Below are 144,179 nucleotides of genomic sequence, written 5' to 3'. Positions count from 1 at the left end.
GGGAATGTATCCACGTTGCACTCAGTAACCAGATGTTGTAATCCTATTGCTTACATTCCCTAAGGTATGTTAGGTTTAGACGCGGTGCTAGATAGGTTATAATAATCATGTACCATACATACCAACATCCATGTATATCATAGTTTCTATTAAAATCACCATGTTCAACTATCTGTTTCTATCAAATTTGGGTATCCAAAATATTGCACAAATATCTAATAGTATTGGACGATCCGACAATAAAAAAATGCATAATCTACCGTAAATTAAATTAATACGACCAAAGTAACGTGTCACCCAGTGAACGAACAAGATAAAGATGTCGCTCTTTCACCTAGCGATATAAAAGTGTCGCCCGTTCAGAGGGTGAGAACTTTGTGTCGCCCAATGAATAGGCAACATATTGCTTTCTTCGGTTTTTTAATGCATCAATCACTGGGATCCACGTGGTCTCGTTCGTTCATCCAGCGACATCTTATTCTTGCCTGATGAACAGGTGACACTAACATATTCCTATCATGTTTTGAAATGGACACGTAGTCTTACAAATATTAAATTTTATATATATATATATATATATATATATATATATATATATATATATATAATTCAAGAAACTTGCATAACCGCCTCCAAGCGCCTGGCGTTATACATGGTCTTACGAGGAAAGGAGAAGCTGCCCCCAGGTGCTCAGGCCCAATTCTGCAAGCTGCAACACAAACCCACCAGACACCAGCTACGTGCGCCGCGCCCCGCGAAGCCACACCCCGTCGGCCGTCGAAACTAGGGAAGCCCACGAATACGAGGAAACCATACCCAGGACCGTGCGCGGGCCGGCGGCGGGCGCGCTTCACCTGAAGCCGTTGGGCAGTGGACACCAGACCTGTAGCCGCCGGACCGAGCCTACTGTACCGATCGCTGATGATCTTTCCCGCCGGCAGTCGGGGCTCGTTCGCACCGCACGCGTGGTTAACGCGGCTGGGGTCCTGGCGGTAGCGACAATCTGGAACCAAAGTAGCATGCACCAGGCTGCCACTGCCGTACACTGAGTGCTTTTCAGTTGCACGACGAGCCCCTACTTGTTTAAAAAAGGGTTCAGGACCACAATGGATTTCGGCTGGTTGCCGAACAATTCAGTACGTAGCTGCCGGAAATTAGGCGTTCTGATGGGCAACGGCAACGCGTTCCCGCCTGTTTTGCATTGCTGCATCACTGGCTGCTTTTGGGCTTGCAGATAGCTGCACAGAAGAAGGTTTCAGAAGTGGAGAAGATGCACGGCTGCACACCGGTTCATCGATCCCGACTCTCCACTGATTCGGTATCTCCATTGCACCATCTCTTGGATGCCTGGGAAATGGGAAGAACTGCTTGCCTGTACTGTGGTACTGTGCAGAACTGAAATGGAAGCCTAGCTACCAGCGTATGACTGGGAATTTGTGATATACTGCTATGATAACTAACTACTCTGATATGCATGCACCTGTACGTCGGTGACGTTGGAATTTTCCCCATACCTTGGAGAACATAGACTTGTGCGCTGCACTTGCATACACAGCGGCCACACCTAGGCGTCTGCCTTGCATGTGTGCTACCAAAGATCCTATGCCCTAGATACTCAGCCAGAAGCAATAATTTAGGCCGATCTGCCATGGATTTGTACCAAGAATCTTTCGGAGCACACGTTGCGCTCTATCGAGATCTAGGTGGTCAACATCCATGACCTAGGTCTGCAAATAAAGTCTTGTTCTTGTTTACCTCACTCATGGGCGATGTTCGTGGTGCTGAACTCAGGTACGACTGTACGAGCTTCTTGGCACACGGCGCACGGACAAATTTCACACGAGTCACCGGTAAAATTGGAGCTTTAGGCACTAGCCAGCGACAGTGATGCTGAAAACAGCAACGTCAACCGTTACAATTAGGATGTGGATTGATCGGCTCCTTGTTTCTCCAAGTTCACGTGCAAAGCACATCAGCCGACCATGGTTGGTCCTGATATTTTGGTAACCCAAAACTAAAAATTAAAAATAGATCTAAAATATAAAAAATAATTAATATATAAATTATAAAGATAATATTTAGTGCATTAAAAAAGTGTTTCGGATAAACAGTTAAATCAATGAGTGCATTAATATTGGCATCGTATGCTAAACGTTGCATAAATCAATGAGAATCACACGTCACAAGCTGCAACTACTTCAATGCATTGAACTGTCACTCGAATCTAGAGCAATGGTCTACAATTTTCTGACACAAAGTTGCAATGCTAAGCAAAGATAGAACCTTTTACATTGAACTCATCCAACTCAAGAACCACATGGGTTATTAAATAATCAAGTTTGCAACCGAACGTGCAACTCACAGCTGATTAGCGCATATTATCATAAAAATCTCAAAAAACATGTGCTAAACAATCAAACAATAATCGTATCACCAACAATACAACTATAGGTTTCCAGATCACAAACCTTGGGGCACTTGTACTTGCAGAGTGTGTCGAGCAGCATGGCGAACTCACCGGCGTCAGGCAGATCCCGACGAACGCCTCCATGTCATCGAACGTGCGCACGGGGTGCTGCGTCATGCCCACGGCAACGTACCTCCTCGCCATCACCGTGGTCCGTGAACGTGCGGGGCATTGCGGCGCCGTCGGCCACGGCCTCCACGACGACCCGCCACGCGGCGTCGAACTAGCGCGCGTGGCTGAGCGCGTCGAGGGGCGGGGATACTGTGGGGTGGAGGCGTGCGGCGTGTAGGTGCAAGAGTGCGAGCTTGGATGTGTCGCGAAGGTAGAGGAGCTGCGATCAGGCCATCAGGGTCACCGCCGTCAGCGGCGCTACTGCCGCGGCTGTGGCGTGCTGCCTACGGCAGCACTCGACAGACGCTAGAGGTGTGCGGGCAGCGTGCTATTGCTAAGTGCTAACCGCGCGATATGGGACATTTGGCTGCTGATTTGTGGTATGGCATGCATGGCCTAACAGACCGTCGTGGATCAAAACTCAGTACAAAATAGAAAATGCACTTTATGTATATGTATATGAGAGGGGCCTCTGGGTTTTGGGGCCCGGGGCGACCGCCCCGTATGCCTTAGGCTGGCCCTGTAGCTGACTAATATATATATGTGTGGTGGTGTGGGGGAACATACCGTCGGACTTGTTACCACTACCGTCTACGTGTGGGCACCCACCTAAATTAGAATGATTATGTTAAATCTTACCACATATAAGACATGTGGTTGTATGATTTCCACTAGCTAGGATGTTACACCAAACTGTTTCTATATAAACGAGACAAATGTCTCCAGACAAGGATAATACACACGTGAACCTTGCTCTCGAGGTAATCCCATCCGAATTGTCTGACCCGACCCGCGCCTACAAAGGGTGACGGGCGAAATTTCATACATGTGCCTGCCAGGTAACCGAAATCCATGGGTCGCCCACGGGTAGATCGGCAATAAGAATAGAAACATTCACATGGTTGATGCTCATCCATTTGCCTTTTGATTTTTCCTATTAGCCACTTTCTTTTGAGGGGGTTGTCTACAGGACTTGTTTTCCTATCTAACCTGATGAGTAAATGAAGCACTCACATGTCTGATCGATTATCATGCGAACAAGCCTTTCAACAAAGGCACTATAATCAAATCATCCAAAATTAAACTGAAATATCAGAGAACAAAGAGAGAGAGAGAGAGAGAGAGAGAGAGAGAGAGAGAGAGAGAGAGAGAGAGAGAGTAGGGGTTCCTTACCGACAAGTTGCGACGAAGACATCAATCCAAGTCACCGAAATCGGATGGATATGTGCTCCTTGGGCGAAAGGGCATCTGCACCTCTGCTGAAACCGAATGGGTCTGCGGCCAGATGGAACTGGATGGATCTGTGACCGGTTGGGGGTGTAGCGATGGTCAGCTAGAACCGGATGGATCTGCAGGCAGTCGGCTGGGGGTGGGGTTGGGTGTGTGGCGGCATGGATCTGCCACATCTGTGAATCTGCGTGGAGCATCTGTGGGTTGCCGGCTGCGGCTCTACCTCTGTGCGTTTGCCTCCCTACTTTAGTGAAGGAAACTAGGCTAGGCTAGGAGTATTAGGCTAGGCTAGGAGTATTGGGCTAGGCCAACAATACTTACCAGTTATACCTACGGGTACTCGTGGACGGATTATAATACCCGTGCCTAGCCCGCTACTTCATCGGTACCCGAGCCACTGTGCTCGTGGGCAAAAACTCATATCCATGCCCACACCCATCGGGCACGGTACCCGTAGGTAGAGTTTGCCATCCCTACACCCCCATGAGGTACCTTACTCACCTCTATCATTCATCTCTAAGGTTTCATATCTCGTCATTTTAACTTACTTACACCACCAAGCACACACATCATTTTACACTTTTCATAATATCATGATTAATACAAGTAATTAACGTGATTCGTCATTCATGTGTGGCAATCCCAAGCATGCTTCTAGCCACAACGCTCATTCAAACAATCAATATAGTTGATGTTGGAAATAAGGGTGGCAATGGATCGAGTCTTGTGTGAGGATCAGTGATGTCCTAAGAGGGAGGTGAATTAGGACACTTAAAAATCTAAACTAAATTGGTTCCAAAAATTTCACAAGATAAACTTATATCAATTTTTATCTAAATATGTTCTAGATTTATCTAGTGTATCTGTTTTACCGCTCAAAATATTTACAACATATAACCAATCCTAGCAAACTAATCTAGGAAAATAAATGCATAAAGGTATATTGCAAGAATGTAGATGTGGAAGCGTAAAGACGATAGAGAAAGCAAACTCAGCACAAGGGATTTTTATCCCATTGTGTCGATGGTATAAATGTCACATCTAGTCCATGTTAGAGCTCCACCAAGGATATGCTCCCAGACGGCACTGATCACGGATCTTGAGCCACCAAGCCACTAAGACAAGGTCTCAAGCTGGATGAGCCACTAAGCCACCAAGGCAAGGCCTCACCACTAGCTTCTCTTTCGATAGCTTGCCCGTAATCACTTCGAAGCTTGAGCCACCAAGGCAAGGATCTCTGTGTTCTTGTACACGGATCTTAACACCACTCCACACCAAGTCAGAGGGTCAACAAGCTTGAGCAACTCCGTCTCAAGTTGTCGACGAGTCACCAAGACTCTAAGACGTCAGCATACTATTTGGTACAAGCTAGGATCACTCCTTGATCCATTCTTTAAGCTACAACACTTTGCTACAACTCACTCTAGGCCTATAAGCACTAATCACTCACTAATCTTGTGCTTAATTGTCTTGGATGATCACTTTAAGCACTTTGGTGGCTTAAATGTCTTCTCAAGTGTCACTATGTTTCTCTAGACTCAATCACCTTTAAATGACCAAGTGAAGTGATATTTATAACCTCAAACTTGCGAACTAGCCAACGGCTTAGAAAAGCTGTTAACACCGGATTGTCCGATGACAATAATAGTACAATCATCAGACAGTTCGGTAAGTACACCATCATAAACTAGTCGTTGGATTCCACTCAAAGCCATCCTAAACACCAGGCACTTTAGTGTATACATCATCTCCATCACTGGACTATATGATGAGTACATTTGATCCATCCGAGCCTCTGCAACCTCTCTATGTAAATTAATCTGGTGTAAGCCTCCAGTGTACAAAACACCTATCATCGGACCATCCAGTGAGGTATTCTTCGGTCTTCAACTCTTAGAAATGATTCTACAGGAAATACTCTGGTGTGAAGCATTCGGTGTGTACAACATAGGCACCGGACCTTCTGGTGAGTTTATCTTTATTCTTCCGTGCTTGGATTCTTCTCTACAAGAATTAGTCTGGCTGATCCACCAATGATGATCGAACCATCCGTTGAAGCCATCTACATTCTCCCTTTTGTCAATAATGCTCTGCTACTTCTGCACATTTGACACCGGGCCATCCGGTGAGGAAAAATTGCATCTGGACATAAAGCTCCGATGTGTACAATTCTTCTAGCATCGGACCATTTGTTGAGTACATTTTTTCTAGGACTTCTCCAATTTAACCAAAATTTATCCCAGCTATGGTGGCTTCTTGATATATTGCATCCATGAGACCTACTAACATATATTCTTAACAAATATGTTAGTCACAATGACTATGTTATCATTAATTACTAAAATCACAATCATGATCTAATAGGACTATTTTCGCTACATCTGGGTCAGGTGGAGTAAGAACGCACCATACCTGAAACCCGATCCAAACCCGAAAATCAAACCGGGCGTAAATCCACCCTCGCCCCAGCGGGGACCTAAGACCTGGTGGGGGACTCGAAACTTGACCTTATCCCATGGACTCTTCCCCTCTCCACTACCCGTCCTGACCTAATCACTTCCCCACCCATTCAGCATTGGTGGTGGCAGCCTCGCTAGCTGCACGTTGTTGTGCTACCTGCTTGCGGTAATCGTGTCCACTACGATGACCAGAGGCGGCTGGGAAGCAATGGGCGCGTGCGGAGACCGTGCTCGAGGGGCTTTGCGGATGGGCTTCGCGACTGAGGCTGCACACCGGCGTGCTACCACTGTGGTGCTTCGTGCACTTGGTCAGGGCATCGCTGTGGTGCACATCCCGCTCCGCATCACGATGGTCGCCGCACTCTGGATGGAGATCACCTCCACTGCCACCGTCCACAGTGGGGATACCGTGCTGCTTCGGCCACTTGAGGCCACCACACACGTTCCAACGAGGTTGGTCCACATCATGGAATCGTGGATAGCGCGCGCCTCGAGCCAACTATCCTCCAACGATGTCGAGGAGGGCTAGAGCACCCTTCAACACATGCATGGGCGATTGGTGTCTGCGTCGACGTGAGTGAATGGGCCACCGCACATTGGAGCTGTAGCGCCTAGCATCAACTATGGAATGGGCCGTAAGTGTGTGGACTATGGGACTGGGCCTCAAGATTTTGGGGCTCTGAGGCACCCGCGGGTGCAAAAATAAACCCAGACCCAAACCCAACTCAGGTCAGGGCCCTGACCCGATGGCCCCGTGGGGTAATTTTTACACCCGAACCTACCCCGCCGGTTCTGAAACCCATAGAAGCTCGACCTAACTTGGTCCACTACCACCCTTAGTTAGGAACCTTCTAGAGTTTCAATGGAATTTAGGTAAATCAATTTCAAGGTATAGCATACACAAGCTAGGTCATAACTATCTCAAAATTTAAATTTAACACCCTAAGAATGCATAATATTATAGTTCAAACTTGGCTCTACCGGTTGTGTTTGAAAAACCTAGGTAGAATATGATCAAAGGTGTAGGACTTGCCTTCATCAAGATCTTCCTCTACTCCTTCCTCGTAGTCTGGGGCCTCAAGTTCCTCCTCAAATGTTTCTTCGTCTAGTATAAGCAAATTATTATCAATTAAGTGTTTGATCGAATAATCCTACATGAACTCCAAGCAAGGAATGAACACTAATGATATGGATCTAGTTGCTCTAGAGGGATAGACTCTCTCGATATCTACTATTATGTGAATTTGAAGTATGAAGACTAAGTGTGGTTATCTAGTGAAAACCAGATCAAATTATTATTCTACACTATTAGATACATTTGAAAGAAAGACTGATTTAATCATTATAATCATTTTAATGGAATTCTATAGGTTAATAGTCATGAAGTGACTGCAATGACTTTCTAGGCGTGTATTTGTGCGTGCTCGTATGAGTATGTGTGATACTTACATCTAAATGTATGTGAGCATGTATCCATATGTATACTTCTATGTGGGTGCTCTACATGTGCCATATTTATTTTTCCTAGTTTTATGATTAACTAGCATATATTTATTAACTACACTAATTAAGCTATTATTTATTCTTAATGAGATTACATTTAAGCCTAAATCTTGATTCTTCACATTTATCTACCTTGGAACTATTTAAGGCATATGCTAAAAGATTAATTCTAACTCTATGGCAAAATCAACTCGAACTCAAATAAAATTAAAATCAGCATCAGGAATTATTAAAGGGGCATGGTTGGATATATCTTGATTCGAGAGGAATTTAGACGAAAGAATCGTTGAAATCGGAGTAAAAATAGAGGAGAATCGGGTCTCGAAAGGTTTAGCGGAAGGTTAATTCCAGAAAAAGAAAAAGAAAATATTATTCCTAAAATTTTCTCTGAAAAGGATTTTTGGATTTAATAAATATTTTATTTACTTATTCATATTGTTTTTATTTAAAATAAAAATGATTGAGACACTCCTATGTGGGACCCACAATCAACAGTCACTTTGATTGGGTCAACAGTCAATAGGCGACACTGTTCAGGGCTGTGGATCGAGGGTGGTTTTAGTGTTTGTTCCACGATGGACCGCCTCCTGTGGACCCAGGGATGATATGGCACGGGCTAGCTTGATGAGTCCCACTCGTTAGGCTCACGTAGAGAGAAGAAGGGGGTATGGCTCGGTGGAGAGAGAGAGAGAGAGAGAGAGAGAGAGAGAGAGGAGCTAGCAGCGGAGGCGGTGGGACAGTGGACCTAGATCCGTCAGTTGCGGTGACCTCATCCATGGTGAAGGAAGAAATCAATGATAGTGCAGGTATGTGGGTGTGTGGGTGTGAGAGAGAGCTAGGGTTGGCTCCAAGGACGAGAGAGTGAAGGGAGAGGAGGAGAGGGATGTGTTGGGTTTATCGGCAAAGAGAGGCGGTTGGCTCGGTGGTTGTTGTCAGTGAAGATGGGTCGAGGCAACGGCTAAGTTTGGGGAAGGACATAGAGAGGGGGAAGATGGGATGATGTCGGGGAGCGAGGAGTGGTGAAGTTTGGCGAGGAGAAGGCGGTGGTCCATTTATAGGCAAGCAAGGGTGATCCCATGAGGGATTCTCACCGAACTCGACGAATGGGGTTGTGGTGATGATGCGGGCTTAGAGTGGCCACAATGAAGGGTATGGTTATAGTGCACACAGTTTTTCGTGAGGTGACACGACGCGGCGGCTATGGTTGGTGTCAGCAACGTGCGTCGACAGGATAGCATAGTGAGAGAAAGGAACTGGACGGAGACAGAGGAGGATGGCGAGTGACAATATAATGCAAGTTTCGGTGAGTGGTGGCTACAGTAACAACGCGGCAAGAAAGAGAGAAATGCAGAAGAGAGATAAGAGAGAGAGAGAGATTGTGTTTTCTTATACGGTTGGAGATACAGGTTGTTACACATACGGAACATAAAAAACATCGATAATGTAGATACATGGATCTGAATTCTGAACTGATTCGCATGTATGGTACCAAGTGGAGCAAAATTAAGTACTCCTGATATTTTTTTGATGGGAATGATGTCCGATGCTCAACTTTGGATGCGTTTTCAAATTCAAGGAGATGCGGCAATGCAGCTTTACACGAAGAGCGTCTTGTATCAAACTTTCAGAGTGCAAGTCGACCTGATGCTTTCTTGCGCACCAATAATTAGGACGATGTTTTCGGTTCACTTAGGTTGGTATAACAACTCGGGTGTATGGCTTACCGCTTGAGCGTGAGAGAGGACAATATCATTCGCATCAAAATCATCAGTGACTTCTTTTCGAAGGTTACTAATGACTTCAGAGAACTTTAAGCCATGTGATCATACTCACTCATACAGGTAGCAAAGTGGTTGATACTATATACTCCATCAAAAGGAGCGCCAATCCACCGGGCATGAATCGATGAGCGTGGTAAAGTTTTCATCATCCTACTTAATCCTGAAATGATTACCCTCTTAATAGGATGTAATCATGTTGATTCACTCCTTAACGATGCTCACTCTTTTCACCAACCAATCCAACCAAACAATGTACGGGCATTAAGCACCGTCACCTACTCAATAATGCCATGCCTGCAGGTCAGAGAAAAGTCTTACTACCCATCTCAAAAAACAAAAGTTTTACTACCTCGTTTCTCTGACCTCAACTTTCGTTCATGAGATTGTATACTCTGAACCTTCTGTGCTGCTGTGGGGAGATACAAATTAAACCTACGTTTGCAAAGACCAACGGATCAAAGAATGAGCACTCACAGTCCCTTGTCATTACGGCCTACAGTTACTTGGATCTCAATCTAAAAATATTCCGTTCCAACCGCAAAATGTACGAATCCTTAAGTACCGTACCGATCTCGTGAGCAATTGCCACCTCCGGTGCACCGGGAGGCACACACATGTAGGGCTGGATGTCCGAGCTGGCACGGCTCTGGCATTGCTCGCGAACTCGTTAAGATATCGAGCTGGCTTAAAGCTCGGCTCTTTAAAAACTCGAGCCAATTGTTAGGTGAAACGACTTAAAACATTACCATTTCTAACTTGCAAAAATATTACAGGTTTCAAAGAGCTCAAATACGAAATAAAACCTTTAGAAAATAGCAAAAATATTTAAAGTTCATGACATATGACAAGTTCAAACAATACGTTACATGTCCACCAGCAAGATATAATACATTAATATTACACAAAATATGAAATCTGGATACAGGCCAAATAGGCCAAATAGATAATTAAGCACATTTTGAACTTCCTAATGCCCCCCTCTCGATTTCTCAAGTCCAAATGAACCAAAAAGAAGTTAATTGATGTTGGTTCAGCAGATGCGTTGAACTTGTAACATTGCAAATACATATAAACCGATATATGTACTTACGATAAACCCTAAATTGGGGTTGGGGAATGAGCAGTCCTACCGTACTAATACAGAAGCGCATTTGTTGTTGCTTATGGGGCTAGATTTATCGCAGTGAACTTTTTCTTCTATTTTTTGATTCCTCGGATACTGGGCTGTTCGATCACCTTTATGCTCGTTTGGTTCACGAATAATGAGATATTTCTTCAGATTATAATATTTATTTGTTTTGATCAAGATCTGGTTATATTTTTAAAATTTTGATGATCAATAACTTCTAAAACTATTGAGAATCACACATATAAATTTATCTTAAAAATATTTTTATTAGCTATTATACTATATTATAATAAAAATATGATTAAAATTGTACATTAAAAATTATAAAAAAAATAAAAAATGATAAGTATAACTAAGGTTGGCTGGATGGACTAAGATTATCTCCAACCGTTTTCGTCAGGGCTCAGAATTCTTTTACAAAAGGATTTTTTTTCCTTCAATACTCTAACGGTTTTCCTTCGTGATTCCATTGTGAAGAGATTTCTATAGTTACTCTTTTCAAGACGAGATTCTCTCTCATTTTTCTTTATAAATCTCTTTAAAAAAAATTATTGAAGATAAGAGAAAAAATAAAAAAAATAAGAACGAAGAAGAGAATTAGAAAATAAAATAAAATAAAAAGTATATAGCTGAAGATGGTGTAAGTCTAATTAAGCCAAACCGGCTCGCAGGGTCTGAGGTTTTGGTGCACCCCTGCACACCACATCCCGCCACGGCATGGGCCCGACACATCGGTCGCTCGCGTCGACTTCAGCAGCAGGCGGGCGGCCGCGCGCCCTCGCTCTCAACCGAGGCGTGACGCGACACGACGCCGACCGCCCGATCCGCGCGCGGGGCTCCCTTCCGCGGCATGTGGCGCCCCCGCCCCCACCCGGTCCATCGTTTTCCGCTTCCCGCGATGGGAGAGGCGGCCGCGGAAAGTGGTGGCAGCGGAGTCCAGCGCGGCCGCGTCGGCCCATGTGATTTTCCCACGCGTCGGCATGCCTGGCGCCCGCCCGGTGCATGCGAGGGCGAGGGCGAGACGCTTTCCCTGTTGGGGTCCGGCCGCCTAACCGCGGCGGATCAGGACGTCTCACCGTCTCCTTACACATCACATCTGCTAGCTCTGACTTTGGAGCTGTAACAATAACAAGACAGCGTGTGTTTGGGAATTTGATGTTGATACTTCAATCACTCGTATTTATTTGCGAAATAGTCAGAACACTGGATGTGAAGTATAGTCAACCACGTATTTTTTTGTGAAGTACTCCAGTTAGCTTGCTCAGGTGCATCGATTTGCACGGCGCTGGTTTGTTCGGACCGCTCCTGGCTGGGCGTTTACGGCATGCAAGTGCTGCTCGTAACACCTGCATCTCTACGTTTCTTCTTTTGTTGTCGACAACATTTAGGCTTCTATTTTGTCTGCCACACTGAACGATCGTCCACGTCTTTAGTCGTACGATCCCTGCTCGCACGCTCGAATGGCAACAGCAAATCACTGCGTGCCATGCATGGAGTTAAAGAAAGAATTGAAACACATTTCCAATGCAAAATAATAATAATAATAATAATAATAATAATAATAATAATAATAATAATTTGAGAGGAGGTGCAAACATGAAAGTGTTGAGATACTCGTTACTTTGAGAGATTAAATAGCGCTCAAGGAGCACAACATACGATTAACCTGGTGACCAAGCCCCTGCCTTTTGAAGAAAAGGTAGGTGGGCAGCGGATGATGCATCTGTTCGGTCCAGATCCACTGACAGGACGTTAAATTGGTAGTCATCAAAGTCGAACCAAACTACTGTCCGCTGCAACAGTGATAGCTGAGTCAGAGGAACAAACATACATGTAAGAAAATCATTAGTAACTCCAGAAAATGACAGGTCGAATCGGATAGTTGTACACAATCTGAGGTTTGTTTGGTACGATCTCTCTAAATATTTTTGAAACAGAGTATCTTAGCTCTAAAAATTTATAGAGTTAAAGCTAAAAATACACTACAGATTTTTAGATAAGTTACCTTATTTATATTCTAAACGAAATAAATTCTTAAACCATTTATATTAATCTATAAATATCAGATCTAAGAAAAATCTCGAAGTCAGAACCTTACATAATAGGGTCCTACTCTCCCTGATCTTTTCAGAAGCTCCAAGGTGGTTGAACGGAACAGATTACCCACCACAGGAGATAGTATTATCTTTTACATATAAAACTGCACAAATTGCCCTGAAAATAATACTCCAGTAAGATAATTATATGCTTTCTGAAATAAAAATGAGCCGCCTATCTGCTCCAAAATGCAATTGACAGTACCATAGTATCTCTGTCCAGCCTTCTCACGAATAGTTAAACGCCCCCATTAACGACCCCATTAAACGGAAAACATGCAGATCTACTCCAACAAATACACTTGTTATGTCGTCCCAAATCAAACGAACCAAAATACTGAGACAAATTTGATTATTATATGTCCTAAAGTTGATTGATCTATGATAATATGTTCAAAATTGATTATACTTTAATTATATATCCTATATGGACTAGCTGTAACAAAATTTATATACGAAATTTTATTATAAAACTAGTCCCTGTGCAACATATAACTAAAAGAGGATAAATCAGGATGTATAATTATTTTTTCCAAATATATTTTTTTCCAACATATAACTAAAAGGGGAATAAAAAAAGAAAACCGAACCGAATCGAAGAAGCAAAGCAAGGACGGACGCCATTCCGTATTGATTTATCCGCAGCGGAGCAGCACCACCAGCGCAGCGCCAAGGAAGACGACGCAGAGCCAGCCGGCCAACCAACCAACTAACCAACGGACGGAAGAGGCGAGGCCGCCGCGAAGCCTCCCCTCGCCAATCCGGCCACCCTTCCCTTTCCCGCTCCTCTTCTGCCTTCTCGGGATCCGTCCGTCCGGTGCGATCTCGCCGCGGTTGGAGTGGAGCTCCGGCTGACCGCCCATGGATCGCCGCGCGTAGAGGCTGGCAGCGACGGAGTTGAGGGGGGAGGCCAGGGCCGCCGTCGCGCGCGAGATGGACGCGAACGCCGGCTCCTTCGTTTCCGTCCGCCGGCTCTCCGGCTCCGACCGCGCCGCTGCCTTCCACCACTCCTCGTCCGGTGCCTCGCCTCGCCTCCGATTTGGATGTTGTTGTTTTTATCTTCTGGCAATCGTTGCCCGTCGCACCGGGATGATGCTCATGGTTTGTGCGTGCGTGCGCTGCTGCTGCTGCTGCAGCGGAGGTCGTGACGGGGTCGACGGCGTGGATCGGGAAGGGGCTCTCCTGCGTCTGCGCGCAGAGGAGGGACAGCGACGCGCGCCTTTCTTTCGATTTGACGCCTGTGCAGGTGGGCTTCGTTTCTTCCTCTAAGATTTGATCTCCAAGTTCGCTTTTGCGGTGTCAATGTTCTGCTAGAATCGCGAGCCTGTTCACGAAATTTGAAAATGGTAGCTCTTTAGCCTCGAATTCATCTTGGAATTGCAGACTCGCATCCGAATCGTGCACTTTTTCGGTACTGTCTGCATAAAATTTGACGTGTGTCCCCTGATTGATTTCAGTGTTATTCTGAACAGAAATCAGATATGATTAATTTCACGAATGTAAAAATAACATCTTCTTTTGTGACTGTTCCAGGAAGAATGCTTACAGAGGTTGCAGAACCGGATAGATGTTCAGTATGATGGTGCAAACAGAGAGCATCAGGTACTTGTTTTTGCTGCTATTGACGCCGAACTGTTCTTATGTGGTTCATATTGTGCTACTTTTGGTATTCCATGTTATTCTCTTGTAAAGTGGGTGTGTACTATTTCTTGCTACAATTTTCTGATCTAATTGTCAGTACAAGATGATTTACATGAGACAGCGTATACAGTTGGATGGCCATGAAATTTCACATAACCGGAAAATTTAGCATATCCTTAGATCTGAGCAAACCATAAGGAAGGACTGTCTGTTAATAGTTGAATATATTTGAATCTTTTTTTTTGTCTTGCTATGGATATTTGTGAGAATATAATTTTACAGAATGACGATAGTCTCTTGATCCCTACAGTGCAACAACTCTGATATTATCTTAAATACTTCTGCTTAGCCCTTGTTAAAAATGAGTTGTAATGAGTTGTTATTATGCTGCTTCTGTTCCCAGATGAATTAAAACTTAATTCGTTATGAAATTACACATGTCAATCCAGATCATGTTTTTGATCTTCCAGTGTAGTTCATTTTCCTTTCTGATGACACTTGAGATAGTGGAACTAGTTACTTAACCTGTCTTTTCGTTTTTTTCCCTTCTATTAGGAAGCACTACAGGCCCTTTGGTGTGCTTCCTTTCCTGGAACCAAGCTTCAGGGGCTAATATCGGAACAATGGAAAGAGATGGGTTGGCAAGGAAAAGATCCATCTACAGATTTTAGGTATTGGCCCTTCTCACTGTTCCTTTGCTAGTTGCTACCCGTTGTGTCAGGATCCTTTAGCTAACCTAGCGAAGTAGAGATGAATGATCATTTGCTGTGTTGGCATTGCAGAGGTGGAGGCTTCATCTCGTTGGAGAATCTATTGTACTTTGCTAGGAATTATCCGGTGAGTGCAAATCCATGGTTTCATAGATATTTCGCTTTTGCTGTACACTTTTCTGTAATGACTAATTGGTTTCAGAGATATTTCACTTTTACCGTACGCTTTTCTGTAATGGCTAATTGGGGCATGAGCGGCGATGCTCTGATGTATTCATCACTCTTTACCACTTATGTCCGAGTATAAAAGGCACAACATAGATGGCTTGCTGAATTTAATGATCTGCACAGTTAATAATAATAAAAGCCACAATCTAGTGCTCTTTCTTGCGAATAGAATGCCTAATATTTCTGTGATAACTAAGGAAAGTAAAAAATCGGCAGTACATCTGGTAAGCTAGATAGAAAAAGTCCAAAGTACATCTGGTAAACTAGATAGAAAAAGTCCAAAGTACATCTAACAGAATAGAATGTTGTAAATGATTCAGTTACACTTGTTGTGATTTACCAAAACTGAGCTTGGAGTTGAATCTTCATCATGAACCAACTTCTCTATGCAGAATTGTTACATTTGAGACTGTTATCTCAGGCATCACTTGAACCAACTTCTCTATTCAGAAATCTTTTCAGGAACTTCTTCGTAAGCAGAATGGTGACCGTGCGATGTGGGAGTATCCATTTGCTGTAGCTGGTGTAAATATAACATTCATGCTCGTTCAGGTGCTTGATCTTCAAGCAGGTTTGTCAACCAAAAGTTTTGTGTTCATAAGTTTTCTAGATTATAGTAATTCCTGCAGAGGTTTAGAAACATGGGAAGAAATTTTGGACCCACATTTGACCTTTTGAGTTCATGTTGAATTGGCACTTGGTGTTCTGTGCAGTTAAACCGAGGTCATTGTTTGGAGCAGTTTTCCTAAAGCTTCTTTCAGGTATAATATTTATTTCAGCACAATATTTGCAGAATGCGCATTGGAATCTACAAGAGCTGTTAATCACTAGTTTCATTAACCTCAACTATTCCTTGTATCATTAAGGTGTTATCATGCAGTAGCTTGTGTTTGGATTTAGGTTGTTTGCTTGTGAAGATGACTACAACTAAAAGAACAGTGCACATCAATATGCATCAGTTAAACACGTTCAATGTGTTTAGATGACCATAATGACTCTGTTGATGATCCATATCTGCTAAATTCTATTTAGTTGTCTAAGGCCACTATGTAATAAACTATTTTTTACTTGTACTCTTGTACTTCTCAGAAATGTGAGCTAATTGAAGGATCTAGTTATAGCGCTTCCAAATATTAATGCAAATGTTTTGACTTATTGTTCAGAAAATGATCGAGCTTTTGACATTCTCTTCTGCATAACCTTCAAGCTGATGGATCAGCAATGGCTTGACATGCATGCTACTTACATGGACTTCAACGTATGCTCTTTTTCTCTGAATCCTTCAGATAGAAGCTTCTCCATTCTTGAACTTATATTTGAAAAGATAGTCGATGTTTGAAGAATCCACATATTGGGTCTTGGGAAGTCTTGCTCATTTGAATGTACTACTATAATTGCAGATGGTCATGAAATCTACTCGTCATCAGCTAGAAAGGGAGCTGTTGATTGAAGATATTCAGCGGATTGAGGACATGCCATCATACAGACTTCTGGCCCGGTAGCTAGAAGAAACTGAAATCTTAACATGGCTACATGTTGCAGGGCTTGAGTTGCTGAAGGATCGGAACTGGTGCCCTCTCATATGGAGAGAATCTTAAAATGTAGATGCATCTGTATCTTGTGTTTAGGTACTCTGGTAACCTGAGCTCTGAAATTTACAAGGTAGGGTTTTCTTTGTCACAGCATGCCACGTAGGGTAAACCACTGAAGTGTTCTGATCAGCTGCCATGGCTGAGTATTTGTAGTGTGTTTTTACAATCTGGTTGTTGCCCATCATACCAACGAAAGGAAGTGTTCCTAGATTTTTCTCTGTAAACAAGAGGATCTTGGAAAAGCTAATTTGAGTTGTCTGCAATGCACCCATTTGCATAAATGATAGCGGCTAGTTCTTTGAGTGCGCAGCAGATATGCTGTCCTTGCTAGTCCTGCCCTGTATACCAATTTGCAGTTTCTTTTAATTGGCGCATTGCTTTGATGCATGAAGTCTGTCCTAGTAGACCTATCTTTTTCTGGTGATGAAGCAGCAGCTAGGTATGTTACCAGTGGATTAAACCTGTCTTCCCAAGCAGAACAGAAACAAATAAAAGGAACAAGGATGGATAAGAGGGCGTGTTTAATCAACTTGATGTGTGGCCTAATTTCCATAACTCTGCAGAAAGCTGGACTGCTGGAGTGCTTCCCAGGAGTGGTGCTTGCCTGCTTGCCTGGGTCAGGTGTGGGCGTGTGGCTACGCTATGGTTGGTCCAGCAAATATAAGGCGTGGAAGCGGTCATCGTGTATGCATACATGCTGCTAATACTGCATCATGATGTATCAGCTGAGTACAGGAATCTGTTTGTTCTTCAACTGTTTTCTATTGAGAGGCAAAAGATGCGAATAAATGGTCGATTATATTATTGCTTTGATTTTGTGTGATCTAAATGTTGATTTTCTGACTGGACACTGGACGGTCCGCAGCTATCCAGTGCGCGGCGTGACCTGGGACTGGCAGAATAGCAGATGCGCTCTGTATCGGAAGCACGAAGAAGGGACGCAATTGGTAAGAGGGCAGAGGACGCACAATTGGTAAGTGGGCAAAGGACGCACCATGAGCTGCTTCCGATTCTGTGCTCGTGTTCCTGGTGAGGTTGGCCACTACTTGCCTGGGCCAAGGGCCAAGGCTGCTTTCAGAGATGTCCAAGCCTCCAAGGCCGAGGCCAGGCGGATCTTGCCCCAGCCAAATAACCTGTTGATGACGATGCTTCTGCTGTCCCTTCGATAGTCCTCTGATGGGCACTCGGTGGTCGCTGCACATCGCTGAACCGAATCTGTAAGAAATCTATCTCTTTACATGTTTTCTTATATATATATGATATATATCTAGAATCTATATTGCGTCCAAGTTCCGACCAAATGGATACCTGCAATCTTCTGACAAGACTAATTATTGTTTGGTCTCTCGAGACAGAGAGAAAAGCCTTTCGATTTCTTTCGCCTTTCTATGAGTCCTAGCTTTCTAATGTCTGATCTTTTGGGGGTGTCGTCATGCTGTGATCTCATGGTGTATTTGACGTGCGCAGTCGCGGAGATCAGATGAGATCTGCCCGTGTCGTTTCGTCCCTGCTGTTATCGATGACATGAAATGAAAGGAGCCATCATGGAGAGAATTTTTTTTAATAATATTATTTTATTAGACAATGGTAAAAATAATAATCAGAAAAACAAAATTGCAATAATAGCTTTACGTCGGCATGCGAAGTACCGACAGATCTGCAATATGCCGACAAGCTATATGACACCTGGTCTGGAGCTCTGTCGACACACGAAATGCGTAGAAAAAGCATGTTAGCATTCCGCGTGCCGACAGGCCCCCGGATAGACACCGATATGGGTACCGGTCTAGTTGACAGCCGACAAGCCTGTCAGCACGTGAAATATCAATAGACCTGTCGGTAATTGGAATACCGATATGCCTACAAGTATTCCACATGTCGACAGGCTACGTCTATTTTTTTTGTTTTTAATAAAAAATAGAAAATATTAATGAGGTATAACCAAAACTCAGTGTATATCCTATAAAAGAAGTTACACTTATTTAAAAATAGCAACTATGGCTATACGGTGATTGAGGCAATGAGGTGCGTGAATGTTTTGTAACGAGGCTGAGCTAAAGGCATCTCGGAGTGGTTTATTTTTTTTCTAATTTTGGTTTGATATGATTTTGTTGATATTTATTTATTTAGTTGATCTAAATTTGTGTGAGTAATTTTTTTAGTGAAGTAATGTTGGGAGGATATAAAATCTAATTTTGCGAATAATAGTAGTTTTGAATCACAATTATCATAGAACCCGGTATGGAGGTTACATACGCTGATAACCATAAAGGTGTGACGATAACAAACGTTGTTATGTACGTTACGCCTAAAGACTAATCTAATAGCGTGCCGCTGCTAATTCTAACATGCCTTAGGGAATAAAAATATGATGGGTTACAATAGATATTCTCTACTGAGTGCACCTAAGATATTTACCCTTTCTCAGGGCATCGGGGCACTGCGCCTTAGCGCGACGGGCCCTCTCCCGTTTCCTTTCCCTCTTTGCTTTGCGTGCTTCAGCCGCGGCGCGCTCCTTTGTGACCGTCCTAATGCACTCCTTTTTTTGCCACTTCACCCATCGTTTCTTCTAATATTGCTCGTACTTGTGGCGTTCGTAAGCTTTCCTCTTACACCGCATCTACATGTCAATCCGCTGCTTCTGATGCTCATTTTGCTCCATATCTAACTATTCTATGAAGTCACTAATAGGTGGAGGAGACTGGATAAATGAAACAAGATGAGAGAATAGTAAGACAATGCATGAAATCGTATGGAAAAGTGTCATATGAGTGATATATGTCGCTATACCAGTGTGTACTCATACGGTCCATGTCAAGGCGAGTTGTACTGGTAGTTGGCACACATGAAGAAGCGTAAGCCATAGGTGTAGGATATATCCTGGGACTCACAAAGCCTACAATGGTCACCACAGAAGCACATTGGCGGTTCAACCCCCTGGGGGATGAAAATCCCCTAATATTTCTTTGGTAGGCTTGGTGGAGCTGCGGAAGATATTGCAGTTGAGATGGCTGAGGAAGGAGTGATGTATCAATGGATGAGGGTGGGGTTATTTATAGTGGTTGGGGCTGGGGTATGAACTGAGTGCATGGGCTTGCATGGGGCTAAAGCATAGGATTTGCTGTAAAAGCTAGAAAAGTTATGTCATTGATGTTTGATAGAGATTTTGTATGAAAGTGGTTGATTGGTGTGGTCATTTTATTCTGCAAAAGTTCAGTAAGGAGTTATTGTTGCCTCTGTTTGGATGGTAGAGAATCCTATGAAAACATTGGGCTTAGAAATCCAGCTATTTCATTGAAGAAAGTAAAGTACATCATAAATAAGTGTCATCATAAGCATTCATTGTCTATCTGTGGATATAGTACATAAGGCAATATGCACCGACTCGTACACATTCTATGACAAGTTACAATGGTATGTAATACTCCATCGCTAAACGAATCATGTCCTATGGAAAGACAGATTGTGGGTGCAATAAAATATCTATTGGATCGGTGAAAAAGATAGAGGCTTCTCATCTAGATACCTTGAAGATGTGCTTATGGTTACCAATAATATGAACTCTATGTGACTAGCCCTTCCCGTTCTTTCCTTCCATGTAAGACATTATCTTCTCCATGTACACCCTTTGTGGGTTGCCCATATATAGCATGACCTTGCTGTAACGCTCTCGGAGATACCGCTTCATTCCACGAGTGACTCCCTCTACGATTGCCACTAATGGCAGTGACCTATTCCCCTTAATTACCCAATTATAAACCTTGGCAAGGTTAGTTATCACAATTCTATAATGTGAACCATCAGTATCCGCAATGAGTGCCTATTTCTCTAGTGGTTCATGTCTGGTCCAGTCAGAGAAACACTTAATCCTCCTTCCACCCTTCCTTCTCCTAGTCACACTCTCCGGCTAAAGTGGTAAAGGCTCAAGGCCCTCGGGCTCCTCCTCTCTCGGTGCAACTGGCTTCTTCAAAACTTTGTCCATGTACTTACCACTTAGTTCATCTAGCTCTTCTCACAATGCATCAAACTTCCTCCTTTGATTCTGTTTGCATAGCTTCTTAAATAGATCCATCAATCTCTTGCTCCTGAATTATTTGTAGAAATTTGCTCCAAGATGCCTCATGCACTAACGGCTATGCAAATATCGCCACGGTAATACCCCGCTCGCACCACTCTGCAATGTGTTGATAGCATTCAACAAGCCTGCATGACGATCGTGGAGTACAGACACGTTAGGCCTGTTACCAACAACACATCTCTTAACCCACTGTAAGAACCACAACCAACTATCCGCAGACTCACGTTCGACGAATGCAAAAGCCAAAGACATAACCTAGTTCTCACCATCAATCCTGATAGCTATGAGTATCTTCCTCCTGTATTTGCCTGTGAGGAATATCCCATCCACGCACATCATCACCGACAATATCGGAATACCTCAATCATACAGCTGAACGATCAGAACATCCTCAGAAGGACTTGATCTCCATCCTAATTGACAAAATCATGAGTAGCAATGCAGGTGCCCGGGTTCCTACCCTAAATAACCTGTAGAAGTGAAGGTAAGTTGTGGTATGAGTCCTTATATGTGCCTAACATCTTCTTTAACACCTTTTGTTTCACTCTCTATGTCATGTCATATGAAATCTCGTACCCAAATCTGGTGTTCATAGCATGCATAACTCCAAACGGAGACATATTAGTCTTCTTCACAATCTCTGGGTACATCATATTTGCAACATAATCCGCGCTCATGTTCCTATACACGCAGAGGTCGGCTTAAGATGCAAGTATGTGGCTCAACAATAGATACTAACCATACTGTGTTACACCTCGGCAAGAATCCATGAACTCACCAAGTGCAACCTTCCACTAAACATTTTATGTCGTATGTTCGAGGATTATATATTACCACCTTGAAATCCCTCGCCTCCGAGAAACACCATCTCTTCACTGCATATTGCAGATGGACCCTGTCATGAAACATCTGGCCTTTGGTCACCACGATGGAATCATACTCCCATGCCTACTCGTGTCCATCATTCACCGTCATCTTCTCCAAAGCAAAATTTTTCTATTCTTTCGGGATACCTACATCTGAGTCCACAAATGTGTGGAACTCATCGTTATCTGCCTCCATCTGGTCCACTAGTGCCTCGTCCCGCTCTCCTTGATCAGCACACATCGCATCCTGATTTTCTTCCTGTCGTTACGTTCTTCTCTTATAGTCTGTAGCTCAACTGGTGTACTAGTCTACAGGGGTACCTCCAGAACCACACTCTCCTGTACCTCCTCATGGACAATATTTTCACCAACAACTTCTATGGTGCTAGGTCCGGCTTCTGTGGACCCAGCATTGCTTGCTTCTATAAGGATACAGTGAAAAAAAAACCCGTCTCAACCCTAGTGACACAAATTGCTACCATTCCTTCGAACATGTAACCTCCAAGAGCTCCCACTACCAGCCGGTTTCTTGACGTTTAGGAATCGGAACCTTCATCGTCAACCGTTGATGTGCCGAACTAAGTTGCAGCAGATTATATAGCCAACCTAACACTTAGGACCGCCAAATCTCTCTCGGACTATGCAATTTTGTGTCCACATACTGAAAGTTATTCAGATCCACCCACTGTCACAATGCATAATATATCCAGGGTCGTAAAAAACCCCGAACCCCACTATAGTCGACATACCTGATTCAACAAACATACTATACTTCGTCAGGTTAAATAATTGTAATCAACATACAACAACTACGACCACAAAATCTATTCAACCTCATCACTTGTATTCTACATAACCATCAAATATCACCGCTAACATAATCTTTCAGTTCACACTATACCAATCTAAATGTATTGCTATCAAAAAAATTACTCCATTTCTATTATAAATATCCTACAACTATAAAATATTTGTACTATATATTCGTAACAATTTGACTTTAAACTAGTCTAGATTATCTAACTATTGCAAAATTCCTAACTACGTATGCTCTATGCTACATTATCTATTCTACATGTATCTAAATTTTTCTACTCTAAATTTTAAATGAATCACATTTTACCTATTTCATTCTAAATACAATTATGTAAAAAATCCACAACAATTCAAATGTAAAATTCCTACATCGACGAAAAATATGTACGTCTAATAATATCCAATTTCCAAATCATGTTAAATAACCTATTTTAACTCTACATTACCGAAATATTTGAACTTTTCTAACTATTTTACATTTCCTAACTAACTATACTATATTTTCTACCTTTAACTAATTTTTGAACCATACCTACTCTATTCTATATTTCATATCCTTATTTGTCTAAATTATCTACTCTACGCAATATTTTTCTAATATTCTCTAACTATTTTCCTACGGTTTTCATAAGTACTTCTAATTTTTTTAACTAATTTTTTACTATTTTTCTAACTATTCCTAATTTCTAACTAATTTCTACTATTTTTCTAAATCACCTATAGCTTTTCTACCTACTCCTTATTTTTTTTTATAATTTACTAACTACTCCTGATTTTTCTAAGTACATCTACTTCTCAACTACTCTAAATTTCTAACTAATTCTAACTATTGGAAAAAAGAAAAAAAAAACATACCGCCGACTGAAGCCGCCTATCGCGCGAAGCCACCTGCCCGCTGACCGACCACAACCTCCGTTGCTCGCCACCTGCTGCACCGCGCTACCTACCTCCCCACGTCGCCTGCTTGTCGTCGACACTCGCCGTCGCCGCTCGTCACCCCTGCTGTGTACGGTCACGCGTGAGAGAGAAAATTGCCGATCGTGGAATATATAAAGGTCTGTCGGCACATAGAATGCCGATAGGCTTAACGTGGCACATGTCGGCATTCTAAGTGCTGACAGACCATAACGCGTCATCTCTCGGTATTCTGAGTTCCGACAAACTATAACACGTCAACTGTTGGCATTCAGAAAGCTAACAGGCAACTACGCTCCACGTAAAGCCTAACTGGCACCCCGTTTAGCCGGGCCAATGACTTGTCGGTATTTCGTATGTCGATAGGTCTTCAGGCCTAGTGCCACGTAAGCTGTCGGCATTCGAAGTACCATGCCGGCAGGTAACTATTTTTGCAATTTTTTAAATTTAGAAATTATTTTTATAATTTTCTAATAAAATATCTTTATTTTTAAAAAACTCTGCGACGAGGAATTAATACCGAGTGCTAGCTTTCTGCTGCTTTTCTCATCTCATCTGGGGATACCGTTGCCTCATCAGTCTTTCGAGCTTATGCTCCTACGTTGAACGGATCAGGGCCCTACCCTATGTAGGACTCTCATAGAAGAACCAACCAAACTAGTATGATCTTGTCGATATTTCAAGTTTCCAAGTTCCAACACGAGCCACACTAGTTTTGCTGAGAGCCCCAACGCGCATCACACAGCAAACGAATCTGCCACTGGAGAACAAGCAGCATTGCCCCGCTACGGTACAAACTCCAAGTGACTCTGAGGGCCGTCGTCCGGACCAGCAGCCGCATGCTCACACCAGCCATGCCCATGCCATGCAGCACGGCCGGGCATCATACCGCCGGAGACTCTCCCGCGTGATTTGGCAATCCGAAACGGAGCGGATGGTGGGAGAGAAGGGCGGCGAGGCCGCGACGGGTGATACAGCGTGCAGGGAGACAGGGACCGACCGTGTGCTGTGGGGATGGGCACGCATGCAGCAGGTCGGCAGGAGCAGTGTCGTTGGTGACCTGACTTGGTGGTTTTTTCGTGCACGCTCGCTGGTTTTGTCGCCAAAATGATGCGGTTCCTCTGAGGAGGTGATACGGGGGCGCCGAAAGCCTGCCAGCAAACTTGCCAATGACACCCACGTCAGCGCTGTGCGTCCACCGGATTGTATTATCTAGGATATTCATACTGGTTTTTTTCCTTGATTTATCAAGATATATGATTGGACCACCACTCTCGTAGAATCAATAAAAGCAGATGATTTTTTATTGATCTTTTTTAAAACTCGTCATTAACGAATACTACTATAAAAGCTATTTTTTAAGATAATAATGTTTTATGTCTACAGATGTTTCATATGATAAATCGTCTGAATAATGTGCTTCGGTCTTATGAGGTTCTAGGCCGCCTGTGAAAATTAATTTCTACAGATAATTCATATAAGGAGCCGCCTATAAAAATAAAATATTTTTACAGACGGTTCCTTATATGAACCGCCTATGATAATCTCTTCATAAACAGTGCTTCCCAGCAGAAGCATTTCTACAGGCGGTTCCTTATATGAGCCGCCTGTGATAATCTCTCCATAAACAGTCCCTCCCAGTGGGAAGGTCTATTCAGATAGAGAGCTCGCTGTGTCCGAACAATAGAGCTCAAAGGCGACCGTGGATTTTGAAAACAGAGGGGGAAGGTTTAGTTTTTGAATTTCTTGGAGGAGCTATCTAAGGTAAGGGTATCTCATCCCTAGCTAGCGTCTTTTTTAAGTTTAGATTTAGATTTAAAGTTTAATTAGGGTTTAGATGTGATCTAGAGATGCTCATGTGTTTACGCCAAGGTACAAGTGCACTCGGTTACGCTAGGTCGTGTATTTCACAATCAAGACATTCCGACCGGTTACGCCATGGTACAAGTGGACTCGATACAATCACTTTTCATGAAGTACAAGCTAGACATCAGCATACCTGAGGGTATCGAGATTCTCGTTGAGGCTGTTGACAACTTCATTCTGGGCCCAGACGGGATATCATCTTCAGAAGTTAGCAGTCATAATCGCCAGCGTTACAGCCACCACCTCGCTCAGCATCTCTTCCTCTGGCACCTCCGCCTCAGGCACCTTCGCCACCGCACCTAGTATCTCATAAGCATGTGGTGCCTGTAAGTGCCTACAATCTACCCCTACGTTCATATATCTATCAATGTATGTTATATAAGTTAATGACTAGTGACTTGTTCTGTATGATGCAATTTAATGATGCGAAAAAGTTGAAGTTACCGGTCGATTTCATTAATCCACAATGAATTTTTCAGCCTAACTTGGTCATAAAGTTGAGTACTGATGACCCTCAGATTAAGGAGAATAGTAGCAAAGAGAAAGTAATGGTCATAAGAGAAATGACCAAAACATGCAGACTTAAAATATCAACCTACATAGAAAGTGCTATGCTAGAAATGCAAGACAAGAACTACATCATGACTTTCTACAATTTTAAGTAAGTATGATACGTCAAGAATCTAACATAACTATTCCACTTAATTAGTCAATCAAGAAACTAACATAAAGATTCATGTAGCAATCACTTTATTTGTATAATATGGATGCCAAAGTTGAGCAGACTCGTGGTCCTTGACTCAGACGATCTCCCCTAAAAATCATACCAAGATCTTATCGACGTTATACAGAGGTAAAGAAAATCCCTATACATAGAATTCTAATAAATCATTTATGAATTGAAATACTTATTGGCATTCGAGTAGGGCCTACAAGTGGTACATAACGAAAGGTAGGATACACGATACAACCAAGTTAGATGTGATGGTCGTTCGTACACACTTTTCGGTAATAACACACCTCTAATGCTTGTATCTCACTATTTATGATGAAGAGTCTTATTGAACTAACGAATACGTTGCGTTTTTTAAGTGCCACAAACACGGTTTCGATATCGTTCTTTGTGTATATTATGTTTGCGAGTTTCTTAGGGTAAACGGGAGGTACAAAATGAACCCCGAGGACATAAGTCATCATTGCTCTTGCACATTTTTATTTGGTTTTGTTTCCTTTGTTAGTAGTGTAACTCTTTTAGTTGTGTTTTCATTTTAGGTACGAATGATCGAATGTACCAACACCTCTCTCACAGATGAAGATATCCAAAACGTCCAATGTGACATGTGCCGGTTCATCATGCACGAAGTCATCCATAAGAGTGGCAGATTCTTTGATCTCAGAGGCAAATTAGCTAGCCATCCGAGGCTTTGTGAGTGGGAGAGGAAAGACTCTTCGCAATGTTGGCTTGCGATGTAAACATATTATACTTGTGAATATTATTGTATTTGTGTTAAATATTAGACTTATGTTGATTTAAATACTGTTAAAATCTATGATGTTTGAAATCTGTCTTGAAAATATGTTAAAATCCGGAGGGAATAAAATTTATGCTCATTATTATTTTTGAAATGAAATACACACCACAGGTGGGTCCTTATGTTATCCAACTGTGAAAATCTATCTATATATAGGCGGATGCTAAAGTGCGCCGCCTGTGAAAACCATTTCTATAGGCGGTTCTCTGTGTAAACTATTTCCACAAGCAGTTCATTAACTGAACTGCCTGTGGAAATAGATTTTCACAAACGGTCTATTTTGCGCCTATGAAAATCATTCATTTCCACAGGCATTCGATCAGAGGTGGTTGCGCTAAACATTTGTGAAAACAAGTTACGAACCGCCTATAGAAATAGTTTCTGTAGTAGTGAATATACCCTCAGACGGTTGCTAAGGCAGACATGTCTATAACAACACCGCCATCTGGTTGTGCCTAAACTTACAGACGGTTTTTACAAATCTGTCTATTACTATCATACGGGCACATAAGACGTTTAGAAAAAACCCGTTTGTGATATTTTCACAGATGATTTCTTGTAAGATCTGTCTGTGTATGTATGATGGACGCAGATGGATTTTTTTGAAAACTAGTCTGTGATTAAAAACCAGAGTATTGTTTTTAGTTTGACCGTTCGTCTTCTCTAGCTCTTTTGGCTTCACACACACATAATCAACTCATCTCCTCTGGCTCTTTGGCTTTCCACACACAGCCTGCTTGTCTCCCCTCAATATAAAGCGACGAGAAGTGTTTTTCTTGCTCGCTCTACTCGTTGAAATCCAAGTGTTCATCTTCCGCACACACAACTATGTTTTTTTTCACATCAGAGGATGAGATCTGGGCGCTGAATCCCCTTCCCTACACTGAGGTGAATATGGTAGGGTTACATCACGATTTTGTTAGAGTTTATTAGGTTTATTTTGATCAGTGTAATTGAGGTTAATGTGGTATTTCCATCGTAGATCTACAATGTCTCTCTTCACTACTATCAGACGCTGGCAGGATGGGGTTGTCCCTATGTCTATTTCCACAGTGCGGATGCTTGACATAGATTTCGGTCGTGTGGTCACAATAGAGATATTTTTATGAACTGCAAAACTAGTTTGAACACATATTCTTGAAAAACTATGGCTAACAGTTTGGTAGCAATGTAGTTTGGTTCTGACACATGACTGAGTTAGTTAAGATGGAACCTGATCCGTATGACAGTGAGATGATCATTGATGATGGTGCTTGGGTTGATATTGTGCTAAAACGTAGGAGGCTGAGATGATTTCATCTTTTTGGAAGACGACGTCGACTAATTATGTCAATCATCTCATCCTTTTGGAAGATGACATCACCAATGGTTTCAAGTATCTCATCCTTCTGGAAGACATCATCAATGATATCCAGCATCTCATTCTTCTAGAAGCAAAATGTGTATAGCTAGCTAGGTTTATGTGTTCTGAACAATATGTGATGTGCATCTATTTGATGTTATTAACATTTGTGATATGTAAATGTCTATGTCGAAATTCTGAATAATGTGTGATCGATTCTCTGAACAATGTGTCAATATATGATATGTAAATAATGCATGTGATGTTGTTTAATTTTGGAATTATGAAATATGTATGTCATATTATGATGGCAACCAGAAAGCAAAATTATTTATAGAGGGAAAGGGTCACACTTGATAATTTTTTAAAACTCTATCTATGACACTTTATATAGACGAGTTTCAATAAAAACCGTCTACGACCTTTACTATTTACAGACGGTTTAAATTTTTTTTTGTTTATTTGTATTTTTTTTTACAGATAGGGTTGTAATTATCTATAATAAATTTGATATCATATATACTTTTATAGAGATAGAACTAAAAACCGTATACAGTAGGATTTAAAATCTATTTGTAATAACCCGTTATAAGGTAATGCACGGTTTTGTTTAGTATTTCAAAAAATTTATTACACTAAGATTTTGAATTGTGGTCTGGTGGTAAGCAGCTTCACGTGCTAACGTCAGGTTCCTGTTCGAATCCATGCTTCACGCGTATTGCTTTTTTTTCCCCTTCCTTCTACAGGAAAAATTTGAGAAGCCTTGCCCATATTGCGCTACCAACTAGTTTGTGACTATACTGTTCCGTTTAGATAGGCTTGAAAGCGGATTGTTCTTAAAAAAACTCATAAACTATCTAAGCGATTAGTTTCTGGCGTTGTTTTTGTGACTTTTAGCTGATCGAGGAAGTGGTAGTTGCTGAAATAAATTAAAAGCTGATAAACAAGTTGAGATGAGTTTTTCTGCCTTTTGATATATTGAGAAGTTAAAAATTTATTATAAAAACCAACAACTAAAATTTAATAGCCATATCCGCTTCTTCAGCGAGCTAGAAGCTCCAAAATCACAGTCTATTCAAACGGAGCCTACAGCTTGTACCACAAGAGTGAAGGTCTAAAAAGCTAATTTGTGACTATTATACTCTTTTGACTTCCTAAATTCAAATAAACTCTAATTTTTTGTAGAGCTCAAAGACAAATGAGAGACTAAATATATGTGTCCGCATGTCCAATGATTCCTTGAGGTAAGAAGAAGACATTACTTAAAAAACTATTTTTAGAAGTAGGTGGTAATCTGTTGTCACAGGTGTTTAGTGTATTCACTGTGATCAAAGACCTATAAAAATTTTATAGGTGTAAAAGAGATTACCTATGGAAATCTATTATTATAGTCAGTTCACTTAAAAAGCTATTTGTGATAATCGGTCCCCGAATTGATATTTTTTAGCAAAAAAAAGTGAAGTATTTTTTGACTGACCAGGCACCTCGCGGCGGTGACATCACAAGTCCCAAATCACAGGTCACACGTTTTTCACGCGCATTCGATTCATAGCACTCGAACTCGAAACCTCTAAGCTCGCACGAACTTTCCTCACCATCCCACCATATAACTACTACTGATCATAATAGTATATGCATTCTTTTTTATATCTTATATCTAAAGCTTCAAATGATTATTTGGACATCTAAATGATTTCAAATGAAAAAAATTTTAAACTACAAAGTTATAGATCTTGTCGAGGGCTACAATTTTCATATAAAGTTATCCTCATTCGAGTTTGCATGAAAAAGTTATGAATTTTTAAAAATATACTATCATCTAATACCACATGTGGTTCATATAAGGAATTTCTTGTGAAAATACAAGATTATTTTTAGAGACGGTTCACATAAGAAATCAACTCTAAAAATAGATGATAATTTATCTTAAAAAATTCATATTTTTTTTCTATAGTAACTCGGGTGGGGATAACCTTTATATAAAAATTATAGCACTCGATGAGATCTATAATTTTGTAGTTGATATTTTTTTATTTAAATTCATTTAGATATCAGAATAGTGGTTTGAAATTTTAGACATAAGATATTGATCAAAAGGAATGCATATGCTATTGTTAAGTCAAGTCTTGTTGTTGATAGTGGAGGTCTTTTATCTTCTTCTTGTTGGTCTTCTTGGAGATATTGGAGTTGATAATATTAATTTTTTTCTCCTTGTTCTTTTGTTTACTTGTATTAATAAAATTTGTGTTAACAATAGCATGAGAAACTTATATGTAGAACTTTAATTGATTATTTGGATACCTAAGTAACTTCAAATAAAAAAGTTTTTAAATACAAAGTTATAGATTCTATCAAGTGCTATAATTTTCATATAAAGTTTGTCACCATCTGAATTCATATGAAAAAATTATGTAATTTTTAAGATAATCTCTTATCCATTTTTAAAGACAGTTACTTATGTAAACCGTCTCTGAAAATGATAATTATCACATGCAGATACTTATATGAACTGTCCATGGTAATCGTACCATTACCATAAACAGTTCACGTAAGAAATCAGTCATTTATAGATGCAGTTTCTTAACATCTTTTAAAATGAGATGATTGACATATACGGTTCACATAAGAAATTATCTGTAGAAATGACATTTACACATGCGGCTTCTTGTGTTATTCGCCTCTAAAACTTGTTTAAGCGGTTTGTCATATGATCCGTCAATAAAAAACATCTCAAGTGTTTTATTAAATATTTTTTTTAGTGAGAGTACGAAATAAAAAGGTGATGATCACTGGGTATGGGCAACATACGCATCAACGTACAGAGGGAACAAGCCATACCCTGCCTCCTTCGTGCCCTTTACTAGATGCAGCGAATAGTATCGCGCAATAGGATGGTAGCCTAGGTACCTGAATAAGGTCATATACACTACACTAAAATATCTTATCAGCACCGGTTTAAAATTATTATTAGTGATGAGTTTTAAACCGACACTGATTACTTAGCACTAATAGTCATTAACTATCGATACCAGGTAAGGAATCAGCACTGAAAATCACTATCAGTGCTGCCAACCGACACTGATAGTCGGTCTTCATATAATGTTTTTCGGATCGAAAAAAGTTTCAATTTTTTTTCGCGACCAGATGCTGCCCACCCGACCGCGCTTAATATTCGCAAACTCACATGATATTCGCTTGTATGTGGTAACCAAGACTCGAACTCAAGATCTCATGTGCGCACGCATAAACCCTCTAACCATCTCAGCTATCGTCCGTTCGTGAGTATAGTAGCAAAATAAATCATTTTGATATCTTCTGACCGAACGTTTAAATAGATATTTGGATATCTAAATGACCTCAAATAAAAAAGTGATCAACTACAAAGTTATAGATCTCGTCGAGAGCTACAATTTTCATATAAAGTTTTTCCCCATCCGATTTCGTGTGAAAAAATTATGAATTTTTTAATGTGAGCTATCATCGACCACTGCTGCAACTTTATTATAATTATTTGGGTATTTAAATTACCTCAAATTAAAAAAAATTTAACTACAAAATTGTAGATCTCATCGAGAGCTATAATTTTCATATAAAGTTTTTCCATCCGACTTTGTGTGAAAAAGTTATGAATTTTTTTAAGATGAGTTACGACAGTAACAATTATTAGTGGTGGTTCGTAAATAGAACCGGCACTGATACTAATTATTAGTATCGGTTTGTGGCTAGAATTAGCACTGATACTAGATTCTTATCTCCTCAGCTGTTGTTTATGCGTGAAAATTTAAAAACCGACACTAATACATCTTCAATACCCATTACTATCGAATCGATACTGATATTGCGCTAACTGTTTTATTTCACGAAAGGGAGCTTTGCTACTTGCAAGATGCAAATGACACTGAAAGCAACAACTACGAGGACATGCAAAAGCGAGTGAAAGGAGAGAAGGATCAGTGGTATATGCACACAGCTAGCTAGCCACACAAGACACATCACTGTAATACGTGCGCCATCTACCGTTCGTACGTGCGTATTTCTCATCTCGTTGTCACCTAGTGTTTTTGCTCCTTCTCCATGCACGTATGTATGCTATCATCGCTCTCAGCCGTCTCGACGTACGTGCACAGTGCTAGCTACCGCATGCACCACCGCCACTTTAGGGTATCTATTCTTTTCTTGCCGCTGCCGCCGCTGATTCCTTGGCCTAAATGCGAGGCAGCAGGCATGATGCATCCTGTACCTGTTCACGGCTACGAACTCTTTGTGCCTCACACTTTCTAGGACACACCATGCGAGTTCTTGGGGATTCTGTGCAAGTACAGCAGTATATATAGTACACTGGCGCTAGTTAGGTCATATGCGTGCTATACCTCTCAACCTCTGCTGCTTCATGGACCAGTTTTTTTGGACGTATATATACACAGACAGGCACTTCATCATGATGTTACATATACGTAACATGCAGTTGATGATGATTTATACTACGTACGTAAGTGTGACTAGTTGTGCGGTTATCATAAGGAAGGTCAAGGGTTTGAATTGGAGGTTAATCAATGGTATATTTGCTGTGCACATTATTGGGGGGAACAGCATCCCAGAGGGGACCTGGAGAAGAGGCTTTTGCAGAAGCTCGCAATGATAAGAATTTGCCCCCCTGCCTGCTGCAAACCGTGGCTCAATCTGGAAACATCAATGTGCGTGCCAGCACCAGCAGCAATGTGTTCGGTTTGCCAACATCTTTTGCAGCCCCACTTCCGCAATAGATTTCTGATTCTCAATCCTATATCTTGCATATTAATAACGTACAATAGCTTATACATGCGTGTTCAATATCCTTTTGCCCTTTTTCAGCATTTTGAACTAGAACGTGCTAGTCCTCTCGGACTCGGTAGAACCGCAGCACCCTATTGTTGGTTCCACCCCGGATGTGTGCTCCTGTATTGGTGCCATCTTAAATCAAATTTGGTAGAACTCTAACTCCCAGTTTTACATCAGATCTTACGTCTATAAATTAAGATAAAGTGATTTGAGTTTCTATTTTTGGATTAAAATGAAAATAAAATAACTCATTCAAATACCCTCGGTGTACCTATAGCTCTAACTTCACGAATTTCTAAGCTAGGAATACCCAGCTCTAAGAATTCTTAGAGCTGGAGCAATATCAAACAAAGCCTTATTCTCTAGCAAGGTTAGGGCATTGTTGTCATCTTATTCTTCAACAAGGTTAGGGCATTGGTGTCATCTTATTCTCCAACAAGATTAGGGAAAGGGTTAGGAAAAGGTGCATTGGCTAGGGTTCAGGGTTAACCAGAGGGTATTATGGTGGTGCGAAGACAAGGGCAGAGACGGGGTAGCAGGATGTATCCATACAACAAGTTTGCAATGGAAGGTGGTCAATAGCATCAGTGGTGGTAGCCGGAGGCTGAGAGATGGACAAGAGTAGGTGGGCAGCATGGTTGGCACCTTGGCTGCAACTTTAGTGCATGTGTGGAGAGTGACGTCAGCATATCGACTGCTGCAATGGGAGGCTGGAGTTGGGGGGGGGGGGGGAGGCCAGTGGCGGACGTAGCAAAGTCATGGAGGGGGTTGATCTTCTTCTTCCTCTTCCTCCTCCATCTCATCTCCCTCTTCCTCTCTTGTAAAAAATGAAGGGAGGGCTACAAGGGAGTGGTAGCCGGCTGGGGGCCTAAGCCCCTCCCGCCCCCTGAAGATTTGTCACTAGGGGAGGTATTAAGGAGTGAAATGTGCTAGAGACAAACATATATATAATGAAATAGGGGTTAGGGATAGGTGGAGGCTAGGGTTGAGGCAGTTGTTGAAATGTTGCTATATGGATCTTTGAAAAACAGTGATGTATGAAACAGTGTGTACGACTAGGTAAGCAACATGGTTGGCGCCTTGGCGGCAACTTTAGCGCTGGAGAGTGACATTAGCATATTGACCAGTACAATATGAGGTCGGGGTTGGAGGGGGTGCATTAGGGAGCGGAATGTGCTAGAGACAACCGTATATAACGAGAGAGGGGTTAGGGACGGGGTGGGAGGCTTATGTTGAGACAGTTGTATTGCATCGGATGGGTGAAATGTTGCTATATGGATCTTTAGAAAAATATTGATGCATGAATCAGTGGGTACGACTAGATATTTTCCTTATGAAGTAATAGGGCGAGTACCACTAGATATTTTCCTTACTAAGCAATAGGGTGACATGGGCGGTCAAAATTTTTGGAGGGTAGGTGGAAAAGCATAACCTACCCTGACCCATCCTACTCGGAACACGTACCCAAGACGGTGATGATTCAAGGAAAGACCGGATTCAAATGTGCGCGTTACAGAAATACTGAAAAAGAGTGAATGAGTGCTCGGAGAGCATCCTAAAAGGACATGTAGATGGGTCGATTGCGCAATCGATCGCAGGGGACAAAAGGTACCATCAGTGCTCTCCTGTACGCCGAACAATCGCTGCAAAAATACATGCCCAGCCTGAAAAAGCTCCGCTGCCGTTGAAACAACACCACTGAAGCCGCAATTAGCTCGGAAAGCTGAAATAGAAGCATAAGCAATGACTGATCAAGGGAAACACACACGGCCCAGTTAACGCGACGACAGTGGATTTTCGCCGTGCTTCTGAGAAAACGTGATTAATTGGCTGCCTTTAAAATCGAAGCCATCTGAGATCGATCGGCTAGAAAAAGGCAGATCCATCAATCTCTGACATCGTATGAAAGCGGCTGAATTAGCGAGCACTAGCTAGCTGGGACATGGCAACAGCTAGTACTGAAGCAAGTACTGTACACACGGCACAATTCGAGCTAAAGGCCCTTTAAAGGGCTGCCTAGACTCCAGTGTCCATAGTTCCATATACCCCGTAGTGTCCTACTACTCCAGCAGTCTAGAGAGGCGCCATAGGCCACCACCAGCACTCAGCCTGAAAGCATCATCAACCTTATCACGATTGACACCGAAAGGAGAGACTGATCTTAGAATTTTCAGCCCCAAGAACCACTTTGATAGATCGCACATATGCAGGCATATATGGAGGGAGGACAGTTGGGGACTTGCCTTCCTAGCTTCCCTGTGCCGGATCACTACGTCTTCCCTCTTCCTCTCCCACTTCAACTACCGAGCCAACCAAAGCTTCTCCAGATGCCATTTGATCAGGTGGAAGCCGGGAACCATGGGGTGATGATCGCCTCCGACCACTGCGGGCTATACCCGCTGCCGGCACTGCCGTTCGGCTGTTCCGGTGTCTCCACGGCCGTCTGCAGCGGGAAGCCAACGGCCGGTTTGATGCCCAGTATTGGCGCTGAGGAGGTGAGGTGAACTTTATGGTTCTGTGGCCATGTACACTTGGGAAGCTCGTGTACATATCGGTGCTCTTTCTTGTTATGTGGGATTTTAATTTCTTTCTTCCACAGGTGTGCACCTCGGTGACCAAAGGTTGCAATGAGAGTATTATTTGTAATGGCTCTAGCACATGGTATATGCCCCCTCTCTTGTGATGTTTCTGAGATCTTTGGCTATGTTTTAGGGTTTTGATGTTGTGCATGTGGTGTGTGTGAGTGTTTAGGTGGAAGGGCTCGGCTACGATGGCGGCGGTAGTGGAGAGAGGGAAGATGAAGGTGAGAAGGAAGATGAGGGAGCCGAGGTTCTGCTTCCAGACCAGGAGCGACGTGGATGTGCTGGATGATGGCTACAAATGGAGGAAGTACGGGCAGAAGGTTGTGAAGAACAGCGTCCATCCGAGGTATATGCAGCTTGGTATACGCAATCTGCACCGTGACATATCTCTTAAATTTTGCGTACAAGTTGTCCAGGCTCCAAATACACAGCCGAGGTACTTGCAGCTTCGTATACGCCGTGCATTTTTTGTTATGAATATGTAGTGCTAACTAGAAGCTAGCAAACTAACAAGTAATCTTAGATGATTAATTTTATTTGGTAGGGATCTAAGCAATACCTTGCCTTTTTTAAAGATTCTTGATGATAGAAGTGGGTTAATTCTAGCTAGTTGCTGCGATTGATTAACAGTAGATCCAGTAAATTAAACTTACCTAGACAATATGTTAACCAATTTGTTTGAAGCTGTGTGTGCTAGCTTGGTTTTGCAATTGATTTCAATTTATGCATCTATAAGCTAGTCTCTGGCACATATGAAACACTCAAAATAGAACTAGAGATCAGCATGCATATCAATTGATGATAGAGTTAGACTGTTCGAGTAATATTTTTCGTTTCTTTTTTGAACGTTCATACTATATATAGGACCAATGATCTCTAAACTGAATTTATTGAAAGGTTAGATAATTAATTTCTAATTTAAATACATTTATCCAAACAAACTTAATCAACCAATATTTCTTAATTGCTTCTGTTCTTTCAGTTTTTTTTTTCTCCCCTGGAACTGATGTGTAGTATCAGATTTTTAACTGAGTATAGAACAAATTAAGTAAGGAGTACTATTATTACAAGCATACATTATATCGATGAAGAAGAAAATGAAAGAGTGGGAAAGGTTAAAAGATTGGTGGCATTACATCTGAGTGCTAGCTAGCTAGCTTGAGTTAGTTGTGAACCGTACATGAGAGGTGGATATATAGACAGTCGATCACAAGTTCAGTCTCTCATATCCTAGTGTTCCATGGTCTATGGACTATAGCAAAAAGGACGCATGAAGTGCACACAGCACACATGCAATGGCTCAGATCTTGGTGTTTCTTCAGAGATCAGATGCACACACATGCTAGCTAGTGCCCATAAAGTACTGGACTGCGAAGCTTGGATTTCATCAAACGTACTAGTACTACTTAGCTAGAGCAGTAGAATTGACACTCCATTCATTTGGGCCTCTCTGAATAGAGACTAAGTAGATGTTTGTATAGACTTAGTCAGTCCCAGTAAATCCTTTTGTTTCCTGCAAATGTACATGGTCAGAATAAAAGCTTAACTAATCCCAAAAAATCATGTAGGAATATTACACTTTAACACGTATAGCTTTAAGTATATTTTTACTGTACATGTTTAATTTGGTCATTATATAATGCTAGCTTAACCATAACAAACACTTCATCCACAAGTAAACTAAGTAGATGTTTGTATAGAAGATCTCACATTCGAAGATATTATATGATTATTAGTCCCAAGCAGCAGCAGAGAAGATTTTTTTTAAAAAAAACAAATCAGAGAAGACGAGTTGAAGAAGGAGACATCTGTAGTAACCCAATTAATTAATGATCAAATATGCCTAGAAGTTAAATACTCCTACAATGAATAAAATCATATATATCCTGGTTAGAATATGGAAATATTAATTAATTGAAAGAATGCACCGCCTCGCTAGTACACATTAAGTACCATATTAATCGGAGAATCTTGCCCAAAAATAATTGAATTTTGATTATTTTTGTGAAAAATATTTTATATGAACTAGATATGAAGTATACATGAAATGGAGATGAAAATGTACATTAAATTCAGTAAGTTTGCGAAAACAGGCTGAAATATGGGCCCAGCCCTTTGGGGTAAGTGTGGCCACCAGCGGTCACCGGCCGATAGAGTTTTCCCTGCGTTAGAGATTCTTTTAGAACGAATACACAAGAGATTTAGCATTGATTAATTAGCTTTGTCGAAAAAGTTAAACTGATGCAAGCCTAGCTGCAAAACTGCAATGTAACGTTGTACGAAACAGGAGTTGCAGGTGACAACAATAGTGCAAGTCTGGGTCTGAAAAATTCAGTCTAGTTGTAGCTGACCATTAACGCCTGCTTGTGCGCGAGCATGCATGCAGGAGCTACTTCCGGTGCACCCACAGCAACTGCCGCGTGAAGAAGCGGGTGGAGCGGCTGTCGACGGACTGCCGCATGGTGATCACCACGTACGAGGGCCGCCACACGCACTCGCCCTGCAGTGACGACGCCTCCTCCGGCGACCACATCGACTGCTTCAGCTCACTCTGAATCACAGAGAATTAATTTAAGCTGGTCATGGCGCACACTTCACAGTTTAAGTTGCATGGTTCAGAAGCGATCGAGAGAGCGTTGCAAGAGCGAATGAAGAGTGCATCCGCAGTTTGCTTCGTCTCTTCAGCTTTTGATGGATGCATGAGAGGACATGATGGAAGAGAGTCATGTACTCGATCATGTGCAACCTGATACGCGACTGTGCAAATGTGATCGATCCATCCTTTGATGTATGCGCTCATGCATGTAGGCCATTAAATAAAGCTACACTTTTTGTTTCTGAGAATGCTAGTACTCCTCCGTTTCTTTTTATACAACGTAATAAAAATAGAAAAAAATCTTTGAAAGTATATTTTAACTATTATTTTTTTATAATATATTATCACTTGCTACAATTTTTTACATACTATCTGAAAACACTATTGATACAATTTTTTACATACTGAACATGCACACAATTTTACTAATTATTAATCAGAATTTATAAAGTTCGGCCTTTTCAAATCCTAATAAGAAAAACAGAGGAACTATTGTACCCGTTAACCACTGACAACGAACACGAAGAAAAGCATGCATGCATGGCTGAAATGCATGCAGACGGAGCAGGAGGGACGACGCCCAGTACGTACGTACGCACGCACGCAGGTGATCCGGTTGGCCGCATGCGTGTAATTAGATCGTACGTACCTACGTGACGCGCTGTGCTGGCCGACACCGGACAGGCCAAGGAGAGCGGCACGCCGGCACGCCATTTATTCATGCACGCTAATGATTGTGGAACAGGGGCACCTGCTGCACTGACCGAAAACGAACACGGGCTTCCAAACAAACCACCATCAATTCGAGCTTGGTTTCCTCCAGGGATCAGATTGAGAAGACATGGCTGCTTGCAGAGTGTCGTGATAGTAAAATATATAGGTGCAAGTGCAACCTGATCAGCTAGATAGGTCCTCAGATATGGCAGACGCGGACACGCGGTCGCTGAAATGATTGTATCGGGCGTGTGGCAGCAGGATTATACTATTGAAGAGGTGCACGATCAGTCCGTGGGTGTGTGGATGGAAGAAAGATGCCTCTTTCGCTGACTTTAGCCTCATTCGAGAAGCCGATCTATTTGCAATTGCAAATGCCCATTGATACACAGTATCTAGATGTTGGTCCTGCATATGCGTACGTACACGAATATACTTCCGCACACACGCATGCATGAGCCTTTTTTTTTCCTCTGAAGGAATGCATGCATGACTCTTCAACTCGGGTGAATGAAGTCTGAATGTACTTGCTTGATTTAAGATGCAGGCATCTCTAATAGATATTTTAAAAATTTATCTTCTAAAATACTATTATAACATTACCTAATATTATTACAATGTTTCTAAATTTTTCTATCTCCGACAATTATCATATTTTCTACTTTTCATTACTCTCATTCTTTATTCGAACCCGCAATCATACTCTATGAATAGTATTGAGAGAAGGAGAGAGGATGCCGTAAATTTGCCGATCACCAGCGTTGGGTTGGCTCCATCTGCATCCCTATAGCGGTTGAAACCGCTTCCACTAGAGGCGTTTGCAGCATGCACCGATTGGCAAATGTGTCAGCACAGTGTTGCGGCTTGCTTTTGCGGGCGCTGCTAGAGCTGGCCTAAGCAAGGGAGGCCCACATGATAATTGCTGCGAGAGACCTACGAATCTCTGCGCGCGACCCATGCCCATGGACTTCACATGGATGCACCACGGCAAAGCGGCCTCACCACACACCGGCTCAATCCCCACGATTTGACGAATCCATCAGCGCCCGCGTGCATACTCCTCCTGCCACCTGCCACCCTGTGGCCTATCGCGTGCTCGCGTTGGGGGCACATGGGTCGTGTTACGAATAGATACCTTTTAGCAGTAGTTAGGTAATCAATTAAAAAAATAACTAATTAGCAATTACTAATTCAACTATCATAAACATGATCGTTCATATACTATATATTATAAAGTACTGTTCATCAATAATACAAGCAATCATTTATTGTTCTTCTCTTTATCTCTCTACTTCTACCCTCAATATATTATCAAACACGCTAGTTCTTTCACTACTGAGTTCGGCCATCACAAACATAGGTCAACATAACATCCAATCAAGGTGAGCATGATGGCATCACCGATCCATAGAATACAAGGTAGAAATCAACAGAGGGGAAGACAACTCTAGAGGACATCATCCTCCGTCTTCTTCCAACACCATGACTTCGCCATGTACGATGTCGACCTCATCATGACAGCAAGGTGTATCTCCATCGCAGTGGCACAATAGCCATCCCAGCTCCTAGCCCTTCGGGCATGGTGCTATCCACTAGCGCGGTGATGATCGTGTCCATCTCTTGGGAACCATCAGCGCCCCTCTCCTTCATGCAGGGGCAGCATCACACCAATCCAAACAAAGGGATGACCTCTGGCTCTTGTATTCATGGCACCCATGCCGCTGGCTTGATCCCCTTCTGTCGGATCCAAAGGGGAAGGGACCACTCGTGCAGCTGGTGGTCCCCTTCACTGATGCTAATGCAACTGCCTCCTCCTATGAGGCGGCTACCATGGCACATCCTACAATGCCTACCATCTCATCAGCCACATTGTGCCTCTGTGCGCTTCTTCGCCGATCGTTACGTGCCTCCGCACGCTCCACTGTCGGCCACCACGCATGCGCACCACCTCCGGCTACCATGTGCCTCCACGCATCTTCGTCGATCACTACCGACCACCAAGTAGCTTCCCAGCACGGCGTGACACCCCCTACGGCGGCCACAGTTGCCCACAACGATGCCGTAGTGGTCGATGCCCCATCTTCGACGGTGGTGCTCAAAGCGGTGGGTCGACGTGCCCACTTCAGCACCGCACATCCATGGCATTACCTAACGATGACTGGCGATCGGTGGCTCTCCTACGGCAACCCCCATTGCGGCGCGGTGACACGCTCGCATCGGAGCTGCTCACCACGGCAGCGAAGCCTCCGTCCCAACAGACGTGGCTACCATGCACGACATCCGGCCGCGGCCACTGACAAACATCATTCAATTCAGTGGCACACAGTGGGGAGAGGGCGAGCGGAAACCCTAACTGGCACCTTCTTCCTTTAAATCCTAGGTAGGGTTAGGGGGAGTCCGTCTAGGCCGAAAGGTCAAAAGGCCGCTTGGGCTATGACCCATGTTTTCTTAGCCCGTGCGTGAAAGAGAAAAAATCTGCTATTGTTTTGGGCCAAAATACTAGAAGGGTTTTAGCCAGACTCATTTTCGTCTAAATTTAACACATTGGGTTGGCTATTTTCATTTAGGCCTATTGGGTCCCAGTAAATAGCCCATTTTAATAGTACTATATGTATTATTTTTGTTATAGCCCCTGTAATTGTTTACCATTACTAAAAAAAAGGGCTTCCCTGCTAGTTTTGAAGCCGATAGTGGGCAATAGATAGTTATAGTCCCTGACTATCATTGTCAGTTAGTGGCTTCAGCAGGCAGTGTTGTCATTTTCTAGAAAATCCACTTGAAATGATATTAAAAAATGAAAAAAAAATTACCGACCAGGCACCCCCGCACAGTTGCAAGTCACAAGTCACGCGATATTTCACGTGAAATACACACGTGTACGGTTCGTGGCACTCGAACCTGGGACCTCTCAGCTCACGCGATACATCCTTACCATTAGGGCTAGAAACGAGCCGAGCCGCCGGCTCCTGAAAGTTTGGTGGAATGTTGGCTCAGCTCAGTTTGCAAACCAAGCTAAAATTCTGGCTTGGCTCGGCTCGTTTGCTGGCTCGAGACAGCTCGTGAGGGCTTGCAAGCTTGCCAACACTGCTGTGGCGGCAGCAGCCTCACAACGCAGGACCACATGAGCGACGGCGGCCTGCACGGGGTGGGTGGTGGCGGCCTCCATGGCGTGGGCAACATCGGCCTCACAATGTGAGCGGTGACGACCCAACAAAATTGAGTGCAATCCAGTAGCCACCCATACACACTGATTGTTACACATAAAGGCAAATCCAACCCCAAGACGATGATAAGGTGGTGGATAAGGAAAAGAATTCGAGCGGATATTGAACTCACACCATTGGCGACGCCGTCAACGACGAGTGAATTGCAAATGTTGAGGACCTGGTGGCTTGACCCCCTCATGCGCGAGCTTGGCCTCCTCCACCAGGTTGACGATGGTGGTCACTGTCGTGTCGCCCTACTCTTCCCCACCACGTCCTCTGATGCCATCTCTCCCGTTGGGCTATTGGGGATGGGGAGTGGGGAGTGGGGAGTAGGGACGAGGGAGGGAGATGAGAGACTGATGTACTTAGAAGACGGACACATGCTCGTTTGGCTTGTGAGTTGCTCACGAGCTAGCTCGGCTCGGCTCGATTCAAAAACGAGCCAGCAAGGTGGCATAGGCTCAACTCGTTTGAATAACGAGCTGAGCTAAGCCGAGCCAAGCCTCCACGAGCCCGAGCTAGCTCGTGAGCCTTGAGTTTTTTTATCCAGTCCACTTACCATCTCACTACAGAAGTACTAGTGATAGCAATAGCATATACAATCCTATCGATATCTTCAGCCTGGAAGGTCAAAACAATTATTTGGATATCTAAATGACTTCAAATGAAAAAGATTTTAACTACAAAGTTGTATAACTCATTGAGGGATACAATTCTCATATAAAGTTTATCCCCATTCGACTTTGTATGAAAAAATTATGAATTTTTTAAGATAAACCTCCCGACCAGGCCGACCACGCCGAACACGCCTACCGACCAGGTACGACAGCCACTCAACCAGCCCGCTCGACTTTAGTGTAATCTATTATTGGTTCATTTAAAATACCTTAAATTTAAAAGTTTTTTTTATAAAGTTGTATATCTTTTTGAGGATTACAATTTTGATATAAAGTTTGTCCTCATTCGACTTCGTATGAAAAAATTATGATTTTTTTAAGATAAATTGTCATTCATTATCACTGTCGGTTCGTAACACGATACGATAGTGATATTTCACGAACTATCACTACCGGTTCGTGGCTAAAGCCGACAGTGTTAGTCGAATGAGCTCTTAGTGTCGGTCCTTGATGAATCGAAAGAGATAGTCCAAGTTTCACTGCTGGTTCTTTTCAAATAGGCTCTTAGTACCGGTCCTTGACGAACTAACAGAGATAGTCAAGTTTCATTGCCGATTCTTTTCGAATATGTTCTTAGTGTTAGTCCTTAATGAACCAAAAGAAATAATCAAGTTTCACTATCAGTTCTTTTCGAATGGGCTCTTAATGTCAGCCCTTGATGAACCAATAAAGATAGTCAAGTTTCACTGTCAGTTTTTTCGAATGAGCTCTCAATGTTTTATAATCTTTATCCTTTAGTTCTATCATTTGTAACTTGTAATAATCAAAATGGACGGTATGCATTGAACGATGAAAAAAACCGAAACTCGTTTCCTTAATCTTTAAAAAATCAAGCCTCACCTCCACACTCGTCCTGTACTCCTGTTAAAGCATCAAGAAAAAATTGTAGTTCGCACGAGACCTCACCAGCGATCACCGAGCAGGGAAACATTCAGACACCAAGACCGAGTTTTTCACAAGGCATTGGACAAACTGTTGCCACAAAAATAAACAATGGGCTCCAACTCGCGCGTGGGGCTCGGCCCATCAGCCGTTCAGCACCCAGGGTTTTTTTATGTTTATATTTCAAAAATCAAAAAATATAAAAGTAGACGTCTGTTTGATTTTTTTTGCAAAAATAGGTTACTGTGAAAAATATATGATGCAAAGTATACTATAATGTAGCTCTTAAAAAATTCATGACTATTTTGACAGTGTTTTGAATTGGGAGCATTAAAATATTGTATTTTTATTTTTAATTTGTCATCGTTGAAAGGATGATATGTGCATATTTTTTAATTTTTTTAAATGGATACCTATTTTATAATTTTTTATTTTTGAAATATAAAAATAAAAAATTCACACTAGGCAGAACCGCAGAAGACGCAAACCAGGGCCTAAGCAAACACTCTAGATCTCACTAGGCGCCGAGCCCACCCGCGCACTACGCCTAAGTGTCACAGAAGTTCCTTCAGGAAGCCCCTGGTCCAGCACAAGGTTCAAAAATTCATCAAAAATCGGTCGATATTCGCGAAAATCGGACAATTCGGTTCGCACCGAATTCTGAGCTCGATTGATTTTTTAATTTAAATACAAAAAATAAAAATTATAAAATTTCTAAAAATATTAGAGACAATTCTAAGACCTTATGTGAAAAAAAATCAAAAATAATACCATTTGCATCATATTCCATGGAGAGGTAGTTTGGAAAAAAAGAAAAAGTGTGCTTTAAAAAGCGTGCAGCTCATTTAGTATGGTTCATGTTAAGGAAAATATTAACAAACAAATATATAATTTTTTTTGTGTAGGGTGTACCTTAATAGGATCTATAAAATTATTTTCACTTTATTTAGAGTTTTATTAATTTCTCCATAATTTTTACAAAGTTCACAAACATAAAGTGAACATGTTAAGAAAAAATATTGTAATTAACATTGTCATGTCTACAATTATTTTTACTACATAAAGCATAGTATAAGTAAACTAATCAAAGTGGTTTCACTAATTTTGGAGGTGTAATGAGTTAGTTATGAATTAATCTATTTACAACATATTTACACAATCATGCATGTTACAATAACTATTTCATGAGTTCATGTATTTTTAAAAGACATAAGGATCATGTAAGAAGACTAATAAAATTGGTTTCATGATTTTTGGATTAGCAAAGAATTAACTATACATGTCACGTCCCAAAACGTTAATTCTATAATTAGGCATGCCTAATCATAATTGCATTATGTTTGTGCGAACCCGGATACTCCGGGTCAATACAAAAATCATTGTAATTGTTAGTTTGTTTAGGGGAGAGTATATATACCCCCTTAACCGTTATCAATTTGAGTTTAAGTGTGTTTCAAAAGTTATGCGTTTTGAACCTTCACGTATTCTCCCCACGTACACATGAGTATTTAAGAGTGAAAACAGCTTAGAAGCTAATTAGGAAAAACCCCATAGATATTAGAAAATAAAAAAGAATAAGAAAAAGGAAAAAGAATGAGACTTTCAGCATCAAACCGCTCCCCGTAGAGTACACAGAGCGTCCATTAATGGGATCGATCGCACTCTCTCCTTTTGCTCTCTCACTCTCTCCCTCACTCTAGCCCTAGAAAGAGAAGAAGAGATCACCTCGACGGCTTCGACATCCGGAGATTGACGGAGGAACCTTCCCAGAGCTTCCTGAAGACTTCCCCAAGGTCTTCCCCTTTTTTATTGCTCGCCGGAGGCCCATTCTTCCTCCCCAAGTTTTCTCAACGTCTCCAGGAGTCCAATCGGTGGATCGGAGCTCCCCTGGAGGATTCCAATCCAACAGAAAGTTCCTCTACACTGAGGTGAATCTTGCCATGACATCTTTCTGTTGTTTCCTAGCTCTAGTCATCCGTAGTTTAGATTTGAACCAAGAAACCCAAGTATACCCTAGATCTAGATCTCATTCTCAGGGTACATGTCGTCCCGAGTATTCCCGTTTGGACCGTGCATGTCATCCGAATAATCATAGAAAATGTTCCCCGAGTCTTATGGAGTACTTTGGTGCCCTTCGTCATCGAAGGTTTCGTCGGAATCCTCACCGGTGACCCCGCAAAGGTGCTCCCAGCAATGTTTGGTGGTCTGACCACCGCTAGGGTCGGTTTGACCGTTGGGCGGCGGTTTGACCGCCACCATACCTTCGGTCAGACCGCCAGGTGCCAAAGCTCTATGCTGGCTGCCAGTTAGACCGTCACTTCCCCGTCGGTCTGACCGCCAGCCATTCAATGTTGTATGTACTTAGGTTAACTTGTCCGGGGTTTCAAACTTTGAAACCCTAATCTTTTGTTGGTCTTTTACAAATATTTTTGCAACAAGGTGCTCTATTATTGTTCAAGCATGCATCATATGCACACATTTTTATCGTTTGATTATTTATTCGACGCATTCGTATTTTATTTAGAGAGTAATGCGACACCGTTCTTCGTGTTCGAGATCGATGTTGAACTAGTTCTGAACGTGAGCGAAGCACATGGAGTAATAAGGCAAGCATCTAAGCATATTGCACCCTTTTGATTTGAATCAATTGGAATCTAAATTGATCAATTACTGCTTAGGTATGTTCATGATTAGTGAGTCGATATCGGGTGATATGAGTAGAACCTATGTTGATGTATTGCCTTTACCTTAAATTATCGATGATTCCTTATCCTTGTAACCTATGTATGGTTTTGTTAATGCTAATTTCAAAGGTTAATCGAAATGCTTAGCGATGTTTAGGTCCTCGGTAGAAGTCGAGCGACAGTACGGCCGTTGTTCGCGAGCATAGGGCTTGCTTAATGTTCACACTAATTATGATTATGATGTTACGTGGTATGAGATGCAAGGATGAGGCAATATATGGGCGGTGCTAGGGGTAGGTCGGGAGAGGAGCCCGGATGCTATAAATCGCTTGCATCAGTTAAGCACCGATCGTCGATGTTATTGGCTTTAGCACTTTTTCGTACTTACCAAATACTCGGATATGGGACGGGTAAGCCAAGTACCATAAGTTGCCGCGTTCATTTGACCTATTTGCCAGGGGTGTGAGCAAGGGCTTGTAGAGGCACTGAGAAGTGTCGGTAAATCATAGTGCATCTGGGGTCTCGGTGGCCGGCACATACTTTGGGCATGGGGACAAAGGTTCAGGGTGGGTATGTGAATCATCACTCGTAGCTGACGAGCTATGTGGGCGGTGGTCTCGTGTTGTGTGGGTCTAGGAGTACCTGCTATAGGGTGTAAAATCAATTCGAATTGTCACGCTCTCGGTTATCGAGCAAGTTTCTGTCCATCTGCATCGGTCGTAGAGTTCCGACTTTGGGGTTTTGGTATGGCATGTTGGTTATGATGGGTGATGATAGTTGTTTACATGAGATGATTCAACTTTCTTTCATGTGCAAGTGGTTGGTTACAGGGTAGAAAGGTAGTTGTGGCTTAATATAGGTGCTCACACCTAGGTGTTAAGGTTGCTTACACATATAAATTTACTTAACCATGTGGTCTACTCCTTGCTAATAGCTTAATTGCATAATCCTTATAGTCGGGTTATTATATACACCCAATATGGATTAAGTCTTGCGAGTATTGTCATACTCACGCTGCTCTTTCAGGTTTGCATGCGAGGAAATGTTAGTTGTTGGCTACTTCATGTCCGCCGATGCTAGCGGCGGTCAAGAGTAGTGTTGTCTACTCGAGTAGCGTGCTTTTGGGTGGAGCCTAAAGGTATATGGCTTCACCTAGTTGTTGTTGTTCATAGATGTTACATTTTTGCTACGTAGTAAACTGTTGTAAATGATAATATTCTAAATGTTTGTAATATAATTTAATTACTTGCTCTTTCTTAAGCTTTTTTTGTGATGTTACCGGTTGGAAAGACTACCGAAATACATGTCGGGACTACCGAAATGTTATTCTGGTTGATCATTATAGTCATGATTGTTTAAATGATTGACTTAATGATTAATTAGAGTACTAGTTGCATGGTTCCTCACACCTACAACCAGCAAGGGCTGGTTGTGAGGTTTCCTTTCGCGATCAGGGGACAGGTTGCACAAGCCTTGCCTGACGTGCGTGCTGGAGTCAGGTTTTGATAATATCTACTGCCAGCGTGTCTTTGCTAGTGTAGGCCTACTGGACATGGGACCCCCTATTCTTTACATCAACAATATCCCCTAAGCTCCCCTAGGGATGCAAGAGACTGAGTGGTTTTGCCACGTGGTCGTGGTTGTAGTCTGGTTGTACCACTTGGGCCCCAGGTGAACATAAGTTTTAGCCCCGGGGGTGGCCGTCGACGCTGCCTACTCATGCGATTGGCTTAAGAAACCGCTTACTGAGGGGAGGTTAAACATCCAGGGAGAGAGAGATAGAGAGAGAGAGAGAGAAAGAATGTAACTGGGAGAGAGAAACATTAACTGCCACTGGACCTGAGAGAATTTCGGGTTCCCTATACGCGATCCTTCGAATTTCAAAACGGATGGACTCCGTGATAGTTGGGATATCGCGTCGACCCTATCAATTGAAAAGCCAAAGATTCCTCATGACCTTTCTCCAATCTCTCCTAGCCTCCACGACTTCACACCCATAGCTCCTTATTTCGGTCGCCGTTCGTGCTTCTGCTGCCCCCTCCGCCGTATTCCAATGGCACCACAAACGAGCAAAGAGCAAGACTTTCCCAAGTCCAAGTGTAATACGGCGAGGATGAAGCAAATACGCAACAACCATGAGCTCCCTCATCACTTGTCTTTGGGGTACCACCCTGGGGAGGACGTCCCTGCTCCCCGTGAGGGTGAAATCGTGATGTATGTCTCCTTCTTGGCCGGCCTCATTCCTTCCTTTTTCTAGTACTTTAGCACTATCATTTCCTTCTATGATATATGCACCTCCATCTCAACCCCAATTCCATCATCATGCTGAGTGTCTTTGCTCATTTGTGTGAGAAATTATTTGGGGTCAAACCATGCCACAACCTCTTTAGGTTCTTCTACACGGCTAGGTTACAGATCGGGCCAGCCAATGGGGTCTTTAAATTTTGCCCCCTCGACGGCATTGTGGGCTCCTACCTCGAGATGGGTCTTAAGTCATCGTGGTCAGGCTAGAAAGGGGAATGGTTCTATTTTGCGACAAAAGATTCCTTTGAAAATATTCACATTATGAGCCGATCGACGCAGACCACCGAGCACTGTGGGAGCTCTCCTGTGGCAACTTCAGAGTTGCTAGTTCTCGTAGCACAGGTTAAGCGACTTGCGAATGTCGGGTTGTCGGGGTAGGACATTGTCCGTGACTACATCAAACGTCAGTTGTACCCTTTGAGGAGGAGAGCACACTTGGCATACAAGTACACCGGGAGTGATGATGTCACCCAGGAGAGATCTGTTGGTAATACCGCAGCCACATCCTGAGCCTGTTTTGTTTTAGCTATGCGGCATCTTAAGTATTCCCTTCTTACCCAGATCTCCCTTACTAGGCCATCGATTCACGTGTTAAATTCCTAATGGCGGCTATCACAAGGAAGGGTGGCCCTCTGCGTGATGCTCTTCCGTTGTGTGATCTCCCTTCATTGGAGAGGGCTCAGATCAAACTGTACGTTTAGAATTTTCTTGGAACTTTTACCTCCAAGCTTTCTCCTAGGTGAGGATTTCATGGTCTGTGTCGCTACAGGGTCTCCTCGAGGTCGACGTCCTACGTTCGGTGATTTATGAGGTCATGTGGGTCATCTAGGAAATCATCTACAGTGCCCGCCTGACCTCTCCATCGCCCAGTATCGCCTTGGTTAGTAGTCAACCAGGTCGCGGTGATGACCAAGCTGCCCGGAGCTAGATATCAACCACAGGTGAAGGTCCTGCGTGCGATGCCGGTCAGTAGGGGGTTGACCAACTTGCCCCGACCTGACTCGCTTTGACCAGGTCCGCACTGACCAGACCCGCTTTGACTAGAGTCACTCTAACTAGGCCCGTACCGACCAGGTCCTCCCTGACCAGAGTTGCTCCAACCAGAGCCGCTCCAATCAAGGCAGGGATGACAAGACTGCTATTGGCCAAGGCTCTGTATCAGCGGGGAAGAGAGCAACAGAGGGCTCTACTTTCGCGAAGGAGTCCAAACGATCTCGTGGGACACCAGTCATAGGCGGTCTCACAAGGACAAGGCTCATGCTCACTGTCGGAGGATTAACTCCTGTCGCAGGGATCCCGAGAGACCCCTTTTTAGAGATTCGGCCGGGGGGATGATCCTGAATAAGTTCATCGGAGAAATAAATGGAAGTGGATGCAAATGCAACGGCCGGTGGTGGGGAATGATCGACCTAGTGCAAAGGGAAGTAAAGGCACCGGAGTTTTGACAGGTTTGGGCCGCACGGGGGCGTAATACCCTACTCCTGTGTGGATGCAATAACTATCCTGAGGGTGATCCCTCAAGGATGTAGCTGGTTACAAGAATATTGTGTCTAACCAAGAGCTTGAGGCTCCTTGTTTCTCGGCGGGAGCTCTGCTCCGGCTAGCTCACAATGTCCTCGTCCGTTGGCTTGGTTTGTTGTGGGGTTCGTCTTCTTCGTTGGTTGTGGCCCGGTCGACTGCTTGGGCTTGTTCTTCTTCTTTTTTCCTCCTTCCTGTGCGCCGACCCTTTTTGCACTCGCTGGCCGCGACATACCCCGAACGGGAAGGAAGGGGCACAAGTTCCAAGACGCCACGACTGAGAAAGGCGTCATCATTTCCTCTGGGAGAAGTGACTAGGGCGGTCGAAAAACGCGGCGCGCGTCTGGTCACTTGTCACTGTGGACGCCCTGGCAACGGGCGCCGTTTGAGAGGGCCCACCGGGCAGCCACAGAGCCACCCGGCGTGCCCGCCCTATCTTGTTCCTCTGCCATGGCAGGGCGGCAGGCGGAACGCCTTGATCCGGACAATGTTATCCCGAGATACACCGGATGATACGGGATGGGACCCGTGCAATTAATAGCCCCACGCCCCTCTGCCAAAGCGGCCTTGGACCTCTGACGGGCGGCGGGAGCAGTTGGATATGTCAAGCCACACGCGCTCATTTAATGCGGCCTTGGACCTCTGACGGGCGGACACCTCATCTGTGGGCCCCTTGGGGGCCTCTCTGGGTCGTCGGGGAACCAAGTGCTTGGGGGTACCGTTCACCTCCCTGAGCACTCTCTCTCGGGAATGCCTATCTTTGTCTTCGGGGTACCGGGTGCTCGGGGGTACTGGTTACTTCCCCGAGGACCCTCTCCCGAGCATTCGCGCATGATCCTCCGGGGAACTTAGTGGCACTTTTGCACAGACCCTTCGGGGGACCGAGTGCCCGGGGGCTGCCACGCGCAGCCCCGAGCACTCGCTCCCGAGCATTCTCACGCTGGCCCTCGGGGAACCGTGCGCTCGGGGACTGCTGCGCGCGGTCCCCGAGCACTCTCTCCTGGAACTTAGCCCTTCTGATCGTCGGGGGACTAGGGTGCTCGGGGATGAGCGGGCACCTCTCCGAGCACTTTCTTCCCGGTACTTGGACTCTGTGGGTCATCGGGAAACTGGGGTGCTCGGGGACCAGAGACTGTGGCCCCGAGCACCTTCTCCCGGAACTTAGATTTTCCTCATTCCGCAGGAGGGAACTCGCGGGATGGTGACACATGGCGGACGGCTGGCCTGGCCTCGGAACTCAGGGACCCCTGGTTCCTGATACACCGACACTCACCCTTCCACCCACGTGGTAAGCTTCTTTAACCTTGAGACCATCCGAGAAGGGGTCACGACTACTGGTCCTACAGCCATGGAGAGGCTGGAGATGGAGTGCCAAGGGTCGGTGGATTTCGTAGGGTTAATGTTCCAGGTGGAGACCATCGAGGAGGCCGTAGAAGAAGAGTAAACCTTGAACTATATTTTAGGCTTGAATTATGTATGAATGAAGCTTTTGATTTCTCTGATGAGCTTGTATCACTGATATGGTCATAGAGCCCAAGAATTGACCACCCCTCCTGCTTGCTCCGAGCCCTCGACCATGCCTATTGAGAGCACCGATGACCAGCGTAGTCTGGAAGCAGTGGTTGAGTGTGAGCTTAGGTTTGTGGTCGAGCGAGAGATACTGCAAGGTGATATTCGATGTGTTTTGGCCCTACCACCATTAAGCCATGTTTAGTCCCAGGCTAGCCAAGTGCGACTTCGACCAGCTGACTCCTGCATGGTTCTGCGACCTGTTTCCCGACCAGCTTGTTGGGAGAAGCTGTTGGCGGTGAAGAGACACTTGGATCAAGTGATGAGGGAGGATGACCAGTGGCATGCACGTTTCTATGACCGCCTCAGTCATGCATTCACCATCTTTGACGCACTGCTTCGAGTCATCGGTATTTAAATCGGCCCCACTCCCGGTGACACTGTAATTGGTCATGTCGACTAGTTCTTATTGTCCTCCGAGGAGGCGGGTGCATTCGAGCAAAAGCTGCATGAGAACATCAGCAACCACTTGTTGTGACCGCAATCTACGACGCCTGCCTTGCCTTCGCTTGTGCCATCGAGCAGTTCCCTAGCCTGGACCTTGTTCTGACAATCTCTGAAGGTTTCACCGGCGTCTGGAAGAGCACAAAGGAGCTTCACGACCTTACGAGGTCATTTCTTTTTGCAGCTTAGTCCCTACTTTGGTCCGTGCAGTTTGACCCGCAGAGGGGCATCTTCATAGCATGGGGGGATACTTCATCAAACTGTTAGAAATAGCCCCTAGGCATTACCCAAGTGGTTATTTTGTAATACAAGGACATGCTTTTATGCAAACTTTCCCTGTGTTCATGTGGAGAGTAGATTCTGAGTGCTTGTTACATTTAGGGTTGACCAAAGCTTTCTGTATTGCTCGCTAGTTAGGTTCTTGGCGCCTAGGACAACCTTTGGCACGATAAGCCCTTCGGTGGCAACCAATGCTCAACCCGAGTTATGACTTGTGGCTTCAAGGTCGTTGCCCCAAACTGCCCATATCCTTAAAACTGCATGAGTGAACAAAAGAATCCCCACTCGAACAGTTCAGTACTCACCATATGAGAGAATAGGCAAATAACTAGCAGGACCAAAAAAAAAAGGAAAAACAAGACTATAACCTATACTGCTATAATGCCCTCATCGCATGATCGGCAAAAAGCTATCGACCAAGCGCTCATGCCTCAGAAATGAAAAAACTTACAAGTTGGTGGGAGAATGTTCCTTTCCGGGAAGTCATGCAAACAGAGAGGCTGATTTTTGAATTGGAAAAACTTACAAGCCATGTTCCACTCTAGTCCAGAAGATGATGCAAAATAGGAAAACATGCACGTCTTTGAGCAGCCCTAGACATAGAATTTGCGCAATTGAGATATGTTCCAAGAGTTGTGCAATTCTGGATTAAATTGTAACAATTGAAATGACTTGCACAACCGAGCTATGTTCCAAGAGCTATGTTCAAAAATTATGGATTAAATTGTAATGATTGATATTATTTCAATATGTCCTTCAATCATATTGAAGTCATATTCCATGTGAGGCAATGGGCATAAAGTGAGTAATCATGTCATTTCTCATAAACTCCATGAGTTACAAGATAACATCTTTGAGCTAATTCATCAGGATAAGAACCTTTAGAACACATACTTTGCGTCAATGAGTGAGAACAATTTTCAATTGAATTTCATATCAATCGTTACAATCTCATCTAGAATTGTAAGGGGAACTACTTCCAAAATGTACAATGTTGGGGGAAAATAGACCAGCCTGAGGATGATAGTTGGCAGTCGCTATCAAAGGTCCCTCAAGAGCCTTCGGCCCCCAGACTCAGCGGGAGGCCCCATCCCTGGAGGCTGCAAGTCCCTTCAGACCACCTCTCCGGTTCATACATGGCATTCCGAAGACTCGGAGCTACAACAAGTACCCACGGAGCCTTCAGCCTCCGAACTCAACAAGAGGTCTTATCCCCAAGGGCTATGGACCCCTTCGGGCCGCCCCTCCGGTGCCCATGCGGCCTTCCGAAGCCTAAAGGCGCGACCAGCCTCCGGAGATAATATCGGGGAAGAAAGGACACCTCCATCTCTGCTGCCGACCTGACGCGAGGTGACGGGTGATAAATGCCTATGCAAGTGGTGCTTATCCTGACACCATAACATGATGCAAGTCGTCCTGACACCCCTGGCAGAGTGGTGCCGGGTCGTAATTGGCAGCCGGCTCACCCCTCAGGGGGCAAGCACCAACATAGTTACCACGATAGATATTTATCTACTATGTAGGGTAAAAGGTAGTTATTCAGGATAAGGCTCAGTAATTCGGCCAGGTCCTAGATATTTGTACATCGTGATAACTTGTATACTAAGCTATGTACTACCTTATAAATAGGGAGTTGTGGTCACAACAAAAAAAGAAAGAGGGGACACCCAACATAGCACGGAGGAACATAATCGCAGTCTTTCTTGTGATACTCCCCGCTTAGCCCAATCTATATCTTTACAATCAATACATTCGTGGTGTTCCTTCCTCTCAAACTTCGTCTCCAAGCTTGAGTCTCCTCCTTAGAAGAAACTCTTGCCGTACTTGTTGGGGCAAGATGAACTCTTGCTCCAACATACAACAAAAATATATGCAATGCTTCAATACCATGTTTGTGTGTATCTTCCAATAAACAATTTATCAGAAGATACTCTCACTGTATGATTTGAAACTATTTCCCTCTAACACCATATAATGAGACAAGATCTATATTCAACTAGGTTCTAGTGAGCTTGACATCACTGGTAAAAACCTAGGTGACATGGTTGCATCCAATGCCCTAGTGCCCAACACCATGCCCCAAGCCCAAAACTGTTTTGATAGCTTGTTAAGTAAACCAATACTATGCGTGTAGATATCTAACATCCACCCTAACTAGTTAAGATAAATGATGACACTCTGCTTTGACAGATCTACCAAACAATGATCAAAACCTATGTATGTGTAATTATTGAAAGGGCATCAATTACTCTTAATTTTTCTAAGGAAGCTATTCTAACATGGTAATCATATCCACTGCATATAGAACATAAAGAAATAGTATGACAGGAACATAGATAAACATCACATGCAATCATATTAACTGTGACACAGTATGACCCCTTCACATGGTGATCTCCATTGCCATGGTCCCTATCCTCTGGGTCATCATACTTTAAGTCTATATGATCATGTACTAGACTGCAACACTTAATAGCTAGCAATGAATTACATGAGAATATGAAGTATCACAAGTCGGCACACATGCCATTATATAATAATATGACAACATTTGGCTGCAATTAACTATGACACATAGGCCATGAAAATTATACACATACATCACATACATAATAGGGCCATACCAGTCAAATTCTAATGTCACGATGTGAACATGTAATTAGAACAATCTATGCATGTACTCTAGGAAACGGCGGTCCCGCTGGCCGGTCAGCCGGCAGGGGATCAAGGGGGAGCCGATTCTCATCGAATTGATCATATCAAGCCGATTCTGAGTCATTCACAATGCCTCAATTTCCACTAGATCAATCATATTGATCATCGCATGAGATTTTTCAGAAATAACGATAACACACACAACCTCGATCTGCTGTTCTTCCAACCATGCAACAGCGTGCACTGTTAGCCCCGATGGTGATTCTAGCCGTTAGGGGAAAGTTGCACGCACGGCCTGGTGAGAGATCAAGCTAATCTTTTTGGTCGTGTGATTCCATCGACTCACACCTCATTCCAATCCCAATTTTACCAAATTGTGCATCGACCGATCTATCACATGAACCAATCACAAGAACAATAATATATCCTATCTATTACTACCAAATATCATCTATATGTGACCGATCTAGATCAAAAATACGCATGTAAGCTCTGATACCACTGTTGGGTAACGAGTAGGCTAAGCTAGTATAAAACAATTTTTCTCTACCGTGTTCAACTAAGGAACCATGCGAGTAGGGGATCATACATCGTTACAACTAAATAGTGCGGCGGAAAAAGAGTTGGAGTAGTTCGATCCAACGTCGTGCACGTCCTCGACCAGCTTCGAGCTACGTTGTCATGATCCGTGACCACGAAGAGGAAGCCACGATCACGTTCTCGATCAGGAAGAGGAAGTAGTTGATCTCGTCGACCAGGTACTCACACTCCTCAATGACCCCCAAGCAGGTGTATCATGCTCCTCAACCACAGAGCATGACTAGCACCTCAATCTTCATGCCAAGGAGATCAGAACCGCAATAGCAAATGCACATCTACGGTATCCACACGTACAGGGATGGAACGTCGTGTGCCGGTGTGCTAGCACCACGTGCCCGACTTGGGTTTCGCAGGGAGTTCGGGAAGAGGTGGCGGCCAGGATTTTTGGTGGCGAAAAATTATGCACCCATGATTTTTTCCTCCTCTTATATAGAGTACACTAATGGATAATCAATCATATTAAATCCCATTTGTAGATCCAATATGCATACGTGATCTCCACTAGGGCATGTCACTAACAATCTCCCACTTGCACTAGAGTCGATTCATGCAAGTTTTAAATTTCATCCCTTTAAGTGTGTGACCCGTTAGGTTCATGTGTAAATGGCTGCGACCCGAAAACTCCTTCCGTATTGCAAGTCAATAGGGGTACCTAGCAGCACATATTGACTCCTGAGCACACATAAAGATCATATCGATTGAACCTTGGTATACACATGCACCAATCCCTTTGCCACACAATACTAGTAAAGCTCAAGACGAGATATGTGCCACTCTTATGATAGATCGACCATTCACTCGATCAAATATTGGATTCATCATGGTTAACTCTTTAATCATATTGGCATGGTCATACACTTTCTCAATCCAACTACCTCGAGGGGCCCAAAGATATCTCTCCTATTATCTAGGAGGGGCAAATTTCATCTTAATTGCTCACATCCCATGACATGTTTCATAATATATCCAAAAGCAACCTTTATAACTACCTAGTTACGGAGTAGCGTTTGAAAGCCCCTAAGTGTGTTACTACACATTCTGGAATCAATGACTATCTCAGGTCAAAGGATTCTACAGGTACACCATTCGAGACCACAATTGATGGCACTTCATATAACTATCCCAAAAGTGTCTCAAGGTGGGTCTGTTCAACAACATGTTTGCTAACATGTGCCCATATTATTGATTTGATATCTCCATATCTATGATCCCAGAAACATGGTCATCAATCAATACATGTGCTGGTTTGTGAATCATCATTGTTCCACATGATGATAAAAAAACCAGGAACTATTTTAGAATGACATCAGACAATGAGTCTCATGAGCAAATCATGTACTTGCTGATCAACATCTATAATGGCCATTCAAGGAATAGAATAACAAATTACTCAAGAAAACACAAACATAGAACTGATACAATCATCCCCATGATCACCTTTATGGTTTATCACCAAAACTTTCCTACTTGCACTAGAGCCAGTCACATAGGTATCCAATACCTATTGCTCGATAGTGCACCTTCCTTCATGTTGTAGGATAAGACAAGCTAACTGATCCAATTCGGCAGGTATCCAATACTCATTGTATGTATTTACATCACTTCTCCATTCAATTTAAAATGATATATCCATGCCAAAGTACATGCTCGAAATTATAGTGGTACCAATGTTCCTAGTGCTCAAGCAATAGGTCTACTATTGATAATAAAGATCCATTGCACTAAAGACATTGCAAACCACACATAACTCAAAAGTGATGTAAATACATACAATGAGTAGTTTTAGTGACTAACCTCAACGCTTCTTAAATAATGCACGCCAATCCAGCAGAATCAGTAGGAACCAGATGTTGTATTATCTCATGAAACAGAAAATGTGACAGACAAACAACTAGCCAGATCATAAAGCCACTCTTGCTTGCTTTATTTGTTGTAGTGGTGCACCCATTTTGTTCTAAATGAAAGGTCCCTTGTTGCTGCAAACATCGGTTGCCGATTGGAATGGGTAAATTGCATAGATGAACACATAAGGTTGCATGGTGCATAGAAAGCAGCTTGGCTTACATACTATTCTAGTGTGATGTAATGGAATTGATCTCGGACCCCTCTCTCCCTAACGTATCCCAATTGACAACCGAGAAAAGGGGAAGACTGATCCTTGCTCACGCTCTGATTGGGAGCACAACCATCCTCCTTACGCAATGCCATATAAACAGGGGGAGTTCGGCGCCCGTACGATCCCTAATTTCTCATGTTTGGCCCCATCCCCCTACACTACCTTACCTAGCCCGTATGATCCTAAGGGGCGCTAACAGTAAGGTGAAGGTCACATCAACACACTGCACGATCTCACTGTCAAACCTAATGGTGCCTCCAAACTCTGATATGTACCAATGCTTTCGCTTTAACGATAGGTATTCAAGGTCAAAGATTAGACATAATGATGTTTAGCCTAATTTTAGCATTCACATTTGGTATCAAAGCCTCTTTAATCTATGTTCAAACCCTAATTAGCCCTAGATGAGTTTGATGATGCAATTGTCTTAGACTATCATATGCAAATTAGTTCATGTTTAGTGTGAATTATTGATGATTAGTTTTTAATTAGTTTTGGTTGATGGGAATTAGCCTCTGTTAGTTATGTTTTTTGTGTTATCATTTTCAATCAACTCATGTTACAGGTCAGATTTGTGAAATTTGATCGTGTTTTTGTTCAATTATTCATGTTTCACATGAATTTTGTCCTATTTACACTACAACAAATACCTTATGTAAAGATACTATGTGATTTGTCCTTACAAATATGATATATGATCATGTAAAGACATTTCTTATGCCACTTTACAAGATGTCTCAAGTATAGAGACACTACATGAGACATTTTAAACTATAGAAGTATCTTTTTAAGACATTTTCTAAAATATCAATACAAAGACATTTTTGACACATTTTTAATTTGAGACAATCCTTTTAATATTCAAGAGACACTATTTGGATGTTTGAGGCATGTAGTGAACTACTCATAACAATTATACCATACATTTAAGCAAGAAATGATGTGAAGTTGAGTTGGCTCTCTAATAGAGATTATGCATATACTTGTGATTGCATGAGGTCTTGAGTTCGTGGATTGGTCACTACAAAAGTATCATATTTTTACAATGTATTTCTAGCATATAAAGACAATATTGTGTCTCTACCAAATGTCTTATGAAACATATTGATATTTATGAAATTGTCTCTTCGTTCAAAGAGACAGTGCATGAAGTGGCACCTCTATGACACTTTAGACAATGTGTCTGCAACTATGTAGAGACAACATGGAATGTCTCTAGAAGACAAAAATAGTATCTCTACACACCACATATATTGTAGTGTTATGTCTCGGTTTAGAGCACCTTGAGCCCGACTCAATCATGCTTATGTACACATGTATGTGCTTATGTGCGTTTTCTTTTGGGTTTTAATGATCATTTGCCTCGGATCTATTGCAATGAAGCCACAATTAGCTCCGGTGGTTAGTGCTAATTTTCTCCAGAATTAGTGTGTTCTCATGTTAACGTTGTTGTTTATGTGACTTTTAACCTCGGATTGGATGTCTTTGGCTTGGTTTTTTTTTTAGGGGCCAGTTAGCAAATAGAAGAGGGGATTATGTATTTTTTTGCTAAATGCTAAGTCAAATCCAGAAGTTTTCCCACAAATTCATGCCCCAAATCTTGAAACCCAATAAAATTCCCCAAAGTCATCCCTTAATCCAAAACCCCGAAGATAATGGTGATGTTTACTTACGTGTTATCACTAGCGGTGTTCATCTCGCCGATGATTTCATCACCGCCGGTCCTCCATTTTGTTGCTGGCGGTGTTCACTAATGGATCCATCATCGCTTGTCCTTTTTTGTCACTCATTGACTCAAGGGCACAACCACGAATCATCTTGACGGAGCCGCGTGCAATTTTGGACGCACGAGCGCACCGGCGAAGAGATCCATGGCAGCAGCTCTCGCCCTCGGCCGTTGTTCGGCACCACAGGGCCACCGGCAAGCGGGCTTGTGGTAGCTCTGCACCACCGCACCTCTTTCAGTCCATCGCTGCTCTCATTTTTTTCACCGGTGGTGCTGCGCTGCCGGACTCTCAGCACCTCGCTTGCGGCTAAGGATCCTTCAGAGGGAGACAGAGAAACGAAGATAGGGTTAGGGTTTCGGCTGACGCTTGGGATTTTATTCTCACATTTTCATTGGCGAGCTATCGGATTCCATCGGGCGAATGAGTTTAATGGAGCTCGATCGGCCGAGCCAGCGCGCGTGGGGAGACGTAGGCCGATGTATAAAATGGGGTGGGAGCCACCTTTCTGGGCCGCCACGTGTGCAGGAGGGCAGGGCTGGGCCACGCGAGTTGTGCTACTGGGCCGATCCCTTAAAATAGGCCTAACAGAATAGAAAAGATGGGCTTCTTTATTTGAACGAATTTTCAATAAATTTTGAATGCTTTTCTCTTTTTATGCACTGGAATTTATTGATTATGGCCTAAAATAAATAATTTATCAAGAATTAAGGTTATTTCTCTAAAGTGATTTTTCCAGTGAACTTAATGCTTTTTTTATGCACTAGATTAATTGACTAATGTGGCCCAAATAATGACATTTTATGCACCAAAATTTACAATTATTTCTCAAGGTAAATTGGAACCAACAAGAAAATTTATTTAGAGAATTTTGATATTAGTTTTTGCCATAGTTACATATTGACTAACGTTGTTTGTGATCATGTGCTAAATTTTACGATTACTTTTGTAGGTCCATAATTACTTTCTAATCAATATTGGTTGTTATTATGTGCAACTTAGGTATTTATTAAATTATTTTCCGTTTTCTGCCTAACGGTGATATGAATTGGAATTGAATTTTTACATGATTTTAATCTGACCAATGTATGGTTATTTTTGTGCAAATATTTCTTCATGAATAATGTTTTTATCTGACCCAAATTTTCTAAAATCGGCTCTTAATGCTTGCACCGTTGCTGCAACAATTGACGGCATCGAATAGCTCACAAGAAACAATTTTCTCTCTTGGAAAGCTAAAGTAACGGCTGTCCTTGACATTTTGGACCTTAACGATGCACTCAGGGTTGACGCTCCCACAGCTCCCACCATTGGCATGGAAAATTATGATGAAATAAAAAAATTATGATGCAATTACTATACGTGGGAGCGATCCAACTGCATGTCTAATGATAATGAGAAACTCTATCTTAGATGCCATAAGGGGAGCAATCCTTGACTCAGATAAAACTAAGATGTATTTGGTGTCCTTGGAGGAGCAATTCAAAAGCACCACCAAGGTTTATGCTAGTACACTTACTCAGAGACTCTTGAATGCTAAGTATAATGGGTCCAGCGGCATATGAGAGCACATTATAATAATGACAGACATGTCTGCCAAGCTCAAGGGAATGGACATGGACATGAAAATTATAATAAAGCTAAAGTTGAAGCCATCAAATCACTTCCATTAGTATTAGATGGCGGCTTCATTCTTCATCTTAATAATGTTTTTATGTTCCTTCCATCAAGAGGAACCTTATTTTAACTTCTTCATTAGATGATTATGGTTATTAATGTAAGTTCGGAGACAATAAATGTATCATTAAATTTAAATTCAAAAATTATTAATCTTGCTTCCTCTGAATGAATTCTTAATATCTCTAAATATTTGTGATGTAAATAATGAGACTTATTCAAAATCATGGAATTGTCTTTTTGGCCACGTTTTAAGGGGTAGAATAGAGCGTCTCATTAAGGAAGTGATTCTTCACCGTTTGGACTTCTCTGACTTCTCTAACTTTGACCAGTGCACAGTTTGCAGGGGAGCTATTGAGGTTTCTAAAATTTCTAATGAAGCATCTAACGATGAGCCTCAACAGCCCCCGTAGCTCCTAACTCATATAAAGAACTTGGTTTATGAGAAAGTAGATATTAAAGTTTACGAGACTTGGTAGATATTCCCGATGGAACCAAATAGTAGGCTATGAATAAGTCTACAAAACAAAGCGTGACTCTAAAGGAAATATCGAAAGTTTCAAATCAAGGCTCAAAGATAAGGGATTGACCATGATGAAGTAAAGTTTAGATAATAAGTAAATTGACGATTGTGTTTAAGTAAAGTTCAAAAGGGGAAAATTCATCATCTTAGTCATAAGAAGGATCTCAGTGAAGCTTTTACGTTCTTTGTATTGATGTTCACCGAGTTATGTCCAAAGGCATACATTGATAGCGTACTAAAGAAATACAATATGCATAAGTGTTCTATCTTGTCTACTCCTATTGTAAAGGGCAATATGTTTGGGATATTTTAATATGCAATGTTCGAGGAACCATTATGAAACTGATCAGATAAAGTCGGTTCCTTATGGTTTAGTTGTTAGAAGCATTATGTAAACACTCTGTTTTTAGTTTTCATAACTAGGATGCTTAGCATATATCAGTCAAATCCAGGACTGGACCACTAGAAAGCCGTTGAGAAAGTTATTTGCTATTTGCAAGGCACTAAGTGCTACATCCTCATGTTTAAGAATTTGTTTGCGAGGTGTATGGATTCTAAGAAATCCATGACAGTTCTTATCCTCACCCTCGCCAGAAGAGCTATGAGAAACCAAGTTGAAATGTGCCTTGGTTTTCTTGTGATGAGTGATTGACATTGTCATATATTTGGTTTGATGATCTTCGGTTTTGCATGAGCTTTGATGTGATTCAAATTGATTTAAGATTTCATTTGAGCATATTGATTATGGACTAATTAGAATTGGAGTTGGAGATATGTGTTTGCTTGTCTCATGGTGTGCAGGTGATGGATGCAACTTGGCGGTCGACGGCAGAATGATCGGGGCCAAGCGGAGTGCTTGGTGCCAGACGATCAAGGAGGCCGGGCGGAGTCAAGGGTGATCCTAACTGAACACGTGGAGGTCAAGCAAAGTATTGAAGGCGGATGGAGACGACGTGTTGACAAAGTCAAGCGAATGGGATGCTGGTGCAAGTGACAAGGTGGCCTGAGGAATCGGGAGCGGGAGAGACTTGCCGGCGATCAGGATCGCATGACGGAGTACACGCGTCGACATTGAAGCGCTTGCTTAAGGTGTAAGCAAGGCGGTGAGTCACGCTTTGAGAAGCGTGCAGGCGGTTTCGCGGTTTGGCTTCAAAACCATGGGAGGACTGGAGGAGTATGTGACAACATCGCAAAGCTTGTCAGTTTGGTCTATTTTCTTCTCCATTCATCGGACGGTTGCGGCGCCTTCACGACTTAGCTTTGCCTCGACGTAAGCTTCGTGCTGATGCCACATACTCCTCCAGTCTTCCCACGATTTTGAGACCAAACCGCAAAACCACCTGCACGCTTCTCAAAGCGTGACTCACCGTCTTGCTTACACCTTAAGCAAGCGTTTCGATATCGACGCGTATACTCCGTCATGCGATCCTGACCGCCGATAAGTCTCTCCCGCTCTCAATCCTTCGGGCCACCTTGTCATTTGCACCCGCATTCCCTTCGCTTGACTTTGTCAACACGCCGTCTCCATCCGCCTTCAATGCTTTGTTTGACCTCCACGTGTTCAGCTAGGATCACCCTTGACTCCGCCCAGCTTCCTTGATCGTCTGGTGGCCCCGATCATACCGCCGTCGATCGCCAAGTTACATCCATCACATGCACACTATGAGACAAGCAAATACATATCTTCAACTCCAATTCCAATTAGTCCATAATCAATATGCTCAAATGAAATCTCAAATCAATTCAAATCACATCAAAGCTCATACAAAACCGAAGATCATCAAATTAAATAAATGACGATATCAATCACCCATAAAAAAAATCAAAACACATTTCATCTTAGTTTCTCAGAAAAAATATATATCGACAACCATTATTCAAAACACATGAAACTTCAAAGTAACGAATTCCCGTTGACTTAACCATTTGCTCACCGAAGGTGCCAAACCTAACCATTTTTAGGTTAAAACCACCATAATCAGCACAAAGAGAAAAACCAGCGGAAATCAATTTAGCAACAGTGGAAAGAAAAACCAACGGAAATGAATTTAACCGCATCTCTCCCCCTCCTCCGTTCTATATAACTCTCTCTGTACATCTCTCCCCACTGGCTCCCGACCAACCCAGGAGCTAGCTCAGCACGTGCACCACACCAGAGGCCAGGGAGCCGGAAGCCATGGCCGAGTGCGAGGAGCTGGTGGAGAGCGGCGCCGAGGCCATGCCGCGCGTGGTGGCCGCATTGGCCGGCATCCTGGAGCGTGTCGCGGAGCGCAACGACGCGCCGGCCGCGGAGCTGTCGGTGGCGCCGGCGTCGGCCTTCAGGGCGACGACCAGGCCGAGCATCTCAGTGCGCGCGTACATGGCGCGCATCGCGCGGTTCGCCGGGTGCAGCCCCGTGTGCTACGTCGTCGCCTACGTGTACCTCGACCGATTCCTGAGCCGCGGCCGCCGCCTCTCGTTCGCCGTCGACTCCTACAGCGTGCACCGCCTCCTCATCACCGCCGTGCTCGCCGCCGTCAAGTTCATGGACGACATGTGAGTCCCTCTCCATGCCTATCGTATCGTGATCAGGTGACCGAACAATCTAACTAGCTGATCTGTGGCGTCCGTGCGCATGATCATCTTCTCGATTAGTTGTTATTGGTCTATAATCGTCTTCTCGATTAGTTTTTGTTGGTCTATAATTGTGAACACAGGGGTCGATTAACTAGGTGCGTTTCACTCAGTTTTCGGTATGTTCTTGATCCTGAATCTCCCATGTGTTGAATAGAACACCTGGATTTAAACAACTTGATGGTGAATTACTGGGGAGAAATCAATTGGGCCACCTGAATTTTTTTTCTTCCTCTGGAATTCAGATTTATCACGGATAATTCAAACACTTTGGTTTCTTATGCAAAAGAGTGGCTGTGACAAAGTGCTTTATTACAACTCAACAAAGGCATCTTTTGCTGTTCCCCGCTCTTTCCAGCTTCCCAAGTTCAGAATTCTGCTAGCTAGGAATAGTTTGGGAGTGTCTTCCAAGTAACTCAAGCATCATGTCCACTCTCAACTTCGGTATTGTGTCCTTTAAAAAAAAAGAATGTAACAATCCAATGAAGTTATTACTTATCACTAGATTAAAAAAAGTTACTTCTGATAACATTATTGTCAGGCGTCAACTGTCGGTGCATTTTTATGATCTATACAAAATTGTGTCTTTGAGCGTATAGCAAAAAAATTGCAAAACACTCCTGAATTCAGTTTCCCCCCTGCTGCAATCATTGGCGCGCGCATACACTACTACGCTAATCATGGTAAGGAGTAGGTCCTCACTTCAACTATGCTGTGAAGCTATGCCTTGAATTGGGTAATCGAGGTGTTTGTCCTTGCAAACAATGCATCGTACATGGACAAAATTATGCTTCTCCAGCAAAGCGACCCGGTGGTTCCACTGTTGCTTCCGTCCAACCACACGCACATCCACCGTGGACCCGAGACATGAACTAGAATTCCACCCCGCCCCCGTCGGCTTGGAATTTAATACGGCGCCACTTGTAGGGGATTGGGACTGGCAACTTGCCAACCATCTTGCTGATGTTTGCCGCTAGCTCACTTCCTCATGTCAGGCTCAGCAGCAGCATACATCTCTCTCCGGTTAAGTCTTTGCTAAGAGTGATGCTTATTGGGCAAATGGGCAACTTGGCATTCTTAAAGAAAGAATTGGTCTGGTGCCTGTTTGGTAAAATTGCTTTGGTTGTGCTTTTGTTCGGTAGCTTGATTCTTCCACTGTTACTGTGATCAATCATTGGCCAAACTTAATCATAAGACAGGTTCAAAGAATGGAATATATATATATATATGAAGCATTTTTTTACTCACGGGTGTATATACTCCTCTCTAATAGATATTCAGAAAGGAGTATGTACATCTTAATAAGTAATATATATATTAAAAAAATCATTTATAAAGAAATATATATATATTAGAATGTAAATATATATATCAGAAAATAGTATATACATCTCAGAAAGTAATATATATTTTAATTATAATAAAATTAATTATAGATTAAACAAGTAGTATATACTCCGGAGTACTGACTAGTTTTTCAAAGGTTAGGCTGAGAAAAATAACAGCAGTAGAAGACGTCCAAGTTGATGCAAGTTTGTATGTGCAGATGCTACAACAACGCGTACTTCGCCAAGGTCGGGGGCATCAGCTTGGTGGAGATGAACTACCTGGAGGTGGACTTCCTGTTCGGCGTCGGGTTCGACCTGAACGTGACGCCGGAGACATTCGGCGACTACTGCACCGTGCTGCATTCCGAGTTGCTGTTCGCGGAGGCTCCCCCCGTGCCGCCGACGCCGAGGCTGCAGTACTGCTGCATGTCCGACGACGACGCCGCCGCCGGCGCCAGCTGCAGCTCCCTGCATGAAGAGCAGGCGTGCATGTGACTATGTGAGTTAATTAATTAGTCCGTGTCAGCGCACCAAGTGCACTTAGCTAGGCATGTGGTCATCCTCTCCATGCGTGATGCATGCGTACAACGATGCATTCTTGATGTGCACTCTTCATTTTTGTTTGGTGTTGTGGTGTACCGGTAGTTTTCTCCCCTGCTTGTGAAACAGATTGTACAGCGTTTGGTGACTTCTGAATCTGCATGCGTACTCTGATGGCAAAGGTAACAATGGTGTACCTATAGAAACTACAGATTGGTGTAATGTAGTGCCTCTATCGGATGCAGTGATGCGCCAACCACTACTTAAAAGGTGAGAGACGTAGTATTAACTATTAAGCAATGGGCCGGTAGGGCTCACAGCAATTACAAGCACCGAAATCTTTGGTACAGGGACGTACACTGCATGTCTGAACAAAAGATCTTATGAACATGGTAGCGTTTTCTGGTGTATGTGTGGAGTGCAGAAAGAAAATGTTTTGGTCAAGTCTACATCTAAAGCTTCGCAAAAGACAGTCTATTTACATGATTGTGTAGTTTTGTATGCTTAGTGTCATAAATCCCTCGGTCAAAATAAGAACATCACCAATTGATATCGGGCATATGTGACACGAGACTCACTGAGCCAATCCATCGATTGTTCAATTCGATGGTGCAAACCTTGGCAAGACGAAACATTTGCAAAATTGCAAGTTAGCACTAATCAGGTCCTTCCAGTTCCGCTCAGGTCAAGGTATTTTGCATTTTCAGTTATACATACAGTGACAATGAATGATAGATCTGCTTGTCTGTGCTGTTCATTTTTTAACTACATCCTAATGTGGGAAAAGTATGCATGGTTTCTATTGGGGATCACAACGTTATAAAAATCATTAGTGACAGGTGATAACTGGTATTAGTGACATATTCCGTGCTCGTCACTTTTATCGCGCCACTAATAATAGATCATTAGTGACGGGTCATAACCGTGATCTGTCACTAATGTTTAGTCATTAGTGACAAGTCGTAACCTTGACCTATCACTATTGACTAAATATTTGTGATATGTTGTAATCTTGATCCGTCACTAATGATCGATGAATATTTTTTCATATTTTTTAGACATAAAAAGTCAAAATATATATTTTTTTCACCCGAGCCATCCCAACACGGACCCATCTCATATGCCTCACAAGCCACGTTTTTTTTACATTATTTTCAAGTTTACGTTCCATAATAATCAAACTTGCGATCTCCTCGTCGCGTGTGTAGCCACCTTACTACCTCTGCTATCACGTAGTTGTGATAGAAACTGGATATTTTATTCTTTTAACCTTCTTTGTCGAAGGTCATTAGTGACGCGTCATAATCATGACCTATCACTAATGACTAATTTTACCAAATTTTGTTGAGAGTTATAATTTGATAGGTGACCCAGAGTGTATTTGTTAAAACGGGCAAAACTTTTATATACAGACTCCGATTTCGATATTTTTTGACTCTACGAACATCTAAAAAAAGTTACATCTGTTTCTCCCCGACTTTGTTAAGTTCAGAGATTTTTTGAGGTCAAACGGCTTGGAAGATTGAGTTCTCGCCCCTGAAAATTTCTGCACCGTTTTTGAAACACGTGTTTGTGTCCATTGCCGCCACACCTTACATCAAACTTGAGCAGAAATATACAATGGTTCATATTCTAATGTTGTTGAGGTGAGAAAAAATAAGAGAAAAATAAAATAAAAATAAAAAATATTTGCAAATACCGTCATTAGTAACTGGAGTTGGTCATTAGTGACGATGACCGGTATAAGATGACCTATCACTAATGAGTGGATCATTAGTGATGGGTCAAATTGTGACCCATCATTAATGACTGATCTAGGACGGACCTATCACTGATAAACTTATCATCAGTGACGGGTCACAACTTGACCCATCACTAATGATTAGCCTAGGATGATCCGTCACTGATGACCTAGTTATTAGTGACGGGTCACAACTTGACCTATCACTAATGACTGACCTATTATGACTCGTCATTGATGACATAGTCATTAATGACGAGTTCACAACTTGACCCGTCACTATTATTATCACTGACGGGTCTATATCTGGTCCCAATCAGAAGATACATTAGTGGCACGTCTTTATTAGACCCGTCACTAATAAGATATTAGTGACACGTGTTGAGCAGCCGTCACTAATGTGGTGTCTACGTAGTGGATCAATTCTCCTGCGTATAGCAAGTCTTGTATAGATAGACTTAGGGATTTCAATTTTATTTTATAATTTTTTTCACTCACCGGTTAAAAGATCAAAATTTGTGAAATTTTGTCCTCCCTCTGTGGGTCCCGCATGTCATTGAAAAAAAAATTAGAATTAAATATTTCATTCTCCTCCAAAATTCTCAAAATTAGAGGCAAAATTTTAATCCCTGTATAGACTTATCTTCCTCTTTTACCGGATTACATCCTCGTTTACAGGATTTTCGGTTGTTGTGTATATCCAGCTTGCCTTCATGTACAACTCCCGCTGATTTTGGAATCGTGGCGCTGCTAGAGCCCACGCACCCGCGCCTTGCAGGAGCTACGCGACACCGTCGAGGGGGTCGGATGCAAGCACCGCGACAGCGGAGGCTTCCTCCCTCTCTGAATTGATCACAAGTTCTAATCGTGAATCAGATGCCCCCCCCCCCCCCCCTTTCCAAAAAAATCAAAAGTTTCTCTCCCTCGTTCACAAGTTTTCCACTTTGAATTGAAACCTTTGGGCCTTGAATCAAAAGCTTTGACCGGAAATCAAAAGTTTTCACAACCAATCAAAAGTATATCGCCATGTTTCCAAAGAGTCTTTTTTGGCTTGATTCTGAAGTATTTGTTATCGAATTGAAAGTTTGTAGCGATGAATCGAGAGATTTTGCTAAGAATTTTGAAGAGACGATTTTTTTATTTGCCATTGCAAATTACTCTAATCTGGGATATGCCATCGCAAATCGGTTAATTTGTCATTGGGTGTGCAAACTTTATCTTTATTTGCTATCACTGTCAACTCTGTCAATTTTTTTGTTACAATATTGTCATATTGCCAAAACTACCCTTGTTTTCTACCCCTAGCTTTTCCCATCTTCTTTAGTAGAGTGGAGGAGGAAGATGGTTGGGGGCAGATAAGTCATTTTACACCTTGGTCACCCCTTGTCTCGTCAACAATAGCAAATAAGGTTAAGATTTGTAACATGGATGGCATATACAGGATTAGCCAGTTTGCGATGGCAAATTCTGGATTAGAGATATTTGCAGTGGCAAATAAAAAAAATTGTCCCGATTTTGAAACCCCATGAATTTGAGAGAGGAAAGAAAGGGGGAGGCATGATATGCTCAAGGCGCACGAGAGGAGGGCAACACGTGGAGACCCGCAATTAGGGATAAAAATAGATCGGATAAGAATAGAATAATCCACTTTTTACATTGATATTCATATTTGAATATTAATACGAATATGAATCGGATTGTTTGAACATGAATCTGCACTCGAATACGCGAATAACCTACAACTTCAACGGTAAATTATGAAATAATAAATTTATTTGACACGAGCATAATAGCAATTCAATATAAAAAAGTTTACTTTTAGTAGATTGATCATCTACCTTAAGTCAAAGAGCCACATTTTAATACAATATCAGTTGCGTGCGAATATCCTACATTTAGTTGTATACGAATATCCTACAACTTTAATGATAAATTGTCACATAATAAATTTATTTGACACGAGCATAATAACAATTCAACATAAAAAAAAGTTCATTTTTAGTGGATTGATCAACTCCCTTAAGGCAAAGAGCCACATTTTGATACAATATTATGATTTTAGATAATTTTGGGCCGTTGATTAAGAAATGAAAGAACTATATTTATCGCTACAATATGATACTAAATAATAAAATAATAGATAAGATCGAAAGAATTAAGAGAATAAGATAAAAGAATAGAACTTTGTATTACTCATATTTATATTTTATAGAAGTATTTCTAAATATTCAGATACGGATATTAAAGATACCCAAATGGGTCGTGACTACTGGGTCGGCCTGAGGCATGACACTATAAGCACGGTCGTCCGAATCAAGATGAGTCGGGTCGTCACGGCACGAGACAACGGGTCGTGCCTGGGCCGAGTACGTGGCATGGCGTGCCGGCACAGCACAGCCTAGCCTGAGCTAGCACGAGCATGGCACGGACAAGAACGATCCAGCCCAGTACACATAGGCCCGACTATTTTCTATTTTCTATATTTTTTTTAGTTTTGTAACTATTTTTATTTATTTTCTATATTTTTATCTCATTTTTATCTATTTTTTATATTTTTTAATTTTGTAGCTATTTTTTATTTTTTTTCGTGCCGGTTGTGCCTACGGGCCATCCGTGGTGCCATGCCCATCGTGCTATCGTGCCCATCGGGCCAGCTGTGCCGCTAGGCTGTAGTCGTGCCCAGAAGCTCGCACAGCACAGTGGCCGACGGACCGTGTCGTGGACCGAAAGGGAGGCACGCGGATCAGTAAGGCACGGCCCGTTACAGTAGCTATGCTAGACCTAGACAGACTCATGTCTGTCCAGCCCAATAGACCCATTTGACCATCTCTAACGAATATTATTCGTCTCCATATCTATTTCTGAGAAAACAGATTCACATATATTCATATTCATATCTGAAAAATAAATTCAGATATATTCGTATATTTTCCATCCGTTAATCGAATATAATTTTTTTGCCATATTTACATTTAACTAAATATAAATATCAAATAATACAGATATAAACCCGCAGTCGACCTTTTCTTTTTTAGGGCAATCTCCGTTCACTTCCCATGTTGCGGCGCAGACCCATTTATGGGAAGGAAATCGTCTTCACCTCCGAGGCTCCGGAGTCGCGACTCACGAGAGTCACGACCACTGCTGCGCTAGTTCCGAAGCTGCCCCCAAACTGCACCACCGTGCGACGAACCCTGATGCGCTGGTCTCCCATCCTCCCCCGCCGCCGCCAGGTACGTACGTCCGGGTCGCCGGCCGGAACCGGAACACCCTTCTCCACATTGCCCGCTCCCTTCGCTTTCGTCTGACGGCTAACGCATGCAGGTCTCGCGTGCCGGTTGTTTGAACTGACCGTGCGCGCACGGGCCGGCCGAAGTGTCCTTGCGACGATGGAGGGCGGGGGCGCGCGGGTGTCGCCTAGGGCAAGCGGCGCCCGGCGGCACAAGGCGCTCGCGACGTGGCGCTTCCAGAGCGCTTTCGTGCGGCGGGAGATCAAGCTGGGCGATGCTTTCGATGCGATGCGATGCGGGTCAGAGACGCCGGAGATTAGCCGCGAGACGGTGGTCGGCCGTGGACTACCCGGCCCGGAGAGCGACGGAGGCCTCGGAGACGGGGAATTGCAGAGCTCCGCGAGCGACGGGGGCAGCGAGGTTTCCAAGAGAGGCGGCGTTGGGGTCGGAGGAGATTGCGGCTTGGATGGTTTCGACGGCGATGCAGCTGCCAAAAAATGCAAATTTTGTGAGGGTCTTGAGAACAACGGAGTCGCCACAGAGTCTCATGGGGCGGCCATACATAGCAATTTGCCGGGTTTTCAGTACAATGGCGCTGCCAAGGAGAGCAATTCGTCGGGGAAAGATTGCAATTCGGAGGGTTTCAGAACTGGTGATGGCACTCTACTGGGTTGCCGCAAGAGGCACAAGGCAGTGGCACCATGGAGGTTCCTGATCGGATACAAGCCCAAATGGTCATTAGGTTTATGCTCAGGGAATGGATATAAGAGGCAAACTGAAGCTCCAGCATCCAAGGTCAGAGATGGATCGAAGCAATGTGCTCCTGCCATGGCACGCAATCCCTCTCGTGTCAGAGTTTCAGCTGCTAGGAACCGTCCCTCAGTGAAAGTTCAGAAAGGAACAGGTTCGTCGCCAAAGAAGAGGAAAACTAACAAGGACAGTCATCATCAAGTAATGCCAAATAACAAAAATTCCTTGACCAGAGAAAATGTATTGACAACTTTGCGGGAGTTTCGAATAATTTATAGGAAGCTCCTGGAGGAAGAAGAGACCAAGTGGAGGGCAAGAGGGCTTGCCATAAGGTCTGAGCTTGCAGCTTTCAATATCTATAGGGAGAGGTTCTGTGTCAACTGTGATGACCAGAGGTATGTGGGAAGTGTTCCGGGAGTTCAGATTGGTGATGTATTCAATTCTCACATGGAGCTTTCCATTGTTGGCATACACCGTGCACAATTGTTGCCTGTTGATCACATTGAGAAGGATGGGACGTGTCTAGCTGTTAGCATTGTGTCGTACGCACAACCTTCTGCCTTCGATTATATTAATAATTTGGATTTCTTGTTACATGTTGGATCAATGGCTGCCATGAGTGATCAGAATATAGAAGGCAAGGACTTGGCACTAAAGCAGAGTATGGATACTAATACGCCTGTCCGTGTTATTTATGCATTAGTACCTGAGCTAGATGAAGACTGCCGACCAAAACGGCTTACTAGTTATGTATACGGTGGTTTATACTTAGTTGAGAAATTCTGCAGAGAAGAAACGACGGGAGATCGGTGTGTTAATACTTTTCATCTAAGAAGAATGGAAGGGCAGCAACACATTGACATACAAGAAGTTTTGAAAACTAGAAAGCCAGAACCATTTGATGGCATTTTCATGACAGACATATCAGGAGGTCTCGAGAAGATCCCTATTTCTGCTATTAACCCTATATCAAACGAGTACCCGACGACATTTCACTACATTTCACAAATACAATATCCCTTGAAGTATCAGCCAGATCCTCCCTCAGGTTGTGACTGTGTTGGTGGATGTTCAGTATCTCAAAAATGTGCATGTGCAGTGAAAAATGGAGGGGAGTTCCCTTTCAGCGATATAGGTCTTATAAATGACAAGCCTCTTATTTACGAGTGTGGACCATCTTGCAAGTGCCCTCCTACTTGTCACAATAGAGTTAGCCAGCATGGAATTAAGTTTCGCCTCCAGGTCTTCAAAACCAAATCGATGGGGTGGGGAGTAAGAAGTCTTGACTTAATACCGTCAGGAAGCTTTGTATGTGAATATATAGGAGAGCTATTGGAGGATCAAGAGGCACAGGAAAGGACGAATGATGAGTACCTATTTTCTATTGGAAAAAACTATTATGATGTACCTCGTTGGGAGGGCCTATGCAAGACCATTCCCTCCCTTCAGAATGGCCCTAGTGAAGATGAAGAAATTGGCTTTGCTGTTGATGCTTTGAATTGGGGCAATTTTGCAAAGTTCATCAACCATAGCTGCACCCCCAATCTATTTGCGCAGAATGTCCTCCATGATCATGACGACAAGAGTATGCCTCATATCATGCTTTTTGCTGGTGAGGATATTCCTCCCCTTAAAGATCTATCGTATGATTACAATTATGAAATAGATAAGGTTTATGATTCTGATGGTAACATCAAGAAGAAACGGTGCTTTTGTGGATCTGTTGAATGCACTGGATGGTTGTATTAGATTTATTTATGTATGATTTTTTAGGCATTGGAAAACCTCCTTCGTTTAGGTGGCATTTTTTCTGCTTATAGCTTGCATTTTAATTTTAGCTTGTCAATATTAACTTCTTTCGTTCAATCTGACGATAACTGATAATTGTGCAAAAATACATGCAAATGTCCTGTTCATAATTGTCCTCTATGCCTAACTTGTGTGTTGTCTATGTTTGACGGATTGGGTATTGAGCTTCTTTCAGTTTATTTTAGATATGACCTGCGTTTTGATATGCCTTTCTCTTACTATGTTTTCTTGCACAGAAATACTCATGAACCGATTTCTAAAGTATTTACACTTTACAAAGGGGTAGAATATATGGTGGAAATCACCCAGTAGGTGGAAACATGAAAGGTACTGTACAAAACTTGTGTAGAAAGTTTGGAAACCCAAAAAATATCATATGTACGGGAAGTGATATTGTACAGCAATAGAAAATTTCAAAATCAAACTGCTTCGTTTGTGAAATATGAAATTGACAAGCATTTCCATTCAATTAATAATCCCAAACAATGATGTGTGAATGGAGAGAAATATTTTTATCGACATCATCCTATGCTGTTTATTGTAGATCTGTACTCGAAAACACTTCTGTTAACACTAGTTTTCTTGATGGATGTTGCAACTAGTTTTTACTTGTGAATTCTGATGCAAGTGAGTTCTATTAATACTAGTACTTGAAGGCCTGAAAGCCTGGAACAAAGTGAAGAGGATTTCCTCAGGCACGAAGTAACTTGTATTGGCAGAGAAAAGTATCAGTTGCATACCCACTAAGACCATCACACAGCTGCACAAACTGAAACTCGTGTCCTGCTGCTTGCATCGAGCGTGCAAAGGGCACTGTTGTCAGTAAGCTTACTTGATAACGCAGCATTACCAAGGAGGCACTATATTACTGCATCGTACTGCATAACTGCATATTTCTGCTATAGTTATAGGCTTACCATTGCCAGCGGCAACGAAGGGCAGCTTCAGCTTCAGTTGTTGCCGACACCGTCACCGTCCTGCTTTCCACACCATGGAAGTGACCGAGCTTGCTCCACTCCCCGCCGCAGAACACCCCCTCGTGCTTTCATCATTGTGACCGCCATTATCATTGCCACCAGGGCCACTGTATCCGCCAAAACCACTAGTGTAGCCACCGTATCCGCCAGAACCAGCATCGCCACCTCCAAAGCTGCTGTGATGGACTTTATACCCGCCAATGCCAATGCCGAAGCCGAAAGCCCGCCTACTTCCGCCTCCGCCACCACCCCCCCGTCGCAGTCGTCGTCGCCTCCATAACCAAACCTGAACCCGCCGCCCTTCCCTTCAGGCCCTGCAGCTCAGCCCCAGCCGTACTGCCAAGAACCGTCACCAGCCGTACTGTTAAGAACCATCAGGGCTGGACCCTTGCTCGGACACGAAGTCGCCTATTTACCCGACAGGCCCCGTCTTCCTCGGAGCGGGCTCCAGCTCCATCGGGCCGCCTTCCTTCTCCCCGTCCACACTCGTGCGCTGCGTGAACGCAACTACAAGCAGAAGGACGGCAAGAGCAAAACAACTACCCGCTCTCACCATTGCTCACTGCTTCTCCCCATCGCTTGCGCAGTTGCACTTTGCTTTCTTGGCCTCGTCTTGTGTTGATCTTATCGAAAACTTGCTTCACAAATCCCGCTACATCCACCGCACTATGCTAAATCCCTTGTCTGAGGTGTCTCATGGCTCCAGTCGTGTCCCTATATATATCGTATATGATATTGGCCTATTGAAATAAACATGAAATGGGAATTTTAGTTTATAGCATTTCATATGGGATTATACGATGACAAAAAGATACGTTAATTAAGCATACCGTTAATGCAGTGTTCTCGTCCCAATGGCCCGCGTAGGCTTCGTAGTCAAAGCGACGTGTGGCCGGATATTACTTGGGGTGTAGATGACATGTGTATGTGTACACGGGACGTACCACCACAGGTACTCCTCGAAGCCTAGGTCAGCAAAAGGACGAGGCTCCTCGATGACATCATCAAGGGAATGGGCCCACGCTGAGATGTCTGGGGAGTATCTGTTGGGATGGGTCCAAGAGCAATCAGCTCATCTCCGATGTCTGCTACCTCAACTGTCTGCTTCGTGGTTAGTTCGTCTAATCTTGCCCATAGTGCGTTGAACTTTCTCTCTTGGTTTTAGTTGCACAATTTATTGAAAAGATTTATCAAGTCCTTGTTTTTAAATTATCTGTAAAAGTTTACACTCATATGCCTCATGCACCACCTGCTCTTCAAGTCGGGCCATTTTGCTCTTACACGGCGTCGAACACTACCGTATTGCATATCCAGCAAAGTCTGCAATAGCCCTACATGTTTATCATGAATCAAACGTACATCAGGTCGATCCAAAACAATAGCATGCTTGACCCACTCAAGGAACCAATACCAGCTATCCTCATTCTCGCTCTCCACGAAGGCAAACCCTAGTGGCATGACTTGGTTGTTCCCATCTACCTCAATTGCAGACAATATCTGTCTTTTATACTTCCTAGTGAGGAATGTCTCATCCAAGCAAATGATGAGTCAACAGTGCCTACATGCATTGATGGTTGCCGCAAATGCAAAAAAAGCACGTTGCAATACTCGCTTTCCAGGCTTCTCGCTCGAGGGGCAATGCTTGATGTCAAAGTAACTTTTAGGGTTTCTCGTATATATTGTGGCTAGTTGACGTGGTAAGTTGTCATATGAATCTTCGTATGTTCCAAATCTCATCTCAATAGCCTTCTGTTTTGCCCTGCATGCCTTGACGTAGTTTATTGTATATTGTTGAGCATAGATTATTCAACGTGGCTCATAGTTTAGGTCGTCCACAATCTCTACATACATAACATTGGCAACAAAAACAAATGACAGTTTCAGTGGGAGAACATTATTTTCTCATTGTGACAGTTATTCTCCCTGACTATTGAGCACTCCTAGTGATTAACCCACTTCCACCTGAATGTGTGCGCCCTCCACGGACAATCAGACATCAACACTTGATGTGGTACTTACTTTTGCTTGAGTTCACAACCTTGAACTGCCTCCGAAGAGACAGCGACCAGAATTTCACTGCATCAATAACAGCCTTCTTAGTAGGGTATTGTCGGAGGGTTAACTCCTGTCGCAGGGATCCTGAGGGACCCTTTTTTAGAGATTCGGTCGGGGGGATGATTCTGAATATGTTTGCCGGAGAAATAAATGGATATGAATGCGATGGCTGGCGGGGTGGAATGATCTAGTGCAGAATGAAGTAAATGCACTGGGGGTTTAGACAGGTTCGGGCCGTACGGAGGCGTAACACCCTACTCCTGTATGGATGCTATAAATACCCTGAGAATGTCCCTCAAAGATGTTGCTGGTTATAAGAATGTCTGTCTATCCTAGAGCATGTGGCTCCTTGTTCTTCGGTCTGTGTGTATCTCTTGGCTTTGGGGGCTCTTGGACCTCTCGATCTTCTCTACTTCCTTAACTTCTTCAACCGTGCAGAGTTTGCCGGGCTTTCTCAGCTTGTGCGCTTGTAAGAGAGATTCAACCTTTCAGACTTCTGTCTCGCCTTGCTTCCACTTGTCTTTGTCCGTGCTGCCGGCTGCTTTAAATACCCGTCGGCAGTAGCGTGCCCCGAATGGGAGGACACGAGTTCCAAGGCACCATAAATGGAAAGGACGTCATCATAGCCTCTGTGCGAAGTGACTGGGGGTTGAAAACACTCCCCGCGCCCGGTCATCAGTCGCTATAATGGCACTGGCAACGGGCGCCGTGGAGAGGGCCCACTGGCCAGCCGCAGAGCGGCCCGGCGTGCCCGTCCTGTCTTGTTCTCCTGCCACAGCAGCGCGGCAGACGGAACGCCTCGGCCCTTGCGACGTTATCCCGAGACGCGCCGGATGATACGGGATGGGACCCGTGCATTTAATATCCCCACGCCCTTCTGCCAGAATATGGCAGGAACTAACACCGAGCGTGGCGGGAGCAGTTGGAGGTGACAGGCCACGCGCGCTCTTAAATGCGGCCTCAGGCCTTTCACCTGCTGACACCTCATCGCTGAACCCCTGTGGGGGCCACTGACGGAGGGGTTTCCTGGGTCATTGGGGAAACGAGTGCTCAAGGGTCACTGTTCACCTCCCCAAGCACTCTCTCCCGAGAACGCCCCTCCTTGGTCCTTGGGAAACCGAGTGCTCGGGGGCTACTGTTCACCTCCCCGAGCACTCTCTCCCGGGCATGTTTGTACGGATCCTCGGGGAACCGAGTGCTCGGGGGTCGCGGCTCGCAGCCCCGAGCACTCTCTCCCGGAACTTCCTTCAGTGGGCCCCCGGGGTACTCGGGTGCCCGGGGGGCTACTGCTCGCAGCCTGGGGCACACCCCTCCCGATACTTGGTTCTCCTGGTCGTCAGGGGACTTGGGTGCTCGGGGGTCACCGTTTACCTCTCCGAGCACTTTCTTCCCGTCACTTAGTCTTCACAGATCATCGGGGAACCTGGTTACTCGGGGACCACTGACTGTGGCCCCGAGCGCCCTCTCCCGGGACTTAGTCTTTTTTACCTCGCGGAGGTGACCCCGCGGGATGGCGCCACGTGGCGGATTGCTGGCATGGCCTCGGGATTCGGGGACCCCTGGTTCCTGATTCACCGACACGTACATAGCACCCTATGACACCTCATTCTCATGATATTCCTATAGTGTCTGATGACCCTCACTGACCACTAGCTTTGAAGATTCCTGATTTCTCCACTCTGCAGGAACAGGAGTATTTTCCTCCTCATCGAATAAATCCTCATCTACAATGGCTTCCTCGAGCTCCTACTCATTCCTCTCCATCTCTTCAATTATGCTAGAGATGTGCTCCCCTCATCGGCAACACCCCTCGGTTGCATCTCCTACACATCCCCAACGTCTTGCTAGTCCCCCACAGTTGTTGGGTGTGCTTCATCCACCACTGTCTGACTTATTTCTGCTTCTGCTTCCCTAACGTTTTTCTCTGTTGTATTCTTCTGGTATGCCTCAGCTAGCAGAACAAGAGGGAGACTACGTTCACATGCTATATCTACATACTGCATCCGAGTAGATATTGCATTAATCGGGATGAGCTCCCCGAAGTACCATGAATAGCACGGCTTAGCACAGTTCTCAGCTTAAGCTCATGTTGCTAGGGATCCAATTGAAAATGGCGCATCAGCCACTTGCACACGCCCACTATGGTCCTCTCATTAGCTCTACTAAGTCCCTTGATGATATGCTGAAATCCAGATATATCTACACCGCTAGGACCATAATCAATCTGACCTTCACCATAATATATCTGAAATATAGCTTATCAGATATCCCTGGAAACATCTAAAAATATGTCCAATGTTAATACCGGAAAACTATACTTATAATTATCAAAACTCTGAAAAAATTACCGAAATTGATGATCACCTAACAATACGTTTAGTTCGCTACAATCAATATTGCCCCTAAGCAAACTAGCCAATTTGAACTAATTAAACCCCCGTCTACTTAATAAAGTTTCTAATTATCTATAATTATTACCTACATCAATATTTTGTAAAATCTAGATAATCGAAACTAATGTACTCTAAATATAACTATACATCTAATGGTTATGCTACCATGTTGAAATAGATCTTTATAATATACTACAAAAGACAGAAAAGTATAATTGTCTAATTACCTTGCTAAACCATCGGTCTCATATAATATAACTATTGTTATGTCACTAAATTCTAGATCTAGTGGTATTTTAGTTACTAATAAAAACATAAGTCTAGAAAAATTACTAGAAACAAAGATCAAAAATTCACATATCAAAAACAGTATGGCTTCGTTGTATTGTCTCCCTCTCCTCTCGTCCCCCTCACTTTCTTTTTTTCTGGATTTAAATGCCTATTTTGGCTAATTTTTAGCCTTTTTATAGTGTGTTGGGTGGAGGAGGGGCACGCAGGGGGGTTAACCACCCTTGAGAGGGAGGTAAGCGGGGGCGCTCCCTTTGTCGAGGGTTAATCCCTGACAATAATTCCATGGTGTATCGGACGTCGAGTGCGTGATCTGTGTTCTGGGTGTGCTTGCGGAATGTATGTGTGTGTATGTTGCTCAAGGTTCAAGCCTTTCGTGGGGTAATAGTCATACATCCTGTATATTCTTCTCAAGGAGTCCCTCTCTCTTTCAAAAGATATCCCCTTTATATTCCAGAGAGGTAGGAGTCTTACATGTGAGCCTAATAAAAAGACCCATGCCTGCCGCGATGATCAATATAGGCTATCATTACAGGATACACATGTGTTGTGCCTACCCTAGAGCATTGTGATGCCCGTCTGATCCATCGGCCGCCTCCTCGCTTGTCGCGCCCGGGTCGTACGACATGTCATATCCCACTGCTGGTTTCCCACACGTGCTTGCCACGCCCCCTGTTGCGTCTGCGAGCCCGTCCTGCAACAATTAATGTTGCGGGATGGGACAGGACAACCCTGTGCCGACCATGCTGCCTCAGCCAGAGTGAACCACTTGGGGAAGGAAAAACGGCATGAATAGTGGCATTAAATGAGGTTTGACTAGCCAGATGAGTACCTACCCTGCGACCAACAAGGGCTGGTCACGGGAAATCCCCCGAAGGTCAGGGTCGTGGTCGTGCTGGCGTCGACTGGTCGCGCGGTGGGCTCGGGCTAGAGAAAGAAAGCTGATATTGCCAAAACTGGCCGTTGTGGGCCATCCTAGCGGGGGACCCTATATTCTTTACATCGACAGTAGCCCCCAAGCTCCATCGCAGATATGGTGATCTGAGCTGTTCTTCATAAGGACGTAGTTGTACCTAGTCGTATCACTTGAGCCCAGGGAGTGGTCGGTGACACGGTCCACCATCGTGGCTGGCTCAGAAACAGTATCCCAATGGGAGGTTAAACGTCCATAGAGAGAGATCATGGGAGAGAAAAAAGGAGTGTGCGCGAGGGAGAGAATAGTGGGAGAGAAACCTTGATGGTCGCTGGACTTTGAGGGAATTTCAGTTCCCCGTATGGCCCTTGGAATTCGAGACGGTGGCACCGAGTCGATCCTATAAATCGAAGGACAGAAGCCCCCGAAAATCCTTTCACACTCCAAGCCCTTGCGCCAAACCCCATCGCCTCTGATCTCCTCCCGTCTCTCTTACCAAAACCACCGTCATACTCCATGGCGCCGTGCACCGGAAAGGAGCCTGACTTCCCCGAGTCCAAGTGCACCACCGTGAAGCTGAAGCAGATGTATGAGAATTGCCTTCTTCCGCGCCGCCTGTCTTCAGGATATCTCCCTTGGGGAGAGGTCCCTGCTCCCCGCGTGATCTTCACCTCGTTCTTCCTGGCAGGTCTCATCCGCTCCTTCTTCGAGTTCTTCACCACCGTCATCTCATTCTACGACATCTACCACCTCCATCTCAACCCCAACTCCATCATCATGTTAAGCATCTTCGCTCACATGTGCAAAAACTTCATTGGGATCAAGCCATGCCTTGATTTCTTCCAAGTTTTTTACACGGCCAGGTTGCAACCCGGGCCGGCCACAGGGAGCTGTGGCTTTCATCTTTGTGACGGCGTCACGAGCTCATATTTGGAGATGAATCTCAAATCGTCATGGTTGAGCTGGAGGGAATAGTGGTGCTACCTCACGACCGATGACTCCTTAAACAACCTCCAGATGCTGGATGCGCCAGCGTGCCTTGCAAAGAGCTAGAGAAACTCTCCACATCGACTGCAGAACTGTTGTCCCACCGGGTTAAGACGCTTGCGGAAGGCGGCATGTCAGGGTCAAACATCGTCCACGACTTCATCAAGCGCCGGCTGTGTCCCCTATGGCGGAGAGCACACCCAGCATACCTGTACATCATGAGTGATGATGACACCTAGGAGAGCTCCGCGGGTAACATCATAATCGTCCCCCTGTCACTAGGTGTTGATCGAGCAGTGTCTTATTCCTTTTAATCAGATCTTCATGACGAGGTCATCAACTTGCGAGTCAGGTCGTTCATGGCGGCGGTCGCTAGGAAGGGTGGCCCTCCGTGTGTCCCCTTGTGTGAGCTCCCCCCGTCAGAGAGGGTTCTGGTTAGACTGGTATGTTTAGCATCTTTCCAGAGTTTCCTACTCTAAGCCTTTTTCTTGGTCAGGGTCTTATGGTTCAAGTTATTTTCAGTATCTTCCCGAGGTAGATGTCCTGTGACCGATAGTTGACGAGGTCAAGAAGGTCTTCTGAGAGATTGAACATGAGGGCCGGCAGCCCTCCTCATCACCCATTGCTGCCCCAGACACCCAACGATCTGGTCACAACACCAACCCATCAGGTCAGGGAGGCAGCCAGTCTACTCAGGGTTCGATGGCGATCACGGGTAGCGGCCCTACGAGCGGTGTCAGCTAGCAAGAGGCCGACCCGCAGCGCCCCGACCAGATTCGCCACGACCCGGCGCCCTACGACCAGACCTGACTAGTCCAGGCGTGCCTCGACCAGGTCAGGTCCGACCAGAGGCCTCACGACTAGGCCCGCACCGACCAGATGCGCTTCGATTAGATCGTTGTGGACCAAGCATCTACGCAGTGTGGGAAGAGGCAAGCGGAGGACTCATCTACCGTGGAGGCGTTCAAACGCACTCACGGGACCCCTAGTACTGGCAGCCCCATAGCGGGGTTGTCTTCCCTGACTAGTCAATCCAGTGGCTTCGCGAGGACCAGACTTGTGCTTGGCTCCCAACAACCACGGTAAGTTTCTCTGGGTTGGTATAGATACCTAGAATTTTTTTTCCTTCCTAATTTTGTAACTCTGTTATTTGCCGTAGGCCCGTGGTAGCTCTTATGGCTCCGTTACAACCCCTCCAACGGCGCCCCCACAGGACATTATGGTCCCTCTGCCAGCTCTGACTTTGTCCCTTGGAGCATCGGTGATGGCTCCGCTCCCTATGACGCCGGTCGAGGAGCCCATATCGGTCCCTGACTTGCTCGCTCTAGTCAGTCGTATCCCCGCTTTTGTTCGTAGACTGGTCGAGGAGAAGGAAGCGGACAGTAGGTGTGCTGAGCTAGAGAAATAGCTGGCCCGAGAAAGGGAGGTCAGGCGCTTGCTGCAGCAAAGGTGTGGCAAGCTCCAGTGGGAGAAGGTTGCGCTTTCCACCGAGCACTTCCATCTCAAGGAGGACAAACACACTACCCTCAACATTCTTTAGGATGCCTTCAAAGCGCTGGCGGATCCCATGGGGAGCCTCGAGCTGGGAGCCACCAAGCCAAAAGACAACTGCATGGCTTGGGAGTGTAGAGGATGTGGCACGGGTGGTGAGGTTGACTGTAGAGTACATTTTCTAGTGCTACCATAGTCGCGATCCTAACTTCAACCTAGATCGTGTTCGGGAGGGAGCCGTGGTCAACAGACCCGAAGATGAGGAGAGACTGCAGTGGGAGTGTCAAGGAGCGATGGACTGCGTGTGACGTCTGTCTTCCGGGTGGAGGCCACTTAGGAGTAAAGAATCTGATTGTAACTTCTATTCTGTAATATATTTGAATGAAGCCCCCGCTTTTTATTCTCTGATGAGTTTGTGTCGTTGTGGCCGTAGAGTTTCTGGAGTGTCCGAACCATCTGCCCATACCGAGCCCCCACCTACGCTGACCAGCCCCCAAGCTCTTGCCGAACCCCCAACCATTCCTACCGACGATCCCGCTAACTGGTGTATTTTGGAGGCGACTGCCGAATGTGAGCTGGGGTTTACGGTCGAGCGAGCGAGTACGCCAAGCGATCTTCAAGGTATGTTATTTCGACCACCTGAGCCACGTGCTGGTCCTAGGTTACCCATGTAAGACCCGACCAACTGACTCCTATGTGGCTTACGACCTGTTTCTTGACCAACCTGCCAGGAGGAGCTACTCACGATGCAGTGGGATCTAGAGCGGGTGACCAGGGAAAGCATCCTGTAGAGAGAGAGATTCTACGACCGCCTTCACCGTTGTCGGGAGGATCTGCTCGCGGCGCGGAAAGACCTAGAGCAGATGACCAAGGAGAGCGACGAGCAGCGAGTAACATTCTACGATTATCTCATCCAGGCCTTTACCCCCTTTGACTCATTGCTTCGGTCCACCGGTGTTCAGGTTCGCCTGACACCCGGGAACATTGTGACCGGTCACATTAAGTGGTTTCTGGCAGTCTCCGAGGAGGCAGGTGGCCTCGAGCAGAGGATTCGCGAGACCATTGGCAACCACCATTTTGAGGTCGGAGTCTCCGACGACTGCCTTGCCCTTGTTTATGTCCGCGACCACTTCCCCTACCAGGACCTCTTGCCAGTAGTCGGTGCCGGTTTTGAAGGTACTCGGATAACCACGGAGGAGCTCGGCGCCTGTGCTGACTCACTTTTGTATGTCGTTTGTTTGTTCCTGCCTTTGGACTATCCGGTTCGACCCACTTAGGGGTATCTCTAGGTCCTAGGAGTATTGTCTCGAGGTTCGACCCTTTTAGGGGTATCAAAAGTTGGAGAAAATTTTGATGGCGAGACTGTGCAGCTGGCTTGGCTACGCTAGTCTATACCAAGGTTGATGTACAAGAACTGTCAATGGCACATCAAGTGTCTGAGCCTCTAGCATGCCCGTGAGTAACACAAAAATTCCACTAGGATATGTGGACACATAGCTTCTGAGGACCATTCATTTGCGTTGAGATTTGTGCGGGAAGGATAGGTGAAAAAAATCACGGGATATATGAGAGAATCAACAGTTGGATGAGTATTAGTTGAGAGGAATGGACGACCAAGATAGGCTGTGCGTATGCAAGGACATGCGGAGTTGCCTTTCTCATGAGCGCGACTACAGACTATAGTCTACATAGTGTAGTTCACTCGACTTTTTCACTATGCTATTACTGTAGAACTATATACAGAGAATTGAAAATTAGTTGGATCTATATGTATATTGGAAGTGCCTCATTCTATTTGCATGGGTGAATGATAATCTTGTTTACGGGAGCCATTTTTAGAGCGGGAAGTATAGCGTTCAATCATCTGAATATGGATGAAGTTTTAGTCGACGAGTACAACCAGCCATCAGTGTGGTTAGGGTTGGGGTGGGTTAGGGTACGAGGTCTTGGTGGGATGCGGGCTTATAGGGAGGGCCTAGGACAGTGACTGGACCAGAGGTGGGAGCCAATGGGGTAGGGAGACAAGGCGGCGGCGGTGCCACCGGGTTAGACTAGAGGGTGGTCGGCCAATGTGGGTATGGTTCAACCCTAGAGCGGACCAGCACTGATCCTTCGATCCATGCAACATGTACAGGGCACCATGCCAAACTATTTTAACCCAATTTTTGCTACCTCGAGGATCAAACCCAAGAAGTGGCATTCCAGGCTACCCCCATTTACCACTAGGAACATGTCCTATTTGTGACAAAAAGAGCAAGAAAGAAGAACACATGTTGTCTTTGCAGAGCTAATTCAATTTTTCCTACTTTGAATCAAGTTTTTGTATCATATAATTAGTTGATATATAGGAATTATTTTCTAAATATAATTATGGCTTTCTCGAAATGAAGGTCCTTATGTTTAGTCATTGAAGGGTAGGGCTTCTAGAGATTCCATAAAAATAGGGCAAATGTTGTTATATTTTTGTATTACTTTTAAAAAATATTTTGTGATTGATCAAGGCGTCAAAGCAATGGAAAGACTTATTATGTATATAGCTTTACATGGAAAGAATTATGTGAATCAAAAGCCCTAGAAAGGCCTACTTGCTATGCCAACAACAACAGTGGCTCCATACCGGGTGGTAACAAACAACTGTTATGGGTTTGATTCTTAATTAATAAGTTTTCATAAAATTGAATTCTTTGGAATAGCTTAGCTTTGAGAAAATAAAGGTAAAAAGGGTATGAAGGTATTTAGTCTATGTTTAATTTTTAGATAGATAAATCTGGAGTATGAGCTCGTAGGCTCTTCCAAATTACAAAATTAACATGTTTTGTAGTTCCTTTATATTACTTGAGATGTTATCATTGTTATGAACAATTTATAGTTTGGATCTTCTCATTGTTAAATGTTTATTATTATCGAATGGATTTTTTAGCTATGTGCACCCATTGTTAAAATGTTGTGCCCGCCACTGCATTCCAGCGCATGCATGGTCTGCTTGCATCCGTTACAAAATTTGTGTAAAAAGGCATTCCAGCGCATTACAGTCATTCAAGCGCGTACAATGTGTACAAAATTTGTGTAAAAAGGCAGCATCAGGCAATAAGAATATGCAGAAATTTTCCATAACAACAGTTACAAAAAATAATTAATAGCTACACTTATGTATCAGAGTTTAGGAGTTCAACCATTCAACAATTTGTTTGAACTCTACATCCATTCTTATGTTTGGGCCAAAGCATTCAAGTAAATCATTATTAGACTAGCAAATGAAGAATGCTTTGTTTTTGCATCAGATTACATGATCCCCTCACATTTGATCTAACAAAAAAATAGCAACCGTGCAGCGACAACACATGTATTGCATTATCATTGTCATAGAACAGACATGAGATAAGAACCAAAAATTGTCCAGTACTGCATTATTGCAGCATTAGTCATCTGCATATACATGGAAAAGATTAGTTGATTAGATTGTACCAAAACTAGCTATTCTATGTAGGATTGCAAACCGGTAGCTACTCCTAGCTAGGTAAGTCCAAAGAAACCGAGTAGAGGTCAAGGAACATTGCTAGTAAGGTGTTGATCCAGCAGCACAAATGTGAGCAAGAGTGTATGTTCCAACAGGCATTTGTGTGATCAAATAACCTGTTTGTGGCATAATATACGCAGTGCATGTTCCAGCAGCATAACTGTGAGCAAATAATGCATGTTCCAATAGCATTTATGTGAACAAAATTGATTGTTTTCAGCATCATACATACAATGTATGTTCCAACAGCATATATGTGACTAAAAGTGAAAGATTCAGTAGCATATATCCAAAAGTATACAGTTCAGAAAGATAGTTCATAATCGCAATCAGCTAGCTAGAATGCTAAACACTGAGCTTAGAATCAAAATATATTGCTACCCAAGAAGAGAAATTTCATAAGAAAAAATAAGTAACTACCCAGAGCTCCATTTTTAATCCAAATGTTTCAAACTGAACTCCAATTTTAACAACATTATTACCTAATTCAGTTGGTCATTCAGATTCATCAGCTTGCTCAACAAAATCATGCATAGCTCCCATACAGAGTTGAGATGATCCTGCCCAAAAGATGTTTAGAAGAATTTTTTTTCTTACAAACTTAAAGCATTAAGAGAATTGCAAATACATTATATTATGATTTTACCAGAAGCTCGCATCCAGTTCTGAAGGCATATTATACGGACACGACTTCCTCTAATGCTAGAAGACCACATGAAGAAACCCAAGAGTAGAGCATGTCGTGAAAGATGTACACAGGGCGGGTGTGCTTCAACCATGTCTCCGGGACATAGTTGAATGTAGAGACCATGAACGTAGGGATAAGGATGCCAGGCCGAGAAACCCACTCCACTGTCTCGGGAGTTAATCGGCTTTGAAAATCATATATGACTATCCATCCGGTGCTAAATGCCTACTCCAAGGCAACTGTTGAAGCATGCGCCACTAAAATATCTCAAGCTATACGATAAAGAGCGAGATACTCAAGCAAGTTACTCTTCCACCAAGCAAGAATGTCAAAGTTATCATTGCGAGGAATTTGGAGCGTCGCTAAATATATCTTAAGCTCATAGAGCACAGGTCGGCTCGGACGTGGCCCAGTGCGGGAAGGAGGCTAGTGGCCCATGCGGGCGGGAAAGAAAGAGTGGGGGAGGGAGAAGTAAATGGGCAGGAATGGGAGGAATCGGCCCGAGAGCATTTTCCCATATTGAAAACCTTTTCTTTTTAGAGTTTGAACGAAATTTCAAGAGAGGTTTGAACGAGCGACTTATAGCGATGTTTTGCAAATATTTTCCACGCATACTTGTTGAGCGGGCACTAAGGCTCATATGGCTATCCCAATATGCATATATTATGCTTGCATTTGCAACCACATGAACATCAACAGCTTGATGTGTCACCTCTTGACTGCCAACATTTAGTTGAGTGTAATCCTTATATAGCACCATAAATACCTTCTTCAATATCACAACCTTAGACACAACCTCGCTCTCGAATGCTTGATTCAAACGAAACTCAATAAATGCAAACTTTAATCACTTGATTGCCTCAAAGAGGTCAGGGTTCACCTTAGAAATTCCACTCTCCAATGCCATCATAACTTCCCGGATCTCATGAAAATAGTTGATGTTAGGTAAAGTGATCCTAAGATGGCATTGGTTGCATCAAAGAACACTTTGAGCAGTGAGCACACTAATCATGCTTTTTTTCCAATCCTCAATAGTGGGTGCATATGTGTACTCTAGATCCTGCAACCCAAGGGATTCAAAAGCTCTTTTCAAGTTCAAAGCATTGTCCACCATAAGATATGTCGAGTTCTAGCTAGTAGACACATCAATGATAGGGTGCTTTCTGCATGAGATGCCTAGATGCTGAATAATACCCTCAAAATTTTGCTTCTACAATTTTGACCCTTGAATGTACTTCACACTTTCTTATTATATTGTGGACAATTGGATTTAGAATTTTGAACTCTGCTTGACATATCAAGTTTAGAACATGTAACACATTGATGGTGAAACAACCTTCCTTTCCCAAGTAGTATGTGCTTCTCTAGCGGGTTCTTCTTCAAGAGTTTGACCATTGCATTATTATTGTTGGCATTGTCCACAATATGATTGCAAACAACCTAGACTAGGGAAAAGAAAACGTCCCTGAAAGGTGAGCAGGTGACCTGAAGGATTTAGGAATTTTGGGCCAATGAAACAGTGGACGGTGGCAGGACGGCAGCACTCGCTCGCGGGTGAAGGGTCTGGCAGCGCCTGGCTACTTGTCGGTGTCGCCCTGGAGGATGAGAGGTAGTGGCGAGGCTTCCTATAGGCCGTCGCACGAAGAGGAAGGTGTGGCAGAGTCACATCAATGTTGGCCGAGGACACGGAGGAAGAGCGTGTCGCGGAGGACGGCGGATCCACTCGGATCCGTCAAGTTTAAGGAGGAGGCGGGGCTCGCCGTACAACGACAGCTCACTGGGAGCATGGAGACTACACATGGGGATCTTTTGGTTATGGATCACTGTCCCTCCGCCATTTCATGGGTAGAACGAGTGACCCATTAGACACGTTAATACGAACCGATTCAACGACCCACTGGGCCAACCCGCCCCACGCCCACCTTAAGCAGTCGGCGATGCCGGCAAGAGGGAAGATTGTCAAAATCATAGATTCTGAATCGGATCGGAAGTGCTTCAGTAAAACAGCAAATCCTATTATCATAACAATTAGAATCGAAAGATCATATATTCAACTAACTAGAATCTGTACAACCAATATATCGTAAATTTGATGAACCGTATGAGTCGACAACTATGGGCTGAGGTGATATGAGGAGGGTGAGGAGACGGACGAGATCATTGGAGAAGAAGAGAGGGAGAGGTCGAAGAAAAGCTGGGCTTTTGTTAGACTCTAGACGATTGACAAGTTGTATGAATCAATTCCAAACATGCCTCAGTTTCCTGTCCCCTAGCTTCAGTGTTACTCCCTAACCGAGATGGAAACAACAGTAATAGCGACGGTAACGGATGTGGCGTGTTTGAAGGTCGTAATCAAGTAGCCAGCCACGACACGATGATATCTCTGCACGCTGCAAGGCCCATGATCACGGGCATCAAGTTCGTTGTAAGCACTAAAGCACGCAGGCACGCAGCCGATAAGTTTGGCCTTTCGTTTTGAGCTGCCGGAGAAGCCATGCATGGTCCGGCGAGGGAGGAAGGCCGGTGAGTGACACATTCGTCTTTCTACACGTGCGTAGCATTCAACTTTTTTCGGCCGGGGACCGGATGGCGATGTACACTTCGTCCCTGTGCTAGCGCAGCGCCTGGATGGGTCGGCGCTTTCAACGATTCGACCGGCGGTCAGATGGAATCATGGAATGCCCGCATGGTCACCCGGTGCCGGTGGGCGGCATGCATGGGCCGTCGGTTTCTCGCTTGCCGCTCCGCGGTGCAGTTACATGGGCCATGCGGGTTTTGTGGCGTCGATCATCCTTTCAAACTACAAGTGAGGTTACTGTAGAACTGACGAAAATAGCGAGGATAGTGTTTGGATGTAGTGCTAGAAAACTACAATATTCATTTCAACACCTATAAGGTACTACATATTTTAGATACTACAATATTCATTGACCGAACCATCATCTTATCCTTGTATTTATTTTGCCTAGTATTTATCTCCATGTATGGCGATGCAGTAAAGCGCATCGCGTGATCATAACAAAAATATATGCATGATTAACGCAAACGTCCCTCACTAGATGGACGAGAGCGCATGATTTCTAATGATTTCGTATGATTTCCATTACTATGTTGTATACAACAAGCTGCATTTTTGTAACACAAAGGTGATTCATGCATACCAAAAGAGTGTTAATATAAATAATTCTTACAAATGTTTCCAAAAAACTAAAACAGAACACATTGAAATAAATTTACTCATATTTAAAATTTACAGACAATAACTCATGGCTTAAACCATGGCGTTGATTTGACCTGCAATCCGTGACTGCGTCGAGCCTTCTTCCTCAAATGCCTCAAATGCTGCCCCGATAGCAATGACATGCTTTAATAAAATTCAAAGTAGGTGGATCCAATATTTGGAAAAGCTGTAAAACAAAACAAACAATTAGCGAACGTCGACTATAAACAGATGAGCACATCCAAGGAAGGAATTAGCAGTACTAGATCTCAAGCCTGGCTGGGCGAAAGCGCTTAGTCAGCAACTGCGAATGATTGACAAACAAGCCTTGATTCTATCATCTCAAGACATACATTACTACTCGCAAATTGAGAAAACAAAAAATCATATGTAGGCAAGCACAAAAAAATGACACTGTTGCATTGCATCAGACATCCAAGGAAGGAATTGGCAGCACTAGCTCTCAAGCCTGACAGGGCGAAAGCTCTTAGGCGGCAACTGCGAATGTTTGAGAAACAAGCCTTGATTTTATCATCATTTGCAATGCACAGCAGCAACAAAGAAGAATAACCGAAAAGTATCATATGCTATATACTTAAGCGTAAAAAGAAATTAACTGGTTAAATAAGCATGGCTCAGACATCCAAGGAAGGAATTAGCAGCATTAGCTCTCAAGCCTGGCAGGGCGAAAGCTCTTAGGCGGCAACTGCGAATGTATGAGAAACAAGCCTTGATTTTATCATCATCGCCATATATACAGAAGTTTACAAAACAAATTTTACGAAGTAAAAACAGGTTTAATATATCCAAAGGTAAATGTAATCACAGAAACCGGCTCTGTGGACAGATGGAGAAGCAGTCCCCAGGTTCCTATCAACATGTGAAACGTCGAAACAACTTTGTATTGGCCTAATCAAAGCATCTCCGGTCAATGCTCGGAGCTACCGGAGACGTGGCATCAGGCCCAAACTATAACAACATAGACAGATAAAACTATAGACAAAAATAAATAGAAAGCTACAAACATTACGTAGGTAGTTCTGTAGAATCCCTCAGAGACCCGATTTAAATCACACACCACAGCTGAATCAAAGAACTGCAGATGAGAGTTCCATTCCAGACCAAACCACAAAGGTTATGGTCGAAGAATAGACACCTGCAGCTGAGAGAAGCAGCTGCTGTTTACAGTGTCAAACGGCACTTCCTATCGGTAGGTCTTGAGCTCTTCCCTGGGAAAGAGAATGATAGAACTACCAGTACACACGAAGAATAAACTAACATGACAGATAAGTACTCGCATAAGCCTCAGAAAGCCAGACAAAATTGTCGTCACAAGTAAATCTGACGGTAATTCCAGATGTATTGCTAATCATCATAGGCTTACTAACGGATTGTGTCATGTAGTAATTAAGGGCAGAAGAGATGCCATACGAGCTCCAAAATCTGAGTAGATCCCCCCTAAGCAGACGAAAAAGAACGGAAGACGCCCAAAAAAGACCAATACAAGATGCAGAAAAAAAAGGAACGCGTAGTACCATCAGAAAAAAATTTCGATCTCATGCACAGCGCAGGGTAATAGCACTGTGTCAGAAGGTGTCCTAAGATTGTTTCGAGATTTCATCCCCTGATACCGAAAAAAGATGCATAAAAAAGGAACAAAGCAATTGTAAGGAAGCAAAAATACTACTATGATGGATTCAGATGCAAAGATGTATGTACATCACGCGCACGGCAACAGCCGTCCTCGGATCAAGTGTTGGATTATGCATCAGTTAATCTTCACTATCCAAATAGATGGAACAAGAAAAGCAAGAGAAAAAAAGCGATCTGTAAAAAGATTGGAGTGGGATCTATAGTTACTCAGTGGTGGCAATATGGTTTATTGGTTCGATTCTGCCAGCGAGTGACCTCAATGCCTTCAGAAGAGGGAGCTTGTTTGTCCTCATCGCAACAACCTCCTCCAATGAACAAGCAACATCTAAACAAGAGAAATCGGCTAACAGATTCGAACAAAGGGGAAAATAAACCAGAGAAAAGAGAAATCAGATGGCTCGGTTCAGCGGGATAATCGGCATACAGATCAATCTCATGTATGTATGGAGAGACCTGTGATTTGGTCTGTTGAGCTTGAAAATTACCGAGTCGTCACTGCCATCACCTGAGAGAAAGAACCAATCGAGAAGAAAACGAAGAGCAGAACGATGAGACAGATCTGGATGTGGGGGGCGGAGGTGGGATGCGAGGTGTTCTAAACCTAAGCTTGACGGCGATGAGGGATTCGGTTGGAGGCGGTGTTTATATAGGGGGGTTTGGTGAGTTAGGGTTTAGGGTTGGAGCCGAGGTGTGGAGGAGCGGACAATTCGGCCGTGGCGGCTGGGTGGGCTATGGGCTCTGTTTTGGGTTGGCGTAGTTGGGTCGGAACTGTTCTTGGCCCAGCCCACTGACGGAGTTGGAAAGAGTCTTACCGGGCTATGAGTTGGACTCGGAATTACTGAAGTTATAGTTCCACCTGCCGTATGAATTGGGGAATTTTTTATTTATATATTTTGTTTTCCGGAATTTTAAACAATGCACTCTCGTTTTGAAAATCTACAGATCTATACTCTGTCCGTCCAATGGGCGACAAGAACCTGAGAGACAACCATGTACGCATGTCGTCTGTTCAACCGGCGACAAGCCGTCCAACGAGCAACAATCGTATAGATGTGTAAATTTTCAAAATTGGTGCATATCTTTTGCAAATTATAGGAACAAAATATATAAATAAATAGGCATGAATTGAGCATAGTCAGGTACCCAATTTGGTGGCGCCACAAGTACCACAGCTCTGGGAAGCCGTGCACGAACAGCACCGCGGAGGTGGTGGCACCCCGCCTCTCCTCCCAGGCCGACGTCGTTGGCCACTGACTCGCCTCCAAGCATCCCCACCCACGTGCCACCGTCGACCGACCTGGGAGGACAGGGAGGGAAGAAAAGACCAAGGAGGAAAATAGATTGGGAACGGTGGGGCCGCCGGCACTCTGTCCTGGTCATGTGTAGCATCTAGGTCCCTAAGAAAGAGGTAAGAGTTTCGGTGATTAATGACAATCATATCATTGTGACTAACATTTGAGCTTTTGAACAGTGTAAAGGATAAAGAAAATTTATTTGACAATGATGCCTTGATACTCTTGCCCATTAAAAGGCTTATATGGACGATCAAAGGACCGAAACTTGAAGGATAAGGATCTTCTAGATCTAAGTGTCACAAGTAGATGAAGGACATTTAGAGTAGTATAGGTTCTATTTCTATTTAGTCTTTTGACCGTACTATAAAGAGGGGTTAAGAGTTGTAGCTTGACCTAGGTGAGTCTAGACACAGTCGATGCACACTTGTGACTTTATATTGCTAGGTCAATTTCAAAAAGCTTTTTGTTCAAAATCTAGAAGTTAGAACTCAAAATGGTTTTGAAACAAATAAATTCAGCGAAACTTCAATTCACCGGATGATCCTCTGTATCAAGAGTGAGTTCACCGGAGTAAATTCCTAAGAGTTCTAACTTGAAAATTTGTTGAAGACCACGCCGGATAGTCCGGCGTTCGAAAGGTGAAATCACCGGAGAAATAGAAAGCAGTGTAGTCCAGAACTAATTCTACACACCGGATAGTCCGGCGTAGCAAAACATGATCACCGGATGAATTTACACAGAGAGGTTGCAAACTATCATCTGGCCTATTTCAATGCACCGGATGATCCGCCGTAAGTCAGGATTAATCAACGGAGGTTTAACGGTTAATGGAACAGTTAACGGCTATTTTGTCAGAAGTATTAGCACCGGATATTCCGATGTGAAGCGTGTTATTCACACCGGACCGTCCGGCGTTAAGAAAAATTCTGAGTTGTTAGGCAACGGCTAATTTTCGATCCTTAGCCTATAAATACCCACCCATTTGGACCTCTCAGTAGCTTTTGCGACTCTGTAGCAGCTTATACACTTGGTGTGTCATTTAGAAGCAAGAGAGAGAGAGAGCACTTGTGTAAATTCAAAGTTCTTAGTTGAAGATTAAAGACTTCTTAGTGCTTGAGGAGTAACAAGTGTGCATCTAGCTGTTGTTTAGGCTTGGTCTTTGTCAAGTGAAGCTTGAGGCTTGTTACTCTTGGTGGTTGGCAACACCTAGATGGTCTTGGTGATCGGAGGATTTCTCGGTGAGCTCTTGGAAGAATTGTGGGAGCCCCGGGAAAAGAAGGTGTACTTGGTTTGATACCCGCTAATCCGGAGATGGAGAAGGGGTAATCAAGAGGGAGCACTTGAACCTTGGTGACTCAAGGGGAGCTACATCCTTAGTGGATGCTCCAACGAGGATTAGGGGGAAGTGCCAACTTCTCGAAACCTCGGAAAAAAAAAATCGGTATTCTCTTCTCCAACTATTTACTTTCTCGCATCTTACTTTGAGCATGTTACTATTGCAAGTTCTTCTTTAAGATTTTCTCTCTTGGTTATTTTTGCTTAATTAGTTATCTTGTTAAATCCTGTAGTCGCATTCTTTTTTAGTTTTATTTGCTTAAGCGGTAGAAGTTTTATTTAATATCCTAATTCACCCCTCCTCTTGGGCTATTCGATCCTTTCATCATGGATGGTCACGGTGGTGACGGGAGCGCACAGGGCGGAGCGGTAGTTGAGAATGACGTGGGGGAGGCACTCGCCAAATGTGGCGTGCATGAGGATGACGATAGAGCGTGCGCCAAAATAGCGAGGGTGATAGTGTCTCTGCTGGAGACGGTTTTTTTTTTCTTTGCTGAACTAGCTAAAAAATGGATAACGTGAGTGATAGCTGTTTTCTTGAGATGCTCTAAGGTCGAACAGGCCATGTCGGACCTGACTCGGTGCAAAATCACCAGAAAAAAAGAACGCAGGGATTGTTGTTGACAGGTTTTGAGTGACTGAGGAGTAAATAAAATCGGTATGAAAGATGACTATTTTTAAACCGCTAGAAGAGTTGGGAGATCAAAATTGGACTTTTTTCTTATGTTATTTATCTTTGGCATGAACGGATTAGAGGGTCAACGTTAATTGCCGTCTTGTTTAGTGAGGTGCAGTGCCCTCCCACGGTCCCACCTCTCGGTGCTCAGTGGCCGGTGCTTGGAGGCGACGAGACGTGTCCTCCAACTCAAGTGATCCGCCATCAGAATCCACTAATCTCGGATATTTTTCTTCTCCAATCCCATTCGCCACTTTCTTCTCCAAACAAAAAGGAGGAAAAAGTAGAGCAGAAAACACGAGCTCCACTACTTGCTGCCGCCACGCTCATCTTGCTCGCTCAGCCGATCAGAACTCAGAGCCCCCGCGTGTACCCTCCGATTCGCAGTTGCCGATAAATCCGACCTATCCACTCGGTGTCACCTCCGATCCGTCGTCGTCGAACTGTCTATCTACAGGATTTCTAGAGGAGAGCGTCCCCGGCGATGCTCTGCTCCGGCCGCATGCTAGCCTGCAGCAGCCTCGGGCCCGTGCGGCTCCGGCCGCCGCGGGCCCACGCCGACCGGCTGCGCCCGCCGGCGCCCGCCCGCAGGTGGCGGGTCGCGGCCTCCGCCGCGGCGTCCGGCGGCTCCCCTGACCTGCCGTCGTCATCGTCGTCGCCCACCCCGCCGTTCGGCGCCGGGGAGGACCAGGCCGCCGCGTCACCAGGGTGAAAAATACTTTCTTTTGTAAGAAATTAGCCTCCGTGCTGCTTGCGAGTGACTCATGTTGTTTGCGTGGGTGTACTTGTGAGCCAACTCTGCTTGTGATTGCTCCTGCTGCGAGTGGCTATCTCATGCAGATGTAGGACTTGGGAGCAGGCTCGCGAGTGCCCAATAGGCATAGGCTTGCTTGGCGCAGCTTCTCGTTCTCTATCGATCAAGCATACATAAAAAAGCTGACCTTGAACTCTTCATGAATACCTTGTCGTTTTGTACGTGTAGCGATAGTATTTAGGTATGGTTCTGTGTTGGATGGAGCTAACGTTGAACCCTGCTTGGCGTGGTTTGCAGGTTTTGTATCATCGAAGGGCCTGAGACGGTCCAAGATTTCGAAAAGCTGGACTTGCAGGAGATCCAGGATAGTATTAGGAGCCGCCGAAACAAGATATTCTTGCATATGGAGGAGGTTTGTTAACTTCGTCTTTGGTGTCAAATATTACTATTTGCCTAGTTAAATGGTAGCTTTGCAAGCTGGGCATGTATGAAATTGTTTGCCAAAAGAGATAATACTGAAGACCATGATGCTGTCTTAGTTTAGGGTCTGTATGGCAGAGCTCTCTCTGATCTAAATTTTTCTGATTTTCTGCGGGAAGTGATTCTTTAGGGCAAGTGATTATGTGACTGAAAATAATTCTCTAGGATAAACTTTACAGAGAAAGTGATTTTGTAAGGGGAGTGAATTAGGGAAAATTGATTTTCTCAGTTCTCAGCATCTAGTTTATTTTAAAGAATTATTTTCACGGAATCACTCTGAGAGCTAAAAACTGCAAATTGCCATTTGACATAGCTCCGGTTGATTCTTATGGGAGCTATGCCAAACAGGCCCTTACTGCCACACAGTTAAGGTGGCAAACTGGCAATTGTTACCCCTGAGCTAAAACGTAATAGTTTTACTCCTTGAATCAGTTACTCAAGCATAGTTTAACTTGGCGCTGTTTGTAGCTCATCTTCTTTTAGGTTTCCATGTTATCAGAATACAAGATGGGCGTGTAACATCCACTGATGCTATATTCCTATAGGTTTATTTCTTGGATTCATGGTCAAGCTTCTTTCTGTCTATAGTTTGGGTTGGGTTCTTTTAGCTATATCTTTAGTAATTTTGCGTGCATGATGCGAAACACTGTATCATGCCTTTTTGGGTAATCCTTATTTTCCTATTGTCTTGTTCATAGATTCGCAGGTTGAGAATACAACAAAGAATAAAAAATGCTGAACTCGGAATTTCAGTTGAAGAGCCTGAAAGGGAGCTTCCTGATTTTCCATCATTCATTCCATTCTTGCCTCCCCTGGTATGTATCTGTCACTTTTCTGCATTGAACACTATTAAGCATGGGTGTTACTTAAATACACTATGCATGCCATTTATATAATATGTTGAACTTGAAAGCAGTTGTTAACCAAAGTTTTACTTGCTGTGAACAGAGTGCTGCTAATCTAAAAGTCTACTACGCTACGTGTTTCACCCTCATTGCTGGGATAATGGTCTTTGGTGGTTTTCTTGCACCAATTGTAAGTTGCATTCTCAATTCTGGAATGAGCAGTGCCGTTATTGATTTTACAATATAAAATGCAGTGGATGTTTAACTGCTCTCCTTGCAGCTGGAACTTAAACTCGGTTTAGGAGGCACATCTTATGAAGACTTCATACGCAGCGTTCATTTGCCTATGCAATTGAGGTACTACCACTCTTACATGGTCCATTAGTCTATTAAGCACCATCTGGCCGGTGAAATCAAGACTGACATGACATGATCATCTACTGTTTCTTTCTTGATTTACCTACCTGTATGTAGTGAGGTAGATCCTATTGTGGCATCCTTCTCAGGCGGAGCAGTTGGAGTTATCTCCGCTCTAATGGTTGTTGAGATAAACAATGTCAAGCAGCAGGAGCATAAGAGGTGCAAATATTGTTTAGGAACTGGTATGTTTTCCCTCAAAACTTCTTCATACCCATAAAATATGAATGTATCATCTAGGGAATATGGCATGTTCGGCAGCTATAGTCCATTGTAAAGATTATCTTACTTGGCCTGAATTCCATATGCAAGTCTCTGTTCAATGCTTGCTCAGTTTTTGTGCCGTCTGAAGATGTTGAAACTTGGATCAATTTTGAAGAGCTGATAACTGTTGTGCTGTTTAATCAAATCGGAAATTCGATAGAACCTAGTTATTAAGCATGTCATACACCCGTTACCAAAAAATATACTCCACTTGCATATAATGTTTCTTTTAGTTATTCCATAGACACTGAGAGTCCCGTGGCATGGTTTGTAGGATACCTGGCTTGTGCCCGCTGTTCAAGCACAGGAGCCCTTGTGCTCACTGAGCCCGTTTCTACGTTCAGTGACGGTGATCAGCCTTTATCGGCACCAAGAACAGAGAGATGCCCAAATTGCTCAGGCTCAGGAAAGGTAAGTCGGTTTCTTAACCGCCGAATAGTCTCCGATTCTTGATGAACAATTCTGATTCTAAATGAATGTCTTGTACCAATTGCAGGTGATGTGCCCAACATGCCTCTGCACGGGGATGGCAATGGCAAGCGAGCATGACCCCCGGATCGATCCATTTATTTAAGACATACCTTAGTCCAGGAACTCTCGTACCGTGTATAAGCTGTTTGTAGATAATAGTATAGACAGATGTTTATGGATAGGCCCCCCCTTCAGGTTTTATGGAATGCATCTGAGTCGACTGCTGGCATCTGTAGCACCACCATGCTGTACTCATCCTTGTACGGAGCGAATCGGTTGTTCTGAAGAATGCAGAGGTGCATGTTGCACTGTAATCAAAAGATATAATTTGTATGCGTCAGTTTTAAAGTATGTGTATGGTTTATCCATCACCAACAATTCAATCTCATGAATCAATTTATCTACGTATTCACCATATTCGAGAAATCAAGTTGAAGTTAAAGTATGTGTAACGTTTATCCATCACCAACAATTCAATCTCATGAATCAATTTATCTACGTATACACCATATTTGAGAAATTAAGTTGAAGTGTGTTTTGGTTTATATGTGATAGTGATCGATAAGGTTGTTGATTTGGTCTATTGAGTTTTGGATCGTTTGAGTTTGTTTTGAGTATTTTTATTATAGACTAATTGGAGTTAGAGAAGATAAATGTGTTTGCTTGTCTTATGGTGTGCAGATGACAGATTTAACTTGGCGATTGATGGTAGGTGATCGGAGCTAAGCGGATGTTTGATGTTGGACGATTAAGAAGGTCAGACGCAGTCAAAAAGTAATCCCAGCTATACATATTAAGTTCAAGCAAAACATGAAACAAAGAATGCCTGTTGACAAAGTTAACTAAAAGAGATGTCGGTACGAGAGACAAGAATCTGCGGCCACATATATCATTGATGTGGGCATTGGGTGACATCAGCTGCAAATTGAAGCTGGCAACAAACGATAGCGAGAAATATCAGAGGAGCACGACCTAGTCTCAAAAATGTTATGTAAAGTAGGTACGAAGATGTACTATATCTGTAAAGTTGCAGACTTACATAGCTTGTTTGTGAATCACAAAGCTTTGAACTTTGAAGTACCCAACTCTCTAGGTTCCATCAAGTATGGATGTATGGCAGTTGCAACAGTTAATACAAAGTTAAATATTTTTTGCTACATTCATTTATTTCTGCAGCTATTGTTGTCTTTGAAGCACAAAGAAGTATGGGGGAATGGAATGAAAACAATTAGGACAAGCCAAGATGTTCAGTTAACTATGCCAGCCCTGTCCTGGCCGGTTGCTACTATAGAACATCTGGGATACATTGACCCTTTTTCCGGAGGAACCGTGGGTGGAACGAAATGCTACTATTGAGCATCTCAAGGCTTACCGATCTACAAGGTTTTCGGTATGTGGTGATGAACTCACCCATGTACATGATCTGGAAAGGTAAATAATATGTCAAGCCGCTGCTTTTAGCTATTACTTGTAAAGAAACAATGCCCTTACTGTTTCACTATGGGTTAATATAACAGCACATGCAAGGATATAGTGAACGTTCTTCAACGTATTGCCATTACTGTTAATTTTTCTCACACCAAGCACAGATGACCGCAATGATAAATAACTCTATGAACTAGTTAGTGATACTTCCTCGTCATTTAGGATTCACACGATCTTCAAGTAGACACTTTGGCTAGCAATTAATATGAAAATGAGTAAATTTCAGAGACCCACCACTACTTTGACTAAATTATCACGGACCCACCAAATTTTGAGGCTATTTCATAGATCCACCATTACTTTAGCTATTATCTTACAAACCCAGCATTTTTCTCTTTACCGTTAGTTCTGCCGTTGAAATATACTGTTCACCGATACTGTTTATGGGTACGGTGGTTTTCTGTTTATTAAAAAATCAGTGGTCGGCTGTTTTTCCAAAAATCCTATAACTTTTTTATGTGTAATATGTGTAGAATTTAAACTAAAATTCTCCAAAAAAAAAACTATTTTTAGAACTTCTAACAATTGTTAGGGCCTCAAATAAAATCTCAAAAATCTGAGAAAATTCACTAACAACAATAGATTTCAACGGCAGAACTGACGGCAGAGGGAAAAATGGTGGGTTTGTGAATAGCCAGAGTAATGGTGGGTTTGTGAAGTAGCCTCAAAATTTGATGGGTTTGTGAGACAACAGCCAAAGTAGTGGTGGGTTTCTGACATTTACTATATGAAAATATGTTATTTCAAATAACAACAAGGATATATTATGAACATCTTTGTCATAAGGATCTACTAACATCAATCTTATATTGTTAATCTATACAATTCTTCGTATATTGATGATCAAAACTAAAAATGTTTGACCAACACCAATCTTAACACGGCTTGTATTTTCAATTTGACCAACTGTACGATTCTGAGACTGTAGTGGTCACAGTAGTACCAGCCACTAGTGAGGTTTGAGAGGCAGCAGCACTCACCTATGCATTGTGGAACGGCTCCATCACTCAGGAGGTGCTGAGAACATGCCCCCTGTCACTTGGAAAAACATCAGGGAGAGGTGCATGAGACAATAGAACCCTCCGAATCTGAAGCCTTGAGCGCACCGAACAATGGCTGAGGATGTGTAGTTGTGGCAACCTGTGAAGTAAGGATAATCAATAATTGCGCAATGCCCGACAGGTTGCATTCCTAGTGGAATGTTAGCCAAGGAAATTTGGCTACGGGAACAGGCAGAGTAAAGAGACAGGTAATTCTAGTTATGAACAGCTTATTCTATGCATATCAGAATCACTGATGAACCAGAATGGAATAAGAGCAAGAAAGCAATCACCAATTGGGAATTGTAAGAGCGATACAACCAGCATTATCCATTTTGCATGTTTAGGAACAGATCATCTAATGGCGCTTTGTACACCATAAACTTTAGGGTCATCAACAGCTCCCGGGCTCCCGGCCTTATCCCTTGCAAATGTAGCTTACAACATTAGATCCTATGACTTGAAGCACGAGCAATCGATCAAACTTCCTGGCAGCAACAACATCTTGATAGTTGAGGTGCTCTATCGTTCTCCTTTCATATTACTGGAGATGCAATTTTTTTCTCCGTCTCTCCTGAATCCCTAGGGGAAAAAACATCATTAGAACTGGTACCTCAAATATCCAGTAAAAGAACAGACATGCTGACCAACAAAAAGTCTACTCCTTCCATACTACTACAAATAAATATGGCACGATGCACTGTAGAGTACTAGAAGCATATATTACCACTATGCCAGTTCACGGCACGTACTTACCAAGGATATGCACCTCCTTCCAGAAAATCACAAGCTTCAAGTAAATAAACAAATATAGCAAGAACGGAGAAAATACAAACAGCATAAAACAATGTATATAAAAGTCAGAACCTATTGCACAAACAATAAGGCTACAAACACTATAATCTCATAATCTTCCACTTACCGAACTAAACCATTAGTTTGATTTTCAATGCGAATCTGAACAAACAATTTTTTGAGGTCTTCACGTGCAGTCATTTCTTCCAAAATCCTGTCATTGAATGTTGATTCTGGTGACATGCTGCATCCTCCAGACTGCAGTTCATTTGAAAACAACATTTTGGACATGTGTTCCTTCTTCGCTTGTCTGTTGTATTTCTCCATCTCCTTCGTGCCGTCCGCAATCAGATTGTATGTGTACACAATCTTCTTCTGGCCAATTCTGTAAGCTCGGCCAATCGCTTGCCTTCCGACAGAAGGGTTCCACACGACATCAAGGAGAACCACACGTGAGGCCCCAACAAGTGTTATGCCCTCACAACATGCCTTGGTTGATGCAAGCATTACCTTGGCCTCGCTTTTCATGTTATTGAAGGCCTCCATCATGGCTTGGCGATTTTTAACCACGACATTTCCACTCATGTGCAGGATCTCTTTGTCTTCAGTCCAACTGAACCTTGTTTTCAGCTGTTCCATGATCAAGGACAATGGTTCAAGATATTGGCTGAACACCAGCACTCGCTCGTTTAGCACTTGACATAGACGGACAACCTCCAAAACAAACCGTGTCTTAACCCCTTCACATGGATTCAACCGTATACTCTCTAGCAAAGAATTGTCCACCAGAAATGCTTCTTTCCTGGACAGCTTTGCGCAGGTGATGAGGGACGGGTGCGCCGATGCAAGCGAGATCTTGTATTCTCCATCAAGAGTACCCATTGCTGCAGTCTTCTCCATGCTTGTGATGATTTCCTTCTGACGAGGAAGAGGGTTCAGAATCACAACTGTTTCTATCAGTCCTGGGAGAGACTCCTCAAGGAAGTTACCCTTATGGATGTGCACAACTGGGTCCAGTTTCCTCTGGATTTTCTCTATGTTTGCCTTTGTGATGTTACTTAATCTTAAAGAGGTCCAGAAATCCTTGCCTTCGTCCTTCTCCAGAAGCATTGCATCCTTTGGCCTGACAAGGCACAGAGTGTTATAAAGCTCCTCAAAGTTGTTTTGAAATGGAGTCCCTGATAGAATTATTCGCTTTTCAGTGCGGACATTTGCAAGAGCCTTCCAAATAATGCTCTTCTTGTTTCTTGGTGTGTGCCCTTCATCAAGGACAAGCAGGTCGGGTTTCTCAAGAAGCACCTTCCTCACCTTATCCCCATCCATGCCTTCATCATTCGCTAGCTTCCTAAAAAGTGAGTAGCTCACACCAATTATACTGGTGCCATTCATCCAGGACCCTAACTTCACCAATCGCCTATAATTTTGATCCATTTTATCTTTCAATAACCTCCGAGCAAAAGTTCCATTCTTTGCAACCTGGTCTTGGATGGTTTTGTCTTCACTCCAGTTGATCTCAGATGAATTCAGTACATGAAATGGGAGCGTCACCTTCCATTTTCTGAACTCCTGCTCCCATGTTGCCAGCATCCCCTTTGGAGCAATGATCACCGGCCTACACTGCGGAAAATGTTCGAGGTAGGATTGAACAAATGTGATTGCTAGTCGGGTCTTGCCAGTCCCTGGGGCATGAGAAATCACACAGCCACCTACAATATCAGAGTCCGCGGCCCGTTTCAGCTGTTCAATTGTAGTACCTCCTGCCAACTTCTTCCAAATGAACTCAAATGCATCCTGCTGGTGCGGGAACATGTCTTCCTTAACGCCAGGAACGAGATCCCAGACTGAAACAGCTTTGTGAGCACCAAAACTGCATGCTCCATTTTTATTCGATACGGGCAAATCATTTTCTTCGCAAAGAGTGAGCATTTCCTTAAACATTGAGTCCAACTCAAGATTTATTGCCGATTCCCTTTCTGCAGCATTTTTCCCCTATTGGACGAGAAAAACAATTTAATCATAATAAAGGGGTTGGTGCTATCTAGTGAAGCATAATCAGGTTTCTGGGAACATGTTGCTTACCATAGAGGGCAGTACATATCTGATTTCAAGATCGACAACATGACAATGCTTGCACCTAACTCCTATTTGCTCATCAATAATGAAATCATGGTTCCCATGTTTGCATGAAGTTGCTTCCCCTGGAGGAACCTTTTTCCTATCATTAATTTCACCCTGACACAACAAATTATTAGCTTTGTATTTGGATTATGGATCAAAATGGAGTAAGAAAAAAAATGCAACATATGTGGGATATCAAAGGGCATGTTTGAATTAAATTTCTGCATGGAACCAGGAGAAATCCAGTCCTGCAAAATGTGAATATGCAGGAGGAACTGCATATCTTTGTTTTCTTGAAAGGAGAATGTGTTACCTCAAGTTATTCCTGAGGATATTTTATTCTTTAGCTTTTTTTTGAAAAAAAACAGGGAACATTTCCACAGTTTTCATAGAATTATACAACCAGTTCCACATGACAACCAATTGCTCAGAAAACAAAATATGGTGGCTACCCTTGCCCAAAACCAAGAATTACAGAACATCGTAGTGTCATTGACAAATAAAAGAAACATCATAGTAAAGTATTGGTCCCAAATTTTCTTATCTAGCATCTACAGATTTAAAAGTAAATTTACAGCAAAATTCAGTTATTGTAGGAAATAAGTTTTCCATATAGGTTTGCCATTATCTCAAAATGAGCCAAATGTCAAAGATTTGGATTCGGTTTATTCACCCCATGGGAAGGACTGTCTGGATGGCAATCAGATTTTTATTCATAGGTGCTAGATTAACTATCACAACACTACTTAGTCAGACATGCGAATTGGTAATACTCAAGCCCTTTTAAGAAGGATATATTGCAGGATTGCCAGTATTCAATCGACCTTTGTGATGTTTTAGAAACTTTTTTCCCACTTATTTATTGACTATCAGTTACCTGTATTGTTGTACTATTTAGCTATTAGGTGCCTCCCTAAAGTTTTTCCGAGAGAAAGTCAAATGCACAAGAGACAACTATTACAAACTAAATACTAAATTCATAAAGTCAGAAACACCAAAAGTATAAACTGAACGACATTTGCATAACAGAAGGTTAAGTACCTCCTCACAGCCGTGAGAACCAATATTGATTGATTCAAAGGCAAGGTCGAATTCCCTCCACAGTTCTTCCTGAAACTTAGCATTTTCTGATTTCACTTCCATTTCTTCCTCATCCCCAAACGAGAATACCACAGGCAAGCTATCACCACTTTGTACATGTGCAGGATCAGAACCATCTGTATGGTTCTCCCATTCAGCAAACAAGGAGTTGAGTAGTTCATCATACGCGTCCTTGGCTTTAGATGCTCGGCAGCGCTTCCTCAGCTGAGCAATGTGTGCATTTCTTTTGAAGGAAAGATCATCCTGTGCATTGGATATGTTCGTTGGACCCTTTGCATTTGGGCCATTGTGTTTGACATGCCATGGATTGGAACCATCATACCCTGGATTGGAACCATCATAATTTTTGCAACCTTCCCTGACAGCCGGCCGATTGGATGCCCCCTTCTTTGGCTTCCGAGACGATCCCACACCGACATACCTTGCAAACGCTCTCTCCTCCTCAGAGTCATCATCACTAGCAATTGGCCCATAGTACCGTCTCTTCTTTCTTGCTTTTGTACGCTTCCTGCTGGCTTCCTCATACTCCTCACTTGATGACAGTAGCCCTCGCGGCTGCACCAGCGGTGGTATATCCTCTTCCGACTCCGATGTCGAGTCTGGCAGATCAATATAGTAAGGCTTGCTGTAAGTTCCGCGCCTGAGCAATTTCTTGTCCTTGCATTTTGTCTTTGATCGTGTCCGCCCCTCGATACCCCTGCCGATGGTTTTGTCTGGTTTGTCAGGCAAACATATCCCCTCAAATATCCTCTTCCTGAATACTCGAGTGCCGTCTCCTCCTGACCTGACACTGCCACCAGCTATGGAGTTGCTAGGCGTGCATCGTTGCTCCTCCCCTGTGCCATCGAATTCCTCCTCATCCTCTTCTGATTCCTCGTTCTCGATTTCTTCTTCGCCTTCGTAGATGCTATGTCTGTCTTCTTGATTGCCACCTTCCTCCTCATCCAATCCCTTCTCATCATCATCATCATCATCAGCAGCAGCAGCAGCTTGACCTTCGTTGCATTCGTCCTCGCTATAACCATGGTCATCCTCCCCGTTCTTCCCCTCCACATGCTCTTCATGATCAATCTCTTCGGCTACCTCATTGTCAGCTCCACTGTCCTCCACCTCATCAACTTGCATTATATCCACCATTTTCCCCCACCCCTCATCCTCCTGCTCCACTCCCTCATCGTCCTCTTCTGCGTCATCAGACACCTCTCGAGCAAAATGCGTACCATACTGCACTCTCCCATGCTGACGCGCCCGTGACCGGATCCTCGACCCGACCGTGGCGCCGATCCGGTTCACCGGCGCAGCACTGCTCCCCCTCTCGCCGCATGATCTCATACCCCTTCCACTCCTTGCCTTGCCGGGAGCACCGCGAGATTCCTCGCTGGAGACGAGTACCTCCTTGCCCGGGCGCGACTGGTCACCCGCACCTCCTCTGTCTACCTCTCTGATCTTCTCTTTCCTCTCCCTGGACCTCGTGGCCTCGACGACAAGACCCGCGGCACCACGGCCAGCCCATGAAGCGCCCGAATCCCGGGCCACCGCGTGGTGGCCGCCGCGTGCGTCAGCCTTGAATTTACAGGGGGATTCTCTCTTCCGCTTCCCCTTTGCGGTGGAAGGCTCCCGATTGCAACCCAAATAGTCGAAAGGCTCCTCCTTGACGCGCATCCCGCCATTGCCGCTCCCCTCGATCACAAGTACTTTCTCAAGCGGAAATCCACCACGAAATTCTCTATCTTCGTCTTCATCGTCATCGGAGATATTGATGATCTCAGGCTGAGAGCGGCCGGAGGGGCGGGCGGCGGCGACCGGCAGCCGCGAGGGCGGCGAACGGGGGTTTTGTGTCCACGGCGAAATCGCCATCATCGCGCGCCCCCGCTCCCCCGGAACCTCCCCGTCGCATAGCACGGCGTCTACGGGCTCCGGCTTGATGATCTTGCGACCCACGCCGCCGCCGGCGATTGCGGCGCCCACCTCCCGCGCGCGGCCGGCGCGGCCGCCGCCACCGCCGCCGTCTTCGTAGCTGTTGGGACCGGGAAGCCTGCGGCGCGGGGACCCGGAAGCCGGCGGCGCGGGCATCGCCGAAGGTGGGGAGACGAAGCGGCGCGGCGAGGCAAGGGGAGGGTTTTTGCTCTCGGCCAGGGTGGGTCTCTGCGCGCGCGTTGTCGGAAAGAACTCTTTTGATTGCCGGAACGGGAAAGGGCGGGTGTTGCTCTAGGTCCACTGTCATTGACGTTGCAGGAAAGAAGTGGCTGGCCGAGTGAGTAGCAAGTGGAGAGCAACACAAGGAAACGTTTTGTGCGCACGTGTGGGCGCGCGTGGACAGCGCTCATGAACTGCGGGTCCGAGTTTCTCGTTCAATATGTGGGGCCCAGTTGGCAACGTGCGAGCAAGGTTTACAAATGAGTTTGGATCTGGAAAATAGCCCATCAGTGGTAACCGCGGTTACCTCACGCTAACTTAGCGAAATTCGGTAGAAACTAAGTAAATTTTATCAATTTTTTTTATTTTTTTTTAAATTTTAAATTTAAGTTTGATCGGTAATCGCTCGGTTTATTTTTTACAAAAATAACTAAGCGGTTATCAGTGATAAATTAAACCCTGTAAGAGCGGTGCTAATCTTTGTACCAGTGCAGTGTCTATGTTGGTGTAGTTTCTCATTCAATATGTGGGCCCTAATTGTCTACCTGTCTAGCCTATTTAGGATTTTAGGTCAGCTAGTTTGATATGATGTTTTTTTAAACTGTTTATGATGGTTGGCTCTGAATAAGTTGTATTTTAAAAAGTTATTTTTGTAAAAAAAATATCCGTTCGGTAATCTTGCTTTTGAATCGGATGAAATGTGTAATGGCTATAATATTCCTAACTGTTTTGAGTACAGGACTTTTCAGTTGCATGATGAATGCAGAAGCTTTTACTCCAAGTAGACTTGCTTTAAAACATCATTCCTAATACCATAGTGTATTTGTGAGAACAAAAGTTACTCAGTCTTGAAGTGTTGCTTGGAATGAAGAATATATGGTAAAACTTCTTTTAAAGAAAAGTTTTGAAAGTAAACTTTATCTATGATGGTTTTGGGTTGTAAGAAGTTATATTTGCTTGCAGTGTGGTGAACGCACACCATTTCTTTTTTTTACTGCGACAATAGCACATCTTTTTATCTGGCATGTGATGTGTGTGCCCCTGACCAAGCTTAACCTTGAAGATAGTAAGTTCTAGTATGCAATTAAATGGCTTTTTTGAAATATTCCAAAGATGAACTAAAAACTCACCTTAAGGCCGTGTTTGTTTGAGCTTCTGCTTTTGAGCTTTTCTGAAAAGCTGAGCTTTTGGCTTTTCTGAAAAGCTGCTTTTGGAAATAGGCTGTTGGCTTCTACGATAAATTTTTGGCTTCTCAGCACATAGCTTCTCAGAAAAGTACATCTCAGCGAGCTTCTCAACTTTAGTTCATTTTCCTCAGAAGCAGGCTTCTGGCTTCTCCAGAAGCCACTTCTCTAGAACCTCGTTTGTTCTGACTTCTGGCTTCTGGCTTCTGCCAGTAGCAGAAGCAGAACCAGAAGCAGCAAACAAACACGGCCTAAGAGCAACTCCAAGGGAGCCATTTCAACTATCCATAGCAACTTCACATCGGTTTTTTTAGCTATAGGTGGCAGAGAGAGAGGGCGAGGAGAGAGAGTGTACTAGCTCTTGATGAAGAGCTAACATCTAGTTAGACTGTGGCAGGCTCATGGGTCCCGGCTGTGGGAGGTGAGAGGATGAGGTGGGAAGGGGAGGAGGATTAAAAAAATCTAGTTGTGTGAGATCTATGTTTATTTTGAAGAGTATATGAGCTAAATTGTTAAAGTTATAGTCTTTTATACTATCTTTTAATTAGATGGAGATGAGATGATAAAATAAGAGCTAGCAGCTAGCTCAATTATTGGAGTTGCTTTAAAAGTCCAATATAATTTCACACATTTTTTTTTCAAACATGGCAGTAGTGCACATTTTTCACTTGCAAGATACCCTTTTCGTGGAAACTAATTTTATCGCCATAGTGTGACGCACATTTTCTCGTTGGCCCGGCCCGTTACCTCGCGCAGCCCAGCCCAACCCACTCCTTCCTCTCCCTCGCTGACAGCTTGGGCCCGCCTGTCATCCCTATCCCTCTGCTTCGCCCTTGCCGCGCGCAATTGCCGCCCGCGTCGCCCGATTTTGCCGCCCCGTCTCCGTGCCTGCGCCCACGATCTTGTAACCACCCCACTCTCTCTCTCTCTCTCTCGCGCGCCTATTTAGCTGCCCCAAACCACCCCCAACCAACATCTCCGCCCCTCACCTTTGCCGAGCACAATTGCCGACTGTAGAGCTCCATCGAGTGCCGTCTGCCGCAGTCGAGCCCTCTCTGGCGCTTCAGAGGTTGTCATCGGCTTCGCAGGAACGTGAGGAGTCTTCTCTGCTACCCCTCGATGTCGTTCCATCGCCGCACAACCCTTCCCGCCGAGCTCCGGTGGAGCACTGTCATCACCTCTACGTCGCCAACCCTTCCCGTTGCGTCCCGAAGCCCACTGACCGCCTCTTCGGCATCGCAGGACCCTGATAGAGCTTCGCCGACCTTTAATTTCGTCTCTCCGCCATTGGGACCATCATCCCGTCAAGCTTTGACCCCACCGCCTGCTTCTCTCCGTGGCCAGCCACCTCCAAGGCACCTTTGGCTGCCGTGAAGCCTTCGGTGAGGACCCCCATTGCATCCTCTTTTGATTGCGTCATTTCTCGTCGCGTTTGGTAGCCCGTAACGCTACATCGTGCGTCGCCGGTGATGCTCCGGCCATGCCCGCGGCGGCGGCGCCGTCTCTCTGTCGCTGCTGGCCGCCAATCCTCCCCCAAATGCCCTTGGCCGTCCGATCGTAGGTGCACGGTCGAGATTAGAAGCTTGGATACCCTTTCGCATTTTAAATCTCAATCGTCCGATCTAGATCGTGCACCCTAGATTTAAATAACCAAATCTCAGTCAGCCTTGCCATGTCAGTGCCATGTGGCACAGCCACATCAGCAGCTCTGTCCTACGTGGCAAGCCGTGTTAGCGCACCTAAGCCCAGTCAGCCGCATGGTAAGCTAGTGACGTCAACATGACACAATAATTAGGTTTTTCAATTCAAAAATAAATCCTTAAATCTCTAAAATTAGGTAATTTTACATATAGGCACCCAAACTTTTCTGTTTTCACAAAAGACCCTTTTCAACTCTTGTAATTTTACTATTAGCCCCATGTAGTTTTATTTAATTGCATATAGGTCCCTAAAAATTTACAAAATAAGTCCTTGGAACTTTCTATTTCTACAATTTAGCCCTTGTTCTTTCTCAGAAAGGCCCCCAAAGCTTCAAACCCATATAACTTTTCCGTTATAGCTCCGTTTTAGACGATTCTTGCGCTCTCGCGATTGTAGCAGCAAGTACTATCCGAGTAGGCTTTTTATAGCGCTTTGCTTCTATTTAGTGTATTGTTCTTAGATGTTTGTGCTTGCTTATTTCTGGTGTGCGTGATTACAATAGGAGACGAGCAGTACGTGAGCTTGCAGGACCAGATCTTTGAAGAGTTTGAGCAACCCGCTGCTGAAGGCAAGTGTCCTTGCTCACATTGATTCAATTGTAGGAAAGTGTGTCTTTTACTTTTCAATTGCATGCGTTTGTCAATATGAATCCCGTGTTTAGGGTTTATTAGTACTTTCCATGATTATCATTATCGCCAGTGTTGTAGTTGGGTGTCAAGGGTAGAAATGTTTAGTTGTGCTGTCAAGTCGGGTAGGATAAATGTTAAACTGACTAATGGTCTCTACAACATGAACCGGTTTGGATAATCTTTTGTTGCAATATGGAACATAGGGATCTAGGCAGGTTGGTTTGGTTGGTATGGTTGCTATGTGCGCATTGGGCGATGTGTATATACCTGCTTTAGATCCTAAGGACCGGTTCATGGACATGTAACCTGGTATAACAACACAACTATGAGGCTTATATGGTACATCTTGGTCGATTAATTGGATGTTCTACTTATTCTGTACGCATCAGTGGATGGTTGAGTGGCACAAGAGGGGGCATCTACAGTGTATGGAATCCCTATTAGTGGTGAAAGCTTAGTGGATGTTTACGGATTTGGAGGCACCTTATAAAGGCCTTGTAGTGACCTCTCGGCGCACACCTCGGAAGTGTGTAAGGTACTGACGGGTACCGGCAAAAGAGTTGATCACGACTCGTGGGTAAAGTATGCAAACTCTGCAGAGTATAAAACTGATCGATCAGCCATGCTCACGATCAAGAGCGGGCTTGGACTTCTTTCATGATTAGTGGGGATCTTGGATGGTTGGTTTTGGGTAGTCTGATGGTGGTACCCCGATGAGTTGGTAGCCGGATATGTGATATCTGGTGAGTCTGGTAATCGGATGGAATCCGATGAACTGTCCCTTTAATGTTGGTGTCGTCACACATAGTAAATAGAATTGTTAAGTCATTTTTGAGTCCTAGATTATGATGACATAGATGCAGTAAACCTAAGTCAAGCCTTTCTTGCCTTAAGCCTTCATGTCATGTTTTTCACACTTTCTGAGTACTCCATGTACTCACACTTGCCTTCTCCTGACCTCTTGATGCTGCTTAGAAGATGAGAACTTCGAGGACATCCTGGCTGATGGAGCTGAGTCCTAGGCAAAGGAGGTTTTCGACCTGAAGATCATGTTCTAGGATGGCGCTCCCCCGGACAATGCCTCTGGATGGATGGAAGACCCGCTATCGCTGGAAGTTATCTTAATGTTTTTCTTTAAGATCTACATGTCCTTTTGTAATGAATCTTATCGTTATGTAATAACATTGTTATGTTATCACTTATGAAGTCACCACATATATGAAACTTGATCCTAGCATACATGTGGAATGCATTTGGTTTGTTTTTTTGAAACCGGGTGTGACACATAGGTATGCCCTGAGATATTTGGAATGTATGTCAAACAACCATGCTTAATACGTGGCAAGTTCAGAGGCCTAGCCAAACAACTCAATTTTTAATGATTCCAGACATGAACTAAAAACATGCTGATTAAGAGTCGTTTGAAAGGTCGGTAAAATTCAAAAATAGGCAATATATCGGATTATCTTTATAGAAATAGATAGTATGATATCATATTTGTAATTATAATATGTGTATTCGACATCTTATTCACCGAATATAGGTTTTCAGTACACTGTGCATCGAAAAGGAGGGTCAGGTGTTTTTAGCACCTCATGTGTTGAATACAGCATAAACACATCGTATTTGGCACATGAGGTGCCAAAAACCCACTGTATTTGGCATATGAGGTGCTAAATACGGTGTGTAATGCCATATTCGGGACCTCATGTGCCGAATACAACCTGGCCCTAAGGCGTTGTCGCTTTTGCCACGTGCTGTCTCTTATCGCCTCTGCCGCGTGCTATCAGTGCAAGGGCCCTGCAATCAATCTGATTGTATGCGAGGGCTACGTACCTATCACCTGCAACTATCTACACTCACATCAGATATAGGACGGAAAGCAAATCCTATCTTTGCTTGCATGCGTCCATCTAATACGTGAACCGCAGCGGCATCAACATGCATGTTCCCTCTCTCCAGCTCTCTCTCAGTCTGCAACTACTAGTATTGATGAGCTTGTACTTCCATTAGTCTTTTTTCTTTGCATATCAATACTAAGTTTCTTTTAGCACTTATTACACCCATCACATAAGACAAAAGCATATGCGAGTTGAGTTTGTGTTGCTCAAAGACAATGCACGCTCGAGGGAGAGTTATTGTGATGTCAAGGTGGGTCTTAGGGAATCCTGTTGCGCATCTATGGAAAGCGTTCGCCAACAAAGAGAGAAAGAGTCGTGTTGTCATTTCATGCTTCAAACTCTGTCATGTGGTCACTTCGTGTCTAAATCCTGAGTCAGGATAGAGGTGTTGTTATTTTATGCTTAAAGCTCTAACATACGTATGAACATATCTCATGGTTTGAGCCAAAGCATATTAATGTTATCAATTGATAACTTTTTACAAATTGAAAATTATTTGCTAATTCGAATGTACATTTCAAAATGTCTAATTCAACATGTAGTCTCAAAGGCTATGGGCAGCCTTAACACTTGGACATGTTTGAACATGCACAATTTAAAGTGTAGTAGTCTTCCTAAAAATCATGTGTGTGGTAGATGGAGAAAGGTCATGCAACTATTTGAAGGTCATCCACCAAATGATCTAAGCAGGGATGCGTTCGATAACTGCTTACTAACATTTTTTCGTCCGCAGGCAACAAAATTGGGAGATGAACATGTACGAATCAGTTATTGTTGCTGAGGCCTGTGACCTTATCCCTGTTGCTAAAGTATGGAACAGTGTGGTAATATTCCCCCTTATATCATTGATCTCAAGATGCATAGTGCATAGTTGTTGAATACTTAGATCATCTCAAAATAGCGGTGGAAAGTGACGACGCAAATTAGTAGAAGAATGCCAGTTGTGCCAGTTAATGCTATCAGGGTAAGATGGTTGTCGTCTCCGAGGTGGTTATGAGAAGTTGTAAGGATGTGTACTAGCAAATCCACTATGATCTTCAGGGTCATCAGTGTCCTCTGGAGATGCAGGCCTCGAAGGGAGGGGTCATTGTGGCATGAAATCGTCGCCATCATTGTCATCTTGAGCTATCATAGTAGGAGCACGTCTTATTTCCTTGTTGGTTGTCACCGTCTCGATGTGGTGCTTGAACATCCTCTTGCATTGTTCATTGAACCTTCTCCTGTATTGATACTGGAACATCAAGGCATTGGTGGTATGAAATCATCATCCTCATAATTTTCTAGTTGAATAGTAGAGGGGTGCCCTTGTACCTCTTAGTTTCGCTGATCTTCATCGTCTTCTACGCAAACCAGACATCACACCCCCACCGAAGAGCATATACATCACCAAAAAGTTTGGGATATCTTTGTTGATCAACTTTGTGTCTTTCGGGAATGAGGAACGCAAAAGAGGAGCATTTGAATCAATGGAGAAAAGATAAGTAAGGTGACCAAATAGAAAATGACAAACATAAATGTGGGATGCATACTGGTCGAGCAACATTATTATCCTTCTTTGCCTCCTAGAGAAACTTAGCACAGAAGGATGGTCAGCTAGTTCGCACACCCTGAGATACCTTTAATGCTGCTAGTGTAAGAGGGCGCCCCTAAAGTTGTCGGTGGTTATATGTTGGAGCGAATTGGTTAGCGCAGAATAGAAGGATCTTGCATGCAATTTAGACATGACTTGAATTAGATCGTTCTCCTTGAAGGGATCATCATTCCCTTCACGTACAACCTGCAAGGAGGCATTAAGTGCTATATCAATCATTGTAGGTGTCCATAGAAAGCTTATACTATAAGATTCTGCCATAGATTTATTGATCCTAGACTACAACGTTCTGGCTCTGTACCAAAGCACGGATCCCTGAATATTTAAGAAACATTAAACAAGTATTAAATATCATAATTAATATGTAACAATACTTAAAAATAACAAATAAATAAAGTTATGTGCCATAATTATTTGACAAATATTAAATAAATTAAAAGTAATTACATTAACAATAAAGTGAATAAGACATAATAAAGATGACTGCGATAGTAAGCGAATAATATATGCATCATGAACAAGTATAAGTGCACCGAACAACTACACTGGCTACTCAACAAGAACGACGACACACGTAATCCCTAAGAGTGTAAGCGTTGGCGAGTGTGCGGCCCTCATCCTAGCGGCCTATGTTGGCCCCTACCACGTATGCATTTGCTCATTATCTTCATCGTCCTGCCCTGTGGGACCCTCACCGAACGTGTATCCATATCTGCTAACTTGACCCTACATGTACCATGATGAAGGATCCTCGTGCGGAAGTGTGGACGTCTCTAATATGTGCTTAGATGAAGTCTGGTGTGTCGAAGGCTCACCCTTCTGGTACCACTGTGAACCCGCAGTTGCATCGGGATAGTAGGGGTACTATCCGCTGAGGAGCTTGGTGAAGCTGGCAGCCTGCATTACAGCAGCCCAATCAAAAAACTTGCGCGCCGCTCCGTTCAAGCGTCTGCTGCGTGTAGTCAATGACATCCTCTTAGTCTGAGGATGTTGTGTCCACTGCGGGAGCTGTGAACCTAGTGTACACTGCTCGGGCTTAGGAGCCTGCGTGCACTCCTCCACCTCAGCACTAAAATGTTACACATGATGCTCCGCAGTTGAAGGTGCCTCTCGCGACTATGCTCGAACGGGTTCCCCATAGGCATTGGATGAACGCCTGCTGTTGGAGACACGGGACAGATCCATGGCTGATAGGTCGTACCCCCTCTAACACGGGGCACAACCACCAAGACTACATATAGTGAATAGCAAGCGAGACTCTCTCATCCTCATGTAGTCCCTGAGAGGGTTTCAATCCCTCTGCGTTGATGACCCGCTTGCTTCCCCACAAACTTGCTTCGTCTATGTATGTATCTCGTATGCCTCTTCGGTCAATATAAGATGAGGGCCATGTCAGTAATATAGAGGTTTAATCAATGAAAATCGTTAGAAGTACCGTATCACTTACCACAACATGAGATAGGCAGGCGCGTTCCTCGGGGAAGAGTCTAGGGGCTGGCTCTACAAGTCCGCTGAGTAAGGTGACACACGTGTGCGAACGATACCACAAAAGGTACTCCTAGTACGTTGCTTCTCGTATTGTCCAACAGGAACGACAACATTCACCGCAGCTGACTTCGTCCACCTTTGTATGTGCTCGACGTTCACGGATCCCTAGTCCTGCATGCCTTCACTCCTTTGTGTGCTTCTGCTGTATGCGACATAAACAATTATAATTTCTTAACATAGATCACCTAAGGTACTAATGCTACCTACAATAACACACTTACTTGTGCGCCCGTTCGACATCTTGTGGGGAAAGTACTAGCACCACCTATCCGTACCCGAACTATCTTTATACACGCTCAGGAGAATATACTTCCCCGTTATTCATGGTACAACAAGAAACATCTGGTCATCTATAAGTTTGAGTCACACAAACAAGAGTATGCGATAAATCATCCAGTCGCATTTTTGGCCACTCGTGCCATACGCCATGGATTTCATTCCATGAGATCAAAGCTGAGGACATCCAGTCACTGATCACCTGAGAGTAGCTACTATGGTCTTGCTACTGACTCCATCTCAACCCAACATGAATCTATCGGTACCCCATCATAGGCCTCATGCCATCTGCAACGTCATTAGAGATAGGGACTGGATAGTAGCTATTACTCACATAAGGTCGACAAACCAGAAGATACTCCTAGCTCAATAGCTATAAGAGGTGTAGGCAGTCTGTAACATATCTCTTCTTCTTTAACCATTGGATTGTAGCACACAATCCTTGATAGGTTGTAGCAAACACAAGAGATCCCCAAATGTAAGATATTAGCTCATAAAGATGTGGCGTGAGCTGACCCGCTAATCATACAATATGAGGGAAAACATAATCGTCTGCCATGTTGCAGAACATGATGACTCTTAGCAAGATGTATATATACACTGTATAGTGTTGCATAATTGTAGCATCGTTCATATCCGGTGGGTATGAACTGAACTGTGACAGTCCATGAATCTAGGGCATGGAGAGTCCAACATCCTTCATGTCATATTGCACACCAAACCCACAAGATACAAAGGGTCAATGAAGCTTAAATAACACTAGAACATTTGAAGTGTATTGCATAACATATAATTACCTACCCTCAACGTAGCCCTTTCACTGCTCCTTTATTGATCATGGAACTAACATGGCGCCCCTGATCGGTAACCCTATCAACATAGCCATGTCCCTCAATGTTACGACCATCTTACCAAAAGAAAAGTGTAACAATGCGTCTCAAAACATCACCGGTCAATAAGGCCTGTGAGTAGTGTCGTTTCAATCAGTGGGAGAGGTGTCCTACCACCGCCAGTGTGAGCGAAAGGTAGTAGTTCTGCCCGTACGAGTGGCTCATGAAATTGAGGGTTTAACTTCTTAATCGTGTAGACACTCTGAGCATGTAACAGAAGCAACTCCTTAATTACATGGACACTCCATAACAGCATTACCACGATCTCAAAAATAGCCTGCCATCCTATAAAATATGAGTTCAATAATAACACACAATGAGAGGCACCTATACTCTTTAGAGCATTGTTAAATGCCTCAACTATATTTATTATCATGAATATCAGTCTACAGTGTTGCCCAACCCGCTAGAGAGACTACTGAAGGCTTATTTTTTCGACATGAGGCTGATGGCAATGCCAAGCGTCGTAGCTTATGTGCTGGAGATGCTCAGATCGTACCCATTCAGTTGTTTACACCTTATTACGTGACAGAATGCAACCAAGCCAAAATACGGGCGCTCGATTTCCTCGCCCGCAAAACAGCCAGCGATTTAACTTGCTTTGTACTGCATGATGCCAAATTTTTATTGGTCGTCCAAATATGAGATGCAATCTAAATGAGTGCTAAAACAGCTGCGACGGCTAAAATTTAGCATGGCATAACCAAACAGCTCCTTAGCTTTGCTGCTATCGGTTTTGTAGACTCTGGCTTTGTTTTACGGGGCAGAATTAAGACAGCGGATGTATGCTAAAATGTGGCATGGATTCCCACAAGCAATGCCCGATGTGTGGTCGTGAGCAAAGAGGTCTGACAAATCGTCTCCTGTGGCAATGTGCTTTCGCCCGGCAACTCTGGCATCAACTCACTCTCTCTATTGCTAGTAGGGATAACAATCAAATATAGTAGTATAAGCAGTGCTTATTTATATCTATACTTGTCGGTTTTTTATCTATCCATGGATATACCTACGAATGCTAGCGGGTGAAGAGCCAGCTCCGAACCTGTTACCTACAGATATTGTTACCCACGGATATACCTATTTACCCATGAAACGGCGTGACGATGTGGTGCAGCGGCGGCGGCAAGACAGGGCAGTGGGGTGGGTCGGGGTAGGGTGGGGCAATATGGTAGGGTGGTGCGGGGAGGCATGGGCCAACAGTGGTGAGATGGGGGGCCGAGGCGGTGCGACGCAGGGCGGCGGTAGCGAGATGGGGCTACGACGACACTATAGGGTAGGCCGAGACAGAGTATTTATACGATGTAAAATGTTAGAGTTTGAAGGTGAGATATTTATATGACGGGTATACACGTTTCACGGATATGGATATACCTTGCCCATACCTATTTATCCGTCGAGTAGTATTTTTTACCCACAAATATATTCGTAGGTACCATTTGCTACCTATACTCTGTTCTATTTGAATATTTACCTACAGTTAAATGAATAATCAAGATAAATTGTCATTCTTAATTGCAGTGTTGCTTGGTGAGTACGATGACCGAAATGGCAGTCAGCCAGGTCAGCTACACGGCGTGTCTAGCACCAATCGCGCCACAATAAGATAGGACTGAATTTCGTTGTGCGAAAAATGTTCTCGTGAGAGTTTGAACACTTTGAAGTTCAGAACAACTAAACAACTTGCTAACCCTAAGGAAACACTGTAACTAGCCTAACTAGGTTGGATTGGATCAGATAAGATGACCAGTTTGGTACGTAAATTAGAAAAGAAATAAAAAGGAGGCAGGTAGGGAGTGAAAGTTATTGCAGTTTGCAGTTGCAGCCCCGCCCCTCTCCTCTCATGTTGCTCTCCATGCACCTTTGGTTTGACTCCTCGATTTTCATATAATTTTCTGCTCATGGCTAGGACAAGAAGCGTGACTGGGTTGTTTGTTTGGTTTTTTTTTTATAGTTTGTTTTTGATTTTTAAAAGTTATTTTTAAATTTTAGCTATTACTTTTTACAATAATTTTTTAACTTTTCGGTATATAACTTTTAAAAAAAACTACCATCAGCATAACTTCTCATATTCCAATTTATTTTTCTTCCTAAAGTAAACTTCTGATTCTTTAAAAATCACTTTTTAACAATCTCATTTATTTAAACTTCTAGAGAAAAAGCCGGAGCAAAAACAGCCAACAAACAAATACTGAATTCCTGTGTCTCCCAGCTTCCTGTTCACCTTGAACTAGTTGGGAGTATAGCGTCAAACAAATCTGCTTCAAGTTTTTGGCATCTTCGGTTCGGTGGGCTTGCGCTGCCTCCTGTCAGAGTTGTTGGCTCGTCGCGTCCAACCGTGCGAGAGATTGGTCCCTCCAAACTCCAAAGTTTGTTGGTTTTGATCCGTTTCATTTCTAGGCACTGGCACTGCTCCTGACTCGGAAAAGGAGGAAACGAGAGGCTCTGTTCCTATCGACACAAGGTGCTCGATGTCGTCGCAAATTGAGGTCTTGGGGTGGAGGCGATGGAGAAAACGAGGCAAGAAACCACCACGAGCTGAGCCCCGCCGCCTTCTTGCGCCAAGCAATGGGCTGCTTCGGCTGCTTCAGCAACAAGATCAAGAAGGGCAAGGGCGAGAAGCGGCGCGAGGGGCCGGCGCCGGCGTCTCCGGCGGCCGCCTCGTTCCCCTCCACCGTCTCCACGGCGCCGCGCTCCAACCTGTCCTGCTCCACGGTGTCGTCGGCCGTCGGCACGAGCCAGTGCGAGGACTCGAGCACGGCCGTGCGGCCGGCGGCGAGCAAGTCGTCGGGCTTGGTCTCGGTCTCGTCGGCGCGGAGCATCCCGGAGCTGTACGAGGAGAGGGGCGCCAACAGCCTCCGCGAGTTCGGGCTCCGGGAGCTCCGGGCAGCGACCAGCGACTTCAGCCGGCTGCTCAAGGTCGGCGAGGGCGGCTTCGGGAGCGTCTACAAGGGCGTCGTCCGGCTTCCCGGCGGGCCCACCGGTGGCACTGTGGTCGTCATCAAAAGGCTCAACCCCAACGGCCACCAGGTACGTTTCTTGGCTCACCGTGTCATGTTGTCTTGGTTCATCATGAATTTCTCAGCATTTTACAGTCTGTCGCTTGCCATTTACATTACTTTCTTTGTGTAATAGCGTAGAACAACTATGAAATTTTGTTTTGCTTTCTAAATTGGGACGAAGTTTGCATAATTGTGTAACTTCTTTTTCACTAATGGCTCAAAGCCTTACGGTAACATGCAACCTTCTAAAACAGCATACTAACTTACATGTATGATAAGCAATAGTAATGTTGGTATTTCAGAAGTTCAAAGTTCTTCGATGTTGCTTATATTCACCTGTGACACATATTTTCAGCTTAACTAATTTGCATGAATGAACTGATGTGCTACTTTGTTAGGACTCTTTCAGTAATTTGACTCAAATCATTTTGGCTCCTACTCCCGCCTTGATCAGGGTCACAAGCAATGGTTGGAAGAAGTTCATTTTCTAGGGGTTGTTGAGCACCCGAACGTTGTCAAACTCATTGGGTACTGCACAGCTCAAAGCGAGCGAGGTCCTCAGAGGCTGCTCGTCTATGAGTTCATGTCAAACAAGACCCTGGACGACCATCTGTTCAACCGAGCATACCCTGTCCTTCCATGAGACATCAGGTTGGAAATTGGCATCTTCCCTTGACATGCAACCTGTCAATATGATTTGATTTTGTTTCTGGAAAGAACTGAGAGATGTCTTGTGTTTGATCGTTGGAACTCATGAAATATTTACAGGTCATATATCGCAATTTCAAAGCTTCCAATGTCCTGCTGGATGAGGAGTTTAGAGCAAAACTTTCCGACTTTGGATTGGCAAGGGAAGGGCCATCAGCAGGTCAAACTCGCGTGTCTACAGCGGTATGTGTTGATTTTACTTCTAGATCAAAATAATAGAGTTTCCTCATGCTTTGTTACCATGTTATGGAATTTTTCCTATTGAACGCTGATTCCATATCTCAATCATAACAATTTGCAATCGGGTTATGGGGACCTTTGGGTATGCAGCTCCCGACTATGTTGAGACAGGCCATCTCACTACAAAGAGTGATGTCTGGAGCTTTGGAGTGGTTCTATATGAGATCCTCACTGGACTGAGATCAATGGAAAGGAACCATCCCAAGAACGAGCAGAAACTTCTGGAATGGGTGAGACAGTATCCCATTGAGAGTAAGCAGTTCAGCAAGATTATAGATACAAGGCTCCAAGGCCATTACTCTAAGCAGGGCACTAGAGAACTTGCCAAGTTGGCCAATAGTTGCCTTGCAAAGCACAGAAAGGACCGTTCGACAATGAGAGAGGTGGTCGAGAGCCTGAAGCAAGCGATGCAGCACAAGGAGCTGGATGGCGATGTGGGCGCTTCAGGTGAGAGTTCACCACCCCATGAGGCGTCTGGGAAACTAACAGCTGAGGATGTTGCCGTGGCGTCAGCAAGGCGGTGGATGCTTCACCTGGCTGCCCTAGGTGAGAATGCAAACATCTTTGCAAGGAGGAGATTCATGCTCATGAGGGCTGTGGCTGCTCCAACTCCTACATAATTTGTGATCTTTTCTTTTGACTCTGTAATTTCTGATGCGACTATGAAGATAGGATCATTAGCAATGTTTGACCCCTTATCAGTGCATATCATTTAGATGATCCAACATTTTTTTTCCTTTCCATATGTACTTTCTATAGGTTGAGTAAGTCCGAGACTCGGGCTTCGCTATGTAAAGGGTTGTTTGTACTCAAGATCATGGGTATGAAATGCAATTCCACTTCCTATGTTTGACTGCAACTTTAGACCTTGTAAAGGTGCCATATTCTTCCTTTTCATTACTCAATACCACCTTTTGCCATTGACTAACAATTCTGTAGTCGCTAACAATGTTTTTAAGGCCTTCTATTTAAGGATATAAACACAATGTTGTGCTCTATTTTTGTGCATGATTTCAGCCTGTAAAGTTAAGATCATAAAAGATCCGTTATACTTCTACAACATAAATTATAGAGAACCTTTACAGTACACCATGATATTAGATGGGGGAGAGTATCATTGTTGTAATCCAACCGTCCATTTTAGTAGGTATTATTGTAATTATCTTGGTACCCTTAGGGGTAATTACGTCATTGACTGACCAGACTTCGGACCTTCGCCACCCATCATCGACCGGCCGACGGAGAGTGAAAACCCTAATAAATGAAATGAACAGAATAAGTGAAAGCTTATCCGAAGAATAAATTAACATTTTGACCTTCCCTAATTAAACATATAATTTACAAGTTTATCATGATTTTTTTTCCAATCCTACCCTTATGATACCCATGATACTCTTTAATGATACTCATGATACTGATGGACGATAGAGTATCATTGGGTCAATCTAAACCACCTGATAAAGAAAATGGACGGCATGTACTCATTTAGGTGTACTGTAAAAGTCTTCAAATTATAAGTGATGGATATGTGTCATGATTTATAACATGTACTAAGCACAACAATGGAAAATAGCTATTTTACATTAGAATGCTGTAGTTATTTGTTGATCAAGAGTTACATCATATAGTGCATACTGCAACATAGCCTCAACAAATTATTGAAAATACAATTTATTATTGAATAGAAACGAACTTGAAACCTAACTGACCTTCAGTGTATGGCCACCGGAACAATAATTTTTCTGCAATCGGGAAAGTTGAACCCACACGGTTATCCCTAAATCTGTAGCACTTGATATTCACTGAGTATGGGCCAATACCCACACGGTTATCTTCCCCTCCAGCAAAGCTGAGCGTGTAGGGTGCAATTTCAAACTCGGGACTGACACCAATCGATGTGCTGGACACAGATTTTAGCACGCCATGCCACTCAAACTGAATGGTGAGCAGCTGTGTCTCAGTCTGGCTGCAGACCAACTTTGAAGTTTAGCTCCCTTATGATATATGTGGAAGCCAAGTATGTTCGGATGATACTTACCAGCTCTCCACACCTCAATGGGAATATGTACCCTTGGTAGTCAACATTGCTATTGGATTCTTCAAGGTAAAACTGCATATTAGTCACCCAACACCATCATAATCTCTTTCAGTTTTGCCCCCACGGTCGAGTCGGCCTTGGACACGCCTCCAATGGCCCTTCTGGCGTCCGAGGTCGTGGTCCCTAGCCCTTGCAGCGACGCCGACGACCGTGAGCTGATCCTATCTTTGGCCCACTCTCTCCGCGTTTACCCTTCCAAGTCGTGTCATCTGGTGTACCGAAGGCGCCGCTCGTGCGCAACTTTTGCGCCTGCACTGCTGGGGCCAGCGCCGATGTTCTTACCAACCCCGTTGGCGGCGTCGCTACCGCCCTCGCCTTTCTCACCTTCGAACGAGGTGGAGGGTGATTTCCTTGCTCGGATGTCCTCGCCAACAACTGCGGTGCTCCATACGCAGCACATGCCCAAACGCCGAGCAAAGACATCAGCAACAACTGCAGTCCCCTCCAGGAGAAGTTCTCGGTTGGCGGGGTATAGTCATGCACCCAAGGACAATGCGGTCCATCGGGCGCAGTTTGTCCTCATGAAGAAACTGGGGATCATCGTTGAGGAGGAGTCCATCGAACATGAGGCGCAAGACAAGTATGCGAGCCTTTTCAACAGACCTCTCTCCCGCGCTCACTTGATCGCTCTAGGCGTGCTGTTTGGTTGGGCCATGCCGGATGTTGATGAGCCCATGGCTCCTTCAAATACGATCAATACTATTAATATTCCTCAAATCATACAAGGTCCAATTACAAGAGCACGTGCGCGACAATTAAATCACCAGGTGAACTCGTTTCTTGCTGTTCATTCTTTCTTGGATGGATTACTATTAAATTCTTATGATGTTTTATTGCTTATGAATGTGGGAGAAGCAACACAACCTTACCCAGACATCACCCCTCGAAGGCCAAGTCTAGTCAGACTCGAGGTTGAGCTCTAGTCGTGGTCGTGGTCGAGTCGCAGGACAACACGTCAGTAAAATAGGCATAACTCTCTCATACGAAATCTATTTTAGGCAATTTTGGACATTCTGGAAAGCTTACGATGAGTCCTTTCCAATAGATATGAGATTGACCAAATATTCCTTATAGTTTAGTCAGGGTCAAAGAAATAAGGTGCTGCTCCATCATTTTGGACCTAGTTGGGTCTTGTAATCGTGTCAGGGTCAGAGTCCAGGTTGTGTACGTCTCTTTTCATGGCTGCACAACCCTAGATTGACCTCCTCACATGCCATATATACACAGTAGTCATCGTAGTTTAGGCTTGGGTTTTGCTTAGATTATTTTGTTTTATACAGTTTCACCGCTTGTTTGGTTTGTGGAACTCCAACTCGAGCACTTCATTGGTAATTAACAATATTCAGATTGCATCTACCTGTTCTTGCTTGTGTTCTCGATTCGTTTGCAGGAAAATCCTTCTTGGTGAGGTCAACTGTGTCTTGGCACGGTTGATAACCACGGAGTAGTGGTGTAGTGGTTGCGAGGATTCTCGATCTGTTCTGTTCGGAGCCTTTGGATCACTAACGTCGAAACTCCACCAATCGACTTACCATATTATCTTTCAGAAGATCAGACAAACGCGCATTAGATGTCGATGAAGTCCGCTCCACTGACTTCCTTGAGGTTGTGTGCTGATTGTTCGGGTTGTTTGTATTGTGAAACTGGTCGTGTTTTCTTTTGTTTTCCTAATGGATGTCGCAAATATCCTGGTTTGGAATGTTCGTGGCCTAAACAAGCCGTCGTGCGATGACTCAGTGCATAAGGTCGTAGGCTCTACAAGGCTGGACATCGTTTGTTTCCAAGAGACAAAGATAGCGGCCATGTCTACTTCAATCCTACTCTCCACCCTTAGCTCTGAATTCGAACGCCATGTGGCGTTGCCGACTAATGGGTCGCGCGGAGGTATCTTGATGGCATGGCGAGGAAGTGTGTGCACCACCATCTCCTCCCGGGTTGATTCCTTCTTCGTATCAGTTCAATTCATGAACATGGACGATCGCCTTTGGTGGTTCACATGTGTGTACGGTCCGTAGCTAGATGCAGAGAAGATACAGTTCCTTCAGGAGCTTCATGATGTCCGCTCGGTCTGCCCGGGACCGTGGGCTTTGGCCGATGATTTCAATCTAATATATAGGTTGGTGGACAACAACAACAACAATGTCAATCGTGCTATGATGGGACATTTTCGCTGCCTCCTGGACGACCTTGAGCTGCATGAGATCGAGCTCCTGGGTAGAAGGTACACTTGGTCGAACGAGCGTTCCTCGCTGGCCCTGATGCGCCTGGACCGCGTGTTCTGCACTGTCGACTGGGAGGACCTCTTTTCGGATTGCCTCTTGCAGAGATCCACGACTGGTGTCTCTGATCACTGCCCTCTTGTCTTAGAGCTGAGAGACAATATCAGGGGAAAAGCGCGCTTCCTTTTAAAGAGCTTCTGGCCCGCTCTCGAGGGGTTCCATGACGCGGTGCTGCGTGCTTGGTCATCTCCGGTGGAGGCCGTTTGCCCGGTTCACCGATTAGCCTTGAAACTCGGTGGTCTTGCCTGGGACTTGCAGGCTTGGAGGCAGCGAAAGCTCGGTAACATGAACTCCCAACTCCACTTGGCTCGTGATCTTCTCCACCGGCTAGAAATTGCACAGGACAGGCGGCCCTTGTCCAGGTTGGAGATTTGACTGCGCCCTCATCTCAACAAGCACTGCCTTGGCTCTGGCCTCCCTCCAGTGCACAATAGTGTGCTCCCGGTCACGGATTTCTTGGCTACAAGATGGGGATGCCAACACTTCCTTCTTTCATCTACACGCCCGCTATCGGAAACGAAAGAATGTCATGTGGGATTACTACAATGATATTTTTGGCACCCCGTACCAAAGACACTGTACTCGTCGCCTTCAAGTGTTTCACCAGGCAGGTTATGATCTGGCCACCCTAGACCTACCGTTTGAAGATTCTGAAGCGTGGGAAACTATAAAGCAATTGCCGCCAGTCAAGGCACTCGGTCCGAACGAATTCACAGGTCATTTCTATAAAGAATATTGGCTCATAATCAAAGAAGATGTCCTTGAGGCGCTGCATGCTTTGCACGGCGGTGATGCCAGAAAGCTACACCTTGTGAATCGGCCATCTTGGTTCTCATCCCCAAAGCACCGGACGCTGAACATGTGTGAAACTTCAGATCGATTGCCTTGGTTCATAGCTTTGAGAAGTTGGTCACCAAAATTCTCATGAACCATCTTGCGCTGAAGCTCCCATCAATGGTTTCGGTCAATCAAAGTGCATTCATCAAAGGGCGATGTATTCATGACAACTTTCTTCTAGTCCAGCAAATGGCAAAGTTCCTTCACAAACAATGGTTGCCTCGGATACTTCTCAAACTCGACATTACAAAGGCCTTCAACTCGGTCTCCTGGCCGTTTCTGTTGGAAGTGCTGGACCACCTGGGGTTCGGTCATCGTTGGAGGAACATGATGTGTGTGTTGTTGGCATCCTCCTCAATGCGTGTTCTTCTCAATGGTTGCCCAGGGGAGTTTATTGAACACCGTTGTGGCTTCCATCAAGGTGATTCGCTGTCACCAATGCTTTTCATACTAGTAATGGATGTGTTGAACTCTTTATTCCTCATGGCGTTGGTGGAGGGTCTTCTACACCCGTTGGCCAACAGGAACATTGGCCACCGGCTCTCTATGTATGCGGATGACGTTGTGTTGTTTATTCATCCGATGACTAGCAACCTCTCATTGACCAAAGCCATCGTTCGCTCCTTTGGGAGGTGTCTGAATTGCAGACCAACATGCTCAAGACCTCCATCATTCCAATTCAATGCTGGGATTCTGATCTTGAGCTCGTCAGAGCGGAAATGCCATGCACGGTTGTCAGTTTTCCTTGCAAATATTTGGGCTTACCTTTGTCGACTTGCAAGCTGCGCAGAGCTAATTTGCAGCTGCTCATCAACAAGTTTGATGACTTGCTACCAGGATGGAAAGTGGGCTTGCTCAATACCGCTAGGAGATCCATCTTGGTTTGTGCCGTCCTCACAGCAATCCCCATCTATACGCTCCTTGCCTTGGAGGTGCTGAGGTGGGTGCTCAAGGCCCTTGATAAGAGACGAAGGGCTTTTCTCTAGAAAGGTAGAAAGCATGTTCATGGTGGACTTTGTGCTGTTGCCTGGAGTCAAGTGTGTCGGCCGTTGGACCTCGGAGGCCTTGGCATACATAACCTTGAGCTCCTAAGTTGGTCCCTTCGGATGTGATGCCTGTGACTACTGAAAACACAGTCGGATCGCCCATGGGTGTCCTTTGGAACTGTTGTTCATGCCAATGCCTAGGCGATCTAGTGGATCGTCTAACAAAAGTAGCCCACTTCATACCGGTCAAAACAACCTATAGAGGGGACAAATTGGCGGACTTTTATATTGACAATATTCTGAGGCTGTACGGAATCCCAAGCAGGATCATCTTCGATAGAGGACCCCAGTTCACATCGAGATTTTGGAAAAGTCTACATACTGCTTTAGGAACTGCACTGGATTTTAGTTCTGCTTATCGGCCACATACTGATGGTCAGACGGAAAGAGTAAACCAGATCTTAGAAAATCTTATGAGAGCTTGTGTGATAGCTTATGAAAAAGACTGGGAGAAAAGTCTATCATTTGCGGAGTTCTCATACAACAACAGCTTCCAAGCTAGTCTAAAGATGTCGCCTTTTGAGGCATTGTATGAAAGGAAATGTAGAATACCTCTACTATGGTTAGAAGTAGGAGAGCTTACAGTCTTTGGACATGTGTTAATAAAAGATGCAGAAGAAAGAGTTGCTAAGATCAGAGAAAATCTAAGAGAAGCTCAGAGCAGACAGAAAGGTTATGCAAATAACCGAAGGAGAGACTTTAGCTTCAAAGTTGGAGACTACGTCTACCTCAAAGTATCCCCAATAAGAGGCACCCGGAGATTTCAAGTTCATGGAAAACTAGCACCTAGATATTGTGGGACCTTACGATATACTTGATAAGATTGGAACAATGGCTTATGAGTTAGCACTTCCAGAAGAAATATGCGATGTGCACAATGTATTTCATATCACATAGTTAAAGAAATGCTTGAGAGTTCTAGAAGAATAGACCCCCCCCCCTAGAAATTATGGATCTACAACAAGATATTTAGTATGAGGAGAGATCCATCCGGATCTTGGACGTGTTAACCCATCAAACCAGAAGAACAATAGTCAGGTTCTGCCGAGTACAGTGGAGTAATCACACAGAAACAAAAGCTACATGGGAACGCGAAGAGGATCTAATGAATGAATTTCTGAACCTCTTCAACGAGCTTTCCAAATCTCGAGGTTGAGATTCTGTTTAAGTGGGGTAGGTCTGTAATATCCTGAGTTTAGCATATTAGTTAATTATGAATTTTCACTTCAAAATAATTTTTTTTGTGATTAATTAGGCTAACTAAAATCAAAGAAATATGTATATGAATGTATATATATACTAGTATGTATACATTCATATATATTAAATGTATTAAGTTGACATGGTATTCCAAAATACACTAATTTTTTTTCCAAAATAATCTCTACATTAAATTGGTTGATATGTGTCGGTTTATGGTTTTATGGTTCTTTGTGTAGAGATTTGAAATTGAATGTCTCTCAATTTCAAATCTATTCTTAGTTTCTATTCAACCAAAATCCAAATTGAATTCGAATCCTCCCTCAAGAATCAAGATCCAAGTCCAAATCACAATTCAAATATGTTTATTTGAATTGATATTAATCCAAAGTCAAATCCAAAGTCAAATACCTAAATTTGAATTTAAATCTAATTCCTTATTCCATTTTCCTTTTTCTCTCTTCTCGGGCCGAACCTCTTTCCCTTCTCTCTCGTGCGCCCCACGGCAACTGGCTCGACCTTCCTTTCTTTCACCCCTCCCTCCTTCGCCGCACTGGGCCACGATCGCGGTGCTCGGCCCACTGGGCCTACTCGCCCTCGAGCTGGAATGCCCGCCTGCGCGCGTGCCCACGCCAGCGTGGTCGTCCACGCGTTGCACATCGGTTGGCCGCCCGCCCGGCCTCCTTCTCCTCCTTCCTCCAGCATGACACTGTGCCGACCGCCATTTTCCCCTTCGGGAAAATATCCCCGCCCGGCCCCCGCGCCCTCGCTCTGTCTCTTCTCTCTTCTCTCTCTCCACCCATGCCCGTGCGCCCATGCCTCTGTGCTGCGTGACTTTTGCGCCTACGCAGGCACATGGATGGTGCAGAGAGCTCGTACCATGGGAAAAGTGGTGGGCACTGCCCTGCCACCTCACTGTTGCGCTGCCCACCAAATTCCGCTCGACGTCACGCGTAATCGCCTCTTTGTGCACCCCCTCCCCTCTATAAATAGGGCCCCCGGTCTCCCTCTCTCTCCCTTTCCCCGCTTCGCCACGCCACCTAGCCGCCATCACCATTCACACCACCACACCTCCACCATCGCCAATCCACCGTCCATAAGCCACCGAGGGGCTCTGGGGAGCCACCGCGGACCCTGTGTCATTGTACGTTCACCAGAAGCCCAACGGGAGGCCATCTGAGCCGAAGCTGAGCCGTCCGCTGCTTCGATTCCGTCGTTCCGCCGTCCCGCTTCTCCCTGTCTTCAAGCTCAGTGATCCTTCTAGCCCCCCCTCACGTCTGTGTAGATAGCATGTTGTCGCCCCGAGCTCTCTGTTAGCGTGTAGCCACGCGCCGCGGTGCTTATTGCCTTCTGCCACCGTGTGATGGTTGCTACCGGCGTGCTGATGCTTCGTGTGTGTGACCGGCCATCGTGTCATGATGCCAAGGGCCCCTTTTCCTTGTAGGTTGGCACCTCCTAGTGTAGGGGAGGTGCTGCCCGATTTTGCCTGCACCGCTACCCCCTCTCTGGCCATCGTTTGGTATCGCTCTCATTGCCGGCTGCCATCGATCAACCCCCGGCTGAATTCCCCGTCGCGTATAGATCCCCGGCGTGGACTTACCATCATGAAACCCTGGCCAGAGCATGTTGCCAATGAGCATTCTAGCACGGCTCCGTCTCAATTCCTCGCCGCCGATCACTTTCCCCCCTCCCCTCTGCTGCTCGCGCACGGACCGAGCATAGGCCGTGGCTCGGCTTGGACGAGTGTGCCACGACTCGACCCGGTCACAGTTGGCCACCAGGCCAGCCCAGCTGCTCGCTGCCTGTGCCTCAATGAGCTAGCCTAGCTCTACAACCCTTTAGCCACCAGCCCAAGCTCGAGTGGGCCTGCACTATATGGCCTAGTACTGTGTAGCCCAAGCTTGGTGCGGTGCATCCAGGCCCGGACCTGGCCCATCCAAGCCCACTTTGACCCAACCAGTATTGTTCTTGTGGGTCCAAACTACTATTCAGTGGGTCCCACCCATGGGCCCCACCTATGAATAGTGTAATTTCATAATTTCCCGATTTAATTTTAGATTAAATATTTCAGAGTCATACCTTCTTTGTTCTGGCTCCAATTTCGGTAATCTATCACCAAAATTCATCTAAATTCGATATCTACCTATCCATCATAATGTGATATACATTAGGGCTCATTTGGTTTTTTATTTTGTGTTATTTGATTCTTCTCTAGTGTCGCCGTTATTTATCGTGGTCGCAATTGTAGAACCACCAGATTTCTGCGAGTGCTACGCTGGGAGCATCATGAGCGAGGAAGACCCTAACTATAACCAAGGCTTTGAAGAAATCCTCAGAGAAGGAAAGTCCTATCTCCTTGATCATATTGAATCTATGTTTTCAACTAATCTACAGGATCAACTAAAACTGGACTTATATCGCATGTGCTATGTATTGTGTTTTTACAAACTACTTGTGGTACTTAATCCTATTAAACACTTGCCATGCCATAAATGTTACCATCCAAAGTGCATATCACCCTAGGATTATCTGTTATTATTTATGTTAATGATAGATGACATCTTGATATATATCATGCTTAGGATTGAATACATCTCCTCGGAGATGTCGCTTTTAAAACACGTCTCTGCGGAGATAAGAATTACTGTTGTTAATGTTAAACTCATATACCATAGATCCTTAATGGATATTAATTCTTGATGGTTGTGAGATCCTTGATGTCATTTGGGATATGGTGAGAGGTGTGTAAAAATGGGTGAAAACTGTTTGGCGAGGGCAGGTGGAGTAGTATTCTGGATGAGGATGCTCCTGGGGGCTTGAGTCACTCATGTGGTGTTTATTTTCAGAAGATACCTACCCTGGCCGCTTAAGGACCGAGCCTTGCGCCGTCATGCTTAGCCACCCCCGTGCAACCATGCGTCCTGAATAAGCAGGACTTGACTTTTCTTCACTGGACTGAGTTGGACATCATACTAGGAGGCTGAGAACAGTAAGCAATCAAGTGTCCATCTGTCTCTCTGTTTGAAGGTTGCTAGTACCAGTCTAGGCTTAAAAAGGGGACTTACCTTCAGTATATGGGCTCTGGTGCTTAGGGGTAAATCTCGTAGAAAAGCCTAGCAGGAAAGGTGTTTGGAGTGTCTCGATATGATTCGCTCCTCCGCTTGCAACGGTTGGAGACTGATCATATCGCGTGGGTACAGTGTAAAACCTCTGTAGAGTCCACGGTCATGGACTTGCAAAGATATGGTCACGCTTGAATAGACTCTGGGTGCGTATATTTTGATGAGTGAGTGTGTGGACTAGATATCCGTGTGATGAGGTTGCTGGCTCAATCCGTTAGAAGCTATGTGGTACTAGAGGTACACCAGATATGATAATAGCGACTGCGGAGTGAGGCGTAGCCCCTCCCAGGACCAAAAACCCTCAGATATAGCTTGTTACTTGGTTTTGAACTATTTAAACTGTTTTGAAGTCAATAATAGATGATTCAATCGGATACATGTATAAACTGCTCTATGCTTAAAACTAAGCCGTAAAGCCTCGTCCTTGAATTACCCCCTTTATGCATCTAAAAACACCTTGAAGTAGTATAAGGCTTGATGAGTACCTTCCGTATTCACTCTTGCTGTCATTCAGATGTGGAAGTCGATGCCGACTTTGCTGGAGATGAAGGCGAGGATGAAGAGTAGTCTTAGAAGTCGCGTTCACACCCTAGCTACTTGTGGCTTTGGGTCTTTGCTTTTTGTTGTGCTTTTTGTTGGCCGTTCAACCATGTTTGTAATATACAGTATTGTTTGTAACCTTTTATTCACTTAACCCTAATACTTATGTACGAAGTTTAACTGTAATACTACAACTGTTATACTGTGCGTATCAGCTATTTGATCCAGGGACTGATACGGGTGGCATAGGAGATCCCAGGTTGGGGTCTTACACTAGCCATCCGCGTGTTGCAGATGCAAAAGTCGCGGGCGCATCATGCTATCCTCTCGGATCACGCACACTGATAGTAGAGAGAGAGAGAGAGAGAGAGAGAGAGAGAGAGAGAGAGAGAGAGAGAGAGAGAGAGAGAGGAAAGCACAGTTGGCAAGTTATCGTCGCTTTAAATGTGGGGGAAGTGGTGGCCAATCACAGTGTGATGGAGCTCGAGGTTGACGAAGGCCCTGGGATAGCGGGTCCCGCGCATCAGTGGGAGAGGAGAGTAGAGCAGAGTAGTGAATGTATGAGATGTTGCCTATAGGGGGGGTGAATAGGCGTTTCCTAAAATTTAAAACTTTGCAGTGGATTAAACTTTCCGGATAATCCGGGTCAACCTGGATACTCTGGGTCCGGAGGTTCCGGGTTTTGCCCGGATAGTCTGGATGAAACATGAAATTGAAGGCTATAAAAATTCTAAGTAAATCTATTTGATGTCACGTGTTACCACATGTTCCTAATGATATATGAAAGCCTTTCAAAGGATCACCTGCAGCTAGAAACACACAAGCACGCAGATCGAGGAAGATCACCCAAAAACAACTAGAACAACAAAGAAATCAAAATGAGACACAAATTTGTTTCTTGAAGTTCGGATCAAATGATCCTACATCTCCGTTGAGGTGCTCTCAAAGAGCCGGGTCTCTCTCAACCCTTATCCTCACCGAGCGACCACGAAGATCGAGCTCGGAACTTACTCAACTTTGCTCTTTCCTTGACGCGGCGAGGATGACCTTCACAAACTTCCCGAGGCACTCCACAAGCTTTGGTGCTCACCGGGTGATGCCTAGCCGTCTAGGAGCTTCAAGCTCCAAGAGTAAAGAATGCGAGTTAACGGCTTGATGAAGACCTCAAGGGCTCAAACAATGGAATTTTGCTCACTAGCACTCAATCACACTTTTTCAATCCCAACTCTCAAATCCTTGCAAGATTTAATGCACTAGAGGAGTGGGAGGGCTTTTAAAGTAGCTTTGAATGCTTTTGTCTTGAGTTGGTTCAACAACAAATGATGGAGGGGGTGAGGAGGTATTTAAACCCAGCCCCCAAAAACTAGCCATTACAATACATTTTGTACTGATTCGGAGTAGTCGTGTCAATCCGGAGATTCCAGGTTGGCACTTATCGTACAACCACGAGCCTGTCTGGAACCCAACTGGGAGGGTCCGGATAAACACAGGACCTGGAGTATTCGAATCAACCCGGAGACTACAGGTGAAACTTATAGGCTAACGAGACTCTTTGCTGGAGTATCGTCCAGAAACTTCAGTTAACCTGAGTATCCGGGCCAACCGGGAGACTTCGGATTGAACTCCAACCACAAACCAAGAACCCCTTGCCGGAGTATTGTCCGAAGACTCCGCTCAACCGGAGTATTCGGGCTAACCTGGAGTCTCTGGGTTGAACTCCAACCATAGACCGAGAACCCCTTGCAGGAGTATTGTCTGGAGACTCCGATCACCCGGAGTATCTGGGCTAACCCGGAGACTCCGGGTCCTGACATTTTTTTTAAAACATCCAGTGTTTGTGGGGTGATATATGTCTCTCATCTTTCATCTAGAAGAGTTATTTGAGCACTGAGACAACTTCAAATCAATCCAAACACATCCCTCTTGATAGTACGACGCACGTATGCTCAAATTCAAAAATAAAATAAATTTAAATCTTATTGAGTAACTCTATGCTGCTTCTCTTTTCTTTTGAGGGATGCCAATATCATTTACTTCTTCAAAGGGACTAATACCGGTCCAAAACCTCATTAAACTCATTAGTCCCTTAATCGTTAGTCATCAATTATCCAAAACCCACATAGGGGGCCTAGATGCACTTTCAAGTGACATGGCAGTGCTACGTGCGCATGAGTTGGGCTGTGCGGCATTACGGTCAATGTGTGCAGATGAGTGGAGGGGGGATGCTATGGCGGCTTGTTGGGGTGCGCAAGGGAAAGAAGAAAGGGGCAGCCTGGGAAAAAGAAAAGGATTTGCTATTTAGAAAAGGGTTTGGTATCAATTCAAATAGAATTATTTGAATTTATATTTGGATTTAGATTTTAGCTGAATTTGAGTGTAAGGACTATATTTGAATTTTAGAGACATAATATATGGTGCTCTTTGAAGTGCTCGGCAGGTTATATATTATATATATATATATACATATATATTCAAATATATACTTTCTCAATTTTATGTTAGCTTAAATAATTAGATTTTTTAAAAAAAGGAGTAAATTTTGATATAATCTAAATTCTAAAACTTAGGATGTTACACAAGCCGAGCCGAGCCTAGTCGAGCTCAAGCTTTTCATGAGTCTCGAGCTTATTTCTAGCCTTAGTTGACCATACTGCCGAGGACTTCTAAGAGTTCTGAGTGGCACGCCAACATGGCAACAAGTTGTTTAGTATGGGGGACACTTCGACAAGTTTTCGCAGTGCTAATGTTTTTTCAAAGTTTAGAGTGCATTACAAAGTATTGTATAGAGGTTTTTCATATAGTGTCTTTCAGATATTTGGATATTTACGTTCATATGTTTTTCAGGTAGTGTCAATGTACAGTTGAGTATATTTCAGAAACATGAACCAAGCCTTTGCCTGATTGATAATGTACAATGAATGAACAAATAATGTATTTGGTAGCTCATTTATTTCTCATTCACATACCATTTGCGTAATATGAGATGTGTGAGAATTATTTGTGCCAACATGGAATGCAGAATTTCTTCTCAAATTTTCTGCTAATATTGTCCTTAAATTGTCTTTAGAAAATATCAAAAAGTAATGAGCTAAAATATCTCTACTAAACCAGCAACAAATAAGTTATCATACTTTTAGAGGCATTCTATTCTTTTCACACTTAAAATAGACAAACAGCCATATGAAAAAAAAAACTATCAAATGATCTGCTTCTCCAACCAATAGATTTGACAATCAGTGAGAAAAGCTCTTTAGAAATTGGGCCGTACCTAACGCAGATATTGTGTTGGATGTCCTTTTCCTTTACGGCTGGCTCTGCTTTGGGGTTTTTTTTTTCTCATTGAGACAACCAAACGTCAGAACAGACTTATCAAGGATTTGATATTTCCTAAAAAGAAAGTGGTATCATTTTTTTTCTCATAGTCAACCGACGGATTAGCTTCCTCTCGAAAAATAAACATACCAGTTGGCTGGCTAATTTGCCCAAACAATTGTGGAATCGGTGGACTGCCCAAACATGGAGACACGACCGGTTCACTCGCATCAAACAATTGTTTTAAGGAAATGCTATTTATCATTCAATAAATTTTAGGAGGAAGAATTTGATGAATTTCTAATCTTCCGATCGGCAAAGAGATTCGTACCGGACGCCTTCTCTTCCACCTCTGACGAGCTCCGACGAGCTTCATTAACTTTGACGAAGTTAGGGTTTTGGATTGGGGTTAGGGGCTTGGGTTTGGTAGGAGGTTTAGGGTCTCCGGCTGTAGAGGGAGCTCTGGGGGAGGTCACCGGTCACCTGTGGTCGCAGACGGTGGGAGCAGTGAGACGACGGCGGTGCCACCTGTTGCGGGTGGCAGAGGACCGACGGGTGCGTCAGGATGTAGTGGTTAGTGGCGAGCGACGATGGAGGGTGGCGGCTCTGGCGTTGGCGGCGAGTGACCGCAGGGAGGAGGGGCGTCGGGAATAAAGATCGATGGAGGAGGGGCATGCCCGCCGATGTTGGAGACAACAACGGCAAGACGGAGGGTGATGGCACGCGGGGCGTGTGGCGACGGGGTTAGGAGAGAGACGACGATGGGGCTGAATGAGATAGAAATGATTAAGGTTAAGAGACTTATATGAATGCAGACTGATCTAGGACCTTTGATTTACATTCAAAGAATAAAAAATTGACACATATTTACCTTTAAAATCAGTCATCAGTCCCTTTTTTTTAAACTGATCGTGCATTATATGGTTCCTAACTTTCCGTACTCCCTTGTCTGTCCTGCTTTCTTGCTTAAACTACTTTTGGTAGCAGCAATTGAATATCAGTTCCCTCCAATTGTTTAATCTGGAACTATATTGTAGCACTGTGTTTCTCTGATTTCCCAAATATACGGGTTTGCTACTTAAACAAGGAACAGTCCTTAGCCAAAGTCAACGGATTAGAGCTCTGATTGCCTTACTGCGATATCGACATTCAAGTCAGGAAGCAAAGCGGCATGAAGTAGGCCCGTTCTTTGTTTAAGTAGATGCACCGTAGGAAGATAAGCAACATGTCTCTGGTTTGACTTTCGTTGTTTTCTGAGTTGTCTAGTTTGGCTTTCTACAAGACTACAAGCCTCAAGATGCTCTGTTCATCACATTAGTAGAGTATGCCAGTTAGCGGATTCTGAAACAAAATTTCAGTTGCAGCCAGGCATATAAAAAATGTCTGTTAATAGGTGTTTCATAATCATAAAAAAATCCATTTTTCATAGCACAAAAGTACTTAAGAAAAAAAAAACAGATATAATTACTAGGACTATGTTCCTTTTAAAAAAAATAAAAAGGTATGCATTTCCCAATAACTATCATCAGCTCCGCATTCAAAGAAGTCACGATTCCATTACTCTGACGAGATGAATTCATCATAGACAAGACGGCAAGAAAAATGCCGCCACTGATCACCCCGCTCAAGTTGCTTTCTTCTTTCATACGCAGCTCCTCAAGTTTCGGCCAGTGATCCTGAGTGAAATGGACTAGTGATTAGAATATACAAGAAAAGTGCCATTAACTACCATCTGATGGGACGAATCATATTTTTAGAAGCGGCAACAGGACTTCTACCGTTTTTATTAGAGAAGAAGTAAAGTAGTCCGTAAAGCAGAAAAGAAAAATACAGATAAAGAAGACAGCTAGGATCTCACAGCAGGGCACAACTCGCTACAACTACAGTGGGGCAAGGGAGGAAAAACGACTGGAACGGATGTACAACGATTAGCCTAGGTCCAGAGTAGCTACTGGAAGCAACCCGCCCGAATCAACCTGAACAAAGAAAAACCTTAACACAACAGCATGACCTTGTGAAAATCTTCAAGTTGTTCCGACGTTCTCTGAGCTACTAGGACATCGTCTGCTGATTTGTTTTGAAAAATTCTATGGTTTCTCTTCTTCCAAATGTTCCATCAAAAGGTTAAGACCACGCCATTAAAATCCTATTTTAGTTGCTTATCGATTTTATTTGATGCTACCTTCTACCAGCCGCTCAGAGATTGGAACTGAGAGAAACACATCATGCTGGTTAAATTGAGTCTTTGGTATATATGGAACCGGACTTCTTTAGTGAAAATGCAGCCTTTGCATAGGTGTACTGGAGTTTCATTTTCTTGATCGCATAGAGGGCATGATTGATTCTGGGGCCAACCACTTTTCACCAAATTGTCGACGGTAAGAATTTTATTTTGTAGGAGAATCTAAGAGAACATCTTGCATTTCTGTTCAGTTCTAGCCTTCAAAAGTTGCTGCATGTTGTGCTTTCTTGTAAGCCTGACAAATTGAATTTTGTAAGCACCGCGAGCATTATAATTGGCATCTACCGTCCATGTCCAATTTAAGGTGTCTTTGATGCCTGGACGTAGCATCACGTCTCTACACTGTGCCCACAAACTTGCAATTTGGTTAAGTTCTTCATTGTTCTCTACTGATTCGATGTAGCCAATCCATCGGTGGTCAGTAAGTCCATTCTTTATTGAGAATTTTTTTTCTTCTGGATTTTGCAGAAATGAGTGGTGCGATGTTTCTTGGGGCTTGTCCCTGGAGCCAACTTAATTGCCAAAAACTTGCCTTTTCTCCATCGCCAACATCCACTATGGTTGAAGCATGGAAAAGGTCTCTGTCTCCTTGATCGCAAGGCACAGGGAGGCCATTCCAAGGTTTATCATCATCCTGCCACTCGTACCACAACCAACATAAATTGAGGGCCCTTGAAAAACAGTTTAGTTCCTGGATACCAAGACCTCCTAATTCTTTTGGCTTGGTGACAGATGCCCAATTAACAAGATAATGACCCCTTCAAACATGTTCTGGAGCTTCCCCTTGCCAAAGAAAATTGTGCCTCAAACAATCAATTTTCTTTGTGAACCATTTTTGGAGAGGTAAGATCATAAGATGATAATTTGGTTGCGCTGACAGCATGGACTTGACCAAGGTTTCACGGCCTGCAAGGGAGAAGAACTTTCCTTGCCAACTTGGCAGTTTATCACTTATTTTGTCAAGGAGGGGCTGGACATCGACTCTTTTGAGCTTTCTTGTATGGATCGGAAGGCCAAGATATTTACACAGGAAGGTCACTATTTTGCCGAGGAAGCCTTGAAGAATATTATCTAGAGGAAACTCGTGGCTTTAGATAGGGTAGATCTCTGTCTTGCTTAGGTTTGACACAAGGCCAGAGCACCTACCGAATGCTTCCAGGATTTGCATCAATGCTTCCAGCTCATTTCTATCAGGATTTGCGAAGAGGGCGGCATCGTCGGCATTAAGCGAACATCTGAGCTTTGTTTGTCCCAGCAAAAGTGGTCTAAGAAGCTGGAGTTGTGCAGCTTTGGCGATTATTCGTTGCAAAGGGTCAATAGCCAAAATAAAGAGCATCGGTGATAAAGGATTGCCTTGGCGAAGGCCACGCGCGTGTGTGATCAGGGGCCCCGATACTCCATTAAGCAAGATCCTCAAAGTGGAGGTAGCGAGAATTGCCGAGATCCAGTTTGTCCATTGCCTCCAAAAACCAAAGTTTTGCAAAACTTTAATCAAGTAAGACTAACTCACTGAATCAAAGGCCTTCGATATATCCAACTTAAAAAATAGTGCCGGGTGTTTTCTTCTGTGCAGCTCCTTGATCACATTCTTCACATATAAGTAGTTGTCATGGATTAAGCGCTTCTTTATAAAGGCGCTTTGGGCTCTCAAAACCAGGACGTCAAGGCACAATGCTAGTCTATTAGCAAGCATCTTAGTTATGATCTTAGATAGGCTGCTAATGAGACTGATAGGGCGGTAATCTATAACCAAAATTGATGCTGATTTTTTTGGGGAGGAGAATCACATTTGTAGAGTTCACTAGGTGCAGTTTGTCATAGCCCAAATTGGAGAACACATTGGCCGTATCCATAAGGTCTTCTTTGATTATGTTTCAGCATTTTTTTGTAGAATAGGCCGATATACCCATCAGGGCCTGGGGCCTTTTCGGGGTGAATCAAATTTATAGTGTTAAGAAGCTCTCGCTCACTGAAAGGTGATTCCAACTAGGACAAATCTCTCTGCTGGTAGCCTAGAGCTATCCAGTCTAAGGCCAGGAGCCTCGGTTTGTTGGTGCTCAGATGGTTTACGAAGTGATCATGTAGCATGGCCTCTTTGTCACTATGGGTTATAGCCACTCTGCCGTCATAGTGGAGGGCCTGGATGTATTTCTTGTGTCTACGAGCATTCACCTTAATGTGAAAGAATTTTGTGGTTGCATCTGATTTTTTTAATGTGAACCCATTTGTAGTGTTGTCTGGCTCTGCACTTCTCCAAGGCCGCTAGGCCCGTAAGCTTCTTTTTTAGGTTCTTCTTTAGTTCCATCTCCTCATCAGAGAGCAGTTGAGCTTCCTGCGCTGAATCCAACCTGAGAGTAACCTCGTGTGCAATTGCCATCCTTAGCCTAAGGTCTCCAATATTTTCCCTTTTCCCTCTATTTAAAGCCTTGGCCGTCCGGTTTAACTTCACATGGAATCTCTGAATTGCATCGAAGACTAGCACCGGTTGAGCCCAGGCCTCTTGAACTGTCTCAAGGAAACCAAGAATGGTGACCTAGAAGGATTCAAAATGGAAAGCAGACTCTACTCCAGCCAAGAAGAGAGCTATGTAGTCTGATTCGCTGGAGGAAAGGGCTTGTAGATACGACACTAGGAAGCGAAGGTCCCACTCTGGGCTGGCCATCATTCTATCAATCCTCGTTTGGGTTGGGCGAACTTGTTCATTGCTCTAGGTGAAATTGTGGCCATGAAGGTCTAAATCTCTAAGCTGCAGGTCATCTATCAGCCTTCTGAAATGGCGCACCATAGGTAGGTTAAGTTTGGAGTTACTCTTGTCAGCCGTGCTACATATGAGGTTAAAGTCCGCCACAATTAGCCATTATGTCCGCATCGAGTTTTTCAGCAATGTAAGCTCTTGCATAAATTCAATCTTTTTGTGATTGGACTAGGGACCGCAGACTGTGGTAAGGAACCATGAGTTGTTGTTTGCTAACATAGTAATGGTACCTGATATGGTGTGGTCAGTCCTGTGCTGATCTGTTAGAGTGAAAATATTGTGGTTACATGCAAGCAGAATACCTCCACTAGTACCTTGTGCAGGAAGCTCAGCAAAGTTGTCCGAGAAATCAGGGCTAAGGGTCTCTACAATGAGCTGGTTATTCCAAGAGTGGATCTTTGTTTCTTGGAGGCAAACTATCATTGCGCCGTGCGAGCTGACCAGGATCTGGACGCTTGATCTCTTGGCAGCTGCATTAAGGCCACGGACATTCCAACACAGTATGCTATAATTACGTTGCGACATCAGTGATAAGCAAAGCAACTTGACTAGTAGTGTTTTGCAGACACACTGAGTTTACACTGGTGGGACGGCCGCCTGAGGGAGCCCTCCTAAGCACCTAGGCATGGTTGACAACCCAGTATGGAGAGCAGTAGGTATACAGTTTGGTAGCAACATCACAATCATGGTGACGACTAGAGCACGGCCTAGTGGATGATAGAGCGGAAAACAACAGCAACTAGGAGGTAACATAACAGATCAACAAGCATGACATGATGGAGAACAATGATTGGTGACTTGGACTTGAGCTGGTAGTCTGCATCATGCCTTGTCAACCTCCCAAACAGGCGCTGGGACAGGGGCAACCCTGTCGCCATTCTTCTTCTTCTGTTGCTGTAGACCTTTGTCCACCAGCACATGGATGACTTCGATCGCATCCTTGAATAATTGTTGCACAAAACGCTGCTTATAAGATGCTCGAAGGTTAGAGATGGATTTTATAGATGGTGAGAGGGCCCCAAGCTTCTTTGCCAGGACATCTTTGGCCATTTGCATCTGGTCTTTTCTGGGTGTGGTCTTTTTTGCAAGTCGGTCACTTCTTCTAGATGGTTGTGGCGACACAGGATTAGCAGCAAAAGCTGTGGCTTGGTTTGTGACCAGAGAATTAAGGAGGATGTGTGATGGGAGAGGCTGAGTGACACTATTGATGAAGGTCTGTACCTCTGTCTCTTGTTGTGGAAGGCTTGGTGGTGTGTTGATGAAGTTCGCCTGCGACTGCACCACTTCGCCCTGAGGTGCAGAGTCCATGTGCTAAAACAAGGTGTGTACCTATGTCATGTTAGGACCACCGAGGTTCGCGGGGGAACATAAGCTTGGTTCGCTGCCGATGGGTGGCGATGAGGTTGGCTAGAGCAATTATTTCAGGGCCTAGAGCTCTGCTGGTGTAGAGGCAAAGGCATCACTTTCTTCCTGTGAACTCGCGTGGTTTGGTGAAGGCATCTGGAGCTGATCATCAGACAGAGCGACCACTGTGTTGCTGTTGAGGCTCGGATGAAGAACCAAACAACCTGTAGACTCCGGCAACATATATAATTCCTCAAGCATGGGGTAAAAAAACAACTGGGGTGTGGTCCTGCATGCCCAGCATAAACAAAACATCCAGAGGTGGAGCGGCGTTGACTCTTTCTATCCACCTATAGCACAGTTGAGGAAAGTTACGATGGGAGACACAAAACACACTTTCCTGGTAGTAGACTTTATGGTGGCACCTATCGGCCTGCGATGATTGTGCACTAGGCTGTGCCGGGGGGACGGGGGCCCATGTCGATGAAGGTCGAATCCATCCTGACAACGTCCTTGGTTGCCCCGATCGACATGGCCTCTGATGAAATCCCTCGAGTCCCGATAAGGCCTGAAAATCTGGGACCAGAGGGAATGACTGCGATGCCTCCGTGCCCCCCGTTTGGCACGGTCTTCATCAGCATCATCATTGCGGCCCCACCGAGGGCCACCGTCGTTGCGGCATGACCTTGATAGCGGGGTGAGAGGAGTGACCACGCCTCCATTAGGAGAGCCATAGTCCAGTTCAGGATGCGTTCCCGTCTTGAGCCGTTGGTCTCCCTCGGTGGGGTGTCAGTGAGGAAGGCAAGGTCGTACACTACCTCCAGGTGGATGAAGCACCGATAGGATTGGCCCTTTTTTAGGCCCGATGGCTCATCGTAGTGGATCTCCACCTGAGGCAGAGGTATCTCGATCAAGGGTAGCTCTCGGTCACCTTCCAAAATAGTGAGCTAGACGATACGAGGAATCTGGCTCGGGTTCCTGCACCACGCCAAAAGGTCATAAGTTCTTGTTCTCTCCCTTCTTCACGAGCGTTCCTCCATGCAGTGGATGGTGTAATGCGCACCTATGATATGAGCCACAACTTCTTCAAAGAAGCAATGGGCTGGAAGACCTTCGATCCTCAGACGGACATAGAAATTGAAAAGAGTTCCATCAGCATATCTCTGCACACTTCAGTTGGCGAAGCGGAAATCCCTCCCACGGTACATCAAGCTACGCGAGGAGACCACTTCATCACGCTTGCGGCGGTTGCTGAACACGATGAGGAAATCCTCCAGATGATGCGTGACTACTTGGCACTCGTGCACAGCAACACCAAACTCCACCGCGAGCGCGTCGGCAAGGACGTACTCATTTGTGTCTAGCCTGGTCCCAGCCAGCCTGCACACCGCAACCCAATCCTGAGGCTGCTCCATCCTGCGCGTCACCGCTCCAGTGGCAGAGATAACCACGTCAGTCTTGAGAGGCCTGGCAACGGGGTCTCCTGGGAAGGTGGCCATGGTTTCTTGAAGGTTAACAGGGCACTGGGGAGCGGGCTGACGAGAAGATAGAGAGGTGGAGCGAAGTAGCACGTCTTTGTAGGAGAGGGGTGGTTGCTCCTTGGCTGGACTTGAGCTAGGCGAAGGAGAAAGGAGGAGGTGTTGAGTAATAGAGCTAGGTGGAGCTGGGGCTTTTGCTGGACCTGAGTTGGTGGAGTTGGAACTTGCGACTGGGGGGAACTAGATCTTGTGAAGGATGGAGTAGCAGAGTTGGGCAGAGTTGGAGCTCTATCGAGGCAATCAAAGGACCTGTGACTAGATCTCTTACACTTCCAACATCGAGGAGGTTCATGGCAAATGGCCACTCTATGAGCCGTGGAGAAGCAGTTAAGGCATTTCCCTTGAACTCTCATGAGGAAATTCTTCTTCATGCAATGCTTCTCCTCTACATTAAGAGAATTACCAACCGTAGGACACGGAAATTAATGAAGCCCTGGCCTTCTCCACCAAAACTGCGGACGGACCAAACTCCATTCCTCATCAATGACCACTGCGGGCTTGCCTCGAGCCTCTTGAGCGTCCGCAGCAGCGGTTTGCGCAGAGGGGGAAACCACTCTGGGAGGCTGACAAGGCTGCTGAAGTCCCTTGCCGCTTGAATGCCAGTCGGATTTTGTGCTGAGCTGAATATCTGAGTTGGCAAACTCTGACAACTGAAAGTATACCGATGGAGAACCAGCATTGAGGTCAAATTGAAGACAAAGTAGATCTTGAGGAGATCTCGTTCCTTACCAGAGGAAAGCCTGTCCTGTCGCATCAAGGAGCTGCTCCCTGTTGCAAAGTCATGGAGAGCTAGCCCTGGCTGCATCTGGCTCTCCACGGAGCAGTGAAAGGTCCGACATGGAGCTCTGAATTCTTTCTCAGAAG

At 44.1% G+C, this 144,179-nt stretch overlaps 6 protein-coding genes, 9 non-coding genes and 2 pseudogenes across 15 annotated transcripts; 7 read left to right on the top strand and 10 right to left on the bottom strand.

Annotated features, from left to right (window-relative positions):
- Nucleotides 1–13,660: 13,660 nt before the first annotated feature.
- On the top strand, nt 13,661–17,249 carry LOC133919433 (uncharacterized). The gene is made up of 9 exons (XM_062363819.1): nt 13,661–13,794; nt 13,913–14,022; nt 14,310–14,378; nt 14,973–15,088; nt 15,200–15,254; nt 15,806–15,926; nt 16,069–16,116; nt 16,519–16,613; nt 16,756–17,249. The coding sequence occupies exons 1-9, from the start codon at nt 13,710–13,712 to the stop codon at nt 16,855–16,857; spliced, it is 801 nt and encodes a 266-aa protein (XP_062219803.1). The 5' UTR covers nt 13,661–13,709; the 3' UTR covers nt 16,858–17,249.
- Nucleotides 17,250–35,230: 17,981 nt separating this feature from the next.
- Nucleotides 35,231–38,606, top strand: LOC133919432 (probable WRKY transcription factor 57). Its single transcript, XM_062363817.1, has 4 exons — nt 35,231–35,675; nt 35,780–35,841; nt 35,932–36,108; nt 38,149–38,606. Exons 1-4 carry the CDS (start codon nt 35,385–35,387, stop codon nt 38,315–38,317), a joined length of 699 nt encoding a protein of 232 aa, XP_062219801.1. The 5' UTR covers nt 35,231–35,384; the 3' UTR covers nt 38,318–38,606.
- Nucleotides 38,607–64,020: 25,414 nt separating this feature from the next.
- Nucleotides 64,021–66,620, top strand: LOC133919431 (cyclin-P4-1-like). The gene is made up of 2 exons (XM_062363816.1): nt 64,021–64,465; nt 66,090–66,620. The coding sequence occupies exons 1-2, from the start codon at nt 64,107–64,109 to the stop codon at nt 66,364–66,366; spliced, it is 636 nt and encodes a 211-aa protein (XP_062219800.1). The 5' UTR covers nt 64,021–64,106; the 3' UTR covers nt 66,367–66,620.
- Nucleotides 66,621–71,541: 4,921 nt separating this feature from the next.
- LOC133918018 (histone-lysine N-methyltransferase, H3 lysine-9 specific SUVH5-like) lies at nt 71,542–73,881 on the top strand. Its single transcript, XM_062361801.1, has one exon. It carries the CDS (start codon nt 71,542–71,544, stop codon nt 73,879–73,881), a length of 2,340 nt encoding a protein of 779 aa, XP_062217785.1.
- Nucleotides 73,882–83,908: 10,027 nt separating this feature from the next.
- LOC133918017 (uncharacterized) lies at nt 83,909–92,770 on the top strand (annotated as a pseudogene).
- Nucleotides 90,894–91,013, bottom strand: LOC133920266 (small nucleolar RNA SNORD14). The gene has a single exon (XR_009910081.1). It is a non-coding gene; the product is annotated as a small nucleolar RNA SNORD14 (small nucleolar RNA).
- LOC133920256 (small nucleolar RNA SNORD14) lies at nt 91,102–91,221 on the bottom strand. Its single transcript, XR_009910070.1, has one exon. It is a non-coding gene; the product is annotated as a small nucleolar RNA SNORD14 (small nucleolar RNA).
- On the bottom strand, nt 91,285–91,435 carry LOC133920221 (small nucleolar RNA snoR2/U65). The gene has a single exon (XR_009910038.1). It is a non-coding gene; the product is annotated as a small nucleolar RNA snoR2/U65 (small nucleolar RNA).
- On the bottom strand, nt 91,518–91,706 carry LOC133920208 (small nucleolar RNA Z112). Its single transcript, XR_009910025.1, has one exon. It is a non-coding gene; the product is annotated as a small nucleolar RNA Z112 (small nucleolar RNA).
- On the bottom strand, nt 91,768–91,852 carry LOC133920218 (small nucleolar RNA snoR77Y). The gene has a single exon (XR_009910035.1). It is a non-coding gene; the product is annotated as a small nucleolar RNA snoR77Y (small nucleolar RNA).
- On the bottom strand, nt 92,001–92,102 carry LOC133920216 (small nucleolar RNA snoR31/Z110/Z27). Its single transcript, XR_009910033.1, has one exon. It is a non-coding gene; the product is annotated as a small nucleolar RNA snoR31/Z110/Z27 (small nucleolar RNA).
- LOC133920220 (small nucleolar RNA snoR31) lies at nt 92,162–92,259 on the bottom strand. Its single transcript, XR_009910037.1, has one exon. It is a non-coding gene; the product is annotated as a small nucleolar RNA snoR31 (small nucleolar RNA).
- Nucleotides 92,327–92,426, bottom strand: LOC133920201 (small nucleolar RNA R30/Z108). Its single transcript, XR_009910018.1, has one exon. It is a non-coding gene; the product is annotated as a small nucleolar RNA R30/Z108 (small nucleolar RNA).
- On the bottom strand, nt 92,516–92,626 carry LOC133920217 (small nucleolar RNA Z107/R87). Its single transcript, XR_009910034.1, has one exon. It is a non-coding gene; the product is annotated as a small nucleolar RNA Z107/R87 (small nucleolar RNA).
- A 2,873-nt stretch (nt 92,771–95,643) lies between the features above and the next one.
- Nucleotides 95,644–99,077, top strand: LOC133919430 (protein ORANGE, chloroplastic-like). The gene is made up of 8 exons (XM_062363815.1): nt 95,644–96,137; nt 96,481–96,595; nt 97,362–97,478; nt 97,612–97,698; nt 97,789–97,865; nt 97,983–98,110; nt 98,464–98,600; nt 98,686–99,077. Exons 1-8 carry the CDS (start codon nt 95,914–95,916, stop codon nt 98,761–98,763), a joined length of 963 nt encoding a protein of 320 aa, XP_062219799.1. The 5' UTR covers nt 95,644–95,913; the 3' UTR covers nt 98,764–99,077.
- Nucleotides 99,078–102,045: 2,968 nt separating this feature from the next.
- On the bottom strand, nt 102,046–107,272 carry LOC133918016 (SNF2 domain-containing protein CLASSY 3-like). The gene is made up of 4 exons (XM_062361799.1): nt 105,140–107,272; nt 104,060–104,212; nt 102,108–103,969; nt 102,046–102,052 (listed from the first exon to the last, which is right to left on the bottom strand). The coding sequence occupies exons 1-4, from the start codon at nt 107,270–107,272 to the stop codon at nt 102,046–102,048; spliced, it is 4,155 nt and encodes a 1,384-aa protein (XP_062217783.1).
- Nucleotides 107,273–119,316: 12,044 nt separating this feature from the next.
- Nucleotides 119,317–121,836, top strand: LOC133917622 (probable serine/threonine-protein kinase PBL19; annotated as a pseudogene).
- The last annotated feature ends 22,343 nt before the right edge of the window (nt 121,837–144,179 follow it).

Source organism: Phragmites australis, chromosome 5 (genome assembly GCF_958298935.1).
Source record: "Phragmites australis chromosome 5, lpPhrAust1.1, whole genome shotgun sequence".
Classification (NCBI taxonomy): domain Eukaryota; kingdom Viridiplantae; phylum Streptophyta; class Magnoliopsida; order Poales; family Poaceae; genus Phragmites; species Phragmites australis.
The sequence above is the reverse complement of the archived record's forward strand: the minus strand, read 5'-3'. Positions and strand labels throughout refer to the sequence as shown.

What these genes read in the sequence shown, in the direction of transcription:
- LOC133919433 (XM_062363819.1), top strand. Translation starts at nt 13,710, where the DNA reads ATGGACGCGAACGCCGGCTCCTTCGTTTCCGTCCGCCGGCTCTCCGGC. An exon ending in GATCCATCTACAGATTTTAG is followed by an intron (nt 15,089 to 15,199) that starts GTATTGGCCCTT and finishes TTGGCATTGCAG; the next exon opens with AGGTGGAGGCTTCATCTCGT. An exon ending in CTACTTACATGGACTTCAAC is followed by an intron (nt 16,614 to 16,755) that starts GTATGCTCTTTT and finishes CTATAATTGCAG; the next exon opens with ATGGTCATGAAATCTACTCG.
- LOC133919432 (XM_062363817.1), top strand. Translation starts at nt 35,385, where the DNA reads ATGCAGGCATATATGGAGGGAGGACAGTTGGGGACTTGCCTTCCTAGC. An exon ending in CCAGTATTGGCGCTGAGGAG is followed by an intron (nt 35,676 to 35,779) that starts GTGAGGTGAACT and finishes TTTCTTCCACAG; the next exon opens with GTGTGCACCTCGGTGACCAA. An exon ending in TGTAATGGCTCTAGCACATG is followed by an intron (nt 35,842 to 35,931) that starts GTATATGCCCCC and finishes GTGAGTGTTTAG; the next exon opens with GTGGAAGGGCTCGGCTACGA.
- LOC133919431 (XM_062363816.1), top strand. Translation starts at nt 64,107, where the DNA reads ATGGCCGAGTGCGAGGAGCTGGTGGAGAGCGGCGCCGAGGCCATGCCG. An exon ending in GTCAAGTTCATGGACGACAT is followed by an intron (nt 64,466 to 66,089) that starts GTGAGTCCCTCT and finishes TTGTATGTGCAG; the next exon opens with ATGCTACAACAACGCGTACT.
- LOC133918018 (XM_062361801.1), top strand. Translation starts at nt 71,542, where the DNA reads ATGGAGGGCGGGGGCGCGCGGGTGTCGCCTAGGGCAAGCGGCGCCCGG.
- LOC133919430 (XM_062363815.1), top strand. Translation starts at nt 95,914, where the DNA reads ATGCTCTGCTCCGGCCGCATGCTAGCCTGCAGCAGCCTCGGGCCCGTG. An exon ending in CAGGCCGCCGCGTCACCAGG is followed by an intron (nt 96,138 to 96,480) that starts GTGAAAAATACT and finishes CGTGGTTTGCAG; the next exon opens with GTTTTGTATCATCGAAGGGC. An exon ending in TTCCATTCTTGCCTCCCCTG is followed by an intron (nt 97,479 to 97,611) that starts GTATGTATCTGT and finishes TGCTGTGAACAG; the next exon opens with AGTGCTGCTAATCTAAAAGT.
- LOC133918016 (XM_062361799.1), bottom strand. Translation starts at nt 107,272, where the DNA reads ATGCCCGCGCCGCCGGCTTCCGGGTCCCCGCGCCGCAGGCTTCCCGGT. An exon ending in GTTCTCACGGCTGTGAGGAG is followed by an intron (nt 104,213 to 105,139) that starts GTACTTAACCTT and finishes TTGTTGTGTCAG; the next exon opens with GGTGAAATTAATGATAGGAA. An exon ending in GATATGTACTGCCCTCTATG is followed by an intron (nt 103,970 to 104,059) that starts GTAAGCAACATG and finishes CTCGTCCAATAG; the next exon opens with GGGAAAAATGCTGCAGAAAG.